Source organism: Phoxinus phoxinus (genome assembly GCF_949152265.1).
Source record: "Phoxinus phoxinus genome assembly, chromosome: 6".
Taxonomy (NCBI): Eukaryota; Metazoa; Chordata; class Actinopteri; order Cypriniformes; family Leuciscidae; genus Phoxinus; species Phoxinus phoxinus.
In genome coordinates this window covers 5,213,293-5,357,471 of record NC_136881.1, presented here as the reverse complement: position 1 = coordinate 5,357,471, position 144,179 = coordinate 5,213,293, and the positions used below count along the sequence as shown (strand labels likewise).

The following is a 144,179-nucleotide window of genomic DNA, read 5'->3' as shown; positions in this document are numbered from 1 at the left end:
GGCATGCTGGGAGAATTCTTATCGACCCGTCCAGTTGGACTTGCAGTTCCCGCCAAAAAGAGATCCCCGAGCCTCTGGCCCTCACGATAGTTCCTCGTCTTTTTCTAATTGTTTGCATCTCAAGAATTCAAGCAATCTCTGTTTCTCCGTGTTCGCTCTTCAAAACAAAACCTTCACAACATGAAAACAACTTAAAACTTGAAAACACACTCATCTGCCAACAAATTGACAGAATTTAGCTGAAGAAAAAATGCTTTAAAGTAAAATGCTTTTGGAATCAGCATGTGAATCTCAAAACCTGTCAAGAACATGTCCAGGTCATATCCCCAAAATCAAGGACTGTGAAGATTTTTTTGCATTGTTACATTATTTGTATGACCTCATGGAATATTTGTGCTTTAAAGATTCATTAGCAACACAGCAGGACTACTTAAATGATCTAGTGAAGGAAAAGGGTGATTAGGAGTGGTGTAAAACTTGGAAATGGTTGATCAGTTACTAGAATGGTTGATTTAAAAAATATAGATATAATTTTTTTGGGAAAAGTCAATCATTTACAGTATACATAGTAGTAGTATTTTTATATATATATATATATATTTACCGGTAGATTTATTTTTAAAAAATCTGTACTAGATTGTTTTATTATAGTAATTTTTTTATTATTAATTTAGCATAATGAGAATAATGATACATAGAGAATATGGCAATTGGGAATAATAAACAATAGATAATGATGGTAATAATAATACGATAAAAAGTATTATTATTAATCGAGAATAATTGAATTTTTTGAAAACACAAAAGTAAACATCTGGACACATTACAGTAATGAGAGTTTTGTAGTAAATGAATACACTACTAAATTATCATGAAATAATGCCACAATCCACAAAACCGTAATGGTCTTGTATATTTCTTTTGATTTGAGGTTGAAATATTTCCTGAAAAGTCTTTTGATGTCCTCTGTGTCCTCGTTTGATCTCCTCTGTGGTCTCTGATGTGGGTTATTCATCATTTTTATGAAGTTCGAGTCATCAGCCTCTGATACAGTAAGGCAGGGATGTACCCCGCCGTTAACCTTACATTACATATTAACATTTTACTCTGTTTGTCTTTCTCTCTTTCTCTGTCTCCCCATCCTTCTCTCCCTCATCCAGAGCCTTTTCCCGTGTTCCCTCCGGACGTGACCGGTGAGTTTAAACTCTCTGCCTCGGGTGTGAATGTTTGCACTTCCTGCTCTCTGCCCTGCTCAGCAGTTATTGTTAACAGGAAAGATATAGGGTTTGTTTTACTTCCTAGCATGTGGTATTTATGCAGTGAGTTGAGGAACCTGGGCTTGGGTCGGTTATTTGAGGTGACCAATCCGTTTCTGGTATATTTTTTATTACCTGTTAAGGTCCCAATTGGAAAAGATGTCCAAACGTGGACTGTCAGGCTGCTGAGCCCTTGAGGCTCATGGCAGAGACCCGTTGTGCCACAATGTGACACGATTTGACATTCAAGGATTAATTTCCCAGAAATCATTGAAATTTTACCCTCATGTCGTTTCAAAACGTACTCTCTTGCATGAAATATTTCAGTCAGAAAACCGTATCTTATGGGATGCGAGGTGCTCTTAAAGGGATATTCACTTTAAAATGAAAATTCTGTCATCATTTACTCACCCTCAAGTTGTTTCAAACCTGTATGAATTTCTTTCTTCTGCTGAACACAAAGGAAGATATTGTGAAAAAAAGTCAGTAACCAAACAGTTAACTGGTCCCATTGACTTCCATAGTATTTTTTTTTTCCTTATTTGGATGTCAATGGGACCAGTTAACTGTTTGGTTACTGACATTTCTTCACAATATCTTCCTTTGTGTTCAGCAGAAGAAAGAAATTCATACAGGTTTGAAACAACTTGAGGGTGAGTAAATGATGACAGAATTTTCATTTTAAAGTGAATATCCCTTTAAATCTGGTCTGTTTAAATCTTAGTTTCGTATGTGAATGCATGTGCATTTGTGTTTTATTGGAGACATTTGAAACTCTAAAGTGCATATTTATTTATATAGATTTGTTTTAGAATGGTTGATCCTGCGTTGACTTCATTTAGACCTTTTTTCATTAGCAGAGCAAAATATCTGCACACTATTGTACATGGACAGTTAAAAAAACTTTTTATAGAACTGTTGAATAAAAGCAATTTCATAGTCGCCATCACCTGCATGCTGTAATATTATTTTGCTATTGTGCCTAATCGTTTATCTGGAGCGCATTAAAAGGATAGTTCACCCAAAAATTTACATTTTGTCACTCGCCCTCAAGTTGTTCCAAACCTGTATGAGTTTCTTTTTTTCAGTTGAACACAAAATAAGATATTTTAACGAATTTTGGTAATCAAACAGTTGATGGTAGCCATTGACGTCCATAGTATAGGAAAAAAAATACTATAGAAGTCAATGGCTATCTGTCTGGTTATCATCATTCTTTAAAATATCATATTTTGTGTTCACCACAAGAAAGAAACTCATACAGGTTTGGTGAAAACAAAATAATAATAATCGAATGATTTTTCTATTGAAAAATCCTCATCCGTAATCACAAACGTTTAGAAAAGTCATGGGAATTGTTGGAAAGGTGTGGGATCCCAGTATTTGTCAGTGTATACGGACACATAGACGTGAATTGTTCTTCTTCAAATGACTGCAGTCCAACAGTGGACAGTTTGATGGTTTTTATATTTGGAGCTCTATTTCATTTTTATTTTGGGTTTTAAAAATCCTTGCATTGGCAAGAATACCTAAACACGCTACCAGCATATTAGCACCTCCACTTCCTTTTGTGAAATGAGTGTCAATAAAAGACACAGGCAGCCAAGTCGCTCTCCCTAATGAGTGCCTCAGTCATGCTCCGTGGCTGAATATAGCATAACAAGATGTCTGCCTGTGCCGGGTTCTGCTCAGATGGCAGCATTGCATCAGAGACTCAGGGTATGTCTCGGAGTCCCTGGAGAAGGGTTTTTTTTTTCCATTTTTTTTTTTTCATTCTTTTCTCAAATGTTCACTTCTCACACTGTGCTTACTAATCCATGAGATAGACAAAGCAGAGCTGACAAGACCCTCTGCTTCCACTTGTTGTGTGATCATAATGTTTGTGCTATTTTGGTTTCTTTCGTCAAGAAAGATGTACGGTTGTTTTAGTGTCAGAAATTGGTCAAAGCTTTTTAAAATTTAAACTCAACATGCGGCGTTTCATGTCAGCTCTAAGTTCTGCTTTTTAGAGGAGTTGAGAATTCAGTAGCATTGTGGTTTGTGTGAAAATTATTGTAATTCCTTGAGTTTTACTCTAGCTGGTTAAATGGTTGTAATTTAACTTACAAGTTGGATGTTTGTAGATGAATTCATACATCTAGCAATTACGAATAACTTTTTATTAACTTATTTATTTGTGTGTGCATTCATATCATTTCAGTAGTTCAATTATTGAAAATCAAATTTCATCAAATAAGTAATTGCAACATTTTTACCTACTAAAATTGAAAATATCAAAGTGGTTCCAAAGTTGCGGGTTCACTGCACTTTTCAGCCTCTCTGAATTGAATCACTAATAATAAAAATGTAATTGAAATGGCAGAATTTATTTTTTTGTGTGATTGACGTAAGTTTAATGATTAGAAACATAAATGCATGTCATTATAATAATTTAAAACAAAATGGGAGCAAAACCAAAAAGATTATCACTGATTCCACAGAATCAGTCCTGTATGCGGTCACATTGAGTCTCTCTCAATCTCAGTTGCAATCCATTTATGATATAGTGATGCATCACAATATATTGACGAGGTTAGGGTTAGGGTTAGGGTTAGGGCCCAGCCCTATTACAAACTCCTGCTATAGTCAAGTATCTGTCAGCGTTCTGCAATAACCAAAAGACGAACTGAGGGAGAACAGAATGCATGTGCCTCTGCTTGGCAAAACAGCCTCTTGTTTGAATGCAGCCCCAATGTACCCCTAAGACATAACGGGTTTAGAGAACTACCAGCAGTATCTGCCCTTTGAGTAGTCCTGGAGAGCCGCTTGTCCCAAATCCAGCATGCAAAAAATATGATTTATAGTACGGCATCCCCACTCCCCAGGACTAGAGCCTGGCGGTCTTTATTTGCAACATGCTTGGACTCTGACTCAGGTGCCTATTTGAAAGCACGTTACATAACAGCACTGCATTCACACCCATTGTTTCACTGTACACGGTGATACTGTATGCAACCCAACTTAGATCCCGCAATAACTGTTCCTCTACTGGAAAGCGATCATTTCATGTTGATTTCGAACAGTGAAACATGGAGCATGAAGCTTCTACCCTACACGATCGTATGCCAAAACAGTCAATACAGCATCTTTCATTAGTGTGTTTGCATTTGAACCTAGCAGTAGTGTGGCGTGTTTCACAGTTTGTATATCTCTCCACCAGGGGGAACCCCACCTGGCGAGAGTGAGCCAACAATAGATACGCTGTCAGTACCGCCCGTTTTGCCCAACTGGTATTACATAATGGCTGGTGGAGGAGCCATCTTGTTCCTGATTATTGTCATTGTCATGGCCGTTAGCTGTCGCCATCTTACGGCCAGGAGGAATCAACCCACAATGGCCTACTACAGCCCCCACAGTGCACATCACCCAAACGGCGGCGTGCACAGGCCTGGGGTGACGCCCAAATTGACTGTATGGGTTGAGAAGGGCGATGGGAATTCCTACTGGTGACCTGGACTAAAGGTTTAGAGGTTTGCCTGCAAATGCTGACTTCATGAAGGAAGTCCTTGATGAAGCAGATCTCGGACTGAAGAGTTGGAGGAGAATGCTTAAAGAACGCTCCCAGATGCTTGGATTCGGATGCATCCAGATGAACCCAACTCTTCGATTTTTCTGTTTCCTCATTCTCTTCGTGTTCTTTTCTTCCTTGGATACTAACGACCCTGTCTTACTGGTGTGCTCAGCTTGTTTACCACATCTAGCCAGCTCATACTCATCTGGAGGGACCTTCTCCAGGAGTGAATCTGTATCCAGCCTCATGACGGATGCCGAGCCAAGAGGACGTGTTATCCAATGACCTAAATCACTGATCCTGGACTGACTTTGATCCAGTGTGCTGTACTTATGTTAAATCAATGTGGTCAGAACATTGGGGAGTTACGAGCTGTTGTGGACATGCTGTTTGACACAATGTTTGCACTTTGACTAGTCCCTGAGATTGGTCACGAGTACCTCTTTACCTTGTTATAGCAGAACTAGGGAAAATACCTTTGGTGAAAGAGAGAACAAAAAGCGTTCAGATAAATTAAAGCATACAGGAAGGAGCTCCAATACTGAGAATGTGCTTCTTAGCACTTTTTGAATACAACGCAAGCATGATTTAATTAGTAATAAGGGAAGGTGGAGTATTGCATAAAAGGTTTCTGCATGTAAACAACTTGAGTTAAGACTAAAAAATGGAGAGCCCACCTAAGCTGTCATGATGAACATTGCCGTTAAAGTCAACATGAAATCAAAACTGAGTTTCTTAATCCATGTTCTTGGTCTCATTGTGAGTGATTGAGCAGTGCGCATTTTTTCAACAAGAAAAATGTTTGTGTAATGAGTTTCCTTTTCCGCTGACGTCGCTTAGATTGTGGCAATTATTGGTAAACCTTATTGGTAACCTCTTTTAGGCTGCTGTTGGGTAATGCAGCCTTTCTAAAACCTTGTCAATATTTAACATAGTAGATTAATGCCGGTTTTCAATAACATAATAAAGACTGCTTTAAAACAATTGTAAAAAGTAGGTTCTGCTCCACAATCCACTGAAGGCCTTTTCCAATCAATTCTCGATGAATACAATTTCTTCCCGTCTTACAGTTTTTCTCATTTTAATTGGAAATGCATCATTACGGAAGTAAAACGGACTGTGGATGTTCTTTCATGTTGACTTTAAACATTTCATTAGGCATGGTTTCATATCAGGGATGTGCTAAACTTAAATGAATTGATGGCGCCACCTTTGAGTTAAGAAAAGGGAGATTGTGTAAGGGAGTCTTCATGTTTTGTGTTCATTTCTGTGTTCTCTGTGGCAGTATCTAGGTTATTCCTTTGTATCTCACATTTCTCACATTTTTCCCAAAAGATCCCTCAAAACTGCGTTGGCGTGTGTTATTCTGAGCAAACGCTTGCTGGTGTGGAGGCTCCAAAAACAAGTCCCATAAACAAAGACAGCTGTTTCCTTTCTCCGTTTCCATGCGATGAGGAAGCACTGAGCGCTGGGGTGGGAGAAAACTTTGTGCCGATTTCAACACCTGGTAGCAATTTTGGTTCACTGAAGCATCATGAAGCTTCGAGAATGATTAGCAGTGAATGGTGTCCAAGACTGCCATGTGCTTTTTTCATAGCCATGTTGAATCACTTACTGAATTGAGTTGTCATTCAGTTTTTTAGGTTAAATGAATCAGTTCTGTATTAGGACAGGGTGAGCATCACAAACAAACTGTGGACGTACCATTTGATTACCATGTGTATGCCATAGTATTGAAATGGTACTCCACGGTATTATCATATTACAAATGTCCAAAGCAGTAATATGTAATTTAAAAAAAAAAGGAATAGGTCACCCCAAAATGAAAAGTCACTGTCATGTTATTTCAGACTTAACTTTCTTTTATTTGTTTCTTTTTTTCTGTGAAACACAAAATTAAAACATTCACACTGCTCCTGCTCCTTTACACACACAAAACTCGCCATATAATCATAAAAGTAGTTTGTATAACTAGAAGTCTTAAAAATAATGCAATTATTTGCTATAGAAGTTTGACAACAATAACAGCAAACGACAATGGCTTTCGAATGTCATTATCAAGAATTTTTCTGTAATTTTTTTGACAGCGTTCATCCCATTTCCCGCTTTTATTTTATAGAGAAACAGTGTTGACATTTTTCAGCTTTCTTTCACATTTGAAAGAAAGTCATACAGGGTTGGAACGACATGAGGGTGAGTGAATGATGACAGAATTTCCATTTTCATGTGAACTATCCCTTTAAGAACATTCAGCAGATCTAATATCAGGGGTCAAAGTATTTCAATATAGGACATATAGAGCTGTTCAAAATGGAAATAAAAAGATAAATCCTCCTGGCTCCTAAGGGCCTTTTTAATGCCATTTCGTGAGGTGGTAAGAGATGTTTTGGCACCATCAACCAATGTGCTTTTAAAGCAGCTACTTTATCGCTCTTTTCTTCCCTAAACTGTGTCCCCAGCTTCTTTCTTCACTCTTAATATTTTTTAATTAGTTAATGGACCAGATAGCATTTATTAAAGCTGCTATAGGCGTTCCGGCCCCCGCCCTGTGCCTCTCGTCGATTCGGGAAACCACATTAATGAGTGCGAGCGTTCTCTTGAGAACACCGTCCACATGTCACCCAGCGAGGCGTCATGCCAAACAGCCATTCTTCTCAGGCTCTTAAATGCATCACGTATACTGAACCGAGAAGCTTCTAATTCAGCAGAACAGTCTATTTTTCAAAAAGCGGAGGATTGCGGTTGATGCTCACACCCCTGCAAATGTCTCCTCGGGTTTGAATGACTCACTCTACTTTTAGACACGGGCATCTCAGGGGTTGTCGAACAGTCAACAGCGTTCTCCTCCTCGGACGTGGGGAGTTGGGTAGAATAGATCGCTCACAATGGATCCAGTCGGCACTACCGCCTTCACATCCGTGGAGTGCGAGCTCTCACATTGATTTCTTTGCTTTTAGACACAGCAGGCTCCGACTGGGACATTTTTGGAACAAAACAACGCTGATCCATAAAGCCATTTGAAAGTTATGGGCCTTTTATTGCACCGCAAAGCTTACTTAGGTGGTGGTGGTGATTCTTCTGATACAGACTATGAATTTAATCATAATGAGGATGATGATGATAATGCACTTTGCTTTATGAAAGTACCTTCTAACTGTGGTCAGCCTATACCTCAACTTTGAAATTAGTAAATTGTTTAAAAATGCGAATGTGAACAAAATATTTTTGCTTGATGGATTTGTGTCTTGAAAACCTGCTTTTAAAATGTGACAATAAAATCTTATTTTTCTAATCGTCACTTCTTTTTATATCCATTTATGTAAGTGCAGTAATAGACATTGGCCTATTTTTGCTGCTATATTTGTGTGCCCTAATGTGCAAATGCTGGTGGTGTGCTTCAATTAGTAATTATGTAGGTCACATGATGTTATTTTCTGGACTCTGTAATTATGTTACAAATCTTTCATACTTTTAATAATTTATTGCTTTGCCTCAAGTCTCAAAATATACTTATTTAGATCTCTGTCAATCCAAGACTCACGACTCTAGTACGCAAGTATGTGAAAGCGAACGTGAATTGTGTAAATTAGCAGGTTTGTTGAAGTCCGTTACTGTAAATCTGAATTCTGAATAATCAAATGTTGTTATTATTATGTCTGGCACAGATATTTGAAGAATGCACGCCAAGTATGTAGTACGCAAACATATGCACGAGTTATGCAGTTAGCGAGTTAGCGTCTGCATACTTGCATAGAGTATGTTTCTGGCCCAACATTTATAGCTAGTTTGCAAATTAATAATAAGTAATATTCCTTTGAGCACAAAACACGTTATATCATTTTGTATATTTCAATACAGTGTCTTCGCTTCTATCCACAGTTAAAAAGCCAACGGTTGGAAATGGGCGTCTCTTTAACGGGAAGGACCACATAAATGCAGGTTAGTTCTCACGATACATACACACTACATTACAATATACTGCTTCCTGGCAGGCTATTTATTTTAAACAAGTTTCAAAGAGCAGGAACAAGAAGTGATGAGAATATATAGGGTTTTCTTCTCAAGGTTTTAAGATTATAAAGCCAAAACAAATACAGATGGTTTGGACACATTTAAAGTGTTCATGAAATCAAAATGTGCATGTTTTTGTGGTCTTATTTTGAATGATCTGTCAGTAGCCTATGTATTATTTTGAATATTTGTATCAATTCTCAATATTTTTTTCCTCCTCTAAATCCTTTTTTTTTGTGTGTGTAATACATCACATTATGTAGTTAATTGGGTTTTTAAAGCCGTCATTTTTCGGCACACACTGTGGAACTCCACAGCGATTCTGTGCATATGTTTGTATGGGTAGAGCTGACATGTTTTGTGTGGGTATATGTACGTGTTTGTTCACACTCATATCACCCTCACCCCGCATTTCTGCACAAAAACACAAAAAAACGTCTCCGGTTATCAGACTTTCCGCCCTCCTCCTTCCTGCTATCGCACAGTTGGAATCCATCTAACTCATAAAGATGTCTTTGTTTTGGCTCTTAAATAAATAAATAAAAAGACAAGGATGAGTTAATTACCCAACCGAAATCTGTTCATCCTTACAGAGTGTCAACCCCCTCCGTCTGTCTTTCTTTCACTCTCCCTGACTTCCTTTATCGATGTATTCCATCTTTTTCTCATTTTCCCTTCTACTCTAATACAACGTAATGAAGTCTGTGTTTAGCTTACGCTCTACACAAGCTGTCAGTCACATCGGAACCCATTTATTGGAACTAAAAGGGCAAAGGGAAATTTGCTTTAACAAAATGCAACAGATATCAGTCAATGTGCAAAAGCGGCTCAGCTGGTGTGAGTTTTGGCATAGGCTCGCTGTCAAAAGCAGCCTAATTAAGCCGAATGCAACCGCTAGCAAGCGCAGGGTGCCACAAAAGAGTTTACGGCTTAGTTTTGTCAGCTGAAAACAGCCATGCCGACACCGTTTGCCCTCAGACCAGACCATTAGTTTGTTATACTGTACGTGTCATCCTCCATAGGATAATATGCAGGAAAACAAACACAAACTTCTGTTTAGCCTCCAAACAAAGGCTGCAATGTTGAACAAAACATGCCTACAAATACATGCTTCTATAGTAATTTACCAAAGTACCATGGTATGCTTTGAAGTACTTTGTTATTTACCATGTTATTTACTCAAATAGTTCAAAGAATACTGTAGTACTACCATAAAAGCATGGTAATACCATTCAAATTTCACTTTCTACTGTGGTACTACTGTGGTATTTTAAACATATGCCATGTTAGTTCTGTGGTATACTGGAAAGTATCATGTTTTGCAACAAAGAAATCATCATCAAATATAAATTTAAGTTCCATGGTTTTACAATCTTAAGTCACTTCTTTACCATGGTACTATGACAGTGTACAATCTGACACCCTATATTTTAGGGGGAGATGAAACCCTTTTAAAGAACATGGTAATGCCATTGTTTACAAAAGTGGTTTTTGGACACTGCTGTGATATTTTGGACATGTGCTATGGTAGTACCATGGTATTCTTGAAAATACCATGGTTTACCATATAAAAACCATTGCACATGAATTTCACTTCTTTTTTGTATGGGTAGCATCTGATATCATCACTATTTTAGGGTGATGTAAACCATCTTTAATGTAAACCATCGTTATGGTATCATGTTCAGAAACAAAAGTTTATGTGCATGATTTTGTTATAAACATCCTCTCAATGTGTTCCTCTCTTCCTCATGTTGTTGTAGGTTTCCAGTTTCCAGAGTGGAGCACAGCCGAAACGCCATCAGAGCCTCCCGTGACACGTGTGGTCGATAAGGACAACGCATGGCTGTACTCCCTGGACCCCATTCTCCTGACCATCATCGTCATGAGCTCTCTGGGTGTTCTCCTAGGTGCCGTGTGCGCCGGTCTCCTCCTTTACTGCACCTGCTCGTATGGCGGCTTGACATCACGCTCGTCCACCACCTTGGAGAACTACAACTTTGAGCTGTACGACGGAATTAAGCACAAAGTGAAGCTCAACCAACAGCGCTGCTGCTCTGAGGCTTGAGGAGAACAGATGGGGAGATATCAAGTATCCTAAAATGACCTCAAAGTAACCCGATTTGACTCTTTGAAGAGACGAGCCTCATCTCTTAGTATTCCTGGAATGCATGTCCATCTCAGCTGGAGAGCTCCTAGACTGAACTTCTCCTGGAGCTTATTTTCCAAGCAGTCATGCTTACTCAGCTCCAACGCTGCTGCCAAGGACTTCCTCGTCTTTCACTGGATTACATCAAAAATAGAGCATTTGGTGCCACAAGAGTGAAACCCTTTCCATGGCTCCGCCTCAAAATAAATGTTGATACATATCAATGTTCTGCTATTCCAAAAATATGAGAGTATATCAGCTTAGATTTCTAAGAGGTCTAGTTTTTAAAATGGGAGACCTGAGGCTGGACTTTCAAGCCACAAACTTCTGTCCCCCATTATTCCCAAAAGTACATTTTGTGGCCTGTGGTGCATTGTTTTTAAAGGCTTTGATGGATTGGTTTAATGTTGCTTTATTGTTTTTTCGTCACTGAGATGTTCAGTAGCCCAGGGTGATTATACGTCATCATTATTGTGTGTTTACAACCCATTGCTTTCAGCCCACCATTTTGTTTCTCTTGTCAATCTGACAGTTTGGAAATGGAAAAGTAAGACAGATTAAGGAGCGAATGGTTCGTAGATTTAGTTTTAGGCACTGTGTGTTTGGCGAATTGTGTTCTGGAAAAAAAGTCACCACACTTGTTTGAAACGACTAAGGATTTTGTCAGTGCAACCTATGGATTGCTGTAACTGGGAGACAAAGACTGCCAAGCTACTGTAATGTATGAGCTTTGAGCTAGCAAACAGGCATTAAATAATGTGAAACAATGGTTGAAAGGCGGACACTTAAGGTATGGGTTTGAAATACAATTTCTCTCATTTTTACTCTGGGCCTTCAAGAATGCTACAGTTTTTGGCTCAGAGATGTTCAGGTCCACTGTTTGTATTTTGTAAAAGAAAAGTTCATTTTCAAAAATAGACTAAAATCTACACTGGTTTGCTGTGCCAGTCATGTACAGTATATCTTGGCTCTTGGGTCAAACAGATATTTTTTACACATCAACATTTTAAATAGAGTTAAAGTAGTTTAGATTTGGATCAATTTGAAGCAAAAAAAAGTGTATACATAAATATTTAATATATTTTTTTCAAATCCTTTTTGAGTGGCCAAGATGAGTCTTACAAAGCCTCTCAGTGGTGAAAAACATGAATTAAGCTAAACATAAAGAAAAAAAATCATTATTAAGTTGTTATTCTTTTAAGGTAATTCTCAGACCGGTTAGGACCTAAGACAGAGCCCTGAGGAACACCAATACTTTCCAATGTACATCATACAGCACTTTCCTTTGTTTCATTCTCAATTGAATTTCATCCCTCTTTTACTCTGTTTTATGTTTCCATGCTAAGGCTTTATGTTAACAGGAGACAGGTTTGGTTGTAAATCTGCTCCCCTGTGGTTTTCAAAGACTGGGAAAAGGTGGAACACAGATGCCGTAAATCTTTACCTACTTGCTCAGATGGGATTCCTCACCCTCTAAAACTAATTGTTGGAGTTGGTGAAAGTAAATGCACCCAAAGCACACTACACCTCTGCAGAATAAGACACGTTATGAGAGTCTGGGATCTTCGATATGGAGTTTGGAGACTGATAGGCGATGTTTCTACTGAACCCTGCTTGATCCATGTACTCCTTATCTTCTTGAAGACTCTTGCTACTGGACCCCTGGACTTTTGCAAGTGCCTTGGAGCTAGTCTGTTCCAGCCTCGGCTCTGGACCTGAAAAAGACTGCTTTGGAGCTTTTGTCTGTCTTAAACACTCGAAATACTTGAGAATCACAGCACTGGGTATAATTCCAGTCTCTCTTTGGACACTTTGTACAGAAATTGTGCTTTTTATGATGATGATTATTGTTATTATGATTATTTAATAAAGGATGGTTAACATAGTGGGTTGATGTGCTGTTGAATACTCCAAGGTGGATCCAAGAGGGACATTTCAAGGTGACTGAGTTTGATGTTTTACAGTGCGTCTTGAGTTTCTAGATTACAAGAGCAAGGGCCAATGGGATTGTTAAATGATTAGAATAGACATTGCTCAACACACTCACACACATGCAATCGATGTTACAAATACCAGACCACCACATAACATACCTTCACTGACACTGACAACAAAATAAGTTCACCGATAGAACCTTTGACTCCAATAAACATCATCAACACATTAAATCCCAAATACACACAAACTCCCTCACTCATTCTCTCTTTCCAGCTATGTCTGCCACAGTTTCTCTCATCTCCCCATGGGCTCCCATTAGCACGGACCTTCAGTCGCCTTCATTTAGGGGCTCACAACATCAAAGCTTTGAAGTGCCTTACTGTTCCACCCCCTAAAGTTCCCTTCATCCCTCCACCTCATCCAACCACCCAGTTGCATCCATTTAACTATTTCTCAGCTTCCTCTCTGCTCCATAGTGTGCCTGCCTTTGCCTTTACCACTGTGGCTGTTTTACTGACTAATGATGTGTGCAGTAAGATCTAGTAAGGTCAATCGAATCAGCCGAGATCGCAAGAAAATCAAAGACATTATTATGGCAGACAAATAAAATATTGAATAGGTCTTAAAAAATCATCATCAAATATAAACCCATAACTGCCTTACAGTCCACAGCCGTCCATTTTACAATCATATTACAGTTTTCTTTTCAAAACGGCTTGTACCATTACTTGTAAAATACTTGTACCATTCTTACATCTTAAAGGTGGGGTATGTAATTCTCTTTTTTGGCCATTTTTTCAAAATCACTTAAAATCCTATTCCTAACCCACTTACAGCCACTGAGTTAGAGGCACTGAAATAAAAATTTAGCAATTTAATCATCTGTGGAACGGGCAGGACTCGAAAAACTCCAACCAATCATTTCCAAGACCACCTACAATCATTGGACAGTAAGTGCGTCAATCAATCGGTCGTACCATCCCCCCCTCCCCCCATCCATGTCCATGTTCTTTGAATGGGTGGAGTCAAAGGAAAGAAGGTAGGACCATTTGAGTTGTGTATTTTCAAAATCTGCCAGCCATTTTGCAAATCACATACCCCACCTTTAAACGACTAAAAATACACTGAATTAATGTTTAATTCGCAATTGCAGTAGAAATGTAGGACATAGACATAGAAACTTTTGCAGAGTCCAAGAAAAAAGGGGTCACCAGTATGAACATATGGACATCATCAGACTCTGGACATGGACTGTACAATTAAAATACTGTACAGTCAAGCTTAGACCATGATGTAGATCTTGAGAAAAATCATTTACCCTTCTCACGCTTCTTACTCGAGATCCGAATTCTGACTAGCACATCTGATCTGACTAGTCATTTCAAACGCAGAATCTAAAAGGCATTTTAAAGAAACAAATCAAAATTTTTCTTGACTGGAATAGTATTTCCAAATATCTCAAAATGTTCTATTGGCTGATTCTTGATTAATGAAGTTCTGTCTTTAAACTCAACACAAGGCATCTGGATGTGAGGCTTTAATCGGCAGGCTAGACTGAGCGATGGAGAACCAGGAAATTGCTCTGAGGAGCCCGTCCGTCGGGCTCTGCTTTTCCACCCAAATTATTCTAAACTTTTGTTTCGTAAATGTTGTTTTCCCTCCCTGTCAGATTGAAATCTAATTCTCCACTGGGGCCTTGCTGGTGAAGATCAGAGAGCTTTCCCTCTTTCTCAGTAAGCCGGACTTTCCATCAAAGCTCAGCCTTGCACGCTTGAAGCTTATAGGTGATCAGCTTTTGAAGGGGCCGCACTAAGGAATACAAAGAGCGCGGGGCTAATTCATCTCTAGAGAGAGGAACCTGACAAATGATGGAGAACTAGAGGCACGCAACTGTACTCCTCCATTCCCAGATGCTTTTTGAATCTAATGTCAGTTCTGATGTAAAGGGTTTTGGGCGTCTGAACGTCTCCATTGAGGAGGAGCTTTTCATGTTGCAGATTCTTCATTTACTTTAACTATTTTAGCAGATGCTGTTTCTTAGCTAGGTCAGTTACAAGACCTCCCCAGCTCGGGTAAACCTGGTTTTGCACACCAGAACAGATACAGAAAAATTTAAGATCAATAGTTTCTATCTTTAAAAAACTGCATATTGTGCCATTGAGTGTCAATAACAACACTACATGCTCTACTGGTACTTTTCACACCAACACATAATTATCTGAGCTGTCCTTGTACATTCAACGGACTGAAATGTTTCCAAGTATTTGAGGTCTTAGGAAAAATAACTAAATGTGCAGAATTCATTAGACTCCATGACCTTCTTCAACTCTCATTGCAAGCATGAGGTGAATCAATAGCTTGCTATTATTTTGCCAACTCAATAGGATTTTAGGGGTAGTTAATGGTTAGGTATAAATATAATGGATTTTTTTTTTTTTTTGACAAGCTGAGAAAATAATTACAATAAAAAAATCAAGATGGTGGACAAAACAAGACATTTTTTTACTATAAATGGAAGTGAAAATAAAAGTATTCATAAAATAGTTAAAATAGTTAGCTAAATAATTAAAAACAATGTTTTACCCCAAAATTATGTGTGCTATCAATATTTAGATGTGTATATATATATATATATATACTGTATATATATATATATATATATATATATATATATATATATATTATTTGTATGATTTTTATTTATTTATTATGTGTGCAATTAATCTTTTTGATTATTATAATTTATTTATTATTATTTTAGCAACACTTTACAACGTGAGGTTTCATTTGTTAACATTAGTAAACTATTAGTTGACATGAATTAACAGTGTAAAATAATTTTTAAAGCATTTATTAATCTTAATTTATACATGTAGCCTACTAATACATAAAAAAATATAAGATAACATTAGTTAATGAACCGTGAATTAAAATGAACAAATAATGAACAAAATTGTATATTTTGTATTTTTGTTGCTTTGTATGTAGGCAGCAGGCAAGAAGGCAGCTCACAGTGTTTGGGAAGAAAGCGAATATGTTGATCCAAAAACATGTATTAATTAAAAGTATACCTCCATTAAGCACAAACCACCATCTTTATTTACCAATACATAGCAGATGAAGGACTAGGCCTATATTGTCTGTCAAATAGTATAGATTAATTTCCCGCATCCTTCTCCCTGTCTCAAGCTCTGGTCGGGCCTTTGGCTCACTCAGCAGATCGTGGGACGTCCTCCCAGAGAAGCAGCTCTCCAGCAGTTGAAAGCTCTTATCTGGGTCAGTCGAGGGGTAAGCGGGATCTGTGTTTCCACTGGAGCTGGTGACAGCAGCAGTCAGTGCTTCAGACCTCCTGCTCTCCTGCATCTTCAGTATCTGCTGCTCTGGAGGGAAATAAGCAGAGGAACTGGATTAGAGATTTGGCTAGTCAACGAAAACTAAATTAGTTCAAAACAAACAGGTTTTATCAACTGTTTATTGTGGATTGAAAATAATCTCGGGAAAGGAAGTTCAAATACTGAAAATCATGTCAAATTTTCTGTACTATTAAAAAGTACCAAAAACATGGTGCTATTGCATCACCATATGGTGCGTTTCTCTTTGCAATAAAATGTATGTGCTATTCAACTTTTTTGAAGTGAAATGAAAATAAGAACATGAAAATGCTGTGTTTTATAAAGAATATTTATACTTCCTCCGTCTAAGCATTTTAATCATGGCTGTAAATAGAATGGCCATTGTTAAAGTTAAAGTGAACTGATTATACTGTGCGTCACAATAGCTGTAGCTATACATAGTTTCACTTGCTCTGCGGACTCTTTAAATACAGTAGTAGACTGGAACAGATGTTAAGAGAATTACATGAAAATGTGTTTATGTGAGTTGTGCATGTGTTACAGCTTTGAATGATGTGTCAATTGAAAAAAGTAAGACTTAAGAGTCTTGGGAGTGAATGTTCTGCTCGGCTGTTTGGACATTTAGTGTTGTTTCACCTTCACCAGAAGGTGTCACTTAAACACATGTCAGCAAACACTCATTCAAACGGAGTCTCTGACCAATTTATTAGGACCTTTTAACAGTCCCAGCTTCTTTGCACTGGTCAAGCTACATTTCAAAAGGGGGTCGCCTTGTGTGCAATGCTCAATTGGTCTCAGTTGAAGAAGATCTAAAATAAACTCTTCCACAAACAAGTGCAGTGTTTCTTTCTTCATATATTCAAAGCTTTACTCATTCATTATCCCAACAAACCCAATATATCACCAAATTTACACTTGAATACAGAGATCAAATTCATTGTTTTCTGTCATGAACAAGTATATGCATGTGGGTCTATCGAAATGTCCAACACAGTCCTCTGAGGTTCACGAAGCCCAATAGCTCCGAAAATTTAAGATGTCAGTCTTATCTGTGGTTTGAACATAGGTGCAAAGGTGGATAGTGATGAAGTACTGTAGGAGGTTGTCCAATGCTTAGTTGTTTGGTAGTCGTTAGTTTTCCTATCACACGAATCAGAAAAGTGCTTCAGTAGTATAAGCATGGTGTTTGGTCAGAAACACAGCAGTATCCACAGCTGATGAGCAATAGCCACATCCCAAACCAATCCTCTACAAGAAAAACCTGTTCAACTGCTTGTTAATGCAAATATCTAATCACTAATCAGCCAATCATATGGCAGCAGCTCATTTAGACATGATCAAGAAGATCTGCTGAAGTTCAACTCAGCATCAGAATGGGGAAGAAAGGTGATTTATGTGACTTTGAATGGTTGAACGTTGACTTTGGTGGTTTTTCGTTGATTTTTCGTTGATTTTTGGTGCCAGACAGGCTGGTCTGAGAAACTGCTGATCTACTGGGATTTTCAGTTCTGTGGATGAAAATGCCTTGTTGATGTCAGAGGTCAGATGAGAATGTCCAGACTGGTTAGAGTTGATAGAAAGACAAACAGCAACTCAAATAACCACTCTTTACAATCGATTTCTGCAGAAGAGCATCTCTAAATGAACAACACATCCAACCTTATGGACAGCAGCAGAAGACACACACCAATGCCACTCCTGTCAGCTGAGAACAGCAAACTGAGGCGACAATTCATACGGGCTCAACAAAACTGGGGAAAACATTGCCTGGTCCGATGAGTCTTAATTTCTGCTGCAACATTCAGATTGTAGGGTCAGAGTTTGGTGTAAACAACACTAAAGCATGGATCCATCCTGCCTTGTATCAGTGGTTCAGGCTGCGGGTGGTGTACTGGTGTGGAGGATATTTTCTTGGCACACTTTGGGCCTCTTAGTACCGATCGAGCATCATATAAACGCCACAGCCGACCTGAGTATTGTTGCTGACCATATCCATCCCTTTATGACCCTTTGTGATCTTCTGATGGCTACTTCCAGCAGGATAACACACCGTGTCACAACACTCAAATAATCTCAAACTGCTTCTTGAACAGAATGAGTTCACTAAACTCAAATGGCCTCCACAGTCACCAGATCTCAATTAAATAAAGCGTCTTTTGGATGTGGTGAAACGAGAGAGTCACATCATGGATGTGCAGACAACAAATCTGCAGCAACTGTGTGATGCTGTCATGTCAATATATGGAGCAAAATCTCTGAGGAATGTTTCCAGCAGCTTGTTTAATCTATGCAAGAATTAAGGCAGAATCTGAAGGCAAAATGGAGTCTAACCGGTACTAGCAAGGTGTACTAAAAAGGATGGTGAGTATGTGTATGTGTATGTGTAGCACTCTAAAAAATGCTGGGTTGTTTCAACCCAATTTTGGGTCAAATATGGACAAACCCAAACGTTGGGTTAAAAATGTTATTTAAAAATGTAACCCACCGACTGGGTTTGTCCATATTTGACCCAAAATTGGGTTGAAACAACCCAACATTTTTCTCTTCCAATAGAAACACGCAGCGCTACTTTCTGGTCTGTCGTATCACTCAGCAGACTCCTGTTTCATGCAATCACATGCATCTTAGTTACTGATTGACCTGAATATGACCACAGATGACATCAGTACATAGCCTATTACTGTTGAAATTAGCGTTTTTGCTAAATGTGGTAAATAATATTAATAAATGAGCTTTTGACTGGCAGTGCATGTTTGTGAAGTCAAGGAAGTTCCCTGTATGGAGGTCCATCATCATGTGGACTGAATGAAAATGCAGGTAGTGGAAATACTGTGGGCTCTGCAGATAGTGTATTGAAGTGTGGGAAGTTGTGAGATGGAAATCTCCGGATGAGCTCAGGGAGATTTGAATTTTCCGAGTCTGCCTGCTGCCTTTGAATCAAGACCATACGATAAAGGCTTTTGTTAAGTAACAAAGAATGTTTCCACAGCAAAATAAGTGAGATGAAGACAAAAGATATCTAGAACAGTAGCCTAATGTACAACAACAACAAAAAAGAGTGAAATTGCAGAAAATGCTTTATGCTTCACAGGACAAAAGCTATAATAAAATCTGCGGTGGAAGAGATTTTCTTATATACACCAATATAGTCAAATACAGTCTAAATGCTTAGTCACTCTGCTCTCCTTAAAAACCGTATCTTTCAGAAGATAAGCAAATCACTCATGTGCAATTCCTTTCTGCACAACCCACAGACACACACACCCTGAGCCAGGAATACACACAACGGCCATCATCTACAACAATAAACAGCAGAATCCGTACACAAATATTCTCAATATCCACTCTTTATTTTGGGAAAGGCGTTGTCATGTGTCATATGTTGGATCCCATGGGGACTCAAATTTCTGTTGGAAAAAATGGGCTAGCAAACTTCCTCTTGCTCTCCTACTCATAAATCTGTGATGCTATATTGAACAAGGCATTATAATTCATATAGGCCTACTCATTCATTATTTATTTCAAGCAAATAATGTGACAACAGAAAAGGTACACAATAATAATAATAATAATAACTATAATAATAATAACAACTTATAATAATAATAATAGTTTTACGATCTCTTTATGAGCTTTTTGAAGTATGGTAGTTGCTTAGCTGTCAATGGAGGGACAACAATTCATTAAAAATATCGGATTTTCTTTCGAAGATGAACGAAAGTCTTTCAGATATGAACAACATGAGGGTGAGAAATTCATTGCAGAACTTAAATTTTTGGGTGAACTAACCCATCATTTACTATTTTTTTTAGACATTGTATATATATTTTTATCTTTAGTCAATGTTCTTTATTTAAAAAAATATTTAATGTAAAAAAATTAATTCTAATTTAAAAGTTTTTAAATTTAGTGTTTAATTTTGACAATAAGTGCAAATCCAGGACCAGCAGTTTATTTTATCTTTTCAGATTGTGATTTGACCCTCTTTCCTCTGGATGGGCATGTGCCTTCCTACAGTCTGATATTCAGATATGAGATAGATACCGCCATTATATTAGCTGCTAACAAGGATCTTGCTGAATCCAACCGAATAAGCGGCGGCTGATCATAGACCCTATCATCTGACAAAGTGGCGGTCCAAAAGTATCTCCGGGAGAACATGACAGAAAGCAGAATGTTTCAGGGTGGCAGAAACACGCCTCAGATCTGGTTAAAGCAGTCTTGGTGGCAGTTGTCATGGAAACAGAGGTGGGCGGCAGGGCTGTCACAGTCCCATTAGTCGAGGTGATGAGTGTATGGCACGTGGGCAGCTCCGAAGTGTTGCACTGCAATAATAAGGCATCATATACTGTATGATATGTCATATTAGCATTTCATAAAGGTTTAGTACAAGACCTAGAAGTCCAACATCAAAATGTCTTTGCACTTGTTTTCCGATACACCGATGAGAAAAAAAACTGCATCAGAGTGATGGTATTCAGAAAGGAATTTGAAATTAAATAAATAAAAAATGTAGGAGGCTGGACAAACTGAAAGGTGGGAGGAGCAACAACTAGACGAAAGCAGAAAAACAATGGAGAAAAACTACAATGAGATTTAATGAAGAGCAAAGAGAGAATTTTGACATTTCATGCTTTTCAGATTGCATTAAAAAATAGCCCAGAAATCTCATGTGTGTCTTAAGAAGAGATCTCAACAATATCTCAAACTGTCCTCAGATTCACCAAGACACCAAATCTCCAATAAAAGTAATTTAATACTCTCAAACATGTCTCATTAAGTTCTCACAAATTATATGAGCTACGCAATCTACATTAATTTCAGAATTATGATTTATAATAATATACACTTCAAATGTTTGTGGTCAGGAAGATTTTTTTTTTTTTTTTAAAGAAGGTAATAGTTTTATTCGTCAACGTCATATAATGTTACAAAATATTTATATTCCAAATCAATTTTCTATTCATCAGATTCCTGAAAAAATGCATTGTGGTTTTCACTAAAATATTAAGCAGCACAACTATTTTCAAGACTAATAATAATAATAAATTTTTATTGGGCAGCAAATCAGCATATTAGACTGATTTCTGAAAGATCATGTGACCCTGAAGACTGGAGTAATGATGCTGAAAATTCATCTCTGCATCACAGGATTTATATATTTTAAAGAAATAAATCAAATAAATACTGCCTTGGCTGAGCATGAACGAGTTCTTTTAAAAACAATATCTTACTGACCCCAAACATTTGAACAGAGTTGTAAATAATCATAATTTTATATTCTCATAAAGAATGTATGTAAATCCGAGTCTACACTTACTGTAAATACAAAACTAAGTCTCCTGAGATATAAAAGAGCAGCTTCTGAGCAAAAACACTAAAAACTTCCCGAGGGGGCGATTTGAAGAAGATGGTCTCATATGAGGTAATAAAGCGGTTTAGTTACGATTTATGGTTTAGTTATGAGTTTACGATCCAAAAATCACATTCTTGTGATCAGTAGATACATCATGACAAATGGCATGTACTGAATGTTTTGACATTGACTAATGAATATGCCTTAATGTTGCACATTAACGCACAACAAAAACCCGACCAATGGCAAATGAAAGCCACAGCCATGATCAAAATCCTTAGTCCTCGAACGATCAGTAAAAAAACCTCAAGCCCAGCTGTGCGTCTATCATGAGACGTCAAGTCTGACTTCTATTTTCACCACTCCAACCGTCTCTTCACAGATCTGGCTGGAGCCCAGTGGACGATCACATTACCTCCATGTCACAGCACACAGCTATGATGGATGGCTGTTGTTGGTACTGTAACGCTCATGCACATTATTCACCAGCACTGCTCCTCCACACACAGATTGTCTTTCTCATATGGGGCCACACAGAGCAGGAGTGGAGATCCAGAGGTCTCTCATGACGGCCCAATGGCATGACTTGTTTGGGAGATCTAGTTCATGAGGGTGTAGGGGTGGCGTGGTTCAATAGTTGCGGGTAAAGGTTGAATGTCTGCTTCATGAGATCAGGGGTTCCCAAGCTTTTCTGTCAGCTGAGCTCTTGTGATGTAGATCTTTTGCTTGAAGAATTCCCTTGAGACTGCAACTAATATTATAATCTTTCATATGATTTTGGGGATCATTTTTGGGGTAACAAGTTATAATTTGGTAATATATACATTAAAACCAACCAAATTATATATTCTTAATGTGAAAATATTAAAGATAGGCTAAATAAAATAATACATATATTTTACTTAAAGGTAGGGTAGGCAATTTGTTTTTATAAATGCTTTACGGTTTGAAGCGCTCTTCACATACTGATAGAAATCAATAATAGAAGTGATAGAATAATAGAAAACATTTATTATGCAATTTTTTATTTTATTTTTACAAATTTGGATTTAAACCATTTATTTGCACATATATGACCGGACAACACTCACAAAATTAAACATAAGTTGTGACATATTTATAAAACATTTTTTTTACATTTTTATTCTAAACAGTAGCAAACTACAAACTGCATAGGCTACTGATCCACACATCGACAGTATATACAGTATAGGCTATATACTGTAGTATGTAGTACATTGCACACTAATATTCCATTCATAGACGTCCTGATTGGCTTTTAGCTTGAATTCACTGGGCGAACACACACTGTCTATGGGCGAACATTGCACAAGAATGACCCCTCCCTGACCTTTGGTGGAATCCTTGGGTTGAAATGAGTGAGGTGTACTTTAAATCTTCCATCTTGATCTCTCTGCGAATTGTTAATATCACAAACAGAGCACACCTCTGTTCTCTTTATCATCCATCCAGCCAGTCAGTGATAAATAGAGGAGATGTTCCGCGAGTCTAACTGGCCTCTGTGTGTTCACTCGGACAGCCTCGACACGGGGGAGATCTTATCCCTCATTTCTCCGATGTTTAACTTCTGTGCGGTTGAGGAAGGAATGTCTGATCTGATCTTTCCCAGAAGCACTGATCTGTGTCCCTGTTTCTTTAGCTATACCTTTATTGTTTTATCTTATCTGAGGTTGCTGATGTTGACAGCAGTTTATACAAGATTGCAACCATCTTCAGTTATTTCTGTGTATATACTGCCACCAGCAGGCCAAATGGAGCTCTGCGATCAATATTCAAAAAATAATAATAATGAAAAACAAACAATTTCACACTAATATAGTAATTAAAAAAAATACTAAAATTAAATGTAATATATGTTGTATATTGTTTCTGTTTATTCATTTTTATGGGTTAGGGTTACCCCGTTTTACCACTTCAGCTTTTTTTTAAGACAACTGGTTACAATTTCAATCTATATTAAAATATAAAAGTATTGGAACACGAGTCAAACTTAAAAATATCAGAATTTTGTTACATTACACAGTGAAATATCAAACCAAGTTGTTTTTCGTTGCACGGTTCTTGTTTAAGCATCAAATAAATCCTAAAACTAGCAGCTTTGAGAAATAAAAATGTATGATGCGACAAAAAATGTGACAAAATCTATTTAAAGATAGTGGTCTAAAGCACACTAGTGCTTGATATCCATAAGGCTATCAGTGTTGTCCACAATGTGGCTGTGACTGTAATTGCTGCACTTTTGAAATTCTTATCATGGACGTAGTTGATGATGGACATTGCACCCTGGTAAGCTTCCTGACATGTGGGCTGGATTTGATCCTCGGGTAGAATGAAGCCGGTCTGCCCTTCGTCCCGTAACTCAAAGGTGAAGGAGTATGGGATCCCTATGAGTCTGGCAAAATCACGTGAAGAGCCAGAATTTGGATCTGTGAAGAATATTAAAGCATCGTCACAAGTGATTAGCTTGCAAATACTTATTTCTTTATGTTTTCCTGGGCGATACAACAGGCCAATACAGGTCATTATTTTCACAATTTCATAATGTTATAACTAATTCTTTAAATAAAACACTAAAAACAAACATCAAATGTTTTAAAAGCTACAAGTAAATTTAAACATCACAGTGTCATAATGTACAGTATATTTTGAGATATGCACCAGCTCTGCAATTCACCGGTATCATATGATGAGGTAATTAAAATTACAGGTTTATGATAGTTTGATTATAAAGTATATTTGAGACTATAGACTATATAGATCTGACTATGTGAGACTAGTTTGAATGAATCCCTATTCGTTGCATGTCACATGGACATTACAGTACAGAATGGCTCTTTCGGCATTATCCTGAACATTGTATAAGCATTAGTTTCATGTGTCATTGAATGGGAAGAGAGGCTCTCGGGGGTGCTCGTAAAAGTCACATGCGTTCACGGCAAAAGTCCTTCACATAAAAATCAGTCTACAGGCTTTCATAGACTAGGAAGTATTGTTTTTTTAAGTTGTTGCAAGATGTTTACATATTGGCAATAAGATAATTATTTAAGTGAGCTTTTGATGATGGAAATCTAAATGTAAAAATAGACTAAATGATCATGCACAATTAAATATCCTAAATCGAATGATTCTTCTAAATTAAAATCAGGCTATAGCTATATATTTTGCATCTCTACTTGACATTGACACTAATATAATTCAGCATCACAAAAAAACAGAAGTTTTGCTTACTAATGGTTTAAAACAAAAACTATTTTTTTCAGGTATTTAGGATAATGAAATTTCAACATGGCAGCCACCATGAGCGCGGATCATGTGCAATAAACCGGTTTCTGGCCGTTGGAATGACTGTCTTCATGTTGTATGATTGGAAACTATTTTAAACATACTCACACAGCACATCAGGGGAACTGCCCACTTTGTAGCTCTTCCCATGAACTGCTTTGATGACTTTAGCCGCAGCGAGACCGACTTCCATCTGCAAACACATCGACAGACATGCACATTTACTTCGAAACAGTGTACGGCATGCTCGTAGGCTCCCAATCCTGACTTATCCCAAACTAATGTGCACTTCTACTTACCAGTTCATCATAATTGGGAGCTGAGATGTTGGGGTGTCCGTAGGGGACGAGGATCAGCTGACCGTACGAGTGGATGGTGAGATAACAGAGCATTTGGTTTTGATTTGCTCCCAAAAATTCAGTGACGGCTTTGGCCTCCGGCTCAGACAGAGCAGTCGGACCGTTATAGATCTCTGAACAGCAGTCCCTGGAGATCCCGACCACTATATGAACGAAGACAGATGGACTAGATCATGAGCTGATGCTTTTGACTACTGTACAATAGTAAAATAATAGCATTGGTTGCATGTTTTACTCTTTAATTTCATGAGTCATGCTTGACAGCTACAATCACAGCAAATGAGAATGAGGGGTTATCCTTGTAACTTTTTATTTGTTTACTATTTCAAGTTTTCAACATTAAGTTTATCTCTTAAGCACGCCTGCAATTTATGACATGTAGAGGGTGTGAATAGGAAAGACATTAGTACATTGAGTGCTGTTAAGTCATGTTTATAACCCTTATCTCATTTAGCTGGTATTTACATTTTTAAGATGCTAAAGAGTTCATTCAGTTATCTAAAAATAACTATAATAAATATAATTAAATAAATAAATAATTCAGTGCTGGAACAAATAAAATTGCTTGTGAATATTTCATGCTTTCATGTGGTTTACTACAGTTACCTGAAATAAAACATATATATATATATATTAAAAAAAGAATAATTCAGCTTCAGTTCAACTTTTCTCCTTTTCATATTGTTTAACTTGATGTACCAAAATAACAAAAAATCAAACTAAAATACAAAAATGTATAAAAACTTACCAAAATAAAAGTACCAGAACACAACAAAATGACTAAATCTAAAAATATACTAAATATATAGCCTATATATTGAAAAGAAAATACTTACTCCCCCAGTTGGCGTAAAAGTTGCGGTTGAGGTCAGTCCCGAAGCATGTGCAGTTTTCAGCGCCTGGTGATCTGGACTTTCTCCATAGTCGAGTCTTTAAAACGCATCACATATGTTTGCTAAAAGTATAATCATCAAATGTCATTACTGAAGAACTAAACGGATGAAACTCACCGTGTTATCAATCCAGGAATAAATATATCCGTCCATGTTCAGCACTGGGGTGATGTAAAAGTCCAGATTTTTAAACAATGTGTTTACCTTCGAATCTGATTTGTAAGAGCCCAGGATCTTTTTCAACATAAAAACAGATTAGATTATATATAAATATAAAGTTTTATGAGGAGAAACATATCAACACAAATTGAACTCCATATCCACATAACCACCACGATAAAACAAAACAAAACAAAAAACATTATTTTGCCTACTCAAAATAATGTCATTCACTTTTCACTATTTATTTTGCACATCCATAACCTGATTGTTTAATTTTAGCATGTGAATGCTTTGAGTATGCTATGTACTAACTTCCTCTAGTATCATTATTAGGGGGACCACACTACAATAGGAACTTGACATCCATACAGCGGAAGTATCAATATTTGTGAGCTCTATATAAATCTTTTTGTAGTTCATGTACAGGAAAATAAGTATCCAAATCCAGAGCATTTTTTAACATAAACATCTTAACTCAGCAGTGGCATTGCATTCACAGACAGATGTAGTACATTATAGACAATGGCCTGCCATGTAATGTATTGGATGTGATATTTCTGGGAATATGTACAGTACGGTGTATGGCATCATAATAACTTCCCTGTATAAAGTCTCACCTCTTTAACAAAATGCTGGCAGAAAGCTGGAGCGATCCATTCTCTGGCGTGAATCCCACAGTCCATCCAAACGGCTTTCTTTGGTGTGGTGCTGTTGAAGCCGATCTGCATATCAGATACAAACAAATGAACACGAAAGTAGCCTACTATGGTAATACCATGGCATTATTGTAGGCTACCTTGTAATATTATCATGGTAGCACTTTATTGTACAGTCCTGTATGTACTTATTAAAGCAAGTAGCCTAATAACTAACCCTGAACATATACCCCTAAACCTAACCTTCACCCACAGTTACCTTAAATTCCCAGTACTTTCTATAGGCTACAAGTGTAACCATTATCATCACATCACGGTATTGCCACAGAAGTTTTTATTAAGGGGGTCAAATGTAATCTGAATCGAGTTGAGTATAGTTTTAAGCTTAATATAAACGACGATTGGGGTGTTTGAAATCCATTGCGAGAGCTAAAAAAGAAGAAGTATGCTTTATGAATGTGTGTAGTGCATTCGCCATGTTGTCATTATCATGTGACCTACCAGCGACAGTTCGCTTCACTGTCATTCACAAATCCTCTCCAGTGGCATCATGAGATAGTAAAGTGTCCTTCGAATTAAAACTTCAGAATCTCACCGGAAGTAGTAACTCATCTTGGGCACTTTTTGCCTATTTTATGAGTTCTGTGAATTCAGGCATACTACTGTTTTTCACCTACTATATAGTGAAGTATGCGATTTCGGACACTGCCTCTGTTTTTGTTTTGTTTGTTTTTTAAGTAAATGGACTATTGCACTACACGGATAGTACCTTTAATAATGTAATGTTCCTTTTCTCATAAGTTTGTCCATACATCATGCTAGACACAACGTCTGGGTTGTCCCTTTCGATCTGATTCATCCAGGCTGAAATCTGTGTGGAGAGATTTATTAGGTCAATACATGTATCAATCAATCAATGAATGAACAACAGCAGCAAGTACAGGATAATCGCACCTCATCCATGGTGTGGTACTTTGTGTAGTCATAAGATTTGTGTTCCCGTCCACCAGCCAATCTGTAATGAATTCAAATACTTTACTGACTCAAATGAGGAAGAGCAGCTGTCTTTATGCATCAGATGTAATGGTTTTTTTAAAAAAAAGACTGATCTTATGTCGGCTATCCAAATCTCTATGTATTCAGAGGCTATATTCAATGCCAGATTTTCTATTTTACAAAGCAGTTTCTTTAGGAGGCTAGAATGATCTCAACTTTTTTTAAGCAAGACTTAATGTTTTGTTCTGTCTTAATTAAACCTCTGGAAACCATTAAGGCAATAACCCAAAAGTCTTACCTGTCCTGGGCCACTAGAGCCAAGACCACCCAAACAGACATTATTGAGCTCTGCATGGTTCTGGTTGTTATCCAAGCTTGTTGAACCTGACGGTGTGAACCTAAAGACTGGCAGTGACTTATAAAGCAATCCCCATATGATTGAGACGCAGTCCCAGACAACACCTCAACAAAGAGAGTAACGCTCAGATAACTGTGTTAATATTTAAACCCAAGACATTTATCCCCATCCAAAGGTACAGCATTTAAAGCAGAATTTTAGGATCAAACTTATTTGGTCTAAACTGAGCTGTTATAAATCAGGCAGTGGCGTAAGTTTGATTTTGAAATTGGTGGGGACGGGGACATCAATATATATATTTTAAATTATTGCTAGGGATATATCAGTGTCATATTGGTAGGGACATGTCCCTAGCGTCCATACTAAATTCTACGCCCCTGGGGCATTGTGATCATAAATACTATAAATATCCACTGATTAACCTTTACTGTGCAATATACTTTATCTGCTTCTTAGATATTTCTGAAGTTGTGTTCTGTGTGTGTGTCGGGTTCGAACTGTCCACTATAACTACAAGCCATCAGCTCACGTCATCAGTTATTATATCTGTGCGATTTAACATCATATTATAGACAATATCTAGCTATCACTTATCAACAATAAACAAGAATTTTCCTTGGGCTGGGCATCATTAATTAGCACTGAAGTTCATGTTATTGTGATATGACAGAAGCAGTCCAATGGTCAAAAGGTCATGAGTGTTGCATTTATGACTTTTTATTTTTGTGGATGTGCTTAGTACTTTTTTTGTTTTGAGAATGTATATGTAAGGGATCATGTAGAGCGAGTCCTGATCAGCCTCTCGGGGTTGTATTCGCTATAACAACCGCCTCGCTCTACATATCCCGCTCATTACACGGCTACCTACCAAATAAATCAATAATTTGACACAAAATATTGATTTAAAAAGGAGTTTATTGATTTAAAAACGATTGTATTGCTTCCGCTAACACCGTGTCCATGGCAACGCTCTGTTTTTCATGGCAATGGTGTGTTATCAAGAAATAACAGACCGCATTCTACATTAGAATTCAACCAAGCCATGTAATAAGGATGGATAATAATAATAATAGCATTATTTAAAAAATAAGAATGGTGGTACTAATAACAAGCATTTTAGTGTTAAAATCAGTGTAGGTAAATATACTGAAATATTTTAAATTCATAGTATATTGTTTATAATACAGGTAATGTAAATATATTGTAGGATGTCTTTCTATGGAATACAACCACTAGATGGAGACAGGGGTTTACTTAAAGCAATTTACAATTTTTTGGGGGGGATTTTTTTTTTTTTTTTTTTTTATAAATACCTTAAACAGAATCTTAAAATATTGAGAATTAAATTAAATCAAATCAATTAGTAAAAAAAAAAAAAAACAGAAAGCAGAAGGTAGAAGGTAGATAAAGCAAAGTTGATAAACACGTGTCCTGCCGTTAGCATCCATTAGTTTACAGTGTAAATTGCAGTACAACTTTGCACAGAAACTCTCATAAACTCCTTCTCCCTTCGGGTGATGTTGTCCCTCGGAACACGTTTCAAGCCCCGTGCTGCAGTTTGAACATGATGCTGTTGGGTAGGATGAGTAATAGACCACTGTTTATGAACATTAATTTAGACGGGAAACCACAAACTGTTTAGCATCACTCGTGTAGAGCAAGATAAAGGCTGAAAGCACAATGTGTGCGTGTTTTGGTGGATGTCTTGGCATGCATGGTCATAAACAGTTATTATTTTGTTAAATCCATTGGAGAAAATGACTCTTTGGGACATTACAGGAAATGTCTTGGTACAAGCTGTTCATGCCAGTTTGTTTACTGCTGATAATAGTTATTAGTTGTGTTTAGAGACCATACTTACTTTTCTGCCCATTTCTGACTTTCACTGAATTTGGTGGCATGAGGAATGCAAACGTTAGCTACAATCAGGGCCGTCGCTGGTGGGGTGAAAGGTGGTGACAATTATAGGGGCCCCCGCTGCCCAGGGGGCCCCACAAAATCCAGCAGTTATACTATAGGGACACTATTGCATGAATAATTATAATATTTATTAGTTGTATGCCTGAGATTTAAAATGAAAACCACAAAAAAACATGCAACTTGGTTAAATATTTTTTCCAAATAGCTGCTTCTCTTACCTCCCTAAAAATGGTTTAGTCCGATCTATTTATTAGTTATTAATAAATACCCCGCCCCAGCTCGTGAAGAGAACCAATCAGAGTTGAGGCGGCATTGCCTGAAGACGTTAATCTGGTGGAACTGACTCACTGGAAAAATGTCGGGAAAAAGAAAATACAAATCTGGTTATCAGAAACGCCACGAAAAGAAGGAGAGGGAGGCCAGGAGAGTTGTTGGATCCCAGTCAATTAAAACCTTCTTTAACGCGGGTTAGTGTATTGTATTGTTATTTCGCTGAGAATCAGAAAACTACCGTCTTCTTTCACTTTTCATTAACGGGCGCGAGCGGCACTACAACCGACTGAATGATTACGCGATTAAAATCCCTGTCCTTTTCACTATTGTAAATAACTTGACACGAGACACGACGCATTGCATTATGCATAATATGACCTGCTGGCTGGTGATGTTTATTACATCAAGAAACACGAATACAACTGCACTTGAATGAATAAATGTATGAGCTTTATTTAAATATTATTTTACCAGTTCCATATTATCTCTATTAAAATACATAATAAGATAAATCTTTTTTAAAACTTTGACTACATTCTTAAGACTGTTACTTACGTGGTTTGACCATACGGCAACATACGACGAAAAGGGTACCCCATAACGTCAATATTTGAGATGGAGACATAAGCGCACCAGCAGCGCCCCCTAACGGTACCCTAACCCATACCTAAACCTAACCATAACCTGAACCGTCTCATATTGACGTTATAGGGGTACCCTTTTCGTCGTATGTTGCCGTATGGTCAAACCACGTCAGTATGTGACGTTTTGAGATGAGACTGTGTTACAACCCATAAAAACATTATTTTACCGTTCCTTTTTTAAAAATTGGTTTTCTTATTATTTAATTTTTTTTGATTTATAGGCCTAACCTTTGATGACTTTACACCTCACTTCACTCCACTTCAAGCTTTTTGTTAATTTTTATTAGTTGTAATTTTATAGAATTTTAAGATACTCAAACTGCAAAAAAATGCCTTTCTTACTCAGTATTTTTGTCTTGTTTCCAGTCCAAATATCTCAAAATTCTTAAATCAAGATGCATTTAAGTGAGTTTTTGCTTAAAACATGTCAAATAATCTGCCAATGGGGTAAGATAAATAAGGACATAATCAGTGACTTTGCCAACAAAAAGGTCAGACAATGGGATTTTGGTTTATCCTAGTGAAGTGACGTGTAAGGTCATCAAAGGTTAAAGATCAAACAAACCGATATACATATACTAAATACTTGTATAATTTTATTAGTTATTTCAATGTTAATTTTTGAAAGAAATTTCATTTATCTATTTAGGCCTATTTTCTTTTTATATTTAATGTTATATTTGTTTATTTTGCTTTTGCTGATGTTCATTAAAATCTTGATTTACATTTATTTGTTATCTGCTTTGTTATTTTGTAAGAAAACCCTAGTTACATGTGGGCCTCCATGCATATTGTACAGTACGCCAACAATATATGAGTATGCATGCAGAAAATATATTGGTGGTGGGGGGCCCACATCAATATTTTTTCAGGGGGCCCCGGATCCTCTAGCTACGGCCCTGGCTACAATATATTGTATTATATTATTGAAATCAAAGAAATTTCGATCATTTTGTCAAAAGAACATTCGTAATAAATCATGGAATAATAAAAAGAGGTTAAATTACATAGGCAGACCGCAGTTGCAGATTAATCTAGTTTGTATATTAATTTGTAATGAAATACCGTTCAGTCTGTCTTTTTTTTTTTTTTTCTTTGTTGTTGCAGCAAATGCTCTTTCACAAGCTGTGCATGGAAGTTATATCATGCCTGGTCATCGTAATGTGTCTGGTATGTTGGGAAAAAGATTGTTCTCAGACAAGAAACTGAGCAACCCCTGCTGTTTTACTGAGAGAGAAGTTTCTGTTAACAAGCTTTGTTAATGAGTATAGGTTGTTTACATATTTCTGTGCATTGTTTACATAGTTTTCTTATCCTGTTGTTGTGAAAATAAAGTCAAAAGTATATGGTATTGCTATAAAGATTACCATGGTCCTACGATAATTACCATTACAGTGTCATGGTATAGCCTACTGTACTTTAGTTCAGAGCCAATTGACTTTTTTTTACTATATATTACAGGATGAATTAACATTAACATGGGCACTGTTTGATAAAAGACACATGCCATGTTGAAATAAATGAAATCACTTTACCTAAATACTGTATGAATGTGGGAACTATATTCGCTGCTGGATTTCCACAGATATGAATATGTTTATCAATATCACAAATATCCCTGGTAAATATCACTTGGCATGTCCTGATTCAAACATGCACTTTATCTGTTAATGCTGTGCTGTCTGTATGCATTCACTTATGTATATTCATCAGCTACATGTAGTCATTCATAAATCAGAAAAGGAAGAACATTCACATATTTTAGAAAGTTTTTTTTTTTTTACAAGAAACATTTAAAGCACTCACCCAAACAAAAAGCAGCAAACCAAACTAGTGGTCCGCGAGAGAGAATAACAACACAAGTTCTTCCATCGTTGAGCCATTTGTGTAAAGAGCTTAACAGTAAATAACGGAGGATTTATGACGTATGGATGCCATTAGCCATCTGGGATCTCTAACAAACACAACAATTCATATTCTGTTTATTCTTTTCTCTATAGTGAGCTTAATTCTGGTGTTCTGTCTTGTTTTTACTAGAATGTCACATTACATTTAGAATGTTGATGATTGTAAAAGTTAATGATAGACAGACGGTTCTAAATTCATACTCCAATATCTTTCCCTCAGTGTTTCCTGCATGACTAGAGGAGCTCTTTTAGAAATATGGGAAACAACTTTGATGTCATGTTGTTGTTAAACTGTATTTATGGATATGCATATTAGTAAAGGGGTGGTAAAATGCCATTTTCACAAGATGTAAAATACATCTCTGATGTCCCTAGAGTGTGTGTGTGAAGTTTTAGCACACAATACCCCACAGATATTTTTATAAAGCATGTTCAAGTTGTCACTTTTTGAGGGTTTGCAAAAACGCACCGTTTTGTGCCTGGCCCTTTAAATGCAAATGAGCTGCTGCAGAGGGCGGGGTTTCAAGAGCTCATGTGTGTTAGCAGCTGCGATAACCTCACGCATACACACTAAAATGACAGAAACTGTTCTGCCTTTCATGTTAAAACGGAGTCAGACAAAGATGGAGAGACTCAAGAAGAAGTGACAGCATGTAGAATGCAACAGGACGTCTCTGAATGGTTAGTTGATGAATTTATGTTGCTGATGTGGAGTTAACTATCTTCAATTAGCATATTCTGTCATGATAATCTATAAATCGCTCGTATAGAAACTGAGATGCACACAGAGTGACTTTCTATTGCATGTGAAAAGATGGATGCTAAAGTTTGAGCTGACTCACAAATGTACTCTCTTACACAACAACTCTTCCTCTTCTCAACATGGACTGTGTGTTCCCGGGGGGCTTATGTACATTTTAGGGTTGCTGATGTCACTAACCCGGGAGGAATGTCGTGTAGTTCCTACCAGCCGTTTGTTGTAGTCCTTTTCTTTAAAAGCAAATATCTTCCTTTGCTTTGAACTTTGAGCGTTGTAACATTGCAGATGTTGTTTATGCTCAAACAGCAACATTACACACTAACTAAAGTTAGAAAAGTGAAATCATACTCAACCACCCCTTTAAAATCAGAAATACTTTACATGCTTTTTTTTGCTGCCAGAAAAGGAATTCTTATCAGTCAGGTCGTTTCCAGACTGTTGAGACTATAGCATTTTTTATTTTTTTTTGCAGTCACCAAAACAGTCTGGCACACATCTGACGAAACCCAACAATGAGCGTCACCCTAAGAGGGAGATAAGGGATCTTTTGGAATTATGTTTACTGTACTTCTCATCTGAAAAACTGTATTAAGGAATTGTGCAGGATTTCTGGATATCATTCTATTTGCTCTGAATCTATATCTAAATCTTTATGTATGTAAGACCAATTCTTCTATAATAGACTAATACCAGGGGAGAGTTTCAACTTTAGGATCTTAGTCATTTCATTTAAGCATCTATTTTGTCTCAGAGGTTTCTTGTCAAATTCCTTACAAGGAATATAAATGAGGGTGCTTTCACGCCTGCCTCATATAGTTGGGTTGAATCTCTCTAGAGTTCGTTGTCCCCCTTGGTGCGGTTCGTTTGGGCAGGTGTGAATGTAGCAATCGCACTCGGGTGCGCACCAAGAGCGGACCCAAACTCTGGAGCGGTTCGTTTGTGGTGAGAACGTAATCCGACCTCGAACAGACCCAATTGCCAAATAACTGTGCATTTTTGGACTAAACCAGCTGCCGTAGTCACCTGCACTGTTTAGCAACATTAATGCACAACATTAATTATTTTCAATCATCCTCATGTCATTCTCAAATGTTATTGTTTGCCTAAAGTGGTGTAGACAAATAATAAACTATGACCAGGGATACAATCAGCCCACGAAGCCGTTTCTCCATATTTAAAGTCCGCGTGAACCGGAAGTTGCAAACGACTTTTCTCAAGTGTTGTGATGCATTTCCGAGTGAAAGGGAATATTGAACAGAGGGCAGGGTTTTACTTTAGCGCTTCTCCTCTCCATCTCTCGCCCATAGCAGAGTAACGGGTTGAGGGGAGTGGTTAAGCAATTAACCAATCCAAGCCGTCAAACCTACATCATCAGAAAAAGAACCATTCCAGACCCGGAAGTAACTTTTCAGACTTTGATTAAAGATAACTTCGGCAAACAATTTTTTTCCGTGTATTAACTTGCACGGATTAATTGTTCACCACAAGACTAGTAATATCCGCTAACAAAGTAAATAGGGTCAATTTTGATTTCATGCCGACTTTAAAAGCGGCGTGTTGTTTGCCGGATTTTCCTCCTCTTTGTTTGCTTCCGTCAGTTCTGTTGGAATTAAATCTGACGGAATTTTACCGCACGCTAATTCTGACAATCGAAGTGCAGTTATGAAAATACGTTCAAGGCCCATCTGGCCAACGAGTGATGTGGATGTTGTCAAGTGACTGCATTTTGGTTCGTTTCATCAACTGATTCCGACCAGAGCAATCAGTGTGGTGTGAAAAGGAACCAAAACGCCTGGAAAAATGCTACAAAGTATAATTTTTCTCCCTTGGTCCGGACCAAATTAACCCAACTGCAGATGTGAAAGCACCTTTACTGTAACAGGAAAATGAGTATAGAAGGCCTCAGCGTCCCTCTTTGTTTTGCTTATCAACATCTTGAGTCATAAATCTCCACAGCGATCTCAAGCCCTGAGGAACAGGCTGTTCTCTGAGCAGATGGTTCTTCAACATGGCTGGACTGGAAGAATACAGCTGCTGATTGTCGGACATGATCACAGAGTCAGGAGAACAGTACTGGATCGAAAGGAAACCTGTATATCTCAGAGCTTTATCTTTCATTGCTCAGCAGATTTTGTATGGAGTTATCAGTCGTGGTTGATCTATGTCAACTTTGTTTCAGATGTTTTTGGCTGAAATATAAGACAAATTATTGGCATTCAGATGTTTGAGATCGCTAACTTTTCTATCTAAAATATGGAAAACATTTAATGATTGAGAATGGAGGAATCTAAAAGTTCTCTAAAAGATGCCTAATTTATGTCCATTTAAGTATAATCAAGAAGTCAAACATTAACTTTGACATCCATGCGCATGTCAGTGTTGGGGGTAAAACATTGCAAGTAACGTTACATAAACATTACTTTTTTTTGTCAAGTAACTAGTAGTAACACATCACTTTTAAATTTACTTTTACTTTTTCTTTTTTACTTTTTCATACAGGTTACGCAAGACATGATGTTATTGCAGTAAAGAATGTGAGCATACATTTATTAATCTAAAAAAAAAAAAAAAGATTCAGTATCCCTCAAAATGAATTATAAAAGTGAAATGCAAACTCAGAATATTACGCAAACCTGCAATAGTTAAATATGTTAAATAACAATTTAATTTTATAATCTCACTTTATTAATCAAAATATTTGCTGCTGACCCTAAGCAACTAAACTTACTTTTGATAAACATCAAATTTGTTTCATTTATTTTTTAATTGCTTAAGCAAGAGTATCCTGCATCCTATTCTTCTGCAATCCAGAACAGCAGCACATCTGAAAGGTTTGTTTGAGCTGCGCCCTCTACTGTACAGGTGTGAATTTGCATTTCCTTCAGCATGAGGGTTATTCATTTCACTTTTGGTGGCCAAATATAGAACTTTTTTATTTTATTTTATTTAAAAAAAAATACAGCAAGCCCAGCCAAGATTAGAAAAAGTAACGCAAATATTACGTTACACATTACTTTCCAGAAAAAGTAACTACTAAGTAACACAGTCTCTTGTTAGACATGCAAGAAATATGCTTTAGACAAAAATATTGGTGGCAAGCTGTTGAATCAATGCATTACATGAACATGACTTCATATGATGTTTAGTCTGCAGACTCTGTTTTGGTATACAAAGACTCACCTTATGATCATTTTTGTAATGTACCACCATGCAAATTATATTCCCTTAAAAACAAAAGTCCGAATGAACAAGTAGTTTGGTTTTAGATACTGGGGTACCGCAGGGATGTGTACTGTCCCCAATACTTTTTTCCGTATACATCAATGAATTGAAGTGCAATGATGACAACCTTACCCTTATAAAATATGCAGATGATATGGCATTGGTCTCCTGTCAGAAAGAAATTAACTGCTCCTCATATTTTGAGTACATTGACAGTATTATTTGTTGGTTTGAGAGTAGTTTCTTGTAACTTAATATTGAAAAGACAAAAGAGCTATGTCTGAGAAATCATTTGAGAAGAGTAGATACCGCCTCTGAATATAAACCAGTTATCATAAAGAAAAAAAACGGTATAGAGCAGGTCTCGAATTTTAAATACTTGGGTACAATTATTGATGAGAAACTTAATTTTGAAAGTAATGTAGAGTACATTCATAAAAAAGCATGACAACGCTTGGGTCTCAGGAAACTGAGAAGTTTTAATATTTGCTCGAAGACTCTAACCATGTTATATCGATCAATGATTGAGAGTATTCTCACATATAATATTGTTTCATGGCACGGCAATCTAACATTAAAACAAAAGAACAAACTCTCACAAATAATTAATCAAGCAAATAAGATTATTGGACACAAACAACAGCCACTTCAGGGCTTGTTTGATCATTTTATGGAAAAAATGGCAATTGCAATTTTTAAAGATAATACACACCCTCTTCACTCTACTTTTGAATTGCTCCCATCTGGGCGTAGACTAAAAATTCCCTTTGCTAGAAGAAACGTCTATGGCAATATTATTATTATCTTATTTTTCTTTACTTTCAGTGTTTAATTCTGTATTTGTGCTGTTGATGTGCGATGAGTTTTTAAGCAGTAAGCTAATGTGAATGTATGTCGCAGTGTCAAAGATAAATTTCCACTCTGTTAAAACAGACTGGACAATAAAGTTCAACAAGTTGTATTTTGCATCTCAGACGTTTTCCTAGAATTTCTTTGGAGGAGGACAAATAGGCACAAAAGAGACTGTACGTTCAATGGTTAAATGTTCTGCTGGGTAATTTTACTGCACAGAACCGCGATGATGTCAGACCTTCTGGAAGTCTCGTGGCACTTCCCGCTTGTGGCTCATGGGCCGTGTCTCCTCTCCGGCTCTTTGTTTGGCTGGGGAAATCAAACTGTTCCTCACGTAACCACATTAAACAGCAGGCGTATTTGGTAGGCCTTGTCCTGCCAGTTTACAGTATTACCCAATGTTGTCGCAGTCTGAGCTTTGACCATCACTCACTGGACGCACACATACTGTACGCTTTTAAAAAACCCACAGAGAGACGGAAAGTATTTATTTTCTCTCTTGGCTCTCGTCTAACAAAACCAGACTTGTTTGCACTTAGTCTGCTTATTAGGTTGTGTAAGACTTACTTCCCTTAGAGAGCGGGAGTGATACACACATCACAGCACTTGTGGGCTCTATATTATGAGCGATCATAAACCATAACCTTTCATTTCGCAGGCAATTGCAGCCAACCTGATTAACTTATATTATAGACATAATATTGTTAGTTATTTTGTGTATGTTTGCTTCTCCAACGAAAATAGTTCCAAACAAAGTAAAAAAAAAAAAGAAGAAGTGAATGAATCTGTCGTTTTTGAACAAATTGGTTAATTAATCAGTGAGTCTCTCATAAAGACAGTTTTTGAATTAATGATTTAATGTATCGACAAAAAAAGACAGTTCCTGAGGGGAGTGTTTTTGAATGGATGAACAAAGGATTCAATGACTTGCTCCCAAAGACGCTCACTCGTTTATTTCCTAAACAAATCTGTGTTTTTGAAAGAAATCATTGAATGAATGATTCGTGACACACTCATAAAGACAGACATTTGTCACCATGTACTAATGGTATTTACATAAAGAGTCACTGAAATAAATATATTGTGCTGTGTTCTCGATTTCTTTTTACAGTTCTTTTAAACATTACATTTCTTGCATTGCACCAATGGCTTCCATAAAGATTTCAATAGTTAAACAAAAAGATGGTAAACCATTGGAAAATTCACAAAAATGTACACAAGAAATATTTACATTTTGATGAAAAGCACAAAAGCATTAAAAAAAAAACCATATTTATAATGCCCGAGCAATCCAGGAACAAATCAGTCAGAACTGCTCTTTTTAAGTTACAGTAGGACATTATTACAATATTTAATATTAACACATGCAACCTTATTTTCTATAACATTTATCATGAGTGAGTTATCTAAAACACAATTTTGAACAGTTTTATGAAGATATTGTCTGTAAAATAGCATTGAGCACCCACATATGGAACATTTCTGGCAATATACTCATGCAAAATGCCAAACAAGTCCCTGCAGTAATTCCCTCCCTTAACAGGAGTGCTGGTTGCTGGGAAATACCTTAATTAGCACCGGGTCTACGCCTCCGACAGACAGACGGACTCTGAGTCATGTGGAAGAGAACAAAACTGACTCGGCTCCAATTGAGAGAAAGTTTCACTCCACCGTTAGAGTCCAACAAAAGCCAGCATGCTGACTGCTGTTTGCATCTATCCTTCTGTAGTTCCTGTGTTAAAAGGAGAGTCCAGGGTGTGGTTAATGACTGGCTTCGGTTTGGAAGTGCATGTGCCGCATCGGACCGTTTCAATTCCCAAAATACTGTTATGAATCTATAGTGAGATCCTGAACCCAACAAACAGGCCCATGTTAAATACTGTGTCTTGTGTCAAGCTTTGTTTTCAACATGCTGGTGGCTCTCATAAGATGCTATCGCTCAATGCAAATATGCTCTGCAACAAAAGCCTACTAACTTCGCAATTCCATGGCATTCACTGGACTCAATGTGACCTTTAAGAGTATAATGGGAAAATGGCACTGGAATGCGCATTTGACGTTCCACAAAAACTAGCCTGGCACGCACCAGGGAGCAAGAGAATTTGACTCTAGGTTTAGTACGAAAAATGGCATCATGGTTTTTATTGTAATACATTTTTTTGGACATACTGTAAACCCGAATAAGTTGGCAGAACTCAAAACATTTTTTAAATTCTGAAATTCAAAGTTTAAGTAAGCAGAACTAGCAGATTTTTATTTTGTACTTAAACATTTCAAGTTAAGAACAATTAAAATGTATGAGTACACTAATTCATACAATTAACTTAAAGCTTTCATGTAATCTCAATGTGAACTCTGTTATTAATATAAACTTAGTTAGCTTTAACAAGCTAATCCGCTAACATACTAATATGCCAACATATTAACAATAGTATATTATACTGAAGCACTTGCTGTATGAGCGAGATAATAAAAAAAGGTATTATTTGCTCTCAAATCAAACTCATGCACCACTTGTTACCATGATGGTAACTATCCTAAAACCAACATTAACAGAAATTCTTCTAAATTAGCAAAACAAAACATTAATCACTACTAAATCTCCCATTTAACATTAGTCTGGCACACAAAAAAAAACATTATATTACACTTAATTTTACTCTCCCTTTCGAGTGCCATCGGCAAAGCATGCTGGGAAATAGACATCCCAGCCATTTCAGTTAAACTTAAGTTTGTCTAAATTAAAAGAAATAATTTAATAAAACTCAAAACAATGAAACAGTTCAGTTAACTTAAAATATATCAGTTCTGTGAACTTGAAAGAAAAAGAAAGTGCTAAATAACTCACAAGTTAATTTGACTGAACTAATTAGTTTAATTTTAGTTTGTCCTACTCAAACCAATTAAGTATTTTATGTACCATGGCAACATCACGTTCTTTGGACATATAACATGGAGTATCTAAATGTATGTATAGTCCTCATTCAGTACCGTCTAAGGCCCTGTTTACACCTGCTACTAAAATGCGATTTGGTCGATCGGATCACAATAAATACGGGGTCTAAAACGTTATGCTTTAGTAGTGTAAGTGCTCTCCGTGTGTTTTCTGTCATCAACAGTGTGGGTCCATTAGATCGAAAGGTCTGAAAAAGCCCATACATTTAACCGCCCATAGACCCTCCCCTCGAAGAAACAAGGACAGAAATGGTTGAAAGTGGATTAAACACCAGATATAAACGCAAATGTGTTTCCCTCGTCTACTTGTGATCCGATTGACCAAAACACATCTTAATACCAGGTGTAAACAGGGCACAACCCGTCGGGTATTTTCTACTATTGCCACAAGGATTTTTTCTATAAGGTTTGACCCACTCAGTAAAGAAATAGCAATAATACTGATAATTGTGATCATTGAATTAAGAGACTGCTTAATTTTTCAGGATTTTTTTTTTATTATGACATACAAATATTTTGTTTTAATTTAAAATTAATTTATATATTGCTTGGAGAATGTCCCAGGGGCAATTCGACTTTTGTGGAATTAGTTATTAAAAAGTTAGTGTCTCTTGTTTAAAATAAGATTGTGTTTAGAGTAATTGACTTACAGTGGAACTACAAGGAGAGAGGAATTGCATTAAAATAAAATCAATGTTTTTTTATATTTTTTTATGGATTCTTTGTCGAAAGTTAAAACCAACATGATTTTGAGCTTCACATTTCTGCTTTAAACCTTCTACAGAGCCTTTTCCCAAAACTTGTTATTTTCTTTGAATGTGCAAGTCTTCTGATTCATTAGTCGCTATATGTAAATAACTAGAGAAATAAGTGCAGTAAATGGTAAAAGTATTTGCGCTACAATCCAGTGTGTTTATTATGATTATAATAAAGTAAAATAATATGATAACAAATGCCAGTTATACCACGCAGCATGACGGACTGTTTTTGGAAAGGTAAAACAACAGGAAGCAAAAGACACTAGAAGCCTCACACACTCAAGTTTGGCCGAGCACGCTATTATACAGTATTATACAGATAAGGCCAACGATGTTATCATGTTTGGGTTCTGGTTATCCAACAGTTAAAAGTTCGGGGCTGTTCACACAACAATTATAGCTGTGTGTGACCCGTGACTTTAAAGAGTTTCAGAGAGAGTCGTTGAACCGTTGAGAAAGCAGATTTATGCAGGGAGACTGTCCTTAAGTTGGTGTGCTGTAAGTACTTGTTTCCTCGGTTAGATAAATCACAGCCGAGCATGTGTTCGGTACAGATTGTTTCTTGTTTTTGGCTAGAAGAGATTCGGATGTCTAAACCTTATACTTTCAAATATTTTGTGTGGTCTGTAAGTTAATATTTGCTTATTTCAAATTAGGCTTGTATGAAGACTGGCTGTTTATCAGAGAAAATGTGCTGTAAACAAGGTCAACTTCAGGGAGCAAGTGTTTCATGTGCACTGAAGTCTTCAATGCTCTTGCATTTGGTCCTATGTTTATTATCCTTTGAATTTTGTTCTCCAGATAAACACACTGAGGTTTTAAGGATCAAGCTTTAAACAAGCAGCGCTGAGTTTCCCATAAGTATCGTAAGCCTAAGTTAGTTGATCATAGAACAATTGCCACCAATGGTCTCTATGATCAACTTATGCTAACTTTTGGAAAACGCAGCCTCTCTCATATATAGTCTGGAAGCCGAAATACTAGGGCGTCAACAACACAAATGTACAGCTGTTGGGTTACGTCACAGACAGAAATGACATCTGAAGCCAATTGTCCTGAAGATAAATGATGAAAATCTGAGCTTTCTCAGCTGTAAACGATCTCCTCGGCTCTTTTGGTTTGGCTCACTGAATCTAATAGACAAGTTCATTTCAAGTTAATGAGGTAAGATTTCTGGGTAATCATAATCTTTCTGAATGTAACCATTAAGGATTTAAATACATTTTCTGGCAGCCCTTACATTTAATATAATCAAATATATGCTTAAAACACGTTTTTGTGATTGGGCATAACAATTAATTTAAATTAAACAGTAGATGACAAGCACTAATACAGCTTCAACTAGAAGATATGATAGAGCAAATAAATAAATAAACATTAGCAGAAAAGATTATTAGCAGTGTGTTTATTAACTTGCCTTTGGTTGGATGTGATGACTCAGGACATTTTTGCTTTTGCTAGCAGAGAAAACACGGACAGCCTTGTCCATTTTAGGCATGTCTCTTTCACCCCAAGTGTGTGTGTGTGTACATTTGGAGAGCCGTGAATGCTATTAGTACCAGTGGATGGTCGGGTCATACTATCATCACTCACTAAACCAACATCACATGGGCATGAAACTGTGGCCTGGTCTGGGAAAATGACCTGGATGTTGCCAAATAAAGAGACCACAGTCATCAGGAAGGATAGCAAGAGTAGACAGAGTTAACTAACAAAGAATTTTCTGGCGAGTAGTTTTTTACTGTCTATGATACTTACTTTTCTGACCGTCATCCAAGTTGTATATTACAAATTAAAATGAGGGCGTTTAAATAACTATTTGAAAAATGTGTGTGGGGATTTGAATACATGAATCTAAAATGAAGGGACAAACTTAGACTTTTCTGAAATGTAAAATGGTTGCTACGCCCCTGAAAATGATTATATTTAGATATCGTTAATTACTGTCTATATATAACAATACAGTGGCCTTGAAAAGTATTTAGACACATGAACCACAACTGAAAGCTATTGCATAAAATAAAAAGAAATCAAACCAACTGGCATTTGCAGACAAATGATGCTTTTCTCTTTACTCTCTTACTTTTCTGAGCCATTTTTTTTCCATCTGAGTGATAGTGGATGTACAGAATGTAAGTCAGTTCTCCAACCCCCCTTTATATGTTAATGCATTTCATAACCATAACATCATGTGCATGCGTATTACATGTTCAGTCGATAGCTGCGTAGTGTTTCTTCACAAAGTGACCTCGCCAATACTGGCCTGGCATGAATAATACAGCGTTTTAGTCGTTTGTGTGGATCCGTGTGAACATTTTGACAATTGTGTCGCTTGTACTAGAGAAATGCAAAGGAAAAATGTTTCCGTTTTTAGTACATCATTGTCATGTAAACATTCCCTTAGTATGGTTTAGTGCTTACAGTAATACATCACACACACACACAATTGTATTATTAATGTATAACAAGTAGTGGTTTTTTTTCTTCTAAAATTTGTATACTGAAATATTCACTCAGAATTGTAAATGCTTTGTAAATACTTTTTTAAAATATGTATTGTGTATTTTTATTGTATTCTCAGACAGTGGTTCAAATCTAGTTTAGTAAATGTCTTTAAGATCAATTATAAAATGTTGCTATCCACTGCACAGCCAGGCCAAACTATATGCAAAAGTATTGTTCATTTTCTAAATGTTTCTTAAATTTCGCTGCTTCATGTTGTTGCCAGCCAGTAATTCATCTCATAAAACACACCGAAACCTTGTTTTTCAAAGATGTTAAGCAACCGCTCCATGTGTCTAATCGGTTTTAGAGGCAGTTGAATCTAAATACAGATGATAAACTTTTATATGAATGTGCAGCGTTTGACGTCAACAAAAAAAATATAAGGGAAATGTTTTCTCCTCCCTTTTAGAAGAGAAGCCTATTAATTTTTCGACCTAACTGTGCACAATTATATAGTTGCATTTTATAATTTGCATTTAGATAATCCCTGCTGTATGTGGCCCATTTTTGGTCTGTATCCCATCGGTTATAAGTAGCATTTCTGCTAGTGTCTGGTTTCAGAAATATTGCATTTCTATGTAAATCCAAAGTGTGTTTCACTGCACCGGGTTTACTAGAGAACAAAACTACTGTAGTACTACTGGTGTACAGTGTAATTCAGACATTTTAGTGGTCATATGAGATGGAAAAGAGAAACCCGTCAGACACCTTAGCAAACAGCACCTCTCGGGGTCTTGTAGAGGCAGCTGTTTCATTACTTCTCTCACCCTTTACCTGGTGTGTGTGTGTGTGCGTGCGCGTGTGTGTTTGTTTAAATCCCACCCTGCCCTGCCAGTTTCCAGACACTGTTTAGACTTCACCAAGGTGTGCTGGCTGAAATTTGAAGTCTTGCAATCACCTTACAATGGAAATAGACAATCATTTGCATGAACCCTCACCCCTGGTCCCAGCATTGTCAGTGTGTATATGATAGTGTGATCATGACTTTAGGGTATGTTTACACGACAACAATGTACTAAAAATGGAAAAGTTTTTCCTTTGTATTTTTTGATAACAGGCCACACCATTGTCAAAGTCAAAACGATCCTCGTTCACATGGACCTGCGGAAATGACTAAAAGCGCTGTATTGTTCATGCCAGGCCAGTAGTTGGCGATGTCACTTTGTATAGAAACACTATAATCGCCTATGAACACACAATGCATAACGTTTGTGAAGACGCCGTTTTCACAAATTCACTTTTTTGTGGTTTACACAGAGACGATAATGGTATCATTTTAAAAAGTTTGCATTTTCAGGCCCCCAAACGCTGTTGTTGTATAAATGAACATACAAAGTATTACGTTTTTTGTTGAAATCTGTGTTGTGTAAATGTTCTCTTAGTTTGCAGCACTAACCAGATACAGTCTTACCAGCAGTGATGAGCATGAGAAAAAATTTAACAGTCCATCAACAACTAGTATCAAAAAGATATTTAGTTTGAGGCATGAAAAAAGTAGATATGTATAAGCAAAATAATCATGAAATAAATGTGATGTACTTTCGGATGGACAGAAATTTTCTAAGAATGCAAGTGTATACGCACTGTGTTTTTGAATATTCGTTTATTATGAATTCAGATATACCCACCCCAAAACAGTAAATAAATAATGGGACTGGTCAATTTTACATGTTTGTTAGACAGACTCTTTGACTTGGTGGTGCAGAATAAGCTGCAATATTGAGCAGACTACATGCCGATAGAATCTGTGGTCTCAGCCTCAGACGTCACGCCCACGGAATGTTGGCTAAACGTCTGATGCATATCAGAGCCCGTCTACGGAGAGCCTGTTCACTCCCTATTAAGTCCTATTGTACCGAATTTTGGTTGTAGTTCCACCAGAGTTCCACTGGGGGCGATCACCCCCGAGTGCAAAATGAATGGGAGTCTATGGGGCTAGACGGCTAAATTTGTCCCTTTCAGCCGATTGCCGTTGAGAAATCTCAGATTTGATTGTAGGTTTGGCAAGTTCAACATGGGTTATAGTTCGAAAATTGAATGAACGAGTACTTATGTCCTTTCGATTTCTTACAGGTTGAGTTGTTGTTGCCCATAACACGCTAGCATTCTGCTAATGAACGCTGATTGGTCAGTGAAGGACTGGTTACGACCAGAGATACCGCTTGATGGCATCATGGCATCCGAAGCGGGAACAGAATGTATTCTAGCAGAAACTCTTCTAGCACGTGTGTTTACCTGTGTCAGCTGTGCTGGCGATGCCTCGAGAGAAAATAAAGTGCAGAGCGCGAAAGCACCACAGTGACTGAAGGATTGCCGTAAAGCAGTATCTCTGGTCGTACGATGTGTATGACGTCATTGACATTTTGAAAGACTTTTTAAAGCAAATAAGTGACTCTAAAAAATCTAACACCCAGCAATGTGCAAATTCTTTGCATCTCCTTTCGAATACAACATTCAAATTACTAGACAAAAAATTATATCTTGAGAAAAGTGGATTTTGAGGGGTATAGCTCCATAGACCTCCATTCATTCTGCACTCATCCTGTGAGCGCCCTCATATGGAATCAGAGTGGAACTGCAACCAGTCAGAATCCGGAAGTGTAGCGAGAGTGAACCTTCTCCCCTTATTAGACATTCTCTGTGCATATGGTACACTTAACTGGAAACACTTCAGGAATGTCGAAGTCGTCATCTGATTGGTTGAATTTTATCGGATTTCCGGGGGGAGCGAGTGTCACGTTTATTTTCGGTCCGCCGGGAAACAAAGCGCAGACGTGTGATTGCGGAAGAAAAACTGTTGTGTTTACATGAGTGACAATGAGCATTTATCAAGATCAGCTAAACGTAGGATTCTCAAAAGTATGCGAGGTTCACGGCATAGACTCTTTAAGAGATGTCCAGGAGTTTTGTTTCAGGCACTTAGTGGAGACTTGTTACACGCCGGTCTGTTGTTGTGGGGACATTCCCACGCCCCGAAACGTGACGCTGAGCGAAACGAACTGTAATTAGTTGTTTGACATGTCGGTCAAACGGCCTTATGGGCAGGCCTTGGACAAAGAAAGCTGCTATGAAATCCAGACCTTCAGCCGTCAGTCTGAAGGTCTGGCCACGCGAGACTAGGACCTGTGTGACTAGCAGACCCCGGCCCACAGTCTGGACAGGAAGAGCAGTAACATATCAGCACAGGCTCTGTTTGCTGGGATATTGCATGGAATATAACCCTTCTTTTGAACTTTTTTTTTTTTTCTTCATGTTTTAGTAACAGAAAAAGTTTCTCATTGTTCAATATAGTTCTTATAACTATTTCTCTGTTCTTGTTGTTGAAAAATAAAATAAAAAATCGTACTCAAATAATCTTACTCAAGACTATATTTATACAGTAAGAGGCAAGAAGGGGGATTATGTCACCAGAACACGAGTGTTGAATGAGATTCGTTCTCAACATACGGTGATGGTATAATGATGGTATTGATTGGAAAAATTAATTATATAAAATATATATTTTTTTGCCTACAGCATTTGTTAAATAATAGTAATTTAGCCTATTTTTTATTGAATACTCTGAAAGTAGCATTAGTGTTATTGAGCTTCATAGAAAATCAAATCATTATTTCTCTGTTTTAATTACAATTGTTGAGTAATTGAACTGGGTGTTTATTGATGACCTGAGCGGCCCTGTGAAAGGCTACATTAGTGGTCTGGGGGTCAACAAGGTTGCAGACACTGCTGAGTGATCAAACAACCGTCACCATTCACACACCGTCAACAAACACACACTCATGTCTACCTGGACAGAAACGCTGAGTCACTGAGTTTCCCTGAGGATAACATGGTCTCGCCACCACCAGGGTTGGCCGTCCGTTCACCATAGAGTGTCCCGGCAAACAGGAACTGGTTCAGTGGAGCATCGTGTGTTTATGTGGAATCCAGCACGTTGTCAAAGCTGCGTCAGCCCAACATGAGCTGGATGAGCTGAAGTGACGTTCTGCGAGATTAGCAGAAACCGGAATTCTGTGAGTGAATGTAAAACAATTTTCACGTGAAGGTGAGGAGTGAGGAAGAGAAAAAGAATAAGTGGCGGACAGGAAGGAGAAGGGATGGACTAGACAAGCAGTCAAGACAAACTTTGGTTTTCAAGACCAAAAACCTTGTCTGAAAAAAAAGTTAAAAAAAAAAATAACTTTGAAGATATATAGGCTTTATATTCACTGCCATTCCCCCCCTGCGTTAATATTGTGCAATATTAATACAATTTAAAATAACTGTTTTATATATTAATATATTTAAAAATGTATTTTATTCCTGTGATTGCAAAGCTGAATTTAGACATTACCCAAGATTTGGTGCTCAAGAAACCTTTTTTATTATTATCAATAATAAGATATGATAAATCTTTCGTAACATTATAAATCTCTTTACTGCCACTTTTGATCAATTTAATAAGTCCTTGTTGAATAAAAGAAAATTAATAATAAAACAAAAACTTACTGACCCCAAAATTTTGAATGGTAGTGTCATTTCCGTGCTTTGTGGTCTAAACAGCATTAAGTGATAGATACAGTAGGTGTCTTTTATTTTGAAATGTTTTAATTTGTAGTTTCTTGTGTTTCCTGTTTCCTCCCTGAATTGTATACAGGCATTTCTTGTTTATTCTTTTTTTATTATTATTAAATTAGGTTCATATAAAAATTAAATTCATATCTTATTTGACTTGACATCTTATAAGTGGGAGATCATTCATCCCTGCTACCACTCAATGTGAGATTAAGTCATTAAGTTTGACAAATGTCGATCGGTCCACTTGTTTTGACTGGACAAAGTCAGGACTGAATATCATGAGACCATTCTATACTGCAAAAAGAGAATCTACAAAAAAAGCAGATTTTCCTGGGTATAGTGTACTTTAGACAAATGGAAGAAGTTGTTTTGGGTTTATAGGTACTAATTGCAGTAACATCTGGCATTTGAACAGTATTTTAGGCCAATCTATGTGACTCATTGGTTTCTGGCTGAAGACTGTTGTCTAGAGACTCCATGGAAACATATCTATTATGTTTAAAAGAAATCTTGTACAAAACATTCCCTAAAAGGGTTGACAGTGTCTCTCAGGCTTTATTCCTCTGACCGTAAATGTACTCCAACATGGTTCTGGCAGAACATGAAAATATCTCAACTACAATGTACCACAAATGAGAAGCGCTGACATAAAACATTGATATGCCTTTTGTATAACCGTTTCAAATTATGGAACTGAAGGGTCCCAAGTGTAGTTCCCAGTGTAAAGTGCAGAGACTATAAGGAAGCCATTTGTGGGGTGATATTCCTGAAATCACTGCACTGCTGTTTGAGCGGCCCAAACCAGTCAAGCAATGGGTAGAGTTTGCTTGAGTCAACTCTTTCTTCAATGTGCATACAATTATGAACTTACAATGAAAGATATGCTGTTTAATATTTGAGCTTAAGGGTTAGTTCACCCAAAAAGTAAAATTCTGTCACCAATTATCACTCTCACATTGTTCCAAACCCATAAAGCTTTTATTAATCTTTGGAACACAAGTGAAGATATTTTTAATGAAATCTAAAATCAAGGAAGTTCCTTAAGGAAATATGATTGAGATTCTGTTTACCATATTTGAGTGCTCTGTATGTTCGCTAACAAATGTTTAAATGGGAATAAAAGCCTAAATTAAATCTCTTCATCATATGAAGTTGTTGTGTCTCTCCGCTCGATGCATATGGATTTATTATGGGTGAATAATCTTTCAATGGTGGGACCGAAATCTCTCAGATTTATTTTAAAAATATCTTGTGTTTCATAGATGAACGAAAATATTATGGGTTTTGAACGACATGAGAGTAATTGTGACAGAATTGACAGAATTTGACAGAATTTTCATCTTTGGTAGAACTACCCCTTTAAAATCAGAAAATTCTTTAAAAAAAAATGCAGGTGTTTTGGGATTAGGGTAGTCATTTTAGTCAAATTGTAGTAGTGTCAGAATTTTGCATGATAAATCATGCTCTTTTTTATCTTTTCTTTATCATATATAGCCAGGCAGACAGAATCTACATTCACATAACTCTAGAAGCAACAGCACAGAGACTCCTCCAGTGATCTAATGGTCAACGAATGTGTGAATGGCCCATGACTGTCCAGGAGAATGGATCTCTGATCCCTTCCTGAAAGAACATGGAAAATCACTCCGCCTCAGACATATGTGGGCGTCGGACAATATTCCAAAGTCTCATCACAATGCCAGGTCTGGCTTGAAGCTCATGCTGACCAAACACTTCAGGCCTGGAGATTCTGCGTGTTCATTGAAAAGCATGGCCTGCCCTTATCTTACTTAGATACATGAAAGAATTCCTCTACATGGAAATTTGAAGAACAAATAGGGAATATTTGTTCCTTGGTATCTTATTATTACTGCGCTTCTCATAGCTTCTCATATCTGTTTCCAAATAAACTATATTTGTGATAAATTCTTGCCTTTCTTTTTTGTCTTGTATAGCCCATCCATCAGCATAATGGCTATAGCTTATTCTGAATCATCTTAGACAAGAAGAGATCATCTGTCATACTGTTCAAAAGTTTGGGGTTGGTAAGATTTATCAATCAGTAATATTGTGAATACATTATTCAAAATTGTTTAAAAATGCATGCAGTTTTGTTTTTTCACTGCTAGCTAAATTTTGAACGGTAGTTTTAAATAAAATGTTATATAGCCTACTGTTTAGTGGTGGGCAAATGGACAAAAGAACCCACAACTAAGATGATCTATGCAAATTATACCATCACCTCCATGACTCAATGACTGTGCTAAAGGAAACACAAGGCTGACAAAAGGGGCGATAGCACTGGTACAAAAGGGGTGAACTCTGGGTGAGATATTTCATCATGGAACTGAGAGTTCTTGGGTTTGTGCATTTCATTGACCATTAAGTACATCATACTTATACTCAAATACTTCTGTTGCCAACAGAATATGAAAAATGCGGAGACCGAAGTTATGAGCAATTTTCAGATGACTTGACAAATTCTTGCTGTTATCTGTAATATGTAATCTGTATATAATTTGGGAATGCTTTAACTGAGAAATTAATTAAACGAACAGTTAATAACTCTCATAGCAGAAGATAAATTCAAATAATGGTCAACAAGGGATTGTCCATCTCACACTTACTGCTAAAAACTGCAAAACTACCATCAATTTCAATCATATTCATGAATTTCCTCTCAGGCAATGTAGAGTCATTTGAGGGCAAGAGCCCATCTGGGAGTTTTTGGAGAATGTCAGGTCATTTATCAGCAAGGTGGTCTGGGATATATCTGTGCTTACGCACTTTCACTGTTAAGGCCCTTTCACACCAAGAACAATAACTATAAAGTTCATTTATAACGATAACTACATTAGAGTCCACACCACCGAATGATAACGCTGTGTTTATCATAAGCACGCGCTGAGTTGTGTCTTCTGCCGCTTTAAATGCCAAATTTAAATGAAAAACTCAGTTTTCCAAAAGTCAATTTTGGAAATTTATAAGGTTTGATGAAATATGAAAAATAATAATAATAATAATAATGGTTAATTGATGGTAACACTTCAGTTTAGGGTCCACTAAAACTAGGTTCTCACAATTAACAAGTTGCTTATTAGCATGAATATTACTATGATATTGGTTTATTCGTACTTATAAAGCACATATTAATGTCTTATTCTGCAAGACCATATTCTACATCCCTTAATCCATTACCTAAACTACCTTATTAACTATTGATAAGCAGTAATTATGGGTTTATATAGGCAAAAGTTAATAGTAAGTTAATACTAATAATTGGACCCTAAGCTAAAGACAGTGTGACCTTATTCATTTAACTATATTGACACTCCCAGTTTTCAAAGTGCTTTATCTATTTTGTTTTAGATCCACAACTGTGACAGGGTTAGAGTTTGAACTTTATTTATTCTATTATTTTAATGAACATTCATTCTAAAGACGTTTATTGTGACATCTACACATGGAATGGAAGGCAAATTGCTTAGTGAACAAAATATCTTGTTGCACTTGACGAAAGAGGGCTTGTAAACCTGGAGAATGTTGGGCGGCCTGTCAGTGAAGTCCTGTTTTGCATCAGTTTTGAGGGGAAAAGTTCAGCAAAGTGCTACGGAGTAGATGTACTGCACACACACCAATCACACTGACTTTATATTAAACTAACTCTACACAGATCCGTTCTCTTATGCAGTTATACACCAGAGCGAGGCTTTCTCAAGGACGTCTTGTTTAAATAGTGAATCCTCTGTTGATTCTTTAGCATATACATTAAAAAATGCAGTGGAAAAAAACAGCTGGAGGCAAAAACTTGTAGAGGCCGTATCTCTGTCTTGATGAGCTCACCTGTCTGTCGTTGAGTCACTGCTTGTTATGTCAATTCACTTCTGAATCATGAGGTTTTTGAACTTGTCAAATGGTCAACGTGCCTTTGCTCCATGCCTGCGGTGTTTGTGTGAGTGCTTGTTTGCTTCTGATTCAGACGGTCCCTTACAACACTGCTGTACTGTAACTGGATATGGGGTGTGAGACTGCTTCGTACAGAGAAGACCTTGTGAGTGTGCACCATATACAAAAAAATGGTGTATTCTGTTTTCACTCAGAAATTGCTAGTACATTTTACAAAGAAGTAGGCTAACACATTTAATTAAACATGAAGTTTTGAAATGGAAAGACTGAAATTGTATTTTCTTGTAAAAAAAGAAAAAAGAAAAAAAAAAGGTTACTCCTATTTGCACCCTTTTTTTTGGAGAACTGACAAGTGCAATATTGTACACATTGCCTGAGTAAAGACACAAATTATTTTATTTTTGAGTTAATAATAAAAAATATAGTCTCATGTCACCACTTCATAAGTTCTTGGTTGTTTTGAAATTCACTTTAAACACAGCATTGTGCACCTCTATGCTTTCAATATATGTGGTTTAAGTCCTGCTTGTTCTCATATCTGATTACCTAAATCTCTATTTCTTGAAGGGGACAATTACTTTTTCACAGGTATACATAGGTAATGATTTGTTCTATTAAATAAATGAAATGATTTTGTTCAGGTTCCTATTAAAATGCATATTACGTGGAATGCTTGAAATATTATAATATGGAATGCTGTGGAATGCTTGATTCTGATTGGTCAATTGCGCATGAAGTCACAAAGGAGGAAATATGTCATTACACTGTATACAGTTAGGAGACAAATATAGTGAAAATGTTCTTATTTTGCATTCTTTTCTAATTTAATATAGTTTTTTTCATTACAATATATATATGCTTATAATTGTAATAAAAAGTTTGAAAAATGTATGTGAGTTTATGAATATCTTGGTACTTGGTTTGTCCCCTTTTTATTTTAGGACAGCAGCACTCAAGCTTTCATGGGCTGATTATAATGGTTATTACTAAAAAATAAAAATCCTTCTGATGTGTTTCACAGATGTGAAAAGGAATGACAAATGAAAGTTGGATGACAAAACTGAACAAACTTGCATCAGTAGACCGCTGACATTGTGGGCAATGAGAGTTTTATGATGAGTTGCATGCCTGGACATGGACACCACTGGACATCAGTTCCTGTAAATGAGCGTTTCATTTATACTAAATCATTTCTTTTAGCCAGCAGCTATTTCCCTTTCTACTCTGTGACTTCCAGAATCACCTAAGCCAGACGAAAACATGCACCAGCAATATCACATATTTTCCACCCATAAAAAAAACTCAAGGCATGACGGATAAACAGTGTGCCCAGAATGGCTCTGCTCTCTTTTCTCTTTATTCAGCATGGAGGATAAATCTTAAGCTAAGCAAATGAAAAAACAAGGGAAAAGATAGCACATTTGTTACATGTGTACTGTAGATAGATAGATAGATAGATAGATAGATAGATAGATAGATAGATAGATAGATAGATAGATAGATAGATAGATAGATAGATAGATAGATAGATAGATAGATAATGTGACCCTGCAATAGTAGCCTATGGGTCAAAATTATTTTTAATTCTTTTATGCCAAAAATCCTTAGGATATTAGCTAAATATCATGTTCCATGACGATATTTTGTAAATTTCCTATCGTAAATATATAAAACATTTATTTTTGAGTGAAATAAAAAGAATTGAGTAAAAGCAGCACAATCGCGAACATAGCCTAAATAGAAAGGCGATATTCTCAATGTTTCGATTTTTTGACACCCTCCTCAGATTCCGGATGATGTACCCATGTGACTGGTTTTGTGATCCAGGGTCACAGAAAGGCCTACATTGTATTTTTTTATTTTATATAGCTATATATTTAGGCGACAAAGATTTAAAAGATAATCTCAAATATATAGAATGTTAATGTAACTCAGCTCAGAATAATTCTGAACTGTAATGACATTTACCTGCCGGTTTATGACTTCGCAGAATCGCAGGTGATGCTTGTGTCGTGCCAGATGTCCCGACATTGACGCACGCACAGACTGTAGTGTGTAGAGGGTGAGAGATCCCTCCCCTCAAGCCCCCCCTCTCTCCGCACTGGGCTGGATAAAATCCCCCTTTAAAAGAGCACTCGTCCCACATCAGCTGGACGGAGGTTCAGCACAGGGAAGGCAGCTGGAAACAAACGCGCGCAAAGACACTCAGCCTCCGCGAACCTTTCCGCGCCTCCCTCTTCAGTGCGCAACACAAAATAGGCTACTACACATTGACACACACACACACACACAAAAAAATCGTTCTCCGTAACGGGTGAAAATGACCCGTGTAAAGAAGCTTCTGCTCCTGCTGTGCATCGGGGGATCTGTCCACTGTATGCCTCAATCGGCAGGGAAAAGTAAAAGACAAACGCAGCAACAAATCCGTCTGGACCCGGTCTACGAGGAAGCCAGGAGTTTAGCCATCCATGAAAGTAAGTTCGTGAAAATTATTTATTTGATTTTGAATGGAGAAAAAAAATGTATCTAAAAAAATATAGACAATCTAACAAACTTTTCAGGGCATATACCATACATTAGACCACTGTACAGTGTAAAAGTTGACTACATATGTGTTTTATATATAGGAATGTATATGCTAATTTTGTCTTTTTAACTTTAGGTGGCTGCAACGACAACGGTCGATTTTATAGGATGAATGATGAGTGGGAGCGCCCGTACATGGACAGCACTCTCATCTGCACTTGCCAGGGGCGATCAGGGGTCAAGTGTAAATCCAAACCAGCAGGTGACTGTTTTTATTATTCAGACTCTTTTATTCTGAGCTATACATTAAGGTTATTTTTTCCCCCCTATGCTCAATAATGCGCAATAATGCACATATGTGAGTTCTGAACGAGTTGTTTGGTTATTTTCTGTGTTTAATATGAATTTAAATTTGTAGTATGATGTAAATCAAGATATATGTCATTTATATGCTCATTTTTGGCACCTGTAGCCGAGGAGATGTGCTATGACAAATTCAATGCACGCTCCTACCGAGTCGGAGAGACCTACCAGCGGCCGAAGGATAGCATGATATGGGACTGCACCTGCATTGGGTCCGGCAAAGGCAAAATTAGCTGCACCATCGCAAGTAAGTCCAAGACAAAAAAAAAGTATGAATTATAAATTAAAAATGCTCACATTAAAGTGTTTCTTTGGTTGCACTTTATTTGACAGTATGTGTACTTACAGTTACCTAAGAAAGTACTGGGTAACTACATGGGTTAAGGTTAGGTTTAGGTGTAGGTTCAGCGTTAGTACCAAGTTATTACCCAGTACTTGGGGAACAAGACTGTAAAATAAAGTTGTTTTTCTCGTTACTAAACTGATCAGGGTTTTTTGTGTAGATCGCTGCCATGAAGGAGGTAATTCATACAAAATCGGGGACACCTGGACACGACCCCACGACACTGGAGACTACATGCTTGAATGTGTGTGCCTTGGCAATGGAAAGGGAGAGTGGACCTGTAAACCAGTTGGTGAGACAGTGTTTACCTGTACATTTGTCTTTGCAAACAGTTTGCAGACTAATAGTGATTCCTGTAATTCTGGGTAAATATTCTAAGGCATAATTATTTTTAAAATCATTTAAAAATGTAATTCTATTTAATTTGTATTTCTTTGAAAGGTTATGCATGTGCTGTGTTTTTTATTTATTTAATTATTTAAGGTTGTGTTTATGACCTGTGGAATTATTATTTGTTTGTCAGTTGGTTTGTTTATTTGTTGCTTGGTTGATTATGTATACAGTATACAGATGAAACTGTGACTCTTTTTGGAAATTTGACATGCTAGTATGCCACACCCGAGTGGTAAGAACAAGATACTAAATTTACTGTATCTTCACAGCGGAGCGTTGCTATGATGACTCACTAGCATCTTCATATGTGGTTGGTCAGACATGGCAAAAACCCTATCAAGGCTGGATGGTAGTGGACTGCACCTGTTTGGGGGAGGGCAACGGGCGCATAACCTGCACCTCCAGAAGTAAGAGTCTGTCTTCAACATCAGTAAAAAAATACATTTGTGACGGACTTTCTAAAAACACCTCTTTGTTGCGTTTCTTGCTCAGTAGATGCCTACTCGTTTCCAAGGTCCTGTTTTTTCCTCCAAAACACACAATTTTCCCATGTCTCCTTTCATGACTTTGTAGTTATGTACATGACACACCCTTATTACACAATTACCATTGAGCTCTGCAAGCTTCCTGTAGCTGGATGGGCTTATGCACATGGAAAATTCCAGTATGCACTTTGCAGGGCTGTTAAAGTTGGTCTTGCAGTGAAAGAAAAGTGGTTTGGGTGAAGAAACACTAAGATCTTGGCTTCCTTCATCTGTTCTGCTTGGAAAGTGTTGTAAAACACTTCATCATGGGTCATAAATTAAGACAACCTACTGAAGTGTGATGATGTGGAAGTGTTTCCTAAACAAGCTTGTTCCAAGCATGAACATCTGAAGGGGTGGGATGAATGGATGTGAGGTATGTTTTCATTGTTGTATGCCATTTATGACTACATGTTTGGCATTGTTTAATTGTCTTTTCCAGACCGCTGTAATGACCAGGACACCAAAACCTCATACCGTATTGGTGAGACCTGGACCAAAACTGACTCCAATGGAAACACTCTGCAGTGTCTTTGCACAGGCAACGGTCGTGGAGAATGGAAGTGTGACAGACATAGTGCTTCCCATGCAACACCTGCCATTGGTGAGTGTACAGCATCTGCTGTTTGACAGTACTAATTAATGGATGGAAAAGACTTAGAAGTGTAATTGCATTATTTCATTACAATTCTCCCCGCTTTTGTGAATTAATGTTCACATGATGACAATTAAAGGTGCAACATTTGTTAAGCTGTAGACCAAATTTTCATTAAGTGATATAGCATAAGTGTATAGCAAACCAATTGTTTATTACATAAATCAAAGCAACCTCTTGGAGTTTCTGTTGTAACAAATCTGGGACCAAATGGGAAATCCAAGGATTGAAGCATAGCATAAAACCAGAACTCGATCTTAAAGCACAAAGTTCTCAAATTCCTAAAATTAGGCCATTATGACTACAAATTAGGATAAATGCCTCTATACAACATCAAAAGAAAATCTTTCAGGGTGTTTAAACTTCTAAAGTTCCTAACATGGTTTCCATGAATAGGATACAAGCATCAGAACATTATTCTAATGCAATACAAATTTAGATCTAAATAAATGACACAATATCCAGTAGGACTCTAAGAATCAAGTAAGAACCAAAAAGATCTGTAAGATTTTTTGTGGTATCATAATCATACTTCCCGAAAATAACGGGATATTCAACAACTTGTCTCTGTTGTCTTTGTGCCTAGGTTCTGGGTCTTCCGTGGCTCATAGAGTTACAGAAGTGATGAACCAAGTCAACGTCTTGTCTGAACTTGTTGAGGAGGAGGGTAAATGTAAAACCGATTCAGGTGTGTCCTATTCCAATGGCATGAGCTGGATCAGAAGTCAGGGCAGCAAGGAAATGCTGTGCACTTGTGTTGGAGGAGGAATCAGCTGCGAGGAGCAAGGTGACGTTTAAATCCAGGGATCCGGGGATATTTTGTACACTATCCAGTATGTTATCCAGGTCTTAAAATCTTTATGTTTACTTTACGACCTTGTTGAGACTTGGAGGTCATGGGGCCAATGTAGGTTCAAGCCCTTTTTCACCCATTTCTTGTCCTCTTTCTATTTCTATGGATAAAATGGCAAAAGCATTTACTTTTGTGAATTTGGTATGCAAATTTTACATTCCCTGGGAATTGAACCCATGACCGTGGCATTGCTAGCGCTATGTTCTACTGTTTTAGCTATTGGAAAAAGGCCTTCCAAAAGGCCAACCCATTGACCATCATTCTGTACCCCTTGACACATACTGATTATCAATCTAAATAGTGAAATTAAAACTTCAACATCGTTTTTTGTTTTTAAGAAGAGTGTAAAGGCATTACTAATAGAAAAATATAATGCATCAATTTAGCAGGAAATGTGATATTTGATTTATGTCTTTGTATGTGTTGCAAAGTAGATGTGTGTTGTAAGCGCACCTCTTTGGAATTGTAATTTAACTTATGTTGATGAGGGGCAGATATTATAAGTTTATCTTCTTTCTGCTCCTTTTCATTTCTTTTTCAAAAGAATGAAATAAAAATATAAATGAAATGAAATGAAAATGAAATTATCTCTCAAAAAGTTGGGGGATGAATAAATATTTTTTTTTAAATATTGGCAGGACATGAACCCACATTTCTAATGATTGAAATGACCCCTGGTGCCATTAATAATGCTGTCCTCTCTTTGATTTACGCAGATGGACAGTCCCAGGTTTATGGTGGCAACTCTGATGGGAAGCCATGTGTGTTCCCCTTTGTTTTTAGTGGGAACACCCACTACTCCTGCATTTCTGAGGGCCGAAGTGATGGGCAGCTATGGTGCGGTACCACCTCTGACTACGACAGTGATGAACTGTACTCATTCTGTACCGGAAAGAACCGTAAGTGCATCTCAGAACCTCTTTCTTTGTGTTCTCTCTGCAGAATAGACCAACTTAAACCAGCAGAAATGTCTATACTTGTCCATACTTAGTTCGGAGCAGCCTAGCCACATTTCATGGTCTTTCTAGAAAAGCTGGTTGACCAAAGAGTTACAGATACAACATGGTGGCCTAGTATTCTCACTAGTAAAATAATGGGTCAAGATTTCCCACTTGGTTTGTCTGATTGTTCCTTTCTTTGGTCTTTCAGAGCTTGTGACGACCCGTGGTGGAAACTCTAATGGCGCTCTGTGCCAGTTCCCCTTCAAGTATAATGGACGCAACTACACCGACTGCACATCTGAAGGCCGTCGTGATGGGATGAAGTGGTGTGGTACTACTACTGACTATGATGGAGAGCGTAAATACGGATTCTGTCCCATGGCTGGTGAGAATGTTTGATTGATTTAAATCAGGTGTTCTCCTTTTTAAAGTTTTACTAAGCAGTTCCCCCACAGAAGTATTGGCCTTGTATGCTAATATATGAAGTTATAACTTACCTCTAGAGGTAACAGAGAAAATAGTTTCTAATAGTGGAAATATATTAATAGATTAGAAATAAAATTTTACTCTGAAACTTTACTGAACTTCAAGTATACTGTGAATACTGGAGAATTTGAGCACATAGCTGCATTAAGATCACATTTTTACAGTTTTCTTGTACTCAGTGTGCCATTAGGAATATAACTGTGGGTTGTTATCTCTTTAAATTTACTGGTTAATACATTCTTTTTAATACATTCAGCTGAAGTCAGGTTTTATAGACAGTAATAGCTTTTTTGGCCTTAATTGGTAATTTATGTGCTCGGGCCATGACACTCAGTGGCCTGCAAATGAGTTCTCAAGCTGTATTTAAGAGCTATTAAGGCAGTCGGTGTTTTTAAGACCATATAATGCAGTACTGATTTGTGGCTCCCCTGACTGGATCTATGGGGTCCGCCCCTGTCAGGGTTTTAAGCCTGGCTCCACTCCAGACCAGACATGGTTCCTGGCTTTGTTCCAGGAAGAATGAGATCAGAATGAACACCAAAGACTACATGCATTCAGAATAGAAATCCTTATTGTAAGTATTTGGTTTTTTAATGCAATCATAAATTCCATTTCTTCGTTTTAATCCAGCTCATGAAGAAGTCTGCACTGTTAATGATGCCATGTACCGCGTGGGTGACGAGTGGGACAAGCGCCATGACACACTTGGTCACATGATGCGCTGCAAGTGCCAGGGCAACGGACGCGGGGAGTGGAACTGCATTACCTTCACTCAACTCAAAGGTCATTAGATGTTCCGAAATACACTTATCTTACAAATATACTGGTAAAAAATTGTTTAAATGAATAAATAAATTAATAAAGTAGTTCTGGACATGACAAAAGACATCATGAAATACAAATAATGCTAAATATGTCATCATAAACTTGTTATTGCCGATTTCAGACCAGTGCGTTGTGAGTGGACAGACATATGACGTGAACGAGACCTTCGAAAAGCGTCATGACCAGGGCTACATGATGAACTGCACATGCTTCGGACAAGGCCGTGGCCGCTGGAAATGTGATGCCATCGGTAAGCAGGCATTCGTTGCTATGTTCAGCCTTTTGCTCTCTTTCCTTTTTCTAACCTTTTTCTCAAAATGTAAGAACTTCCCTTCATACGTTCAAAGTATCAAAGTATGAATGGTCATGTTTCCTTCAATTCAAATCGAACAGACTCGCTTTAAACAATAGTTTTTGTAAACATGTCAGAGTTGTGATGAAAGAAAGACTATTTTTTACTTTGTTTACACAAACCGTTTTTTTCTTTGTCTTTAGACCAGTGCCAAGAACCCGAGACCAAGGTGTTCTACCAGATTGGCCAGACCTGGAACAAGGTCATCCAAGGCGTCCCGTATAGATGTTCCTGCTATGGTAACGGCATTGGAGAACTGGCCTGTGAGCCTCTACAGTCTACTGGTAAGAGATCACAACTGTGTGTGGGTGCTGCGCACATACTAACACCGTTTACTGCTTATAAATCCTGATATGTGTGTGACAAGATTCATAAATTAGGCCTGTGTGGTTGGCGCAAATGCATTTTGTGTAACATGTATGAATTAAAGAGTAAAGAAAGATGGATTGGAGATGCTGTTTCTTTTCTTCGTTGTAAGCCTGACATTTTTTAGTGGCTTTCAAAAAGTGTTGGGGACAAAATCAACTTTTGCTAAAAGTAGTGGGGGCATGTCCCACCCGTCCCACCTGGAAATGACGCCTGTGCAACAGTCACTTTCCCGCAATTACCCTCCTTTAACTTGACTAACACTTGATTATGCATGTTTGTTTTTCTTTTAAAAGCCTCAAATGGTCCCACTAAAAGAGCTGTCACCCATCGTTTACCAATCAACAACCTCTTTGAAATTCAGCAGATGTAGATCAACCTCCATCTAACCTCTCTTCAGGGAAAACATTAACCATTTGAAGTTAGGCAGATAGGACAGAAATGGCTTTTTTGTTCTAAAGATGTTTAGGAGAATGTCTGGGCTTCTATTTTTTTTAAAAAAAGAAGAAGAAGAAGAAGAGAGAGATACATTTAATTTACTAGAGCTTTCAATCTTCCAAAAGTACCATAGAAAGTAGTCTATATGATTTGTGCACTACTGTATATTTCACATCTTCTGAAGACAAATGACAGCTTTGTGCTAGAAATGGAGTAAAATTTTAGTCGTTATTCATTGAAAATCATGCCTTTGAACAATGTTAGATTTTAATTTTAATCTTTGGTTTTGGCATCTGTTAAGAGTTTTATTTTAGTCTATGTTTATGGCAAACTTGTGCAAAATACCACAGGTGATTCTCAAACAGCATTTATAGCTTTCAATACCATGGTTTGATGTTCAGTTGTGATTCTTTGCAACCAAATGGCCTGTTGGAGTAGCAATAAGTAATGTAAGACAGTTTGCTGTTTGTCAGCAGTTGGCGTTTTTTCAAGGAAAGTGTGAGCTGCATTTTTACGTCCTTGACAGAACCAAAAAAGGACAGCTGCACTTATGTACTTAGACCATCTGTAAATGATTGTCTTTAACACTGTATTGAAGGTTGTGCTTTTGAAGGGCCACTGTGAATTTGTATCTGGGCGACCATCTTCCTGTGTCTGTATAATTTTGGTTTTGACACCACAAAGACTGATGTATTTTCTGCCAGAGGTGAAGGGGACATCAGAATTGTTCAGAATGACCTCACCGCGTTGAATTGCATGCAGCTGTTAACCAAATTTTGTGAAGGCCTGGGGATAATAAAGGGTAAAGTGGTGCAGAATGTTATGGACAGGTGTGATTTTTAACACCGCACCCATGCAATCATCCTCTGAACTGTTTAACGCCCCTCACTTGACAAACTGGGGTCATTTTGTTCCATTTTCAGACATCTGGCCAGACAAATGATTCGATGAGTCCAAACTTCTTTTCATATTCTTAATGTGAAACAGACTGTTTTCAAAGACTTCTTTGTTTTCCTTTCCTTCTCTGTGAATTAAATACAACTGTAGAGTAAATGGCCTTTACAATATGAAACTATAGCTAATCAGTCAGTTAACAATCATTATTTGTTTATCCTCCTCCTCAAAAGCTCCTGTTCGGGTCATCATCACAGAAACTGGAAATCAGCCGAATTCCCATCCCATCCAATGGAACGCTCCCTCGTCTGCCCACATTACGCAATACATCCTCAAGTGGAGAGTCGTAAGTCTTTTTGTTTTGTACTTTTCAGATCTGGATTTTTTTATGTCAGTAAAGAATATTCCAACTGCATCGATTTTTATCCAGATTCCTGGAACGAGAGACATTTTGTCCCTTCAGAGAATGTTTGTGTACCTACCTCGGCGAGGGATGATCGCTTAAATACTAAAAGTACAGGATGAGATTTCATCACACACAAACAAGCCAAAGTCCTTGAACTAAAAAACACACACGGACTTCAGTGGAAAGTTGCAAAATTGTGCATCTTTGTTCTTATTAGAAGAAAGAGGCTTTCTAGAATTTAAATAGCAATTTATCTAAATTTATCTATCTTTATCTAATTTATCTATTTCTGTTTTTTGCAAGATTTGTCAGAGCTGTTTCAAGGCCTGTAAATAAAGCAAAATAATGCACCTTTTTCACATTTCTGGGGTTCTCAGAAGTTCAATTTAAACTTTTATAGCAGTGAACGGTAGACGCCAGCAACATTTTTTTTTTTTGCGTTTTCATTTGCACAAATTACAAAAGAAAAAATCCACTACAGTGTTTTCCACATATTTCCAAAACAGAAAAAAATATAGAGATTGATTACAGCAGTCAAAAGAAAGAATGATGTCAAATTTACCATCACTCCCTCAGCCGTTGTATTAGAAACACCCTCGCGCAGTATTAACTTGTTTTTGTATAGCCTTGTAACTGTATAAATCTGTTATTTTTTGAGCTAAATATTTTTTCTAGATTTTTTCAGCGTGTAAAATTTTCCTTTTGCAGAAAAATACACAAAGAGCCTGGAAGGAGGCTACCATTCCTGGCCACATCAACTCCCACACCATTTCAGGGCTTAAACCAGGTTTGACCTATGAGGGTCAACTGATCAGCATTCTGCGCTATGGACCTAGAGAGGTCACTCGCTTTGACTTCACCACTACATATGGCTCTCGTATGTAGATTTTTAACTTTTTATCATCTTCAATTCTTTATTTTTTTTCTATAGGAATTTAAAAAACCTTACAATTGAAACAAAACATGAAAACTTAATTTAACATCATTCCCAATTTTTGCAGTGGCCAAAGCAGAGGGTGAGACCACCCAGCCCGAGCCGGAGGTGGACACATCAGAGTCCGTTACCGAAATCACCTCCAGCAGCTTCGTCATCTCCTGGGTATCTGCATCCGACACAGTGTCTGGATTTAGAGTGGAATATGAACTGTCAGAGGATGGAGCACAGCCAAGTGTGATTGGTGAGTAATAGTTGGAGACATGCCACTAGGTGAAAAACTGTATATTACTGTGAATAACAAACTGATTACACGCTTGATGAATATAATTCTCAGGTTTTCTAGTGACTTTGTAAAATTTTATTTATTACTCTTTTTTTCCCCCATTACACAGACCTCCCAAGAACAACTACATCATTGAACATCCAAGATCTTCTGCCTGGCCGTAGGTACAACGTCCAAGTTTTTGAAGTCAATCCAGAAGGAGAAACAAATCGCATTCTGTCAACATCTCAGACCACTGGTAAGGTGACCATCACTGTGGACAGGGTTCAAAATTTACTTTTTGAGACAATTTAAAAGCCATGAATATTTCTTACCAGGCGTTAAAAACAGTATTGTGCATTATTTAATTAAACTATTTTATTTAGCCTAGATGTTTTTCACATTGCATTTGCAGACCAAACAGCAAAGTTTATTTTTTTTATGTGAATTTGTTGTTAAAATTTTGATGCTAAGAATGGGTTGCCACATGAAGTTCTTGGTGAATAAATGAACCGTCTATTAACAGCACCTGACACTCCAACCGAATATGAGGTCTCAAATGTCCAGGATACGTCCATCATGATAAGATGGTCCAAACCACAAGCACCTATAACTGGTGAGTATATTTGTGTACCAACATTTGTGAATTAAGATAATAATTTTATTCTTAAATTGCATTTTTAGTATGTCTGCTGATAATGTACATGAATGTGGAATAGGCATCAACAATTTTTTCATGTAATGTGTGTGCGCAGGCTATCGTGTGGTGTACAGACCCTCAGTCGAGGGCAGCAGTACTGAGCTCATCCTCCCCAACACTCAAACAATTGTGAAACTGAGTGACCTTCGACCTGGCTTGTCATACAATATCAGTATTTACTCAGTGGAAGACAACTTGGAGAGTGAACCTTTGGTCCTACAGGCCAGCACCACTGGAGAGCAACAGCCTGGTAAGAGTTCAGAATATCCTTTTTTGGGATCCTCTTTAATTGAAAGATATAGTATAAAGTGACAGGAAATTATTTGGAGATGAATTGTTGCATGTATTTTCAGTTAGTTCAACATGTGTATTCTTACCTCTGATTGTGTCAAAATGTTTTACACCCACACACTCCTAGTATTTAATGTCTGCATTTTAGTTCAAACAACTTTATTTACTCAATTTCTCTAAGCTAGTGAAAGTGCTCAAGTTTCTCACTCACGTGTAAAGATGTCTGCCAGTTCTCTGCCTCCTCACGCTGAGAGCTGACTATAGCAAATGCCTGAGCTGGGAGATTTAGTGCTTAGTCAGAGCCAAAACAACTTTATAAGGATGGACTGGGACATTTTGAGTGTCTTTCTGTTCTTGTCTTGCCAGTTGACGTCTTTTTACCAAAAACACACTTCCTTATGAGAACTGTGAAAAGTCTTTTCTTCCTTGTGTGATCATCTTGTTTTTCTTTTGAAGCCAAGAACTCTTTTACTTTTTTGAACTCCAAGAAAGCATCCGTTGATTACCTTGATAAATAATCCAGCAAAAACCAGCATGAATTCCATGTTGGTTTATGCTGGTCTACCTGGTGGTCCAGGTTGGTTTATGCTGGTGGACTAGCATAGTCATGCTGTTCTCAAGCAAAACTAAGCAGGTGTAGCTGGTTCGCCATGACTCCCGCTTCCCATGCTGGTCCCAGCATGCAAAACATGCTGGTGACCAGCTATTTTTCAGCAGTGGATATAGACATTTCCGTTTTTTCTTATACTTATGGTTAGGATTTGAACAGACTCCTAATCCTAGCTTGCCCAAATGACTTTTGTGTTTACATTACTGATCATTCATACCTTTCCTTGTAGTAGAGCACTGAAAGATTACCATTTTGCTTTCTACCTCATTAACAGAGGAGGTCCAAGCTCCCACAGACTTGCAGTTTTATGAAGTTACCGATGTCAAGATCACCATCACCTGGACTGGTCCTCCTAATGAGGTCTCAGGATACCGCGTGACCTTTGCGCCTGTAAGCACAGACGGCCGGACCCAGAGACCCCTTCAGCTTCCTGTGACGCACAATGCTTACGCCGACCTCACGCACTTGCACCCTGGCACACTCTACCGCTTCCATATTTATGCAGTCGCCGGAGGAGTGGAGAGTGAACCTTTGGTTGGGGAGAAATCTACGAGTAAGTGACATTCATACATTTGTCTTTGAGCTGTTCCTGATCTAAAGTGCAACTAACAAAAAGTTGCTAAATCTGTTTATAGTTAGGAGTATGTCATACATACCATCTAGGTCAAAGATTTCATTACATTGCCTATGTAAACATCAATTCAACATTCTCCTCCCTCAGAGCCCGATGCCCCTACCGACCTGCGCTTCACTGATATCACTGACAAAAGCGCTCTGGTCATGTGGTCTGTCCCCAGAGCTCAGGTCACAGGTTATCGTCTATTCATCAGCATCGGCAGCTCCAGCCCCACACAGCAGAAGATCCCTGGCCACGTGTCTCAATACAAGCTCAGCAGCCTTCAGCCTGATACAGAGTACAGAGTCACTCTGCACTCAGAGCAAGGGAACACGCTCAGCGAAGGAGTCACTGATGCCTTCAGAACATGTGCGTAACCTTTACTCCTGAGGTGAAACAATAGAGTAATAGTGCCCTCCAAGGAGTGTCCATTTTAATTATCCTCTCTTTTGCTTTTGTTCTCCAGCTCAGCCAACGGGTAAGGCTCCTCGATTCACCACTGATGTCACCGACACGGCCATCATCATTACCTGGATCCCTATAGCACGATACAGCTACAGGGTATAAACACATTATTTACAATTTGCTGGTTTTCACATTAGCATTTCAATGTAAAACATTTCCAGAAAAAAAAAACGTATGTATTTCCCTGTGATGTTTCAACATTGACTTCCTATCTTAAGATAGTCTTAATATGTGCCCTTCTTTCAGATGTCTGTGAGGCCCAGCCAAGGTGGTGAGGCTCCCAGAGATGTGACCTCTGGGGATGGCACTATTTACTTTTCCGGTCTGACTCCAGGATTGGAGTATACCTACAGCTTGCAGCCCCTGCTCGATGGCCGAAAGAGTGGCAACCCTATCACAAATAAAGTTGTGACATGTAAGTTACTGATAAGTCTAATTCAAGTCAATCCTACTTTGTCCGAAAGCTCTTAATGTTAGAGAGCAAAACGTTTATTACTAGACCTCTGACAGAGATTAAATGAAATGTTATTCAAGATACTTTTCGCCTGTATTGTAGGGCTTAAAGTAGTAGGAACATTTTCTAATGTTGAACTTCATTCCTCTCTGCTCTGCCACAATAGCCCTATCCCCACCAACTGACCTGAATGTGGTGTCTAACCCTGTCACTGGTAACCTCCATGTCAGATGGAGCAGAACCAACAGTCCGGGTAAATATTGACTGTACACCCACTTCTTATCCTTGTTCGCCCTTTCTTTGAAGCATGCTATTAGACCTTGGTCATCTGTGTAGGCCGTGTGTGTATGTGACTGGTTGCAAATATTTAGGTTGAATTTTATCCCATTACTTCTCCTTGGGAATCTTCCTTTGCTCCCACTATTCTTTGTCTGTTTATTTATCTTTCATCTGTTTGTCATGTTTATTATTACATTTAGTGCGTTTAATTGTAACTCTTTCTGTTTTTTGTACATGTTAAACCCTACACACTGTCTGTTAGCATTTATTTTTATCCCGTTATTCATTGTATTACAAAATATATCTATATATATAAACCATAGTTTATTGAACAACACCATGGTGTTCTTTAGAGAACCTATATACATAATTAACCTAACCCTATGGTATATAAATATGGTAATCAAATGGTATTACCGCTTCTCAACCATAGTACCTTCACAATGCTATTTCGTAAGGGTCCATTTCTATTTGTTATACTTAAAATATCCCCTTTATCCTCTCAGATATAACTGGCTATAGAGTGACGTGCACACCAACCGATGGGCACCGTGGAACTACTCTAGAGGAGATTGTTCAAGCGGAAGAAACCTCATGTACTCTTGACAACCTGAGTCCTGGAGTTGAATACAATGTCAGTGTCTACACAGTTAAAAACCACCTAGAGAGTGAGCCTATCTCAACCACCATCACACAAGGTAAGACTTATTGTGAGATTTAGAAGATTTGTAAGATTTATTGTGAACAGTATAGTAATAAGATAATTAAAGGTACGTTCAAGCCATGCTATGCTGGATCAAAACCACCATGACTGATCCAGAGAATCACCTGATTATCATAGACCTGTAGATTTATAAATTCACCCTCTCAAGACACCCAGCCAAAAAGAGGTGTAAAGAGGTGTTCACATTGACAGCAGTTTGGCATATATGCTTGCTATTTGCTGCTTTTAATGCAAGCAATAACAAGCACTGAATAGGAACAACAAGCACATCTTACCAGACGGCATGTTATATACGTTATGTGGAAGCTAAACCACCATTGATCCATTTTTAGTGCTCAAGGCCAAAATAGTGATAACTAATGGCTCACACCTCACAGGGCTCCAAACTGCTGCCAGTATTCACCCAAAAGTCTCCAGCCCTGAACTATGTCCACTGCACCATATAATCCCACCACATAATCCTCTTGTTAAATGCTGCACCACACACACCCTGTACAGATACACAAAGACTGATGCTTTTAATACAGAGCTATTAATTACTAAGAATGCAATTCCTTGGCATGCAATCTGTTTGTGCATCATGAAAATAATTGTGTAATTCTCAACAAGCATGGCTGTTTCACTTATGGTTATAAATGTTAGAAAATATCTATTGCAGTTGATAGTTGCTAGAAAAGTTGGAGCTTGACAATTTTTTTTGTAGTATGCTTGACATATTTTTTGTAGTATGACTAATTCAAATCAAAAGCCTGTTTATTTGATCATTATTGTGTGCATGTCTTGTGATTATTAATTAGCTATTAGCATTTGTTAGCATTGATGGCATGAGAACAATAATTTGCTACTTGTCTTAATTATTCAATGTCATTGCTTCTGTGTGTCTTGTCTTCTCTCTCCCTTCCCAATGAATGCAACTTTGTAAACCGATTAAAGACGTGCCCAAGGTGGGTGATCTCAGTTTTGTTGATTTCACGGATACCACGATCGGAATTAGATGGACCCCACTAAATTACCCAGCGGTTACTGGATACCATATAACAGTTGTTACAGCCGGCCAGAGATTTCCTATTTTAGAGGACATGGTGAACTCCTCCGTCAACTATTACACTATTCATGGACTGGAGCCAGGCATCAATTATGAAATCAGTGTGTCCACCATTACAGATGAGGCGGAGAGCGTGCCCTCAGTGATCACACAGCAAACCCAAACTGGTGAATTATCCCACATAGGTTTATTATTACATTTCGGAGGGTGGGAGTAAAAGAAGTAGGAAAGGAATGGAGAATATGGACGTAAAAGAGAGGCCGAGACCCTCTTCCCCCAACCATAATTCGCTCAGACCAATTCATTTCATTATTTCCTCGCTAACCAAGATTGTTAGCAATTTGCTATTTCCCAAACTCAATGTACCTTTTTTAATCAATAATATGCTTACATCAGAATATACTGATGAATTTCTAGGAATATCTTTGCATTTGCATTCACTAGGTGGGGAATCTTTTTGTTTGTCCTGATTGTATTCTTGTTTCATGTTAATAAGAAAAGGTTATATTAAGCAAATATAATATTAATTGAAATGTTTTTTTTTTTAGCATACACATTTCAATCCATGCTGACAAACTTTTTACTTAGTTTATGACTTTATTCTCTCTCGATGACCTCTTGATTAGCTGTTCTAGCCCCCACAAACCTGTACTTTCCTGAGGTGGGATCAGACTCCATGCATGTGTCATGGACCGCACCTTCTGTTCATCCATCCGAAATTAGTCGTTTTGTCATCCGCTACCATCCCACAAACAACGATGATGACACTCAGGAACTCAACGTAGGAGGAGGCACCAATAGCTTAATCCTTCAGAGTAAGAGTTTACAAATGCTTTCTTTATTTCACCCTTTAGGAAACAAATCACAAGATGGATATTTCATGTGCATCTCACAGTCCAAACACGTTTCACCTGCTGATTCAGATTTTTTTCTCGATTCAGGTTTGCTGCCAAACACAGAGTATCTGGTGAAAGTAGTGTGCGTCTATGATGACAAAGAGAGTGAACCTGTAACTGGTATTCAGAAAACAAGTATGTATTTGGAAATAACAAATGGTATTCAGTTATTAGGTTCTTACCACTTCAAGTCCATCAGTTCTTCCACTTAATTTTTTTCTCCTCATTCTCACAGAACTGGACTCCCCGACAAAGCTGGACTTCTCTGATGTCTCCACCAACTCATTTACTGTGCACTGGATGGCCCCACAAGCCGTCATTACAGGTTACCGTCTACGCTATCAGCCAACAAGGGATGGGCGCCCTAAAGATGAGAGACTTTCCCCGACAAGAAATCACTTCACACTGGGGAACCTGGCCCCCGAGACAGAGTACGATGTCTATATTTATGCAGTCAGCAGCAATATAGAGAGTCTACCTCTTACTGGAACGCAAGCAACTGGTGAGAAGTTAGAAATTAATAAAAAAAAATTGTTAATCTTTGTGAGGTAGATTGATGTGACTCTTGTTTCTTTCTGTAGTCTCTGACGCTCCCACTGACCTGGCGGTGACGTCCTCCACTCCCACTAGCATCATCATCTCCTGGGATGCCCCTGCAGTCACTGTACGCTACTATAAGATCACACATGGAGAAACAGGTATGACAAATGGTTTAAAATGTGTTTGTGGTGTTGTGTTCTTTTGCTGCAAGTTTACTGGAACTTGTAAATGCAGTTGATTCTTTCTGATTGACTCCCAGGCGAAAGAGATGCACCCAGAGAGTTCACTGTTCCAGGAACAGAGTCCACTGCTACCATCCTGGGCCTGAAGCCAGACACCGATTACACCATCACGCTGTATGCCGTGACAGGCAGAGGTGACAGCCCAGCCTCCAGCACACCAGTCATCATCACACACAGGACTGCAGGTGGAAGTAAGTGCTCATGCACAAGTCATTTGTATCTATTGCGGATTCTGACCACTAGCTTACCACAACTTTCTTGTGACTGTATTGTCTTCTCAGGTATTCCATCCCCAACAGATTTAGATGTTACTGATATTCAAGACAATACCTTGACTGTCCGCTGGAGCCCAGCTACAGGTCCCATCACAGGGTATAAAGTAACAGGGACACCCAAGGGTGGGCAAGGTCCTGCGTTCTCTGAGCTGGTCGGCCCTGGTGAGACATCTCTCGCTCTTTAACCTTTTATCAATTTGTTTTCCTTCTCATGACCTTGAAGCATTAGTTCAGTACTTGAACGTGGAATAATAACTATTCTGTTTCTGCCTTTTTAGAGCGTACTGAAATTACCATCAGTGGCTTGGTACCCACCCTGGAGTATACAATAAATGTAATTGCTCTCAGCCGGGAAGGAGAGAGCACCCCAGTGGTCCAGAAAGCTACAACAGGTTATTGTTACTTTTAGCATATTTAACTTTTTAACATTTGAAATCATAGTTCAGGTCTAACTTGTCTATTGGAACAACCTGAAGATAAGTGTCTTTGCTCAAGGGGTCAATGATTCATGGCTTGTTTCTTGCGGGATTTGAACCAGCATCCTTTCAGTTAATAGTGCTGAGCTCTAGCAACTATGCTAAACCACCCTACATACTCCCTTAACGCTTCCCTTCCAAATCTCTAGCTACTTTGCAGCATCCAAGTGACCTGACCTTCTCTGATGTGGACTCCACCTCCATGCTTGTGACATGGGATATTCCACGGGTTCCAGGAGTGACATCCTACAGGGTTCTGTACTCTAGTCCAGAGGAGGGAGAACGAGAGTACCAACCAGCCCTAAGGGGTCGTGATAACAGTGTGGTTCTCCAGGGTCTGCGCCCAGGAACCAAGTACATTGTTAAAGTCATTCCCATGAAAGGACGTTACCCAGTCCGTACCCTTGAGGGTATTCAGCACACTACCCATGAAGAGACTAAGCCCACTGGTATGGCATATTGTAATTCAGCTTAGATTTTTAAGATAGTAAGTTAATGGGGTTGAGTGTTATGGGGGATCTTTCCTGATTTTTTGTCCTTTCGCCTTTCTCAGCTGTTGCTGCTCCGACCAATATCCAGTTCCTCAACATCAGTCCATCTTCCTTTATTGTGGCATGGCAGGCACCCAGTGGCAGACTTTCTGGCTACCGTGTGGTGGTCTCCCCAAAGAACCAGCATCCCATACCCAAAGAAATGAATGTTTCACCTGACTCTACACAAGTCTTAGTGCCTGGGCTTATGGTAATATGTCTACCTTCTCACACTTTACAAATACATTCATCTTTTGCGAACACACAAGTAACAAGTTAAATCAGCAGAGTGATCTATTGCCAGGGACAATGTTCAAATATAAGTATCAATTATCCCAATAAACAGGTAATAAATATAGGATGTTTGACACATTGGTCGTTGCATTTCAATGTTTTTGTTCCAAAGAAGTCATAAGAAAATGAGTCAAAGCATTTGCCATGTTTAACCAACTAACTAATCTATCTCGGTCTTAAATATCTGCTGTTTACTTCCAGGTGGCCACCGCTTATGATGTATATGTCTATGCACTGAGGGGTTCAGATAGTAGTCCTCCTCTCACTGGAGAATGCACCACTCCAGACAGTAAGTGGGTTTCCCATAATATGAATTAAAGTACAGTGATTTTTAGTATTGGTATCCTGTATTAAATGGAAGCTATAATCTCTTTGGCTCCACAGATATAACCCCTCCTCGCCGAGTCCGTATCACTGATGTGAAAGACACCTCATTTACTCTTACATGGCGCATCGTCAATAATGAGCCAATGACAGGTTTCTATATTGAAGCTACACCCAAACATGGAGGATACCCCACCTTCAGACAGACTATTCCTGCTGACACACTAACCTACGTTGTCACTGGTAAGCTAATGTACATAATCCAAGTAACACCTTATAGGCCATCAGTTTCAACATTGATGGTAAACCACTGTTAGCTCAATGAGTAAACTAAACCTGGAATTATGAACTTCTTTGGTAAGTTACTTCAAATAATAACATTATATTACCATTATGGTATTGTCCAAAATCTATAGCGTGAACATGGTCAATTTTTTATTGTTGCATCCTGATTGGTTTAGAATAATGAAGATTGGTTTCAGAACTTATTTTACCATGTTTTGGAGTATTGCTGTTTAATGAAATAATTCATACTTCAGGTTTGCAGCCAGGTGTCTTGTATGTGGTCAACATGTACACACTGAACGGAAATAGTCGAAGCCCTCCATTCACAATGTCTGTAACCACAGGTACAGCTAAGCAAATTTGTCCATGTGGGAAGAATAATACACTGTATTAATGCTAATGCATGAAGTCTCAAAATAAATTGATTGACATTGCCCAGAATGACCTTTATGAACTTTATATCATCACAGCTGTTCCGTCTCCCACCAACCTTCAGTTCACCTCCCTGAACCCCAATTCCATCTCGTTTACTTGGCAAGCCCCTCCAACACAAATTACAGGATATTACATCACTTATGAAGAATCAGGTGGTCCGCCTCGTGAGCTTATACCACCTCCTAACGCTGACCAGAACTATGCCACCATTACTAGTAAGACCCAGACTGCATCACGTTACACCCACATGTGGTACACATAGATGTTAGAAAACAAATTTCAAAATGTGACCATATTGTGATATTTTAAATACAGGTCTGAAACCAGGCACCGAATACATCATTAAGATCATTGCCCTAATGAATTCCAAGAGAAGTGCACCACTGGTTGGCAAAGCCACAACTCGTAAGTGTTTGCTCATATAAAAACATTGATTTTCCTCATTTGTAAGGATAAAAACATCTGCTCAATGAATAAATGTAAATCGTTAATCCACATATTGATACATAAGGTGTACTCCATTATGCTTTGTTGCCGAATGGAACACATTTTGTTAAACTAGCCAACTGTATTTTATAAAAGCTTTGACATTGCACTCGCTTGCCTTTTACAAGTAAAAGATACTGGTAACACTTTACAATAAGGTTCATTTATTAAACATTAGTTAATGTATTAACTAACATGAACTAACAAAGAGCAATACATTTGTTACAGTATTTATTAATCTTTGTTAATGTTTGTTAATATAAATAAAGCTGTTCATTGTTTGTTCATGTTAGTTCACAGTGCATTAACTCATGTTAACAAGATTTTAATAAAGTATTAGTAAATGTTGAAATTAACATGAACAAAGATGAATAAATGCTGTATAAGTGCAGTTCATTATTAGTTAATGTTAACAAATGAAGTTAACTAATGTTAACTAATGAACCTTATTGTAAAGTGTTACCAAGATACTTTGCTAAGCCATAGTTTTTCTTAGTTGCAGTGCTTAGCTTCTAAATGGTAAAATGCATTTAGAACTGAAATGCAAAATGAAGGAAAAATTGCATTTACCGGTAATGTTGCTTAATTGACACACTTGCTAGCTTATCACTTACCTTGTTGATTCAAGCAAAGTGTTCTCTTAGTGGACTACTATGATCAAAAACCTTGATCAGTGTTTAAAGGGCTGGTCCATACTGAATATTTCATCTCACTTTCGCCAATATTTTCACTCTGAGGAGAAGTGTATTCTTCTTTTTAGCCTTACACCATATCCAAACCAAACGTGATGTAAAGTATCTTTGTTTTGATATTTAGACTCTCAACTGGTTGGTATAATCATATCATGCACTTCCTCCTCACGGTTTAATTGCAAAACATTGGTTTGAGAAAATACTTGGACCCACCCCCCCCCTTTAAAGTTATGTCAGCAAGTACTGTCATTACTTGACTTGACTTTCAATGCCTTACTGGACTGTAGATGCAACTCTGGCTGCCTCTTTACCTGCTGCTTTGCTTTTAACACCTTTTTCCCGCCCAGAGCTGCTGACTTCTGATCTGCCTAGCCTGCCTCACCTTGGCGGCCCAGACAAGCTGGATGTGCCTGAGCCTGACAACAGAGTTCACGTAGTGGGTCCCACTGGGCATGAATCACCTGATGCACACGGGCAGCACGTGGAGTACACCGAATTCAATAATCAGCCCACTCAACCCAACAGAGGCTACCAGCCTCAACGTCATCAACCTAAACAACCCCGACCCCAGCCTTATGTGCCTCAAGTTGGGGAGACCCTAGTATACATCCCTAAGGTGGGACCCGATGGGGGTCGTGTACCTCAGATTATTCAGGTTAGTGAGAAGCCTGGCGATGGCCATCCTTTTGGTTTTTCAGAGGACAAGACAGGAAGACCGCAAGAGGCTCAGACCCAGACCACCATCTCATGGCAGCCCTTCCAGCAGAGTTCTGGCTATCTAGTGTCTTGTCAGCCCATTACCCATCAAGATGAGAAGTTCTTCCAGGTAAAGAAAGGATGTACAGGATAAGTTACAGATCATCTTACCTTTGCTCTCAAGATTGACCTTTTCTTGTTTTGCAGATGCGTGTCCCAGAAACGTCCACAAGTGCCACCCTGATTGGTCTCACCTCTGGTGCCTCTTATAATGTCATGGTGGAGGCCTTGAAAGGAGCCCTCAAACACAAGATCTTGGAGGAAATTGTCACCGCTGGAAACACAGGTCGAGAAAGGATCTATGAACATTGATGAAAGTTTAAAAATGCACATGCTTATGATGCTTATGCTTTAAATGTTTCTTTATTTTGTTCCCTATAAAATCAACAGTGCCAGGAGATGTTTCATCCAGCAAGGACTCGTGTTATGACACCTTCACAGCCACTTACCATGATGTTGGAGAGGAATGGGAGCGTATGTCTGAGACTGGCTTCAAACTCTGGTGCAGATGTCTTGGCCTGGGAAGTGGACATTTCAGATGTGACTCTTCCAGTGAGTAACTTCACACCTGAAGGTCAAATGGTGGATTTTATTCTGAAGGCAATCCTGTCTATCAAGAGCGTATGCACTCTGAATGCCCGTTTTTACACAGAATGGTGTCATGACAGTGGAAACAACTACCGCATTGGTGAAAAGTGGGAGCGACGGGCAGAAAACGGTCATTTGATGAGCTGCGCTTGCCTTGGCAATGGAAAAGGAGAGTTCAAGTGTGAACCACGTAAGTCCTCCTTCTTCTGTGTAGTCAAGTTTCTTTAGTTGCAAGCAGTGGAATAAAAATGTCTTACATTTCGTTATAGATGAGTCCATATGTTACGATGACGGAAAGATGTACCAGGTCGGAAACCAGTGGCAGAAGGAATACTTGGGAGCAATCTGCACTTGCACATGCTATGGAGGACAGCAGGTATGAACTATTTAATTCACATCCATGATATGCATGGACAACTTATAGAAAGTAAATTTAAAAACAAATAGAAAAGGTCCTACAAAGAGAAATGAGACTTCAAAGAGGGTGTTTCACATTTATATGCTTTAGTCTGAAATGCACTGTGTACATGTTGCTCTTAGGGTTGGCGCTGTGAGAATTGCAGAAAGCCTGGTGCTGAGATAACCTCTGAGCTGCTGAAACCGGTCCGCTTAAACACCGGCCACAGGATGGTGGGTATCTGCCTTCATTCATTCAAGCATTTCAAATGGCCACACAAAATATCTTTAGTTTTTCAAGCTGGGAATGTACCCGTTATATTTTTGGTGAATGTGCAATGAACACTGCATTGCCAAGGTTCATAATACACATTTACATTTATGCATATAATTAGTTCTAGTTTTCATTGTATAACATATTTCCCTTTGTTCTTCCAGAACATTCAATGCCCCATCGAATGTCTCCGACCTGAGCTTCTTGCAGATGCTGTGGCAAAACCCAAAACCCAAGAGTGAAACCTTTCTGACAGAACTGCACCATGACCTCCTGCCCCCATTATGCAATATTTCACATAGGACATAAGAGAACGTACTAAACACATACTGCCTTAAAGCCTCCCTGTTTGTTACCACATCTGTTCAGCTGCTGCTTTACACAATGTCTGTTGTGATGCATCATTCTGTTACGTTGAGGAATTTGTTTGGCTTTTACTTGAGTTTGCTAGTGTGGTTAATACAAATTCCGATTTGTACAGTCCGATTTATTACAGTCTACTTTATACCAAAATTGCAATGGGAAAGAACACTTTCCTTATTACGTGAAGAGGTTTTTTTATACAGATTTCTAGTTAAATTGACCAAATTAAATTGACAAAAAACGAAAACATTATTTTTAAAGGATTTTAGCCTTTAAGAATTGATAGGGCAATTTACAAAAAACTACCATACCAGTATTTTTATCCGATTTTAACCTTTATTAATTGAAATAGGCAAAGTGAGACATACGGTAGTAGGGGAGAAAAGCACTGTTTTATAAGAATGTTAGCGCACCACTGGGGTACCAAATACCAAGTCTAAATTTGATCATCTTTTTTTTCCCCCACATGGCTCATTGATTATTTAGAGTCAGCACTGTTTTTAGATTGATACTGTATGTTAATTTACTAATATTTTGACTATCCCTTCATTCAGAAGTGTCTGCTTGTATAGAATGTTATTTGTTGCATTTGACTGTCAATGTTATACTGTCAACAGTAGTCGCTACTGTTAAATACACTTTTTTGATATTGCAAAACTCATGACAAAAATGTATTTATAAAATTTCACTCAAATCAAATTCTTTTGGAATGAGATTCTAAAGTAAACCTTGCAAAAAACCAAAACATGTCAATAAATGCGATGGAATTTGAGAAACTATAACACGTGTTTGTTTTTATTTTGTAATGCTCATGAAACATTAAAGGCAGCACAGTGGAATGCATTAGGAAGAGTATGGAGGCAATTTCATACAGCAAATGTTGCCGAAAAAAATAAGGACAGCATGGCAGAAATTATGCAAAGAAAACACATTATTATAATAAAATGAACACGAGTGGATCATCTTATTAGTGTATCAGTATTAATGGGATGGATGAAGAATGTTACTAACCATTTAGCAGCAACCAAAAAAAAAGGGAAACAACCATTCCAATACTTAAAACTATTGAGTGGACACACTAGCTATTGGGCTAAGTTATGACATATGGGTAGAAACTAGGAAATTACAGTAAAAGATGACCATCTAAAAAGAAAGAAACCCTAAACCTTTGTAACAGTGAAAATAGTTGGATATTTGTATTCAACTGGATGTGTAATGTTTTTCAGTGATGGAAGAGACGGATGTTGGTGTGAACCAGGGTAATACCCAGCTCATTGCAGGCATTGATGACCACCTCATCAGCAGTAGAGCCAGAGGGGGCTGCAATATACTCCACACCACTCTAAAACCATACACAAGATAGAAAATGGTCACTTTGATATGCTGTTCATTTGCCATCTTAAGTATAGACATTTAGAATGTATAATATAGCAACAAATCACTTTGGTGACAAGTATACAAGAGTGGATGGATAAATGAGGTTCATGAATAAAGAAACTATGAATTAGGCTTGGCAACTAGGAGAGGGTGTTTACCCGTTTGGCACGGTCAACATTGTCCCGGAAGGGAAAGAAAGCATCAGAGCTGAGGGCCACAGCCTGCAGAGAACTGATCCAGTTCCTCTTCTCTACCTCTGACAGAGGCTCAGGAATCTCCTCAAACAGAGCCTTCCAAGCCTCCATATCTGGACCCTGATGTACAAACAAATTAAATGTCATCAGAAAACCACCACCTCTCAGCAATCTGCAGAAATACTGACACACAGGTCTGGTTTCACAGTTAGGGCTTGCAAAATGCAATAAAATAAAAAATGCAATGTTATTTCACTAAAAACATAAAATAAAACATGTTCACATAGTGACATGTTCACAATTAAGCACATTTTCCTACCAAATTCTGTCATTTCAAGCATCATTATATTATGTCTTTTGGATTTTGGGGTGAAATGAACCAGACATTTCTTGACAGTTTCCATCAGATTCATCCAAATATTTAGCAATTTTACAATCCTAAATTATCACACACAAAAAAACTGAGAACAAATGAACACTTCTTTTACGCAATAACTCCTCAAATTTCACACAATGATTTGAAAAAGAAAATGTGCATTCTCTGTAAGATCTAGTCAAGTAAGCATGGTTGATGTAGATAATCTCAAAACAGCCAAATATCATCGGATTAATTAAAATGGCTAATATATGCATAGTACAAATGACAAATTGTTGGATACTATACCTCTCCAATTGTTCCACTGACATACTGATCGATGGCATTCGCCATCTCTGCACGCTTAACTCCGCTGCGGAATTTCATATTGAGCACTCTGGGATGGTGCCTGAGCCACCAGTTATCAGCCTTGTCTCCGGCCAGCCGAGTGCAGTGGATACGAGACTGCTGCCCAGCGCCAATGCCAATCACCTAACAAACACAAACCATAATAATGATGATTGCAATTCATTTTCATACATTTAAATGGTTTAAAATGGCATTTGTATTTTCGTAAGTTTTTGGTTACCTGACCATCCTTTGCATAGCACACCGAGTTGGACTGAGTGTACTTCACGGCGATACTTGCTACAATGAGGTCTCGAAGAGCACTCTCAGAGAGCTGCAATGACATCATAATAATATATCATAACTCATCTTCATTCCACAGACCAATCAAATCATAATTGATAAAAACGTGACCAACATTTACTACTACAGAATATTGTTTCACACCCCTAAAACATAACATTAAAAACCTCACCTAAGCTAAAGGTGTTAAATCAATTAAATACTGAAAATTAAAAACCTGAACAATTTACAGTCCTATGTACATGCAATGTAGTAATTCCTCAAAAACCTTAACCCATGTAGTTACCTCGTAATACCTAGGTTTTTTTTTTTTAGGCAAGTACAAAGACTAGTAAGTTATGATTTTACAAACAAACATAAAAGCATTAATGGAGTTTCTCACCTTGCCCTTTGACACAATGTTGCTGAAAAGCTTTGCATCAATGACGGCTCCATTCCTCTTTTGTTTGAGGTTCAAACCAAACAGCACCCTCACCTCCTCTTCATCCGGTTCATAGTCAGGATCCATCTAATTGAACAAGACATACATTATGAAGGCTTAATGACAGAGCAGTGTTGAAGCACATGAGCCATTCTTTTCAGTAACCTTGAAGTACTTGAAATCTATAAATGCTATTCTTTTGAATCAGCAACTGTTCTTAACATTGATAATATGTTTGATCAGCATTAGAATGATTTCTGAAGTAACACTGAAGACTGAAGTAATGATGCTGAAAATTCAGCTTCACCATCCTTGTATAAATTACATTTTAAAATACATTTATATAAAAAAATATATTTAAATTGTAATATTTCATAATGTTACTGCTTTTACAGTATTTTTAAATCAAATAAATGCAGCCTTGGAGAGCATTACTTCCATACTAAATTCACTATTCACCCAGGATAATCAGTATTATTACATGTATTAAAATACCAAAGTACAAAATCCAAAAACCAAAAAGACAATGCAATGTGAAAACGTGGAGCAAACTTGGATAACACAGTCCAGTACTAGTCTGAAGACTATTCTTATGTCTCCTTAAATCAATAAAGCGTGATTTACCCGAAGGACACAATAGTTTCCATTCTTCTTTTTGGATAGAATTCGCAGTGCTTCCTCATCATAACCAGGAGCAACAATACCATCTGACACCTTAAAAAAAAGGTCAAAGTTGAGTATAAAAATGTATAAATAAATGCATCAAGTACCGTATTTGTTAAATAAGAGACTAATGCTTTGAGAGAATATGAACTCTTAGATGCAACTCTTAGTGATGAATGACAAAGTTACTCTTCGTTTCTCTCTCACACACACACCTCTCTGGAGATGATCTTGGCAGTCGGGACATCACAGACGTCAGACAAAGCAATGAAATCTCCAAAGGAGGACATCCTGTCAGAACCTACAAGATATTTTTCCATACTTTTTTAGGCTTAAACATGCCAAACTACACAGGAGATTAATGCTTCTGGTTTGAAAATGAAGTGTGGAGATACATGGAGAGATTTTTCACCTCTGGCTCTGGCGTATGCGGTGGAAAGAGGGGTGAGATCCTTGAGCATGTCATTCACCATACACACCTTGGCCTCGTCTTCACTCAATGGGACGCCAACTGCAGCTCCTAAATGAGAAAATTAGTTTGAGATCTTTTCTGAAACTCTACAACAAAGGCCCTGTTTACACCTAGTATTTGATCGATCGGATCATAAGTGGACGACGCTAAATGCAGGTCTAAAACGCTCTGACCTTGTCCACTTCCAGAGGTAGTTGAAAACGCATTCAACCGGATTGCTTTTGTGGTGTAGACCTTCATGCGGTCAAATGCATTCGAACAGATATTAAAAGACTGCCTACTGCGTAAACATTATGGGAAGCGCACTAGTCAAACAGGATTTAAACTTTGTCGGCTGAAGACCCTAGTTTGGTTTGAAGATGAAAAACGTATCAAGCTCAATATTCTCTCGCCATTCTTGATTTCTAACACTCTCATAGCGTCCGGCTGGTCTTGTGGCTGTCAGAGCAGTGACTAAAGCTGCTGCTCTCCGTGTGTTTTCCGTCATCTCCTTTTGCATTCATATGTTTGTGAGCTTATTTTGTCCATAGATCGATAGACCTGAAAAAAGCCCATACATTCACCCGCCCGTAGACCCTCCCCTGGAAGAAATCAGGACAGAAGTGGTTGAAAAATGGACAAAAGAGACACCAGATGTAAATGGGAATCTGTCTGCCTCATCTACTTGTGATCCGATCGACCAAAACACATCTTAATACCAGGTGTAAACGGGGCCAAAGCTTTCCTGGCATCTGGGAAGCAAGTTTTGTGTTCATACCTGCAGGGCTGACGTGTTTAAATGAAGAGGCGGCTGGCAAACCAAGAGCTCTCTTCAACTCTCTCACCAGCTGCCAGGCGTTCAGAGTGTCACACAGGTTAATGAAGCCTGGAGATCCATTCAGCACTGAGACACGGTCAGAAATGGAAAGGAACATTAATATCATAACTTTTGTGGTTGAATGTTAGTCTGGTAGCAGCATATGCTATCATATATACCAGAGAGTGGAAGTGCTGGGCGTATAGTGTAGAGCTGAGCAGGGGCTTGATGGGGATTCATGCCGTATCGCAAAGGCAGCTGGGAAATTCCCCGACTATATTCACGTCTGAAGTAATCGGAGATGGCCTCGTCGTACTGAGCGGTGTGTGTGAAGGCCTGAGATATCACAAATACCCACACAAAGGCATTTCAACAACTGAAATTTAGTCATTTGTTTATCAAAATAGTAACGCTTAATCAGATTAATGGGTTTATCAAGAACAGATGCAGAGAAACGTCTAGAGAGAAGGGTGGCTAATAAGATACAAATAAATACTGTACGATAATTTAACAGCAGAGGAGACATATGGCGCTTTTCCACTGCATGGTACGGTACGGTTCGGCACGGCACGCTTTGGCGCATTTCCACTGCATGGTACGGTACAGTACGGCTCGCTTCGGCTCGCTTTAAATGGTACCACCTCTGTTGAGGTTCCAAGCGTACCGTACCGATACTAAATGTGACGTGAAAACACTGCAGATCACTGATTGGTCAGACAGAATCGTCACTTCAGCGTCATTGAATTTGCGACACGAGACACTAAACCCGCTAGATTTAAATAGCCAGACAACAGCCAACGCGGTAGCACCTGTTTTTAGAGTATTTACTTGACAAAAAAAAGTAAAAAACAATCAAACAAGAAATGGCTGAATCGTGGTCAGTGGACGAGGTGCAGACGTTCCTCTCGTTGGGTGCCGAGGAGCGGAAGTAGCACAGCTCTTAGCCGCACACGGCTACCACCGGACCTACAATAACGATCAGTCCCACCCACTTTGAAGCGGTACTAACTGCAGTGGAAAAGCAACCGAGCTAAAGCGAACCGAACCGTGCCGTACCGAGTCAAGTCGTACCGCGCAGTGGAAAAGCAAAGCGAGCCGAACCGTTCCGCACTGAATCGAACCGTACCGAGCCGTACCATGCAGTGGAAAAGCACCAATACAATTACATACATAAAATTGACAATAGACAAAAAAGCATCAGCTATTTAAAATGTGGGACCAAAATTGCCAGTTGTGAAACCCTTTATCATCTAAAGTTCCAGTCCTCAAGATCCACCTCCCAGAATGCTTTAGAGGTTTTCCTATTCACCAAATCAAGTCGTCGAGGAGTTTAATCAGATGTTTTAATTAGCGAGACGCCGAGACATTTAAAACATTCTGGTAGGTGGGAGTCTAGGAGTGGAGTTGAGAAACATTGATCTAAAATATTAGATTACCGGTAAGTTATATTATGATTAATAGACTATACTGACTGTTTATTTGAGGTAAAAGGGATTATGAGCAAGTCTATTGCTTAATGGTAACTAACAACAAATCTAAATTCATGTCTGACTCTGAACATGATTTACCATACAAATCAGAGCATTAGCTACTCAGCAACATAGCATCTGTAGTACACATATTTAATTCATTTAGAATTGGAATGAAAGGAGAACTAAATAAACTATTTGTCTATGATCAAAGTCAGTATTACATTACAATGAGTATGTTCTGCATCTATTCATTTTTAATTTTCCTCCAGATTTCACTGGGTTCAGGTCAGGTGGGATTCACTGAGTTTTGGATGAGGACAAAGTTCAGTGGGTCGTCAAAGCTTAATCAAATCTCCTCTCAGATAGGATCGTCCCCGTTACCTTGAGTGCAAGAGTTTTGCGTGTTCCCATTGTGGTATCATGGTTGTCGGAAGATTCCATTTCCTTGGCAACAACATTGTAGTCGGAAGGATCACAGACGACAGTGACTCTGGCGTGATTCTTAGCTGCCGCTCGAAGAAGAGTAACTCCACCTAAATATGATTGTAAGATAAATGGTGAAATTAGAGACAACATGGCGAGCCTGACACAGGCTGCCAAGAAAAAGATGTCCGTGTAACATTTGACCCCAAACACCCCCTCCCCCCCCCCCCTTTTTATATGACATTTTTATGAAAATCAAGCACAATTCCCAGAAGTTCAATACGTTAAAAATAATAAATACAATTCAAAATACAATAAATGCTACCATAAAATTTGCATTGTTAACTAAAACTATTAAAATTGTTTTTGTTAAATGAAATAAAGCTTATATAGAGTAAAGTACAAATGTTAGATGAAAAACAAACTAGAAAATTAGAAATGTGGCCTTGGCAAGTGCTAAAGTGACTAAATTTGAAATAATACATTTAACCTAAACAGAGAGAAAAAAAAATATTCGTATTTTTTAATATACAAAAATCAGTTTATATATGGTTACATGTTGTTAATTGTTATGTAAAAGGCTTTCTGAGACTTAATATAAATGCACAATTTACAGGTAGTTTACCATTACACTCTTTTACCAAATTTATTAACATTAACATACAAAAGCATGGCATTGTTGAATTCAACTCAAGCGAAATACTAAACAAAGGATCAATTATTAACCCCTAAATTAAAACCCTGTGAACAATTAACACAGTACTGACCGATGTCGATCTGCTCAACAGCGTCTTCCACGGTCACACTGGGGGATGCAACGGTCTTCACAAACGGGTAAAGGTTGCACACAGCCACTCTTGAGGAACACAAGTTTAACCAAACATTAGCTACTACTGTCTTTTCTCTTGATGCAATCGTTTAAAAATGATTTACTGGATACAGTATACAAAAACATCCAAACTACAAGTCTGACCTGCCTTGATTGTATCATTACTACCCATACACAGTGCTGCTCATATGACCCCGTCTAAGTGAGATCAAGACTTTGTCACACCACAGCAGCACTATTTGAATTATCAGTGATTAGATTAGCAATGCTGAGTCTTCTACTTCTAACAAAAAAACCAATGGAAAGCATGTTAGCACCACTTAACCAGATTATATCTTGTACTGGTGGCACATGACAATCATCCATGAAATACCATGACCTGAATTTAAAATCTACAAGCAGAATTTGCTAAAAAAACAAGTACCAGTTTATTATTATAACACAGATAGCATTAGAATCGTCTTCTTACTAAAGACAGTATTACCTGACAAGACTAAACCCTAGTTTCTCCATGTCTGCCTTATCAGAGAGGGTTTGTCTAGCCAAAATGCCGGCATGGACAGCGGGATGAAGGGTCTTGACTCTTCCTCCAAGCATCTCAGGAAATCCAGTGAGCTCAGATACATCCCTGTATGAAAAAAAACTAGCCCTTTATTATCATTATTTACTATAGCTGTACGATTTAGTATCTATTCACAGCAACTATAAGTTTGAATGGCATGTGGTAAAAGATGTCTGACCTGACAGTGAGTCCAGCATCTCGGAGAGTTTTGGCGGTGCCTCCTGATGCCACTAATGACAGACCCACTGATACCAGTCGCTTGGCAAACTCCACCAGTCCGGTCTTATCCGACACACTCAGCAAAGCTGAAAGAGACAATCAACAGACAACCATAAACTGTGCATGCAGTAGAAAATACACAAATCTGATATTTGAACAACATCAATTACACATGACGCATCACTTTTGCAAAAAACCAGATTTCTCAATAAAGCAAAACAAAGATGGAATATGATGGCAATACCATAGTATGTTGATACTATGGTACTATAGTAAATAATTACTGTGGCAGTAACATGGTATAATAATCGTTTCAGGCGGTAACATCATGGTACTCTGATACATACCATGACACTAAACTTCATGTAAAAAAGAATAATTAATTAATTCATGCATAACTGTAACGTTACATCTGGGAAGTAATATCATGATATATTTACCCTCAAAACAATACGATGGTACTTTGATACTATAGTAACTTTAAAATTCAGACATCATGGTACTGTCAAAAAGTATGGTATTACCACAGTGCTTTTGGGTTGTTGTTGTTTTATTACAAGTAAGATATCGGATCAGTGGTCAGAATGGGAACTAATTACGCTTTTCTAAATCTGATATTGAAGTTAATATGGAAAAAAAAGGCTGTGACGGACCAACATGCTACATCACCTAACAAAAACAAACACAACGAAAAGTATTTGATTTGTAAGCAGAAGCGTGCAGAAAGTAAAAACGACATAGGATTACCTAGTTCAGATGCCATGCTGCAGGTAAAGCAGAGTAAATTTGAGAGTTGTGCTGTAATGTCTGTCCCGTGCACCGCGCGCTGTTAATGAAAACACGTGGTTGCAATAGTTTTATCCGCGTGGAAGCATGGTGGGAAATGTAGTTTTTATACCAAATGACACTCCCACTTTAACGACACTCAAGGAAGTGTTTGTTTGTTTTATTTACATTTTTGTTATTGTAATAATGCTGATTCATGATGCGAAAGTCAAGGAAGTGTTTGTGTTTTATTAAAAAAGATATTATAAATACAGAATTTAATAAAAATGCTAATGCATTAGCACACTTTATTGTAAATGTACAGTTCATAAAACACACAGCCAAGCACAAACAGAAGCGCAGAAAAACAAAGGAGGAGAAAGAGAAAAGGGTGTGATAGGACCTTGAAATTGAATGAAAAATCATGGCGTTTACCTTTGCAAACACACCAATAGATGGCGCCTCTTGCACACCTTACGTTTTGACAGCACGTCACATCATTTGTAAGCATTCAATGCCTTTATATTCTCTCCGTTTTGTCCTCCTCCTTTCAAATGTGTCCTCTTGAGATCCAGCAGAGCATGAACAGCTCAAAGAGATTGACATGATGATTTCATCTCAATAAATAGAGCCAAATTTCCACAACATCAAGCATTTACAGTAGCATTTATCACCAAATGTCTGATAAAAGCCACGTAAAATAAAAATAACAGTCACAGTTTGCAACAAAAAGCATTCCACTAAATTATGTTTGAAATGATAAACAGTAAAAAAAATAAAAAAAATACTGTTCCTAAGACAAATTATATTTGAACATTTTAAGCAATAATATACCTGACAGTAAAACATATTGCATTAGAAAATATAAAAGTGTACAATGCAGTAACTTAGTAATAGAATACTGTATGCTAATTTTAGGGCATAGAAATATATAGTGTTTCTTTGAAGCAGGTCATTAAATGTGTTGAAAAACAGCCAGGAGTGGAAGTCAAAGAATTTATGATTTGGTTGTAACCTCAGTATAGCATTTTTTTTTTTTTACATCCTGTGAAGAATTTTACATATTTTTATGACAGGAAAATGATAAAAGATGCGAACTTCAAAGGCAAACGACTGGTTGAACAATACATGTATATGTCATAAAAACAACAACATAAACTGTTGTGTTTTAGATGAAGTACATTCAGGGCAGTCAGACCATAGATTGTTATACATCGTATCAGTCTATTTTTAAATATAATAAATTAAAATAGTAAATGACCAATGCAGTTTATTGTAAACAGTTTTTCACTCACCAAAACCCATTTATTAAAATTAATCACAGCCCCACTTGCATTTATTAAATATTGTATATAAAGAGGTTTTTTTTATTTATTTTTTGAGTAGATGAAATCATCTCAGTTTTGAGCATGACTACTCTTAACATATAGGCCAAGGTAATACCATTAAAGTGACAAAACCGATAATATATTTATGCATAAACAGCTGCAAATTGATTTACATTTTTATTTTACATTTTGCCCCCGGTTTCACAGACAAGTCTTAAGCTAGTCCCAGACTAAAATGCATGTTTGAGCTGTTTGCAACTTGTTGAGCAACTTGCACGGATATATCTTAAAATATGTTAGTGTCATTGTTTTGTCTCAAGATGCACAGCAGTATTTTTTCCCCAAAGGCATGTTTATAAAAACCACTTAAATGTCCTAGTTAAACTAAAGCCAAATTCTGGCTTAATCTAAGCCCTGTCTGTGAAACCGGGCCTTGTCATCAAAATGAGTTAGTGGAGGAAATCAGCCAGATCACAAGCCAGAGTCGGACACATGAGCACCACAGCTCAGCACGTGTGCAAACAAATATGCCACCGCTCCAATTACCACTCCATCTTCAGGGAGGACATTAAAATCAGAAACCTCTCACTTAAATTATTCGCTTCTGCAAAAGCCTCGAGTTTTTACAGTAAGCTGCATGTCTTCTGCCAGCTCCGTGGTGTGTTTGGGTTAAAATACATAATGAGTTCATTAGGGCACATTCCAGTAATCAAAAAGGGTGTCGTTTTAATTACTGGGCTTGTGCCAAGCCAGCGCTCTTACGACTTTTGGAAACCTGTCTTTGTAATTTAATTAAAGTGAACAAATGGCATGCGCAAACTTGGCCCTGGAGGGCAATTAAGACGGAATTGTGAGCGAGCGAACCCCAACTGGACGATTTGCGCCACCTATGTCAGTTAAGCTGATTGCATCGATTTCATTGATTTGCAACAACTTCAGGCTAATTTCATCTCCAAAGGTGTGCACTCTATCTCCAGAGGCATTACTTGTTTATTTATTTCTTTAGCCGTCCACCTCTTTAGATTTTGCCAAGTGATTAGATGAAAGTGTTTCATCAGGGGCAACAAAAAGTCCCTTTTGCTAAGGGTGCCGTGAGGTTGGCGGAATCAATAACTTTTTATTTGCCTCAGGGTCAGAACAGGTTGGATGTTATTGATGCTCTTAAATGCATCACAACTCTCTTTAGTCAAGGAGTGCAAAACGCTGAGGTAGGCGAGAAAGTGGCCTAGCCCGGGGAAAACAAATGTTTTAAAACCCACTTACATACAATATGCAACATAACAGTCGAATATCCTGGATTCCTTGTGTATCAATAATAAAATTGCTTGGTTTAATAAAAACTAGGATTTTCAGGATGGTTGCTAAGGTGTTGCCAGGTGGTTACGGGTGGTCAAAAGGGTATCCTGAAGTCTCTATGATATTCGGCTCTTGATATGGTTTCTTCAGAGAAAATCTATAGTATTTTTCACCTGTTTTATCATCCATCAGATTGTAAGTTTGGTCTCTTGGAAAAGCACACTTCTCCTCAAAAAAACTGCATGATTTGGGGTGTTATGTATGTCTGAAACAGTGCAGGACACAATTTGATACTTAGGGTTTCAAACGCCACTCAATTGGTTTTCCAACATTTCATTAGGAAATTCATTGATTCATTGATAATTAAGTCACCTCCTAGCACAAATCTTGCAACCTTGACACCAAATCTAGAAATCAGCTTCCCACTAAACCTCAGAAGTCCTTGAACTGTCCTTGCTTACTGTATCTGTATCTCTTTTAGTGTTTTTTTACCTCCTCCACCTTGGCCAGTGTGATGGTTATATTTATCTTCTGCTCAACTGTGATTGTTTCTAATTGGCAGATCAGGACTTCATTAAAGCAGATTACGTGTGAGAGAAGATGGGCAAAACACAGTGTTGTATCGGTGAACGGGGTGACGGTGAAGGAGAGAATTAGCTGATTAAAATGGACAAGCGTTGGGACATGAGGTGGGAGGGGCCACGGGTGATTGATGGGTAGTTGTAGCAGGTTGAAGTGTTTGGGTAAGGCCTGTCAGCGAGCTGGTAGAGAATGAGTGAGATGTCTTCATCAATTTAGAGCCATTATCATGTCAAAAGGAGAGATGCCATCTGCATGAGACTGCTTTGCAAGCAATCAATCTCATACGGGAAAAGTGTGTGCGTTTGTATGTGTGTGCATCTATTTCTTTGCTGTGTAATGTCATGCAAACATGCACAATTACTATGTATGCACACAAATGCATTGGCTAGGGGCTAGTTGACACACAGGGATAGGACCTTCTGAGGTTTTAAGTCAAAAGTCCCATTTTCAGCTGAAAAAAATGTTGTATATCTTAAAAACAAAGTTGGAATTTGATTATATAGTCAATTGTCAATTGTCATCAACGCCAACATTTTTGTGAATTTAAACCTGTAAAATTAAATGATTGATAAAAATAGCTTTTGGAGTAAACACGATAAAACACCACAACCATACATTCAGACAGAAGCCAATATAAATGAGGGTAGACTTTAACCAAAAAACATTTAAAAAATGTCTAAACAATCCTCATTAATAATTGATCTTGTAGTGTATAGTGGGGCATGTTGTCACAAATGTCCCTTTTATTCCCTGGGAAATATTTAACTAGTTCTGGCATGAAACTCTAGATGGTGCAGGCTGATAGGTCTAACTCATTTGGTAGAGTTCAAGTCATCATCTACATAGCACAGCTGATTGGTTGTTGTTGCATCAACGGCCAATGAGCTGCGTCTCAACATTTAAACAAGTACCGGTAGCGTTGCTGTTATCAGTGTGCAGAGTGCTTTCAGAAACCCTCCACCTTCCCCAGCTCCACCTGCATAGATCTGCTGTAGGGGTTAATTCATGAATGTTACATGTGCAGCAGCACTAGCATGTCTTACATGCTCACAGCAATGTCTGTGAATGTATTGGCAGTAGCAATATCGGTACTTGCTCTGCAGAAGCAGCAGCGTGGCAGATCTATTCCACCAAGACCAAATACATCAACTTTGCCATATCCATTACCATACCAATCTCTATTACCATACCAATCTCCCGAGAGTTGTCATGACAGAACTGTGGATATGACAACTCGATATGAAAAAAAATTTTTTTTGTAAATATTGTAAGGTTTATGCCCATACAAAAAATCGACTTTCACTGCGGTAAAGTACTTGTACACTGCGGTGAAAGTGTGACAACTAGCCCCGGTCTCCCAAATGCTCAACTTTCTGTTTTAAGTACTCACTGGACTTTTGTGTTTGTGTTAAGCAGAGGTTATAAACACACACACACACACACACACACACACACACACACACACACACACACACACACACACACACACATAAATTCATGCACGCCCCTCCCTCGCAGAGCATCTTTACCGTAAGCTCTTTTAATTTTCCTGAAATAGGCAGCTGACAGCCGCTTCATATTGATGGAGTGTGCGGAGACAAATGCAAAGATGGAGTGACACGCTGTTATCTGTCTCTGGACGCTGTTCATCCTCTCATACACAAACACACACATTCATCCAGTTACCAGTTTTTAGTATCACTTATCATGATTACAGTGAGAAAGCGGTAACCATTTGCATTAAACGTCATGCTGGAATGTTGACACAAACAGTTGATATTAGTTGATATGGATATTAATGATGAAAATGAACTGTTAAGAGAGTGTTTTGTCACCTCTTTACTGCAAGGCCTATATCAAGTTTATAAATGACTGTATGTCTATGCTTTTCATGCAGTTGTGTTTATGATGCTGTCTATTTGATTTCTAGAATGTCTTACACTGCTGAAAAACTGGATATGCAAACATCACTGTTAATATTGCTTGGATGATCTTTATGGCTAGCTTTGGTATGGCTATCAATTTTTTCGACGAACATGCAGCGATGAGGGGAAGACATTGAACGAGGTGATGGAACTCAGGACGGCAGCACCTTTAATGGGTGTAATTATACCAAGTGGATGGTCCCACTCTGGATTACAACCTTCTGCCACAAGGTGAAGTGCTCTGATAAATGAGGTGTGTAATCTCTCAAGACACACACAAATAAACAGGTTTACACATATACATGTACACATATGCACAAACATTCATCTCCTTGAAGCTTTGCACAAGAGTATTTTACCTGTCGGGTGAGATGTATTAAGCACTGCAGACATTTTCATGTCATTTTATGTTTTGCATCCAGCAGTGAGTCTTGGATGTGTACTGTGAAAAATACTATAAATCGTTTATTCATCTCAATCATTGAGTAACTGAAACATTTATTCAACCGAATTGTGCAGGAGCAAAAAGTGACTGGAGCTGTGTTTGAAATCACACTCATACATTCCCTACATTACTCCACTAATATAGTTCACTTGAAGAAGTGAATTAAGACTAGTGAGTGAATTCGGACACTGCGTGTTTGGAGCTTTTGCATAGTTAGTGCTTGCTATTTAATAATCATTTGTAACTTAGCAAACTGGCACCTCCATCAGTATTATACCTGTATAGAGAGCCTAAGTCCCTCCCCTTCCGGTGGACCACCATGGGACCTTATTTCGGAAAAATATTGTATGGTAGTCAATGGCGAGAGATTTGTACACTTGTTATTACGGTGAATGAGTGCCCTACAAATGGCTGTCCCCTCAAATATTGCCCTATTTAAGGTTAGGAGAAGATTTTAGACAAAGCCTAGGTGTGTTTCGTATTTTTTCGAATCGTTCTGGCGGTACTGTGATGAAATACACTGATCAGTCTGTGCAGCGCCGCATCAAGTCGAACACTGCACATGGTGCCTCTGAACTCACTCACTGTCTGAGTAGGTATACTACATTTGAATTTGAACTCACTTAGTGACTGTTAAAAAAGTATGTTCTGTTCTAGTAAAATCAGATCCAAAGTATGCACATCCACAGCAAAGCAATATGTTCCTCAAATTGGGTGCTCAACAAGGAAATTATTAAAAAGGGAAAAAAGTCCCCTTAAAATGCAAAAAAATTGTAAAACTCCAAAAAATGTGTATACAGTTTATACAGTAGCTTAAGTTCCATTTGTGCGAGGAATCCGCGATTCGATCCACGCCGCTTCGCTAACACAGACGGGGTAAATTTATGAATGAAAGTGTGAAAGTTCTGTTACCAAACGAAGTTGTTACGTCACGCTTTTTTAAGTGGGTATACGGAAATCCTTGGTCATTCCTAGTGGGTATGGCGTGCACCTGTGTATCACGTAGACTACACCACTGATTTTGAATGTATTCGGACACACAATGTTGGCGTACTGTTTTTCACATACTATAAAGTAGGGAAGTATTCGATTTCGGAAGGCAGCGCTGCAGTCTTTATGAATGAGTCATTGAATCGTTCATTCAACCCATTCGTTTAATAACGGGCAATTATTCAGGAACAAAACAAGTGACTGTCTTTATGTGTGAACTCAATCATTATAAGCCACTTTTCCACCGTTGGGCTGAACAGTTCTAGGAATGGTAAGGAACGGTTTCCACTTAAGCTGGAACGGCACGGCACGATTACAAACCGTTCTCGGCACGGTTGGCTAACCGTGTTGAACTGTGCTGGTTGAATGCATGAAGTGAACCGTTTAACCAAAGAGAACGGTTTGGCCCGACGATGGAAAAGCGTCTCTTCTGAATAAGGAATAATGCAATTTAACAAATTTCACACCTTTAATCAACAAGCCACATCATTTGAGATAACATTTATGTCAAACATAAGAAATAGTATTACAAAAACAAGAAAAAATCATCTCACACACTTGATATATAGATGTTAGATTTCATGCAACAAGTGCCAATACCATAAATAAAATTAAAATAGCTTTAAAATGGTATTATATGGATTTTGGGAGGCACTTAAAACTAATATCCCCCCTTTATTTTATATTAGCACGTGCAATGACTAATCCTTTATGTTTAAGTCTGCAGTGTACACTGCCTCCAATCCTTGATTAAACATGTTGAATGTGTTTTATAAGGGGGCGTGGCTGCTCATTTCAGTCAATTAGCTGCCGGCAGCAGGGCCAGCGGGCCATCTGTGTAAAAAGACATGAACTAATTGACCCGTCTTCCTCTGGACGAGTGCACGAAAGAGGAGGACAGGAGGAGGAGAGGGGGATGGAGTGATGAGAGTGATGAACGGCAATGTGTCAGTTCGGCACACAGATTAACCTCAGGTCCAATCGAGCGCCAGTTAATTAACCCTACTGATGAAATGAACTGAGTATTATATCCCCCCCACAGCATCTATCAATGACATCGCTGACTGCCTCATCTGCACGGGAGTTCCAGGAGAGGACTGGGGACTAGTGGACGGGTCATTCTGAGCAAATGGTGTCAGTTGTGCTAGAAATTTATGGGGAAAATATTTTGAATTTATTAAGTGCAGGGACAAATTAACTGAATTTTCTCAGAAAATACACAAAGTATTTCAGAAAAATGTTTTAATTCCAAAAGCTAAATAGTTTCTACATGTATATAAAACAAAAAAATGGGGACGTGCACTCTGTGAAAAATTTTTTTTTGCACTTTCATTGCACATATCAAACACATCTATTAAATCTATCAAATTAATGTGACTACATTCTGTATCCGTTATTCTATCAGCATAAGTCATGGGGAGATATATAGTCCCGTTTTCTGAGAATGACCTGAAAATGAATTTCTTTAAAGATGCACCCAATAGAGTCTCACAAATAAAATTCACTCTAAAAAATGCTGGGTTGTTTCAACACATTTTTGGGTCAGATATGCACAAACCCAAACGTTGGGTTAAAAATTTTATTAAAAAATGTAACCAAACGGCTGGGATTGTCCATATTTGACCCAAAATTGGGTTGAAGCAACCCAGCATTTTTTAGAGTGTATTTACCAGTGATAAAGCAAAAAATAACAGTTGTCTTGCTACTAACATACAGTAGTGAGCCGTTGCAACCCGTGTTCATAAATAATATAATGATTCAGTCAGAAGTCGACATTAGGTTCATTGCTTTTCCATACTCTTATATTCTAATGCAGCCACTTACTTATGCTGTGGCCTTTACTTAGCAGCTGTTGATGAATAAATCTCATCCAATAAGAGCTTGAGAGAGATGTTGGACTCGATTTGATCACAGCTAAGGTGACACAGACACTCAATCGAAATACTGACACCAAAAAGCCATTTGTTGTTCAGACAATTTATGAGGAATTGAATAAAATTCGACAGCTTGACTGAGAGATTGATTTTTTTCATTTCGTAATCCGATAGTGGTCGAAGCTCGACGGTCAGCCGTGAAGTGCAAAACTGGCGCGTAGCAATTTCAACAGGGTTCCTATATTGGCAAAACAGTTAGACTGCTTTCCTCAATCGATCAGGTCAATAATTTGGGCATAAAGCTACTCACTTCTACCCAGACATTGTAAATCAGATTTACATAGCACAGAAAGAGTTTATGTCTTCCTTAGAAGCCCACATTTATGTATGACAATGTCCCGATAAGATTAAAATTAGCCATAACAAACAGTTACTATATTCAATATTATAAATATTTCATGACTCCATTCACTTGATTATTAGTTGTTGTTGTTTTTTGTTCAAAGACCCAGACTTAGGATGAACATTGGTATACTTTTGTCTTGACATTTGCCAGGATAACAAGAAATGAACCCTTAAATGAGTCCTTCCCTGATCTGACTGATAAAAATGACTTTAGTTGTTGTTTTGTAGGTCGATTCAGTAATAAAATGTTTTTGTCAACGTCAACGCATGCATTCATTTTAAAATGGCTTTCTGTTTTGTTGAGTATATGCCATTGTTTTTTGTCCATTAGCTTTGCCTTTTATTGCATTATTATTCTTTCATGTTAAATACTTTCAGATAATACTGAAGCATGCGTAATTGCGTCATTAATATAATTTTCTTCATGAGTATTTCAACTCAACACGTCCTCAAAATGTCCATTTTGGCTCAACAGATGTTTATTCTTTCACTCTTCATCACAACCAGACAGTCTGATGCCCACTTTTCTGCATGGATAAATAGATGTCCTGTTTGTGCATATCCATGCAAATTTTTACCAAGGACAAATTGAAGTGGTTAATAGATGGTGTCAACATCTGCTGCCCACACACACTCACATATTAACATAACATGTCTATATCATTAATCAAGCCATTTAGGCACTGTGTGAGCTGTCACAATTGTTGTCTGGGAAGTCTTCAATTCTCACAGGTCATTAGAGGGAACGTGTGAGTGAGACAATGGAAGAATAGAGAGAGCTGGTGGGGTATTGTTCTCTGAGGGTTGTCCTCTTGTAGGATGTGGAGATAAAGCTTTCAGACTAGGGAGGCAAAGAGAGGTCAATGTCTAAGGAGATGTTTCTCACCCTTCTCTGAGAAGACATGAAGCTGCATTATTCAGTCAAACAACTCCACTGTGTCGAGGATTAAACTAATACAGGAATAAAAATGTGTTAGTATCAGAATTCTTCATCATATTAAGCTAAGATGAAGTATGAACTCGTGTGAAAAAAAAATATTAAAATGTGCTTGAGTATGAAAACTTCTGCATGAAAAATGTGTTCCTTGTTTGTGCAAAACTAGTGCTGGTGTGCATTCTTGTTATTGTTAACTAAAACTAATAAAAAACATTTTTGGTATAAATAAAAACAAAAAATATTACGGTATATGAAAAAACTTGAAAAGGAAACTTAGAAATGTGGCCTTGGCAAGTAACCGAAATAAACATTAATACATTTAAGCTAAATAGAAATATAAAAAAATATTAAAAATGACAAACGTACATAACAAAATGACTAAAACTTAAACCCACATTAAAATGAAAATTGAAAATACAAAAGAAAAGCTCAATACTATAATAGTATATTAAATATAACATTTAAAATATATAAAAATATTAATGAATACTATAATAAATAATACTAAAATAACACAGCCTCCTATATTCTTCTGAATAAAAAGAATATATAAAAAACTACAACTAATAAAAATGCACATAAATTACTAAAACTTTTAATCTGAAAATAACAGTATATAAATAATAATATGCTATATAAATATATCTTCTAGTGTGTTGCTAATTGATAAAGTCATTGCTAGGGTGTCCAGGGTCATTGCTACACAAGTCACATGATTTGAAGTATTATTCATGTTCGTAGCACAAAATAACATGCCGAATATTATTACTTATGGTAAAGGGTTTGTTCAATTCTCTAGAAGAAAGCACCACTTAAATATTCAACTAAAAATTTCAAAGACGATTTCACTGAGCAAGCATCATGACTTGCAATCGAAAGACCAAAGGCCACATCATTCAGCGATTAGACCTACGTAGTGATTTTCATGCGAGGTTAATCAATAAAAAATAAATGTATATTTTGCATTAAAGCAATTTATAATGCAAAGTTATGCAACATTTGGCAGTAAATCTGTGTATGGTGTTAATTTGTTAAATAACTGTAAAATTTGCCTTGAACATTTGACATATTATCTTCCCTGTAATAAGTTGAAAGCGTCCCAACTCCATCTCAACCAAAGGTTGCCGTTCTCAGACAAATTAGCCAATAAAAGCCACACTTACTGTGTGCTAATGACTTTAACTTCCTCATTGACTTGATATGTCACTTTGCCGCCCAGCTTCAAAGGAGATTCATTGTAATCCATCGCAAAACCAACATCAATTAGCACATATGCTGTAGGTAAGTGGAGATAATGAAAGATTATGGAGAGCGGGAAACGGGCAGGAGGACACACTGGGAGAAGGGGAACTTCAAAGCCCTCAGTCTTCTCTCTCAAAGGAAGAGATAATGGTGCGTTGAGATAGCAGGGATATCAGGGTGAAAGTAATTATGTCTTCTTGTGTGTGATTGGTACAATATGGGTTGTTTATCTACAAGCACACAATGAGGCCCTTGTGTGGGGCCATAAAAAACCTGCTTGTTAAAGGCGGCCCATTAAACCGCCATAAACCTCACACCAGCTCTGGAAGCGTAAGGTGCGTTTCTTACCTGTGTGGAAAAAACAAGCAGGTGGCTGATTGAACTCTTTTAAAACAAGGGATGTGCTTGTGTTTTAATTGAAGTATTGCTTTATCAAAGGTGATTTGTTCCAGAAACAGTTTTTGTTATGCTGGTTGAAAGTCTCTTCACATCCTGATAGCAATCACTTTATTTTACAGTGTCTTTGTTACATGTTACATGTATTTGCTATATTAATAACAGTAAATTATGCACAATTACATGCAACTAATCCTCAACCAAACCCTAACCCTACCCTATAGTAAGTACATGTAGTAAATTATTATTACGCAGTACTTAAATATATAATTACACTGTAACAGTGACACCTTAAAATAAAGTGTAACCAATGTTTGTCCAATGCGATGTTCTACCTGCCTGTCAACATTATGTATTTTCATACCTCCGCACACCTGCTCACACACATCGGACATCATCAGTGCGTTTCATGCCGAGTTAGACAGACGTCAGTCACTGAGCACCACAAACGAAACAGCAGCCGCCTTTATCAGTTCCTCCTGATCCAAAACAACCAGCTTCGTTCACGCCGTAACTACTGTAAGAGATGGAAACCCGTTATAACGTTATAATCGGAGAGGTTTGTGACTCGAATTTATGCCTTTCATGGCAACACTATCAACGCTGACACAAAACTGTTGCAAGTCTGAGCTCTATGTTCACTATTATTGTAATGTTATGTGCTTTGAGACATGAGGGGGTTTAACTGACTCTGCTGTGTGTGTGCATGTGTTTCGGAGGAGGCTTTGGAGACTCTGCTGTGTGTGTGCATGTGTTTCGGAGAAAGCTTTGGAGATGCTCTGAAGGGAGTTCAGACTTCTGTTATCTTACATGAGGAAAGTTCATTTTATCCATCTTTTGATATTTTGAGATTAACACACAACTTTCTGTAATTTTTCTGGATGTTTTAAAGTGAGACAACTAATAACGCAAAAACGTCACATGATTAATCCAGTCTGCTAATATTCACTGATGTTTGTGCTTTTGTGTTCCCTCCAAATAATGATGTGACTTCCTGGAGGATGATGTCATGAAATAGATAGATTTTGTTTTTACAAAAGTCTAACGGAATATAAAGTGCACGGGGACAAAGGAAAAAAAAAAGTATAAACTGATGACCAATAAAACAATATTAACATGTACATTTTAAATATTATAATTAAAGAGGAAAAAAAAACACTTCGAATATTTTTAAATAAATTTCCAGTATATGCTGTTGTGCTCCCTCCAAAAAAAAATAATGTCACTTCATGGATGTCATTAAAGAACTATTTGTTTTTACAAAAGACTAACAGAATAGAAAACCTATAAATTGATGACCAATTAAAACAAAACTATAAATTATTTAGACTATAAATTTAGACTTTAAATATATTTCCCTTTTTCTTTTACTGTATAGTTTACATGTTTATATATATATATATGTGTGTGTGTGCAGTGTGTGTATATATATATATATATGATAAAAATATAGGAAACACAATTTGTAAAATGTAATATTTCTTAATAAATTGCCTGTTTTTAGTTTGTGTTAAATGTTCTTTTAAAAGTGATATTGTAATGAAGGTGAAGTCAGTAATATAATTTCCATCTATACAATGGTTAAATATTGATATAGGCCTAATATAAAAATTCTTAAAAGTTAATATTTCAAATAATTTAAATTATATTGTTCTTAATATTTTTGATGAAATATTAAATCAGTCAAGACATATACTGTATGATATACTGCATAAATGACCCTGCGTGTAAATATGAAAGTGTTTTCAGATGGAGGACAGGAGGTGTCATAATTATCTTTGAAGTCGTCTTATCTGAACGAATGATTGCTTCCTGACCCATCACAGAGTCATTGTAGCCATGACAAAACTGATCAACATAATAAAGCAACATCATTTCATGCCAGCCTAGATGAATTTATGAGTCCAGATAAAAGCATATTACGTTTAGCAGCACAAATTACACTGAAAGGTGCAAATCGAGGACAAAAACATAGATAAAGAATGATTTTAAGTTACTTTCTGTCATTTGGGTAAAAGCGGGATATTTATCAGCGTTCAGAAGCTCTGCCAGGAAAGGAGCCGTCCTCAGAGATCTTTCCTGAGCAGGAATAATTAGTATAATGCATTAGATGAAAGCTCACACTAATTTTTCAAAAGGTGGTACACTAAAAGGGCTCGTGAATGGCACACGTTTAATAAAACATCTAATAACAGACTCGAATTTTACCTTTTCTAATGTGAGGGGTCCACGCAAATATTGCTTCCAGGATATTCTTATTGCTCCAGACATATTATTTAAAATAAAGATGAACAAATGGCCAGTTTGTACCAGACTGAATTGGGGTCAATCAGACTTGAACCGCTGACTCAGGCAGAGGATCAAACAGAGGTCATGAGCACGGCTGTCTGATCACCGCTGAGCTGCGATAATGACCGCAGAATATGTCTGAAAACAGCGATAAGGCCTTTCATGTTCTGTAAACACGACAGGTACTAAAGTTTACAGGCCTTAAATTAAATGATAAACTTTGACTTTGAAAGGCACATCAAGAGCGCACTGTGTGTGATCTAAATGCGCAGTGTGTGCCATGCTTGTATACTGTACACGCATGAACATTCAAATAAGCATTGATTTAGACTACATCAAAACAGAACTAAATTCACATTATTTTAGAACATTCATTATTTTGTGTAAAATGTAAAAAGTGACTACTGTGCTCAAACATCTAGTATGCGGTCAAATTGAAAATGAAAATGAGATAGGCTATCACAACATTTCTCATCAAGTCCTTGACCTAATAATTAGATTTATACTTTTTACAGTGTTTCAACAATTAAGGAACTTTAGGGAAAAGCTTCTGAGAAAGTTGATTCTTAAAGGGATAGTTCACCCAAAAATGTAAAATTATTTACTCACTCTAGTTCCAAACCTGTATGAGTTTTGTTTCTGTATGGAACAAAAGAAGATATTTTGAAGAATGTTTGTAACCAGACAGTTGATACCCATTGACTTACACAGTATTTTTTTTCCAGTAGAGTACAGTAGAGTAGCTTGCAACACCAAGGTCATGGGTTCGATTGCCAGGGAAAGCAAGAACTGATAAGAATGTAAAATGTTTACCTTGAGATTGCAATGTAAGTCACTTTGGATAAAAGCGTCTGCCAAATGCTTAAATGTAAGTCAATGGCTATACCGTCAACTGTCTGGTTTTCAACATTTTTTTAAATATATTTTGTGTTCAACAACAAAAACAAAAAAAACTCAGACAGGTGAGTAATGACACAATTTTAAATTTTAGGTGAACTATCCCTTTAAGTAAAACATAAAACTTAGATTTCTATCAAGCCACCCAAGCTATAAAAGAGCCACATATGAACAGTGAAATGTTCCTGTGGATAGGCCATTCGGACATAATGTTTAGAAAAAACACACAGTACAGTATAATGCATCTGCAAAACACTGCAAATCAAAAAATTTCAATTAAAATAAGAATACAGAAATATACCAGATAAATCACAAAATAATTCTTGTTACAGATATATGTCAGCAGTCTTATTTTTGCAATGCATGTCATTGCAATGAATCACTGGTAAGCATGCAACAAACCTGCATGTGTGCGCGCGCGCAATAGCCCTACTTAGGAGAGGACGTGACACGAGGCCGGCGGTGCCATTGATTCAATTTAATTTGAGCACCTCTGTCACAGGGTGCCAAAGACGGATTTACCAGTGGCCGGGCTGTTTAAATTACTTTTAAATCATAAAAGCAGCGCACCGGCCGAGGGGAGGGAGAGTAGAGGTTGCTGGGAATATGCGAAGAGCGCTTGAATTCTCTTGAGCAAATTAGCTCCAATGGCTGTGTCTCAAAACCTATGAGCTGCCTAACTAGACAGCATATTTGGTTAAATGTGTTTCAATTCTAGATGAAAAAAATAATAATAATAATCCAGACATAGGCCTAGATCATAATGGGAACAAGCGTCTTTTATAAATCGCCTAGGCTTACTTATTTTTTTACTTTCATTTTTGTTTTGTTTTGATGTAGGCTGCAATGCAATAAAACGTACAATATATTATCATCAAAGACATGACCGATGTAGCCTGCATGTTGTCTAGGTAGGCAGCACTAGGTGTTCAGCATCGCAGCCCGGAGCTCATCTACGGTATAGAGGGGCGGGATGCTCCAATCTTCTCGGGTCAAGGCGAAAATATCAGAGGTGCAGCCTCGCGTCGCCTGTGCAGGGACTGTTTTCCATGTTATTAATCCACCGTCCACTGCCTTTTCATGTAGGCAATATTTAAAATAACAGCTGCGAATTTCAATTCATTTCGCCTCGATTTATTGCGCGTGTTTACGACAAGCAGGTCATGGATGGAATGAAGGTTTTGAATGAATTGCCTATATTTCATTCATTATTTTATATATAGGTATACAACTATTTTTTTATTATTTGTTTCCCCCTGTTATAAGGCATACTTAGTGTTTGCATTTATACAGAAGATTGCAGAATATGTTGACTAGCCTACTACTACATAAATGTGATGATTATTTAGGCTATCGCACGATGTTAATGCGGATTTATGTGTTTTTTCGAACCGACTATTCTGTCTAAAATTAATTTATTAAAAGCATCTTAATACCCATCATATATAGTGGAATAAACACTCAAGTCCATGAAAATGAGAAACAAACTGTATTTTCGAATTGATGAGAGATTCTCATAAGAAAATATTAATTCACGTCGTACACGCATTTATTTGTATTAGCATATAGGCCTATGTTATCATCATCATCATCAATATTATTATTAATGTAGCTACTGTAAAAAAAACATTTTTTTTTGTCTAAATCCATAGTCTGGTTAATTTAGTCATTCTGAATTAGAAAGAAACTGTTTAAATTTGGATGTCATATAATTTTGGGTTATGTGACAAAACACTTTTTAATCAGACCATTTAATGCTGCGAACATTTGACTTATTATATAGGTGAATGCATAATTATATGGACTATGTATAATGTAAAGTCATAAAATGTAATTATCTTGATAATACAGCCGAGATTCTTTAAATAAGCGGGTAGTAAAAAAAATATTTGATTACATTATTAGTATTAATATATAGGCTACATCTTGGACAACAGCTCAGTGAGGTTATTATTTTTATTTGATATTATGTGAGATACTGAATAATTATAATACAATAAAAGTAATTATTATTATTAATTATATAGCACCAAATGCATGTTTTAAGATCTAACAAATAATAAAAGCAGCATAATAATCTTACAAAATAAATAAAACTTATCGCGTCAAGAATTTTTTTTTTCATTACTATTATTATGTAATTTATTAATTCATTTAGATGATTTAGGGATACCTTTAAACATGCAGTTGGTGCGATTAACTGAGCTACAGTAAGCCACGAGAAACGCTTGGTTTCAGGCACTTTGGAAACTTCGCAAGCGTCGTTGCTCTGATGTTGGTTGAGGAACAAGTCTCAGTCCAAGGACGTGCTCGAAGAGTCTGTACTACAGTGTGATTAGTTAATTAGAAAACTGTCAAGTGATCTACTCCCGCAGGACACCCACCGCAGCCAATCAGCGCTCACAAAGGCGTTATGACTGAGATGTGAGCGCGCGGAGAGGTTCAGAGAGCAGGGTAGATGACAGAGATACTGTTCTAAACAAGAGACCGCCGTGTCAAAGAACGATTTAGCGATCGTATATCCTTTCTGGGCGCATTTTCTTTCTTTTCATTTTTTGTGCGTAAACGTTTAGAGATACTTTATTAACTATAGGTACTTTGGCCGTCTCATGGGCTGAGTTCCAAATATCAGTTAGACTGAACTCTACATATCCCACAAGTTAAAAATAAGGCAGAAAGTATCACTAATCGTGTTTAAAACGCATGTATCTGTGCGTAAAACACAGCTACCCAAGTGTTTTCCTGCAGCTCCAAACAACCTAGAAGCGTTGCAATGGAAAAATCAAAGAACTTCAGGATCGACGCTCTTCTGGCTGAAGAACCACATCGAGGGACCCGAGAAGTATCACCTGGACTGAGTAGTGACAGCCCGACTGGTAGCCCGGTGTCCTGCAGGCGCGCAGACACTCCGTCCCCCTGCGCCATACACCTCCAAACCGGAATCATACCTAAACCAGGGCTGCTCAATCTCTCACACCCGGGACTCACTTCAATTCCAGGCATGTACACGACGCCCATGTACCCCATTTCAGCGTTGGGAGGTCAGCACCCCGCCCTGGCGTACTCGGGGTTTACGCAGCTGACGCACCCGTACCCGGAGCAGCTGAAGGCGGCGGCGATGGCCGGCTCTTTACCGCTGGAGCACTGGATACGAGCTGGCATCATGGTACCACGACTGCCCGATTACACCTGTGAGTGGGGTAGCATGCAGATGAGTGGGTAACACTTTGTTAAATCCTTACTAAACATTCAACAATCCTTGATTCATGAAAGTTCTATGACATTTCTAACTTTTTGAATGCATATTAATCTGTTAAGCATTAAACGATTGACGTTTGTTATTCTTATTGATGAAATTTGAGTGGAGTAACACTTGTTTATTTAACATAATGCTAAACTGTTTAGTTGATCTACATTCACATATGAACAGGGCTATACGAAAATAATTGCATCTGAATATATGATTTAAAATAGTATAATCAAGTTCTTGACCTGCTTAAATATAAATAAATGATCTGTGAAGAATTATAAGTTCCATTTGAAGCTATTTGGTTCTAACTTGACTTTTTGTTTTTCAAAATAAATAATTCCTTATTTTGTAATAGTGCAGTTTTAAAGTACTCAGAATTCACATGAGCACAAATGACAGTTTTTCTGTAATAAAAAAAAAACTACAAAAGCATCCGATGTAAATAGACACTCTTAAACATCCTGGGTTGTTTTAACCCAAATTTGGGTCAAATATGAACAAACCCAACCGTTGGGTTAAAAATGTAATTTAAAAATGTAACCCAACGACTGGGTTTGTCCATATTTGACCCCAATTTGGGTTAAAACAACCCTGCATTTTTTAGAGTGTAGAATAAAATAAAATAGAATAAGCTGTCACTGGAAGTTTTCTCCATGCAGAGTACATAAATTGTGCACCTCCATCATTATGGCATCATTACTATCATACACCAAAATTGTGTTACATTACCGCCATTGTCGGTTTGAAAGCAAACATTGTAAAAGCTCATGAAATCCTTTTCAACATAATCAAAGGTGAGGAAAAGCAAACAGAGGGAGAGATGTGCTTACACACCTGTGACTCTTGAAAGACCTGGAGTTAATTTGTCACTAAGCAATTATAATGGTTTATAACTCCTGTTTGATGGATTATTAAACTGAAATCATGGTGGTCACATGTGGCGAAATTAGTTTGCTGAATTATAAATGACAATCTAGGTGACTAAATGATAAGACAGTAGGCCTATCAGGAAATTATGCCTATATATTAGTTTTTTTTCGACATGTATTTGCAATTAAAATAGATTTTTTAAATTGAAAGCAGAATTTTTAAAGTAAAATAATATGTTGTAAACAAACAAATAGGCAATATATTTTATCATATTAAAGACATTACACTCTTCATAGACATGATTGAAATATTATATTATCCTTGGATAGTTAAAGAAACAACAACTCAACAATAAAGTCATTTTGACACTCTGGCTGAACAATGTTCTGTATAGTGTTACCAGGATTTACACCAATCTGTAATAATATAATTTTATTTTTGGCTTCTTTATAAAGCCATAAACGTCAGCTCGATGGAAATTGTCTTTGTGTGTGAGAGAAACTATAAACAAACACCTTAAACATACTGTAGTTCATCAATAAAATCCCAAAAGCGTTCATTGAATTTTCATTAAGTTAATGGCTTGCTCTTGAATTTTATGGCCTCCCAGCCCTGCTTCAACTGTGTTTAACAATAAGCTGCAGTAAAGCTATTATGGTAAATGATAGCTACAAATTCTAAGCTTTCTTTTGTGTGTGCGTGTGAGTGTGTGTGTGAGCCCATACAAGTCCTTGACATTATATAAAAGAGACAAAAATCTCATAAAAATAATCTAGACGTGCATTACAGTAGCTTGTATCCCTTTTGGCTGGTGCTTAATTTTTATATATCGGCACAAGAGGCCTCTTATTAATTTGGAAGAGATTTACAGTTTTAGCAATGACGTTATGCAGGCTTTTAAGTAAAAATGCTGCTAAACATTTATGCCCTTACTTCAACATGAAGTTATGTTAAACTACAGCAGAATATTTGCATTTTATTAGCGTTGCGCAGACTTGAAATAACCAATCACCCAAAGATCTGAACCATCTACACAAAATAATATCACTTGGATGGGGGGTCCTTTTGACCACAAGAAAACTAACTCAGTTTAATGGTCTTTAGTGGGAAACCTGTTTATAATTTATAAAATCTAATGTCCTCATTCTTTCGTTTTGTCTTACAGCCGCCCCCCAGTCCGGTTTGATGGGTAAATGTCGAAGGCCACGCACAGCATTCACCAGTCAACAACTACTGGAGCTGGAAAACCAGTTTAAACTTAACAAGTACCTTTCCAGACCCAAACGCTTCGAAGTGGCCACATCACTCATGCTGACCGAGACACAGGTAAAGTCAGCGAGTGGAGGAGTTTTGATATACATTATACACGTGCTACAGTTCAGTGATTACCAGATTTACACTACTGAACAAAAGTTTGAGCTAAAAAAAAAAAAAGAATACTTTTATTCAGCAAGGGTGATCAAAAGTAACAGAAAAGACTGTTACTAAAGATTTTATTTCAAATAAATGCTGTTCTTTCTGACTTTTTATAATTCAAAGAATCTGGAAAAAATGTATCAAGGTTTCCACAAAAATATGAAGCAGCGCAACGATTTTTAACCATGAAGGGTGGTGATGGCGCAATGGATAAGACACATGCCTTTGGTGTGAGAGACCCGGGTTCGAATCCACTGTGAGACACCAATGTGTCCCTGAGCAAGACACTTAACCCCTAGTGTCTCCAGAGGCGTGCGACCTCTGATATATAGCAATTATAAGTCGCTTTGGATAAAAGCGTCAGCTAAATGAATAAAAATGTAAAAAAAAAAAAAAAAAAAAATTCTGAAGGATCATGTGACACTGAAGACTGAAGTAATGATGCTGACAATCCAGCTTTGCATCACAGGAATAAATTACATTTTAAAATATATTAAAATAGAAAACAATTCATTTTAATCGTATTTCGCAATATTAGTTTTACTGTATCTTTGATCAAATAAATGCGGCCTTGGTAAGAGACTTCTTTCAAAACTTGAAAAAAAGACCCAAAGTTATTAAGGTTGGAGAAAGAAAATGATAATAATTTCACTAAAAAAACATTGGTATCACCAAGTGTCCAAAGTTTCTTTTCCTGTTTTCTTTATTTGATTATTGTTCCTCTGGCAGAAGGCGTCTATCTTGCTGACATCCTTGTGTGTTTCTGTGTAAAACAGGTCAAGATCTGGTTCCAGAACCGGCGAATGAAGTGGAAACGCAGTCGTAAGGCTAAAGAACAGGCCGCACAGGTCGAGGTCGACCGCCAACGTGGGGGAAGCAAATCGACCAATGAGAGGCCAGGAAGGGACGGTCGCAGGGCTCTCGCTCAGAGTGTGGAGGAGCACGAGGAAGAGGACGAACTCGACGAGGACGATGAAGAAGACGAGGAGGAAGGGCCACACAAGTTCATTAATGTAGCACGTTCCACAGACTTTCTGCACCACACATCTGCATTAGGATACCACGCCGACAGCCCGTTCTCTGAGGACGACATGGAGGAGGTGGGAGGCGGCGACAGGAAGATTGGGGCAGGGTTGTGAAGAGATTTCCAAATGGAAACTGAGACTGCATGAACTCGCAACAGCATTACAGTCCTGTGCTGTGGTCTGACTATGGCAATGGTAAGATTAAAAAACGGAGACTATAAAAGACAAACCATTTAGCCACCGAAAGACACACGAAAAGCCAATCAAGTATACAGTATAGAGGGACTTCATTGGTGTTTGAGGTGTCAGAGAATCTTATACAAAGTAGACGTTTAATATAACAAATATCAAGCATTTAAGCTGTGCTCCAAAACCTGCAAACAGCATTGTCCAAGGCATCACAGTATAGAGGTAAACATTTAAAAATAAAAATAAACTTTTTTTTTCAGCAAGGACGTTTATAATGTTACAAAAGATTTCCATTTCAAATATGCTATCAATGTATCATTGTATCCACAAAAATATTACGCAGCACAACTGTTTTCAACATTGATAATAATAATAAATGTTTGTTGAGCAGCAAGTCAGCATATTAGAATGATTTCTGAAGGATCATGTGACACTGAAGACTGGAGTAATGATGCTGAAAATTCAGCTTGCATCACAGGAATTACATTTTATAGTATATTAAAATAGATCACAGTTATTTTAAATTGTAATAAAATGTAACAATATTAGCATTTTTACAGATTTTTTTCCCGCTAAAAATAAATTGACTTCTTACAAAAACATTTAAAACATCAGACCCCAATATTTTGAACGAGAATGTATTATTAATTCAATAGAGAAAAATTATAATAAACAGCTTTAAAATATGATGCTGTTAGCTTCGCAACATGCTAATGTTAAAGGCTATTAGAATCAATTGTTCACTAAGGTGGCACATGCAGGCAGTGAGGCAGCTCATAGGTTTTGGAACAGAGCTTTTGATGACAATATTTGAGAGCTTGAAATTAATATTTGATGTTAATTTATTGTTTTTGTTCACTGTAAATAGCATCAGATGTTCTGTGTCATGCTTGCATCTGTACAGTTTTTGCAGCAAAACACTTTTGCTTCATTATTATCGATTGCAAATAAACCTCCACTAAATATAGGCTACAGTAACTCTGCAAAAAATATTATTTATTTAAATACTGGTGAACATGGAATCCCTATTTAATTTATTAAAAAAACACCTGGTGCATGATTAAACCATGCATATAACGCCTTTTATAAAATCTTACAGTTAGTGCAGTCATTTAATTCAGGTTAACAGCAATATTAACAGCAATAATAGCAAATAATGACGGATTTGAAAAAGAAGCATTACCATTGGGGAACATCAGTTTGCTCTGGAGGGTGAACTTGACCTTCAGCTTCCATGTCCAGGTCAACACGTGTGTGATGGGGTGTTTCAAGCGGCCAGTAGTCCACCACAATCCACTGCAAACTTCATTCTGGTATGAAACGGGCACTTTTCACGACCCAATCAACTCCTGAGGCTGCAAGGACACACTATTATCCAAAACTACTGTGCCAAAACATCATTTATATATTTGAAATGTATGTAGTTTCATGTGGTGTCAAAGCAAAACAGCAAAATAACATTAAATCAGTTTGAAATTCATTGTTTTAGAGTTGATTCATTACATGCTTGGTTTGTTTAAAGGTACAATATGCATACTGTATCAATATTTATTTGCATTAAACTATGCAGTATAAATGAATATGCATTTCTCCACCTACGCATCATTTACGTGTTTGATGTAAGAGAGCTGGAGGCATGACTATTTCGAAACGTCATGTTTACATTCATATGTGGCTCAGTGTTTGTTCATGTTAATGTTATTTAAGCAAGTTTAAGTCTGTGTAATTTATTTCCATTGAAGGATGCAAGGGAGGTTGATACACAGTATGATAATGTTATATTTGTCTGTGTTGCTGTAAATTGCTGCAAATAAACGAAAAGAAAAACAAAAGTCTGAATAAAGCTCCAATCAAAACACGCACGCACGCACGCACGCACGCACGCACGCACGCACACACACACACACTTCATCAAGGCATGTTCAGATAATGGGCCTATTTGGGCCTATTTGTGTAAAATCCATATATACACGTGTGTGTGTGTGTGTATAGGCTACGTACACACACACACACACACACACACACACACACGTACACACACACACACACACGTGTATATATGTATATATATATACACACATTAATTGGTTTGATAGCACTAAATATAATAAAAAATCTTTATTTTTAAAGCTCACTTTTTTATTTTTTTATTCTATTTAAAGTATAAGTATTATATTTAAGCAAGTTTAAGTCTGTGTAATTTATTTCCATTGAAGGATGCAAGGGATGTTGATACACAGTATGATAATGTTATATTTGTCTGTGTTGCTGTAAATTGCTGCAAATAAACGAAAAGAAAAACAAAAGTCTGAATAAAGCTCCAATCAAAACACATTCAGATTATGGACCTATTTGTGTACATTCATATATATATAAACATATACATACATACTGGCTATGTACACACACGCACGCACGCACACACGCACGCACGCACGCACGCACGCACGCACGCACGCACACACACACACACACACACACTTCATCAAGGCATGTTCAGATAATGGGCCTATTTGGGCCTATTTGTGTAAAATCCATATATACACGTGTGTGTGTGTGTGTGTGTATAGGCTACGTACACACACACACACACACACACACACACACACACACACACACACACGTACACACACACACACACACACACACACACACACACACACACACACACGTGTATATATGTATATATATATACACACATTAATTGGTTTGATAGCACTAAATATAATAAAAAATCTTTATTTTTAAAGCTCACTTTTTTTATTTTTTTATTCTATTTGAAGTATAAGTATTGAATACCATTATTCAAAAGCGATATCTTTTAAGTCATTGACAGAATGGTCAGCAAGACAGCTTCCTTCGGATTCGGACACAACCAACGAGGCTGATCAGCATGCTGGAGAATGGCAAATCTGTAGCCCATAATAAACCAGCAGAAAGAGGTTATTTACAGCCCAGCCTCTCAAATATGAATTACTCAGGCGGGTTTACTGATAGTCAAATAATTAAGTTAATGAAGAGGGAGTAAAGTAATCAGCCCCTTGGTAGTGATGTCATCAGGGTAATTTCATTTACAAAAAAAGCAAGAAATAAAAAAGAAAAATGATGGCAATACGACTACAACAAGGCGCTTTATTGGGCGTTTGTATGAGGGCGGTGATTAAACGCACAAGTACAGACAGCATAACTTCTGTCACGGAGGCTACAGGACAGCATGTTTATATAGTGATTAAATGCATTTTTAACTGGCCTCAGAAAGGTGCCTCTGCCTTGTTAAACCTGAACCAGACCGGGACATCGAGGACAGTCTCGGAGAGAGTTTTTTTACTCATTTTCAGAGATTGGACTACACAGGTTTATTTCCTGGGTAAGGTGAATAGCATTCGCTCACTGACGGGAGATTATAGGGTTTTACAGCCTGAAAGTTGTCAATGAAACCCTCAAAAGTTTTACATGGAATAGGTTTTAAAGTCAAGAAAAGGACTCGTGTAGCGTCTACCTGATTAGGTAAATTGCACGTTAACTTTTGCATCACATTTAGCAGACACTTTTATCTGAAGCGGCTAACACAGTTTATGCCTGGGAATCAAACACATGACCTTGGAGTTGCATGTATTACACTCACAGAAATAGGACAGGAGCGAGCCTCAGAATGCAAGATTAGTTTTGCTAAGTGCAGCACTTTTCATGTTTACCTAAATTCTTAGGCTGTATGGTAGTGGTTCTACATAAACAGGTGATTTACCATTTTTACACTAGTTTTATTAAAATGTTCTGAAAAAAATGAGAGCGATACTTGCCTATGCAAAACGTTGGTCTTGCACGTTGCAGCCAGGTTGTTGCTATGTGGTTGCTAGGTGATTTCTCATTCAATGTAAGCCTATGTTCCTCCTTGTTCTGAAAATAAAAGTAAAATAATAAAACAAGACTAAAGTCACTCAACAAGTCACACGATTTGAGATATCATTCATGACCATAGTCCATAATGGCATGACACAAATTACACACCTCATTAAAATTAGGCAGTGGTTCTCAATCAGGGGCCGGGGCCCACTAGGGAGCCCGATTAAAATTATTTAAACAAGCATTAAAATATGATAAAATCATGATTTCTGGTTTTAATTCACTCTCTCAACAACTGTTTGTTTCTTTAAAGTACCACAGTTCCTACAGCTATTTTTATACATCTGATCAAGTTAAAAACATTCTTTTAAAAATAATAGGGCTGTAAAACGATTAATCCCAATTAATCGCATCCAAAATAAAAGTTTGTTATACATAATTAATGTGTGTGTACTGTGTATAATTATTTTGTATATATAAATACACACACTTGCATGCATATATTTAAGATTTTTTTTTTATATATAAAATATTTATATATAATATTAATTATATATAAATCTATATACAGTATACATGCAAATATTTCTTAAATATATACAAGCATGTGTGTGTATTTATATATATAAAATAATTATACACAGTACACACACATTTATTATGTAAACACAAACTTTTATTTTGAATGCGATTAATCGGGATTAATCGTTTAACAGTCCTAAAAAAATATTTTTTGTATTTTTAAAAATCCTTATACAGTAAATTATGAACCGTTGGGAAGCTCATGGGGCCTTTGAATATTGTTGCAGACAGTGGGAGTCATTAGGGTTTTGTTCAAACATTTCAAATAGTAATAGTGATTCTTGCCTTAGCATACGCACAGTTTATCTAAAAACAGTCATGCTGGCATTTGTGAACTAGTGATTTCTAGTATCATGTTATATTGAGTGTTTTGATGTTTTAGATTCAACACTTGCATATAAATGAAATTATTCAGGAGGTTTTAGCGTCCACTTGTACACACTGCAAGATGGACACAAATGCTGACTAGCTTTTACGGCCATTGACCCAAAGTCATGAGCATTTGAAGATATCCCGACTTCATCCATGGCTCCGCTTTCTGCAACAGCCCGGCTTTTATCCGCATGAAAATGTCAGTTTCATAGTGAAATAAGTAAATGCGACTCTACCAATTTGTCTGCCGGCAAATCAGCAACAATAACTTGAGCGACATGACCCCGTAAAATATTTATACCCTGTAGTTTAATCAATCAGACTCATTACGGGAATATGAACAGATTGTGTGATCTTTTAAAGTAATCACCCTTATTGCTTGAGATTTCCCTCGGCCTTGTCGTGTCACTTAAGCTAATGGGAAGGTAAGAGAATGAGAGACTGGCCCCATAAATTCACATCTGTCCCGACTTTAACCGCAGCTCAAACACACACAAAAAGGCCAAGTTTTAGTAATAAACTTTATTGAAAAAGGCTCAGCCTTTTCTCTTTAAATGCAAGCTTGCGTTCGGGACAGGCATTTATTATGCTTGCGGGAAATCTATCAAACAGATGCGAAATGTGGCTTAATAATCAAGATAAGCGACTAGCTAGCCGTCACGATGATTATGATTGGCTTGGAGTCAGCAAAAGGCTGTGTTTGTTTTTCCCTGCTGTAATAAATAATCAGCCTATCCTTGAGATGTGATTTCTGAATGTACACGTAGAAAGCGGCCGATGTTTACTTTTATACGCTAGTGGCTAATTTCAATGTTCGGGCCTACCTAAACTTGAAGCGAACGCAGTATATTTATAGCTGAGTGCACTGTGAATGTTTTAAAGACATCAACTTCAACCCAGTCCTGTATTCCGGTGTCAAATAAAGCAAGATTCAAAATCACAATTTAAGCCAAGAAATAAACAGAACTGATTGTGAATGTTACAAAGAAATTGAGTCAATCAAAAAAAGGTCCAATCAATACAACATTTGTGGGCAAACAAATACAATATCTACAGGATTGTACTTAATGTGGCGCGTTTAAGCTGTAGTCCCAACCCCTTCCCTTTATGGCAGATCTGTGATTTACTGAAGGAGAGAAACACTGGAGGATCAAAGGCACTCAACATTGACCCATAATCCCTGGCTAATTAAATAATTCACTAATTGATTCATCACCAAATCAATAAAGCAGGAGATGGTTTATGGTGTTGGTATAGCACTCTGTGACCAATTGGTTGCAACTAGAAAGATGAATTTGTATTAGTGGTTTTGTCAAGGGATGCATGAATATGACTTTTGCTAAATTACTATAGGCTTTTGTTAGTTTTACAGAAAATGTAAAAGGCTGGTTTTTAAAATACAGTCATGGTTTCTAGCTGGCGGTTTATGGTCTGGTCTAAACTGGATTAGATGGTTAATAAAATGCACTCGGTGGATGTGGTTTTGACATCATAGACCACATTGAACTAGGGGAACATTTTTAGAGAAAATGTCAAGAAACTTATCAGGAACTTGTCTGGGGCCAAATCCCCAGAGGTGTGTGTGTGTGTGTGTGTGTGTGTGTGTGTGTGTGTGTGTGTGTGTGTGTGTGTGTGTGTGTGTGTGTGTGTGTGTGTGTGAGAGAGAGAGAATTGAGGCCAACAATTGCTTAATTATTATTATTAAGCAATTGTTGCCTACAATTCTCATTAATGTATAAGTAAATTACAATTTAAATAATATATCTATTTTTTGCATTATAATAATTATAATAATATTTTCTCACATTACATGTCTGTTTTCATTAATGCTGATTTAAACATATATATATACATATATATATATATATATAAATTAGGGCTGTTAAAAGAATAATCACGATTAATTGCATCCAAAATAAAAGTTTGTGTTTACATAATAAATGTGTGTACTCTGTATAATTTTTTTATATATAGAAATATAAATACACACACATGCTTGTAAATATATATATAAGAAATATTTGCATGTTACTGTATATATATTTATATATAATTTATATTATATATAAATTATAAATATTTTATATATAACACATTTTTCTGAAATATATTCATGAACATGTGTGTATCTATATATACAAAATAATTATACACAGTACACACACATTTATTATGTAAACACAAACTTTTATTTTGGATGCAACAGCCCTAATATATATATATATATACATACATATATATAGATATATACATACATACATATGTATGTATAACTATGTGTGTGTGTGTGTGTGTGTGTGTGTGTGTGTGTGTGTGCATACATAGAATATGTGTATAAATGTGTGTATATATGAAGACTTCAGATGCAAAAGCCTCTAAGTGCCATCTGAAATTTTCTTCTAGAATGATCATTTGTATCAAGATTGTATGTTTATGTTCAGTTTATTCACTTTAATGGCAATGCAAATGACCTATTTATTGTCATTAAAGTGAAATTACTGAACTTAAATATACGAGCTTGATAAAAATGATCATTCTAGAAGAGAATTGCAGATGGCACTTCTTCATATACAGTATACATTTTGGTTTTCAAGAGAATACTCTCATTCTTCATCCAGGTACAATATTGCAAAATTCAAATCGTAACCATTTTAAATATTAGGTATAGATCTTTTTTCCCAGCAGGGATGCTGATTAACATATTAAAAACAAAGGTAGGTTTCGTTTGACCTCGATGTGGACTATAACATGACATCATCTCATAGCCGGTGGGATCATGAAAGCAGAAACGGCCGACCAATGGAGGACAGTCCCACACGCTCCCCAGACCATAAACATTGTTTCTGTATAATGAATGATTATCCAGAGAAGGCAGAATGGACTTAAAGTGGGATGGTTTGCATAGATGGAAAAGCTAATTAAAGTGTAATTCATCCCACTGGAACTGTATCTATGTCTGTGCATTATACGTCGGCTGTCTGGTAGTGGCGATGTCTAGGTGAACGTGTGTCCATATGCAGTTTATGGCTTCTCTTTCCCCCGTCGGTGGCGTAAGGTCATTGATGAGATTTATTAAGATGAACATTGAGTCAGAACGTCACTTTTGACCCTCACAGCCCCCGTGAATCATAAATTCAGGTGCCTAAACACAACAGCCTGTAATAATTGTTTCATACCTTTGAGTAGCAGCGTATACCACCCATAGGGGTTTGACCAGACCTGTTTGTGGAGGTTTCGGTAGGTGGTCCTTGACGAGTGAAGGTCAGCCACTGAATAAACAACATTCAAATGTCACACTGTTACAGAGCCAAAGCGGCCAACATTCACAGATTTTTGGATGCTTTCCTCGGGTCAGTAGCGGAGACATTTTTAATTAATTTGTCGAAAACAAAAGCACTGTCAAAATAACAGGTACATTTTTTTTTATTAATATAAATGATACAAAAAGAAGTAAACTAAAAATTAAACGACTGCTTTGTTTTCCAAAAATGCTTTTTTTTAAATAAATATTTTCATGTTTTTTAATAATTCTCAATTCATTCAGTCTTTTTTTCAAATCTAATCCTAAGTGTTGCAACCATTTAATATTATAAATGTATCATGCATCACAGTTTAAGGAAAATGTCATATATAGAAGCTCTTCCTTTGTAGACAACTATTCTCCAAAAATTTAAAGTTTTTTTTTTTTTTTTTACTAATTATAAAAATATCCAACATAGATTTACAGTGGAAAGTACCATGGTAAGTTAAGGCATCAGATGGTAATACTATCCCTGCTGGAAAAAAAAAGCTAAAACCAGCCTAAACTGGTTTGAGCTGGAAGTAGCTGGATTATGATGGTCTGCCAGCCTGGCCAAGCTGGTTTAAGCTGCTTTTAGCTGTCTCCCAGCATGACCAGTTCACTTCAGACCAGCCTAGTCAGATAAAAAAATAATAATATCCAAAACCCCTCTAAAACCAGTCTGGGAGACCAGCTAAAACCAGCCAACCAGCTTAGGCTGGTGTCAGCTTGGTTTTTGTTGTTGTTTTCCCAGCAGGAATGGTTATTTCACATAAATGGTACATAACACTTTACAGTTAGTTAACCACATTAGTTTATGAACTAATTATGAAATACATTTCTACAGCATTTATTAATATTTGTTTATGTTTATTGTAACATTTAATATATTATTAAAATCAAAAGTTGTATGTGTTTACATTAGTTAATGCACTGTATTGTAACGCACAAACAATGAACAGCTGTATATTTTATTAACGAAGTAAACTAACATTCACACAGATGAACAAATACAGTAACAATTGTATTGCTCGTGGTTAGTTCATAGACTAGATTAACTAATGTTAACAAATGAAACCTTATTGTAAAGTGTTAGCTACTAACTTACATGGCTCAATTGCAGTACGACGGTATTGTACTCCAAAGTAACGTTAGCCTACTTCGAGTTCGATGTATTACACTGTATTAGATTATAAAACACCATGGTATTACCATTTTCTGGGCATAGAGAGACATGTGTTTACATGTCACTAGATATCAAAATGAACAAAAACATTACAGAATGTCAATAAACACTCACCTAAGCCCGTCTTCAGTTTGCTCCACCGGTCAGAGATCACAACACAACTTGTGCAACATCTCCCCCGTGTGGTGATACTGAAACTTTCAGGAAAACCAAACCAATTCCATCGGTCGCTGTTTAAATCACTTTATTCACCATTTATAAAAAAACAAAATAAAGGGAACAAATGGCGTAAATGAATGCCAAGAGACATATCTCCAGTCTTATATCCTATAAATTAAGAGGCTTGCATAATTAAGTATTCCTTGACCTTAACAGAAAACAAACCTGGACAGAATTGCAAGTGCAAGTTAAAAATGTTCCTTTAAAACATAACAACATTCTAGTCAAAATGAGGAGAGTCACCGCAAAGCAATCTGCAGTGAATCTGAATATCAAGGTAATTTTTTTCTGAAAAACAAACAAACATATTTAGGTCCTTGTTCACAGATAAAATTCCAACTACAATATATAGTAAATGGAATGCTTCAATAAATTGAGTCCAGAATTATGAAACAGCATGTGATTCATGACATCATGTCCGGGTCATATAAACATAATAATAATAAAAAATTAAAATAAAAGTCCTAAAAACAGGCTTAATTTTAATCCTTTTAATGCTAAATATATTCCTTTCTGTTGATATTGCAGATAAAATATGACCTGGAAATTATTCCGCGAGATTCATCCACACTAGCCAAGCCTCACCAGACATAAACAAATGACTGAATGCAGAAATTATTTATAGCCATGTGGATTTCTTGCTGAATTAAAATGCATTAAAACCTGTTTATTACACGGTTCCTTTAAAGAACACCCTAATACTGTAAGCAATGAAAGGAACTTATTGCTGAATTAAAACAAACTCGTATTTCTGCAGTCATTTATACCACTTAAAAAGAGAAAAGTCAACACAACATTCTTGCAATGTAATGTGAACTAGTATTAAATATTCACAGGCATGACCGTTTGTTATGCATCCTCTCGGTGTCTTATACACAACAGCACTTTCACTTGCTTATAAAAGCCGAGCTATATAACCAACTGAGTTTAGCTTAATATCTTACTCTTTCATTTTTTACAGACTCATTCATTAAACATGAGCAGAACCGTTTTTATAGTGCTACAACATACATACGAATGCTTTTACAAATGATTTAGACAGAATTACGTTCAGGTTGTGTCTCCAATGTCAGTTTTATCTGTGAACCTTCACAACACAAAGTACCCAAATCTCTGCTCTTAAAAACCTCGCATGTCTTGCTTTACCAGGACAACGGTTGTTTAAATAACTAATGTCAATTACATTTTGAACAGCTAAAATATCAATTGAGTGGTGCCAAGGATGACATCAAAACCCGGAAGATTAATTCTCCCTCGATATTTTCCTAAGGGTTTTTATAAAGGGGTTTTTAATTTATGAGATATACAGATGAAACTCGTAAAATTAGAATATCATGCAAAAGTTAATTTATTTCAGTAATTCAACTTAAAATGTGAAACTAATATATTATATAGACTCATTATATGCAAAGTGAGATATTTAAAGCCTTTATTTTGTTATAATTTTGCTTAAAGCTTATGAAAACCTTTTCACAATATTCTAATTATGAATTTGGGGTTTTTAAGCTATAAGCCATAATCATCAAAATTATAACAAATAAAGACTTTAAATATCTCACTTTGCATGTAATGAGTCTATATAATATATTAGTTTCACATTTTAAGTTGAATTACTGAAATAAATGAACTTTTGTACGATATTCACCTGTATTTAAACAATACTTGGACATTTTGTTCTACAAAGTAAACCGCATACACTCACATCCAAAAATGTTCTTATCTAGTTACTTTTTTAATATATATATATATATATATATATAAACATAACTGCTTTAAAATTCACGTTTTCGATATGGGTGTGTGTATTTTACGCTGTAGAGCGAAATGTCCAAGTATGATCATGTTGTTATCCACAGTCCTTATTTTACTCATAAGTTGAAAACCCCATGAGAAAATATTGAGGGAACCACTGGCCAAATTCTTCCGGGTTTTGATGTCATCCCCGTAGCCCTCTATAAAACCCTCATAAATCATTTTTGGTTCCAAGCTTAGAAAAGTCACAGAAGCCAAATTACAATCCAAAAACAACCAGTTTGATCCTTTGTAACATGTGCCTGTGATAGCGCTGCCATCGTAGTGAACAGAGTTTTTGCCCTCTCCTGTGTGGTTTGCGTGGCATAAACCAGGAACATGCCCAGCTCATAATTAACTCCAATATCATCAGATCATTTCATTTCTCAATATAGATTTTCAGGTGAAATATGAGATTCACCAACAAAGATGCGTGTGTAACCGTGGCATGCTGAGCTCACTGAGGTAAGAGAGAGCAAATGTTTGCAAGGCTTGTGATTTTTATCCGGAAGAGAGAGTGCATAGTCCAAAAAGTCCAGAGTCCACTAGAAAACAGGCATGAAATGTCAGTGGAAGCATCATACTCTGTTGGTATCTACATCTGTACCGTCTGAGTCCCGAAGGTTCTGGACCTGGTCAAGCACCCAGCTGATTATGGGCCTTTCCTGAGGATTGGTCACCATAGTGGAGCTGAGAAGGGTTTGAAGACCTTGAGAATAACTGTGTCAAAGATAGAGACATGGTAACCGGGTCAGGTAGCTTTTCTCTGGTTACATGCTAAAATATGTTACCATTAGAAAACTTTAACAAGCTGTTTTCTGAAATGAATTCGACTGGTAATATGATCTGAAACAGCTTAGTCTTCATAATCTCTTGTGAGTGTACATCATTTTAAACATATTTTAGTGTGTAAACTCTTGTAAAGTGGGAAAATTAGTTTAAAAGACATGTTTATAATTGTATTTAAAATATAACATTCTACATTTGTAATAAAAAGGAGGGAAACTTTGTTTAAAATATAAATTAATATTAATAATGTTTTTAATTATATTTAAAAAAATTATATAATATTATTTTAAATATAATATTCCACATTTAAGTAAGTTATAAAATGTTTTGTTTAAAATATTTAAATGTGGAAATATTAGTTTAAAATATAATATATAATATATATATATATTAGCATAAAATTAGCATAAAAAATATTATAATATTATATTTTCCCTAAACACATTTTACACACAACTGAAATGCAGATTACAGGTATTATATATATATATATATTGCCTCATTAACAAAATTATACTTAATAAATTGTGTAACTTACTTAATGTCTGCATTATTTTAATTTTAAAATTAAAATTTGTTTTATTTCAAATATATATATATATATATATATATATATATATATATATATATATATATATATATATATATATATATATATAATTGAAACAAAACCATTTTTAATGTTAAAATTAAAATAATGCAGACATTAAAGCTGCAGTCCGTCGTTTTTCCTCTTTGTCGCCATCTCTGTTAGAAATCTGCAATTGCAGTTATTCGCGGAATTATTAACGGTGCGTGGGTAGTAAATCGGCATGAAACAGCGCGGATGAACACAATGTATTGAGGCTGTCGCGTCGCTGTGGATACTGTAGCCTACTGTCATCAGCAATCTCAGAGTATACTTTTTGAAAGTGTCAACATTAGAATTTTCATCGGAAAATGTCATCTGAACAAGTAAGTAACATTCACGTTTGTTCTGACCAAATTCGGGGGGTGGGGGGAAGCATTGCAGTAGGCTATGCTGATTAAATCTAACGATTGCTTATATCACATCAAAACGTGAAAAATATATTTTTTCTGTAGCCACTCTGAAGTCTGAAGTCTTTGGGTTTTACAACTGGTGAATCTCCAGTTGTCACTGGTGATTCCCAGATAGCAAACTGACATCGAATCAATGTGGAAACGACGTTTCTCGTGACATTGAAACAACATCGTTTTGCTCATCGAATTAACGTTGAATCAACGTCAGACACGCCATTCAACCGCATTTCAATGTTGAATCCATGTTTTATTTTCGATGTAATAACGTTCTGATTGAACGTAGCTGTTGATTCTACGTTGAAATTTGATTGATGATTGATACTAACCTTTACAACTAAAAATCAATGTTGAATCGACATCGGTCTGCTATCGTAATTGTCGCTTTAAACTTTCGGGATCCGCCATACCAAGTGCTAAGTTAAATCTCCACCATCATCCACACACGCCTCATTCTCTATGTGTACAGAAGTGACGTAATGACGCAAAGACATGCTCGAAATTCCCGCGGAAATCCACCAGTACCACTGGAATTAAAATCATTATTACAAGCTTACCGTTTTGAATCGAGGTAAGGCAAGCAGATAGTTTTGAACACTGGCTGGTTACGTTTTTTTCCAATAATGTCTTTTTTGACATTTTTAAACCCAAAAAAGTGCCGGACTGCAGCTTTAAGTTACACAATTTATTATATATAATTTTGTTAATGAGGCAAAATTAGTTTAAAATATAATATAACAATAATATTTAAAATATAAAATATTACTGAAAATTAGCTGAAATGTTATACTATAATATATATATATATATAAAAAAATTCCACATTTAAGTTACACAATTAGTTTAAAATATAATATTATTATAACATTACAATATGCAATATTACAATATATATTACATTTGATTGACGAACATCTACAAAATATTTGATCTGGCATTGCAACGAGCTGCCTCTTCCAATGAGGTCCAAAGCGGTTGAATTTTACAGAATAATAGCACTGAATAATCTCAAGCTCACCTGCAAGTCTGTGGAATGGAGACTGGATTCTGGACGGCGAGAGCCACGCTGTCACCCTTCTGAAATATCATGTCATACGGTCCCTCCAGCATCATCATACAGTACAGCACACAACCTAGAGACTACAGGCAGAATAAAACAAATGATAGCTATAACAGAGACATAACAGACCGACATAGACATAACATCATGACAGCAGACCGACATAGACATAACATCATGCTGATCAGAAAGAGCAGAGATGAAAAGATGAAGGATGAAGTTTACAAACATTAGACCTGTGCAGACATAACAGTCTTTATATTGATGCACATCATTTTCCAAGTCATGTAGTTTTGTGAAAGAACAGCTGAAAGGTAACTATTACACCCATACAAAACACATGAAAAAGAGAATTACCCAAATATCTGTTCTCTCATCAATGATACAGTGACTCTCCACATTAAAGAGCTCTGGTGCTCTGTATGAGATGGTGCACCTCTGAGCAGCCCAATCCTGAAAGAGGACACATGAACAAAAGAGGATTGATTTAATGTTTTGTTGTTTTTCTAGTTATGTTTCGCAAAAAGAAAAATACTGGATGGAAATCCAAAGATGCACATAAAAAAACTTATGCACTCAATAACAAATTAACATTTGTTACCCGATAAGAAGGCATGCGCATAAACTTCAACGGAAACACATTTACAAATAAATCCCTTGATGCCCAACAATTTTTTTGTTTAATTTCGCAGCATCTCAAATGTGTGATCATTCGAAAAAAAAAAAAATTGTGAGCGTGTAGCAGAAGAGCAGACAAGCTTTTGACATACTATCACGTTATAAATTGTAGTTTTTAATGGACGCGCTAGTTACGTGCATCCTGTCGCCATAAACTGGCCTGTCAATCATCTTGCCGCAGTTAACATCCTCCACATTTAATTTAATTTAATTTCCTAACGAATTGAAGAGAACAGAAGTAGCGCGTTGATCTGCCAGTCACGAGTCTTTCATGCAGAGAACTCGCCTCATATTTTTGCATAAAGCTGATTTAAAAGTTAATGGCCAAACGGATGTTTAGATAAGTTACATTGTTGTTGCAACTGAAATATAACATAGATAACAAGAAATAATTTGTTTTATCAGGTTAAATGTTGATTATTATTCAATCAAACGCCTTTATCTAAACCTCTCTACTTAACTGTCGGTCGCACACAGCCATGTTTGTAGTTTTTTTTTAAAACACTTCTTATTGGTGTTTGTAGTTCTAATTTACTGGAAAGAGTAGACCATCCAGGGACTTTTGGCACACTCTTTTCAACATACTATGCTTTGGGACACACTTAATAATCTCATATACTATTTAGGATGGTTAGTATGCACATTGGGAAGCAGGGAAAGACTGTCATCAGAATGATTTGGTTTAATTCCCTCTCAGAAGTGTCTCATGTGATAGCGTTCTCAAACACCAGGAATCCGGACGCAATATAACATGACGGCGTTTATTACGTTTTGTCTGCACGCTCTGAGACGCAACTCATTCATGATGGTTTCCCTGATTGCAGCAACTTCCATTTTTATTACAGATATTTTGCGCCAATTTCCCAGGAAGTGACCATTTTGTTCTATTGAAAACATGGGATGGAAACACTGATTTATTTGCAAATATTTAAAGTGAGATTCCAATTTTGCGCACAAGTTTAATTTGCAACTTTGCATGGAAACACAGCTACTGAACTCTGGATTAAGTGCTGCTTGATATCTCAGCTCTAACCTGGATAGTCATGGCTTCACGTGACCCTCGAACTTCAATCCTGGCCTTGTTCATGGAGCCCAAGTCCATTAAAAAAGGCTGATCGTTCTCATCCAGTAAAACGTTGGTGGGTTTCAAATCTCTGTTTTCAGAAATAAAACTCATGTTAGAGAAATAATGAGAACAGGAAAAAACAGCCAAATATTTCAGACTGAAAACAGGACATTCCTCAAGAGGATTTTTGTCAGCAGTTAAGCATCAGGTCAGCTTTTGTTGTCAACTAATATATATATATATATATATATATATATATATAATATCTATATATAATATCTCTTTTGGTGTAACTATTATTGAAAGTCAGCCAAGGATTCATACAAGTGGGACTTTCATTTATCTTCATCTATTTGTATTTGACTTCAGCTCTTCGGTCTGTGTTGGATGATGGATACTCCATCTTTTCTTCAGGGATTTACCCAGGCAGGATATTGTGTTTCAAACTGATTTTACACTGGGTTATTGAGCCTAAAACTGATTCATCAGTAATCCTACATAAAATATTCATAGTATGCAAATGTATCATTTCAGCAATAAAATCAGATTGAATCAGCAGTGTTGTTCTCTTTAACTAAAAATAAATATAGCTGAAATAAAAAATAAAATATAAATATTAGATAGAAAACATGTTTCCTTGGTAACTAACTGAAATAAACAGTTAAAGTACTAAGATGACTGAAGCTTAAAATATAATAAAAATAAACCAAAATAGAAATATTGAAGGAAAAAAAGAAGAAAAATGACAAAAGCACATAAGAAAACCACCAAAATGTAAACAAAAATTTGTGTGTGAGTGAAAACAAAGCTAATAAAACAAGCTAATTCAAAATATGAATAAATACTATAATAGAATAGAAATAATATAGAAAAAATATAAGCAGCATTTAAAGAGAAAACTATAAATATACTTTAAATATATAGAGATAAATATATTATGAATAATTTGTTTTAGTGGGAAATTGGACATTCACAGTGGCTTATGAGAACATTACTTGGTGGAATAATCTATTTATTTATTATTATTAATACATTTATTTATATATTAAACATATTTTATCATGAATGCTGTTCATGGTGAATTAAGTAACTATTATCTACTAGTAAATGTTGAAATTAATATTGGGAAACATTATTAAATGCTGTAGAAGAATTGTTCATTGTTAGTCAATGTTCACTAATGTAGTTAAAGAGATAGTTAATCCAAAATTGAAAAATAATATTTTGAAGAAATATGGGTAACAGTTAAACAGTTTCTAAGCCCCATTGACTTTCATAGTATGGCAAAATATATTATTTTGTGTTCAGCAGAAGCAAGAAATTCATACAGGTTTGAAACAACATGAAGTGATAATGATAGAAATATAATTTTTGGGTGAACTATGCTTTAACTAATGTTGAAAACCCGGAACCTTATTGTAAAGTGTTACCAATTGCATTGACTTGTGGTTGCTATCAAGTAACTAGTTATTTTTACATGTTCCATCTTCAATTCAGAACCAACGCAAAACTGAACATATCCACACTATTCCTACGCCCCATGACGCTTTGCGTGAAATATGGGTGTAACTTCCGTTAAGCTGTAAACAATCAGTGAAAAGGCTCGCTCTATGAACGCAATTTAAGAAAGTGTCACCATAAAACGACGTTAATCTACTCACCGTTCAAACATCGAACATTAAAAGGAAATTTAAAAGTGTAAAAGCATCAACAAGGTACTTTCAACCAAATAACCCCAAAAGTGTGAGTCTTTGGTTAAATATCACTGTAATATCTGTAACTTATGTTGCCTTAATCAAAAATGTTCATTAACTTCAGCATTACGTGTTACTATTTCAAAATGATTTCCATAATTTTGACAGATTACAAATTGCATTTACTTGTAAAAACAAACATGGAAAGAGACGTGAGGATTTGATGAGACTAACGAGAGAGATTATTCACGCATTCCAGTGAATTATTAATGGAATATATCGTAAATTAAATTCGGGAAACAGACCATAAATGCGCAGTATATGTTGTCCTTTTTCATACTTTTACAGCGGATTGCAAAGGGAAAAAAGAAAATGATCACGAGGAAAAGAAAGCAGCGACTGAAAAGAGCTTCGACATGTTATAACATGTCACGTTAAAATACCAAGTGTAATGTTATTCTCATGATGCCTGAAAATAAACCATGAAGGGAAATTGACAGCTCATCCAGTCAAACTAACAGATCAGATTTATTTGTTTGGCAAAACATGATTTGAAATTATTAGTTTCAGCCTTTTTGAATGGAAGTTCCCCAAACCGGAAGTGCCACCCATAATTCAAAACGCAGTGAGATCGTCAGGAATAAGGTGGATAGGCCCGGTTACACAGACAAGGCTTAGATTAAGCCAGGATTAGACCTTAGTTCAATTAGGACAAGTTGCTTTCAGCTAAAACAGCTCAAACATGCATTTGAGTCTGGGACTAGCTTGAGCCTTGTCTGTGAAACCGGGGGTTATTTTAACACATGTGGGTTCAGGATGAATGAATGAACTGTATTCTCAGTACCTGTGTGCATAGCCTTTGTCATGAATTGCTTTGAGGCCTTCACAGATGCCATGCAGGATGTGCAAGATGCGACTCTCCGTCATTGAGCTCCCCTTATCCCGCAGCTTCTCAAGAACGGACCACAGACTGCCCTTCTGCACAGGAACAATTCAGCAAGTGAAACACTGCACATGTCAGAACTCACAGGAACGGAAAGCCGAACACACTTACACTGATGTACGGGAGCAACAGCCAGGCCTCACACTTCCCGCCGCGATCCATGAAGGTGTGTGAGGTCAGGCTGAGGATGTTGGGGTGGCTGAAGAGCCGGTGCATCTCCACCTCGGTCTGAGCCTCCTTACGGGCCTCGCGGTCATGGCAAAGGATTCGCTTTAGAGCATAGAAGCGTCCATCTTGTGCACCCTCTACCAGGTCAACATAACTGAAACCTCTAGAAGGAGCGGATTATGAAAATAATCAAAGATGGACCATATTTTGGAGACATTGTTGGACAATTTCAGTACGTTTTCAAGCATTTGAGCCTTACCCTTCTTCTAGTTTCTGGATAAAGTAGTATCTCTTGTTGTCAATTGTGATGACACTGCGTGAGCAGATACACAAAGCTTGTCCCATGTTCTTTGGAGCATTGCTTAAGACCAACCATAGATGGAGGAGAGGCACTGAAAGAGATCATGACTTGATTACTTCTTACATTCATATTCTTTTCAGAATTTACTTTATTCCATATTCATCTGTTCTGTTCTTTATTCTATTCCATATTCAGAATGGAGCAATGTGTGGGACTGACACTGAAGGCTATATACAGTTAATCTAGAGTGCATTTATTCACAGTAAGATTCAGTATGTTCAGTTGTTTTGGTCTACTGCAAATACATGAAATGTGTGTTGATAACAAAATCTGTTGTAATTACAGCATAGTTTATAATACATACGGCATTATTTATATTTATATTCAACAACTGTATGAGCCTATGAACATTTTCAATATCCACACATCTGTAACTGGGGTTAGTTCATCCAAAAATGAGTATGTAAATAATAAATTATAGGAGTATTATTATAGCATTTTTGGACAGACACTACATCCTATAAATAAAATATTAATTCATTTCAAAAGCAAGACAATTTAGCCCAATTGATCAAAAGTCAATTGAATACTGCCTGTTCACATAAGCCACTGCCCAATTTTCCACTAAAATAAATAATTCACGACTAGAACAGAGCTTTCTGATTGGCTGTTTTTATCTTTTCTTATTATGACATGCAGCACTGTTGACACATGAGACCTGATAGACACCTGATAGAGTTGCTGGGAAAATAGACGTTGAATTGAGAGTGAATTCGTAACGTTAATTCATGACTTCATTCTGATGTATAATTCTGATTCATGATCGAGATCCGCAGTAAACGTGGCATGACTCTTCAAGAATATCTAGTTTGTGTTTCACAGGCAGTGTATTGAGCGCGCGAGACCCATAATATCCCGATTTAGATTAGGTTTGTAGCTAGATACTTGAAGCTGATATCGAGCCATCCAGTATAGATCTAATCGAAGGATTAAAGTGAGACTCTGTTTACCTTAAAGAGACGCTCTCCTTGTCCTCCTCCTCCGCTGATTTCTCCGGTTTCTTTTCTTCCGTGTACAAAGAAAACGTAACCGTGACGTAAATTACGGCGGCCGGGTTAACCCATACAATGCTGGCATAAAGTAGAATCCATAAAACATTTATTCTTTGAATGGGTATTTACACAATTGTTTTGGGTTGATATTGAATATGTAGTATTTAAACACACAAAATTAAAGAGTCGACTATCTGGTAAACATATATTTCTGTTATATAAAAATAAGAGTTTGGAACAAAATTTGGTGATTGACTCAATTATGTATGGAAAATACCATATACACAAGCAGAAATAGGCTAATAATAAAGCTATTATTTAAAATTGGACTTGAGCATCATATTGCGACCCCAAAAGATGCAAGAAATAAGAAAGCAAAACGGATGTATAGAATGGTCTATTTTTTAGAGTGTGGAGTTTTTTTAAATATACATTTTGTTTAAAAAATGTCCCTGCTGATTCCTATGATGATATTATGAATAAAATAGATAAGTTGAATAAACTATGATCCTCTTTATGTGTATGTTGTTATTGTTCTGTTATGCAATAAAACAAATACAATGCTGGAACATTCCAGAAGACAGTTTAGCATGATGTAGTCCCATACCCCATTTAAATTGGGGTAATGTATAAAATTAATATACTTGTTAATATTATTATAAAGATTTTGTTTATAATGCACATTATGCAAGTGTACATTTGTGTTGCTCTACAAAAAGAGATTAAGAAGTCTAGATATAAAAGCATTTATCTACATATAACTTTTATTAGTATTTGCCATATTAATGCTCTTTCCATAGATAAACATTTTGCATGGATTACATTTACACCATTTTAATTGGGTAATTATTAAATTAATTTAATACAATTATTAGCATAAAACCTTATGATAAAATAGTGTTTTTTTAATATCTTACAGAAGATTTAGATCATAATGTTATTAACCTATAAAGTATTATTAATCAAAATCTAAAATCTTTTCTGTATTGGAAGAATATGCATGTACTTTACTACTTGAAATTGTCACAAATTTATTAAAAAGAACCACCACAACAACATAAGTTAAGCTTTATTTTATTAGATTTTTCTGGTAGAAAAATAACAACAATTTTCCATTTTAGTACTCTTCACCCTCCTCATCTTCTTCGAATGAATCAAGGCCCACTTCTTCGTAGTCCTTTTCCAGAGCTGCCATGTCTTCTCTGGCCTCAGAAAACTCTCCTTCTTCCATGCCCTCACCCACATACCAGTGCACAAAGGCCCTCTTGGCATACATCAGGTCAAATTTGTGGTCGAGACGAGCCCAAGCCTCAGCAATGGCAGTGGTGTTGCTAAGCATGCACACCGCTCTTTGCACTTTGGCTAGATCTCCACCAGGAACCACAGTTGGGGGCTGGTAGTTGATGCCCACCTTGAAGCCAGTGGGACACCAGTCCACAAACTGGATGCTTCTCTTGGTCTTGATGGCAGCAATGGCCACGTTGACGTCTTTTGGAACCACGTCTCCCCTGTACAGCAAACAGCAGGCCATGTATTTTCCATGTCGTGGATCGCACTTCACCATCTGGTTGCAGGGCTCGAAACACGAGTTGGTGATCTCAGCCACAGAGAGCTGCTCGTGGTAGGCCTTCTCGGCGGAGATTACCGGAGCGTATGTGGCAAGTGGGAAGTGGATGCGAGGGTAGGGCACCAAGTTGGTCTGGAACTCTGTTAAATCGACGTTCAAGGCGCCGTCGAAGCGGAGCGAGGCGGTGATGGAGGAAACAATCTGACTGATGAGCCGGTTGAGGTTGGTGTAGGACGGGCGCTCGATATCCAGGTTCCTCCTGCAGATATCATAGATGGCCTCGTTGTCCACCATGAAGGCACAGTCGGAGTGCTCGAGGGTGGTATGGGTGGTCAGGATGGAGTTGTATGGCTCCACCACAGCCGTAGACACCTGAGGAGCTGGGTAAATGGCAAACTCTAGCTTGGACTTCTTTCCAAAGTCAACTGAGAGGCGCTCCATCAGAAGGGAGGTGAAACCCGAGCCTGTGCCTCCACCAAAACTGTGGAAGACCAGGAAACCTTGCAACCCCGTGCATTGGTCGGCCTGTGTGGAAGAGGGGACAGAACTTGCATTTTAGTCTCTGTTATTTTGATCTCGTTGGTAAGTACATGTAACACAATTTTTTCACATTACCAGTTTGCGTATGCGGTCCAGCACTGAGTCAATGATCTCCTTCCCAATGGTGTAGTGGCCACGGGCATAGTTATTCGCTGCATCCTCTTTGCCTGAGATGAGCTGCTCAGGATGAAACAGCTGACGATAGGTGCCTGTGCGGACCTCATCTGGAAGAATAACATACCAGTGCCGTACAAAGTTAGAGCGAACAAATCACCAAATCCTGGACAGTGTTGTTCCCTAAAACTATTACAAAGTACTTCGACATAAAAATGAAAATAAAAACCAAAAGATAATTAATATTAATTAACACTAGAATTTGTCACAGTTTTGAGTGTTTTTCTGTCTTTGCTTTCTCCCTGCCTGTCAGTTTCGTTATTAGTTTCTATGGTTACTCATTTCATTAGTTATTCTGTTCAGCTGTTGTCTAATTAGTTCCCTTTGTTGTTCCCTGTATACAAGTTCCCTTGATACATGGAGTTGTCCGGTCTCGTCAGTGTATACGTGTTGTGCTATGTTCCTGCCTTCCTCTGTGTTTGTCTTATGGATTATCTAGTGATTCAACTTCATCGTCGTGCGTTTATATACAACCCAAACATGACAGAAGACCGGACCAAGACAATATTTGGTTGTGGTGTTTTTGTGGGTGTTATTTTTCCCCATGGATCTGCCGGCAGTAAGACTGTTATGCCTGGAGCAGATGGACCGGTCGCTGGAGGATTATAGCCAGGACTTTTTAAGATCTGGCATGCCTTATGCACTATTCGGACGACTCGCTCAGTGTTTTCTTCCACACCAGCCTGAGCGAGCAGGCGAAGGCACGCCTGCCAGCGAACGGTCCCTGTGAGGACTTCTCCGTGCTATGTGGAGTGGGCTCTGGTGAACAATGAATCGGAGTTCACGATCGGTCCCGAGGACACCACCAGCCCCACTCCCGACTCAGAGCCCAGCCTGACACTACCCCGTGAGATGGACACGACGCCTGAGCCCACCGCAGACGGAGCCAGCGCAAGGAGCGACTGAGCCCGAGTACACGTCTGACCAGGTGTGTGAGCCGGCTTCATCGTGTGCCTCCATGGGAGGTTATAGTGCAGTTCGAGGGGATGAATTGGTGCCTACACAGCCACCGAGGGCGAGTCATGGGTTTCTGGACAATGGGTTTGGGAAGAGGATGGTTCCATGCCCCCACTCGACTTTGAATGCCTACCTTCATCTGCGCTGGTCCCACCCGGCCTCCCTCTCCCGCCTCTCTTCTGGAATCACCTAATTCCTCTGACCAGCGCCTTTTCGTCAGCCCCTCTGCTTAAGCCTTAGGGGTCGCTTGGGTCCCCCTGCTCTCCGTCTGCACTTAAGGCTCTACCACCATCGGCTCTTGTCACCATCAGTCGTCCCCATGGCCACGTCAAGGAAATCCCAGTCATGGCTCCTCCCTCCTTCGACACCGCCGTGGGGTTTCACCCTGGCTGGATGCTGGGGTGCCACCTAGCTCCTGCTCCGGGCTTCTCCCCGGTTCGTCCCACCCTGGTTTCACCTCTCCTGTCCTCGTTGGGACTGTCGGCGCGAGGTCGCGCCTTTCGGGAAGGGGGCGTACTGTCACAGTTATGTTCAGTTTGACTTTGTTTTCTGGCTTTGCTTTCTCCCTGCCTGTCAGTTTCGTTATCAGTTTCTATGGCTACTCATTTGATTAGTTATTCTGTTCAGCTGTTTGTTCCCTGTATATTAGTTCTGTGTTTGCCTTATGGATTATCTAGTGAAGACTTGATTTGTGATTCTTCTTCGTAATGTGTTTATATACAACCTGAAAGTGACAATTATAGCATATAAATACTAAGACAGCACTTATCCTGACCCCTTTAATTATCAGTGATGCATACCAGATTTGCTCATGGTTATATTATTATAATAATTTAGATTTCATTAAATAATTATAATAATATTTTATGAACTATTATTTATTAAGTTACATTTATTTTTTATAATAATTAAAATGATAAAATCTATATATTTTCAATATAACAGACCTTTCTGCTCGATTATCAAGTTACTAAAATTTAAACTAACATTAAAATGAAGATTGTAAATATCTTTTTATTTCAAGATATTAATAATATAACCGTACACAAATTGTATTAAAATAAGGATCTTGACCCCTATGCATCTGAAAACAATTATCGGGTTTATTAATACACAATCAGTTTGCAAAATAGTTTTGTGATATTAAATGTAATTACTGATTGAGCACTATCTTTTGTCCAGTTGCTTATAAATGCAACATTTTTCACTGCCCGATGAAGACTAAAATGGTTGAAACATTGCATTTTAACAGTTTGCCGTCCCTTTTTCTTTCCATTATAAATGCAAAGTGCCACTTGGCACTGCAATGATTTTAATACATTTACAAATGCATGACCTCTTATGGCTTGTTGCCTTAAATTGAACACCATGATGATATTTACCAATGACCGTTGGCTCAAGGTCTACAAAGATGGCACGAGGTACGTATTTGCCAGACCCAGTATCACTGAAAAAGGTGGTGAATGAGTCATCATGGCAACCCACTGGTTTGTGGTCTGGCATCTGGCCATCAGGCTGGATACCGTGTTCCAGACAGTACAGCTCCCAGCAGGTGTTACCCATCTGGACACCAGCCTGGCCAACGTGGACAGAGATACACTCACGCTGTGGAGAGGAAACAGATTATTAGTAACCAAGTAGTGCTGTATGGCATTGCAAACATAACATATTAGGTGACAGCACTTTCTGTAGTGTTCCTCCTAAATTCAACTAACAACATTCATTGGACATTTGGCGGTCAATATGAAATCAATACAAATGTCCAAACCCAATATGAAAATCAATATACATACTCTTTTCTGATCAGTCTATCCAATAAAGATGCATGTAAAAATATATTGCATTTAACAATAGCACAAACCATAAATAAATAAAGGCATGTTGCTTGCTGCCTTTTAGGCTTTTGTTTTGCCCACCAGGGGGCAGAAGCAAACAAAAAAGGCTCCTAATGGTGGGAGGTAGGCTTATTACACAATGTAAGTCACAGATGACTGACATCTGCAGGTGACAGGACAGGACAAAAGTACTGGCTGGATCACTCAAAGCCCCCAAACACGTTTGTCGTCAGCCATGGGTTTTGTGCTTATCTAGATGACGATCCTGAGATAAAGTCGAAGCCAGCCTTGAATTCGTAACATTCGTTAAACACCTCGGTTTGTTTGGAAAGGGCGTTTCCTGAAATACTCGACCTGGGAACCATTTACGATGTGACATTTATGGTACTAATGGCAGACAGGCCTACTAACCCTCATAGCCGAGCCGTTATTTTCTCTTCGCACATACACACAAAACACCTTCCACAAACATTTCCTCGCTCCTCTCACACACCCTAGCAAGTCTGAAGAAGCATGAAAATGCTTGAGGTATCGACATAAGCCCCAACAGGTTTTTATCAGACAACACAGCAAGCTGCACCCTAAGGTGGAATTCTAGTGTGTGGAGGTTGAATGAGAAAATACAAAAGAAAAATACATTTGAAAATAGAAAGTTGTGTTCTGGTTTTCTTTGGCCATATTACAACATTACTTACAAAAAGTGTATCTGCCACTTTTTTTGTGGCAGTAAATACATTTGTTCCAATTTTTTTTTTTTATTAACTTTCTATTCATCAAGAAAAAAAAACAAAAAAAAAGTACCAGGCAATTTAAAGTGATGTCTGCCAAAGGCATATTTATTGGTGTTAACATTAATCATTCAAATTTTAAAAGACACTGGTGCAACGGGTCACGTGGTTGCAGTAAAGGAGCGCTGTAATGATTCAGCACCTAAATCTGTGCCTGCGCTCCAGAGAGATGGCCTACATCAGCCTGAGAAGAAACACCCAGACTCTGATTCTCCTCTGTCGGCATGACTCTTCCTCTGAATTCATTCTCCTGGGTTGGGGCACTATTTTTACCCGGCTGTCCCTTTCTGCCTATTGGTGAGTCAGTGGGGAGTGGGATGGTACATTACACAGGCACATGGGACTGCCTAGTTTGGGCATGGCAGCCAGGTTAGAAGTTATTTATGGGTTGTTACAGGTCATCTTTCTCCACTAGCTCTTGTCCCCCTCAACCAAACCCTCCAGCACCAACCCATAAACCCCACAATGAGTTGTCTTCCAGCATTTTTTTAATTTATATATATATATATTTTATTTACTTCTGCAAATTCTGTTGTCTCATACATTTCTTGTTCTCTCACTATATACCTGGAAGTTGTAATGTAACTTGTTTTAACCCCTTTCAAAATAGTTGCTACAGAAATATGCCATAAATGTGTTCGGGTGTTTCTCAGTTTGGAGAAATCATAATTTTTTTCCAATTCTTTGACTTTCACCATGGGAGATTGATTGTATTGACCATTACAGAGCCAGATATTATTGACAATGCCCTAATAGCCATTTGGATATTTGTGAACATAATGGCCGACATGACCAAGGTGTTGTCAGCCGAAAAAGAAATTAATTTCAGAGGGTGGAGCAGGTTATTTAATTTTTGACAAAAGATTACATAGAAAATAATAAAAATTTATTTAGAATAATGTGCACGATTCATCCGACCATAAAAATTGACCCGGTTTAGTTTTAGGATTTACTTTCTAATTACTTTTTCAATTGCATGTTGATGATAATGAATTGATTATCCTAACATATATGTAATAAGCACAAGTGAATTTGATATTTGGCTTTACCTTCAACCTTATTCTGTGTAATGATTGTAAAAAGAGCAAACAAGTGACTTATGGTTACAAAGTGTAAGGCGAGATATGACAGACTAAAGTTTGTTAATTGTTAACTTTACTGGGTGGCAACCGACCTCATCTCATGATTTGTAAAGAAAATAATAGAAATGTTCGAATGCAAAATATGACCAATTTCACATTGCAAACCTCATTTCCATGCTTTAGAGAGCCAGCTTGCAAAATATTAAGGTTTCAGAGAATGATCACAAAGAAATCTTGCGAAATGTTTTTTAAAGTTCAGCTGGCGTCCAAAAGACAAACACAATGTCTTCAGGAGTGTGACTGGGACTTTTAGAATGCGAGAACCATTTTGTCCTTGGAATTCAGAATAAACAAACTCCTACACACGTGGTGCTAATATCTTTCCCATGTAAAAACAGGCTTGGAGACTTACAACATTTCTTTAGTTCTTAACAGGGGGCTTGCTGGCACTAGTCCATTTTGCAATGCATGTGGGTTTATTTCAAACGACTGTTGGCACACAGTATTTCACACAATTACCCAAAGCTTGAGATTCTAGAAGATTCACAAACTATGAATCACCTTACTGAATAAAGTAGTATTAGTCATATCAGGAAAAACTATTATTTCACCCTCAACCATTATTATTATGCAGTTTACTTTCTGATTAAGATGCCCCTTTCTCTTATTATTATGCATATTTTCAACCAGCATAAACATCTTGTTGCATCTTTTTTTCTGGATCATGGGACATACTGAGACAGAGAGCCACAACAGTGTTCAGTAAAATCACAAACACACCCATAACCACACCCATAACAGCTTAAGGCATAAAGCTTAGTTTCCATAGTACTGGATATAAGAAGTGCTGGTCAAATATGGGCAAATCTAGTTATACAAATAATATGGCATATAAAACTGTTAAATTAACCATTAAGCCTCTATTAAGGCTAGTAGTAACTTTTAAAGAGACGGTCAGAGTCATATATAGTACATTAGACTTATTTTTTATAGTCTTTTATTGTTATTTTTTGCTAAGGTGTTCTTAAAATTCAAAATGCGCAGTTAATAAAATGCATGCCCTTAGCTCGCTAGGCTAGGTTTCCATCCACCTGTTTTTATGCGCATTTTGGAATATCATAAAAAAACCCGCTGAATGGAAACGCCCAGATTCTCATAAATTCAAAAAATGCGCATTAAAAAAAAAAAAAAAAAAAAAGTTGTGGCCTCAACTGACTCGGATGAATATTTTATGGGATAAGAACCCGTGCGCATAAACTTCGATGGAAACAATAAATTCCTCTATACGCACCAAAAAGAGTCACGTGACCGCGCGTGTGCGATGAGACGACATTAACTAGACCAACAAGCGGGACCGACCTCGTTGCACAGCATCTAAAATACTGCTCTAGTTGTTCAGAAATGACTGAGCATAGTCTGTCGTCAAAGTGTTTCGGTATAATTCCCTCTTAAAACGGTCTTACTGCGTTCCCAAACAGCAGCATCCGCATTAGAAACATATAACGTTAGCCTATAACATGGCCGCGTTTCGTTTGCGCGCTCAATATTATAGGCCTATACTATACTGTACACAACGGCTTATCCTACTGCGTCAGCTTGCCTTTTTCAAAGTAATATTTAACGCTAGTTTAACGGGAACCGACGATTTAATTATTACTTCGACTCACTGGATGGAAACGGTGTTTTATTCGCACGTGTTAAAAGCGATATTCAATTTTGAGCATATAAGTTAACGTTAAGTTAAATGCATCCGTGTTCAATATGTACTTACAGAGGAAAGAGACTTTCACAGTAGATCGAACAATAAAAAAAATAATGTTCTACTCACCATTTTGCTTTAGATTTGGGTTTTGTTTTTTCGCCGGGAAAATAGTTTGATGAACACTTGTCCTCTCACTGCGTACCTGCAATGTGGTATGAGTGAGTCAGTCTCAGTGGCGCACTGACAGCAGTTTGATTTTATACTACAGCAACTCAGAGGAGGGGCAACCTGACACTCATGTGAAGCTGTGCCTGTGATGCAGTATATTTAGACACAAAATAAAGAAAAAAACATGCAAACCAACGACACTATTTCATTTTTAAAAAATCAGGGACAATAATTCAGGTCAATGTGATGTATTATGTCTTGTAGGCTACATTTATTTTATAAAAAATAACAACAAAAAAGTACTTAATGCATAAATCTAACGACATCAAGGTATATACACTGTAATGTCTCAAGATAGACAAACAAATGAGCTCTTTGTTCAAGCTTTAATGCCGAACGCAGAACAATATCAACAGGCACGACAACCTACGCAGCATGTATATTTTCTCATACGACACTTCCTGTTCTCCCCGTATTAACCCCGTAACTGCTGGTGCAATGTGGAGTCACATTCCTGCCACACAATAATAGTATTGCAATTGAAAATAAAGTTTTGCAAAATAAAAATAAGGCATTGACTGCTAACAAAAAAAAAAAAATAATAATTGCAAAAGAAAAATAAATTATATATACAGAGAGAAAATAAGGTTTGGAAACAATAAAATAAATAACTGCAAAAGAGAATAAAAAGTATAGAGTGAGAAAAAAATCATTTTTGCAAGGAAAACTAAAAAATAGCTATGAAGAGCAAAAATAAAGATATGATTAGTTGCAAAATTCATTGGCAGCTGAAAAAGAAGCTTACGAACATTGATCCTCTGCAACAGATTTTTAGCAGCAATGATTTTGCAACACTTTCCATGGCCATGACTACTCATTCATTTGCAGCGCTCATTTTATTCTGCGTTTTAGTCAAGTGTGAGCTCACAATACCATTTTCCCTTTCTGCTTCACTTTTCCGAGCGGCTGCATCCGAAATAGCACACTTCCCTATAGTAGCCGAAAAACAGTATGTGACTAAATAAGTATGTCAGAATTCACAGTCATAAGAGTGTAGGCAAAAAGTACCTGGATGGCCAACTACTTCCAGAAAGATTGTGAAGTGTGTATGCTGTACACTATAATGTCATTAAGAACATTGTCCGAAATCGGATACTTCCCTACTGAATAGTAGGTGAGAAACAGTATGTGACAAAAGAAGCCGAATTCACAGTACTTTTCATGAGAAAAAGTAGGCAAAAAGTATTCAGATGACCTACTACTTCCGTCAAGATTCTGAAGTGTGCATATGATAGACACTTTACTATCCCATGAGGCCACGGGAGAGGATTTGTGAATGACGGTGAAGTGACGTAACTGACGCTGGTGGGTCACATGATTATGACAACATGGCAAATGTATTATGTCAAAACATTACATTCATACTAAACACGCCTATACTATATAGAACACTTTGTTAGCAGACATGCTTATTCAAAATAAGTAGATACTCAAGAGAGTATGTGATTTTGTACGCAGCCTGCGTTTCACTGTATGGCACTGTTTTGAAATCGGGTGGCCTCAAGGGAATGGGGCGTGAACAATGGCCTGACCACACCCCTCTCAAATTGATGTCATCAGCGCGAGACCACAACACATGGCTGAGGAGTGGCATGCGGCCGGGCGGATCATTTCCTTTTATTCACTGGCATTAAAACGTGCATGGTTTCGGTTTGCTAACTAAATGTGTATTAACAGCGTTTGTTCAAAAGAAGTAAATAGCACAGTTAAAGTGGTGTTTATTTTTTACCCGTAGGCTACTTGCTAACGTGAAGATAGCAGCATCTGCGGTTTATTTCTCTTAATGTGCACACTTTTATACTGTTGATAGATTATTTTGTTTAATTTGATGAATAATACTTATCATTGTCCACACTTCACCATTCACATCTCTCCGGCCGGGATATGGCTCTAATTGTTCTTTTTTTTTTGTCTTTATTATATTTACTAATGCCTTCCCATTCACTGTTTTAAAATCTAATTTATTTCGTCAGACTTCTCACTTAATTTTGACTTTGTATCAACAATTGTATAAAGAAAAAACAACAACAATCATTCCAATGTTCTTTACTTTTCAAAATTATTTAGTCATAAAACATAATCACTCCTAGCTACTACTAGCATGTTAGCTTAGCACAGCATCATATCATGACAATTTATAAGATTAAAACCATGTTTTTGCTCCAAACTCACTTTATAACACCAGTTGAGTGTTGGAAATAACCTTCTGTGATCCGATGTGTCTTCTTATCACAGAATGAGGCAAACATATATTTTATCGAATGAAAATTCTGTCATTAATTACTCACCCTCATGTCGTTCCAAACTTGTAAGACTTTCATTATCTTTGGAACAGAAATGAGGATCTTTTTGATGAAATCTGAGAGGTTTGTGTAGACAGCTACAAAACTACCACTTTGACGATTCAAAAAGTTCATGAAGAGATCGTAAAACGAATTAATATGAATTGAGTGGTTTAGTCCAAATTTTCTGAAGAAACTGTGTTGCTTTATATGATGAACATAATTATTTTAGGCTTTTATTCACATTTAAACATTCATCAACTCACACATCAGTTGTGGTAAACAGAAGCTCAAACATGTTTACTTGAGGTGCGAGAACCAATGAGGTTAATTCTCTTTTTACACAGCAAGTTTGAGCTTCAGCAAGAACGATTGAGGTTCATTCTCGTGTTACAGAGCACGTTTGAGCTCAAACAGGTTCGGTTGAGCTTCTGATTAGATTCGCTGATCAATGTTTATATGTGAATAAAAGACTACATTTAAATTCATCATATAAAGCTATCGAGTCTCTTGTTTAAACTCCACTGTGAGCCCATGCCCAGCCGAAGCCCAACTAGCCCGAGTGAGGCCCATGTGGGCCCCAACTGGAAGTGTTAGCAGGGTAGCCTAATTAATGACCGAATTTTTATTTTTGGGTGAACTATCCCTTTAACACATTATAAATATACATTATTCTTAAGAAAATACATGAGATGGCTTGAAGAACACAGATAAGCCATATATCATCGTCGCAAGCGTTGTTATGTCTTCGTTTTTGTATCAGTAAAAACTTTCATGAGTCATGTTATTCCCAGCGATCTCTGGATACCTTTGTCTATATAAGGGATTTCCTGGAACGTCATAAGATTTCAATAAGACAAGGATCTCCCTTATTGTAAAATATCTTAAACTCATTGATAACAATAAGAACAACACGTTTCTTAAGAATCATGATCATATTTTTCGTACTGGTTGAGGTGTCATTGTTATTTCTCTGTATTTTTTCCCCCTTTCATTTTGATTTTATGTTAATGTAGCCTATTTAATGCAGTGCAGTTTCTTTTCTTGCAATAAAAATAAATAAATAAACTTTTCAAAACAGAAAAAAAAGGCAATCCAGGCTTTGAGATATTGGTTGCTCATGTTTTTGTTTTTTATTCTCTCTATTGGTGTTATTAATATTTAATTGTGATGTTCTAATTTTGTTGTACCATAGTGTTTACAGAATCTTCAAATAAAGGTTTCACAGACGGCTTAAGCCAGTCCCAGACTAAATTACATGTTTGAGCTGTTTAATGAAAGAAACTTGCACTGACATATCTTAAAATAGGCCTATGTTTTGTCTCAAGATGCACACCAGTAATGTCTTTTTTTGCAGAGATAACCTTTTTTCACCACCATTTTTTTCAAGGCTTGCACCATAGACTGTAAAAAAAATAGGCTTGCACCTTGGAACCTATCATCACAGTCCCGCCCACAGCCCGAGAGAGCCTTTATATACGGTCTATGGAGAGAGCGTAGGTGCCGGAAGTAAATTTCCCATTCATTTCTCCCATTGATGTTTTGGAAAAATCCATATAAAGAGTTTTAGAGCATGTCTGAGGATAACCAGCTACGGCTGAACTCATAAGCATAACATCATCAGAGGCGGACAGAGTACACAGCTTCATTACTTAAGTAAAAGTACAGATACCCCTTGCTAAATTTTACTCAAGTACAAGTAAAAGTACTACAGTCAGATGTCTACTCAAGTAAAAGTACTGAAGTACTTGTTTTTAAAAGTACTTGAGTATCAAGAGTACAAGAGTACATTTTCTACATTACATTTCTACAGTGCTTACATTTAGAAACGTCCTACATGGAGTTATGAAAATTTTTAATGTTAATACCTTGGAGAATGTAAAAGGAATTTAAAGTAAAATCAAGTACTTTTCCTCTTTTTACCCACAAGGCAATAGCACAATGGCAACGCTCTGACAAACCTCTGCTAGAGTTTTAATTGATTTTTTGGCACCCACATTTGAACATGACTGTGTTAAACACACCGCATACTTAAGAACATCAAAGCAAATGCTCAGCTTACATTAATGTGTAATATCAGAAAAGAAAATGCAGCTAACAATTGTGTGTACATGTGAGTTTCTCTGTTTTTTCATCAATCAAATCAATAAACCTAACTTTTTCCTCCAGTGAATTTTATATAGTGAATGATATGGTTTAGCATGTGTGTTTCAAAGCCCTTTAGTAGCCTAGCTAAAACTCACCACAAGTTTGTAGGTCTTGGCCCTCATGCTGGCCCTTACAAAACCCACAAGCTGACCCTCAGACACGCTACACTCAACTACATGACCCGATCTGAAGTGGTTTTCACCCCTTTGAACACTTTTGTTTTCCTCCTTTAAAAAAGCCATCATGGCAGCTAAGGAGATCATGATTGCAACGCAACACAGTTTTTATTATTATTATTTATTAATGATCTTCAGTCTTCACGGACTTTCGCGGGGTTTAACCAGACAGTTACACGACTTCCACCAATCAGATGCATCAATGTGGGATTGTGGGTAATGAAGTACTTATCCAAGACATCGCGAATAAAAGGCATTTATCTCAAAACAAGGTTAGTGCCCCATGAACTTTTGGCGTTTATATGAGCATATACAATCGCTTAGTACAGCCGTAGCTGGTTTTAAGTCTATCATGTATGGTTACGTTTTTATGGCTTATACCCCAACTGTCAATGGAGAAATTGTATTGAATTCTTACTTCCGGCACCGGCTGTGGGCGGGACTGTGATCTATTTAAAAGGTTTGCGTTCTCGAGCCACCAGGCAGGCAGGCACCTATATTCATGGTACCTATACTCATTTGCACTGTTTTGTGCAAATGAGCGGGCCAGAGCTATATGAAGGTGACTTGTCTCACTTGTGATTTTCTGTGCGAGGGCTCCCTCTAGCTTCCAGTATGAATAAAAACAGACATTAGCCTATATGGGAGTGTTTAGGGCTCCATAATGCTCACATCGCCTCATTTTGGGTAAAAATGGAGAAATATTTATCCTCTATATAGACAATAAAGTAAACATATGAGAATTCATCAATATTTTTCCAAATCTGCATGCTTTTGAACTAAAAGCCCTGAGGGACGTTTAAGTCAAGCGTTTTCATGATTGACCTGTAAGGTACAATATTTTACAATAATAATATTTTACATATAATATTTTACAATAATAAGGCACATATTTCATATTAAAGGTATCGACTCCTCACACAATTTAAGCAATTACTGTCACTAGATATAAAGAGTTAACCAGAATTCAAAAATTGAAGCTTGAGTCTTAGACCTTTTTAATAACCTTTTGAATGAAAATGTATAGTTTGTCAAGTTTATTACAATCTTTCACATTGAAACTAGCTGTATTTTTCAACTAATGCATTTTAAAAGTATATTTAAAATACAATATATGCTCTCAATGACAAATGCAGAAAAGTTAATGACCTCAAGGCTAGATTATTGTAATGGTCTGGGTGGTTGCCCAGCATGCTTAATAAACAAACTCCAGCAGGTCCAAAAAAACATCTCTATAACCTGGCATACACAACACATTATCAATATCTATTATTCAAATCAGTTGATTGTTAGGCTGCATAAATTTAGCCACCCGAAACCGGGAACATGTCACTCCTACTTGTTACATCTTAAGAAGAATGAAATCTACGCTATTATTCTCTGTTTATCCCGAGGTTACCGTAGTCAGCTGGATCCGGTCCATATCCAGATCAGATGGTGGACCTTCACCTAGACACGACCAAAACACAGCCTTGAATGTCAGCAGAGACTGTGTCTAGACACTCCCCTGAAGGCCTCATCTACATGACAGCCATCAGCACAGATCCTCAGCAGAGATCAGACAGGTCCTCCGCACAGACCCATACGGACAGCTGACTGTACAGATGCTGTTGTATGAGAACTGAACTGACGTTTTTTTGCAGAACTGCCTTATAGATGGAATTAACTAATTTAATAATCGATTATCTTTACAACGGAACTGATTCAACACTGAACTTACTTCAGCTGAACAGCCAAAATGCATAATGTTCCTGTTATCACTGTAAAGCTGCTTTGAAACAATCTGTATTGTATAAAGCGCTATCGAATTAAAGGTGACTTGACATGTAAACAATTGTCACAGGTCGGGGCGGGCCAAGCCAGACTGCACCCACCCCTGAAAACCGGGAACCACCTCGAGGAACGTGTCAAGGACCAGACAGACAAGGGAATAAAATAATAACAGTTTATTTATGATGTTAAAAAAAAATGGTAAATTGGATAAGTCCTAATTAAAATCTTCTTTCCGCCAGGGCAGTTCAATAGTCTCTGGACCTCCTGGGACAGGAGGGGAGGAACGATCGTGGCGGGCCGGAGGCTCATTGAAGGGGAATCAGGGGAATCAGGGGGAATCCTCACGCCGTCCAGGTAGGTCACAAGTACTCCTCTACGGGACTCAAGAGGGGGGGGGACGGGACTCAAGAGGGGGGGGGGGGTGTCGTGGTCATACGAACCCCATTCAGACTGAAACCAGGTAGGTATGCAGATGCGGGGGCGAAGCGAGTCACTGGTGTTACTCCGGAGGTAGGTACTCAGATGTGGGGTCAAGCGAGTCACTGGAACGATACAGCAAGGTTTAACTGTTCAACAGTATATGGAACATTCAACTGATATACCTCTCTCTTCTTCTGAACAGGGCAAAGGCTTCAAGGAGGCGTATGGAGACCACCAAGCGGGGAGGACACTTTGAGCGGAACGCTCCACTTGGCTGGGCACTGGAACAGTACAGCAAGGTCTTAACGATTCAACAGTACATGGAACATTCAGCTGAAATACCTTCTCTTCCTCCGAACAGGGCAGGCTTCCAATAGGGGCGTGTGGAGACCACCAGGCGGGGAGGACACTTTGAGCGAAACGCTCCACTTGGCTGGGCACTGGAACAAACACAGCACGGTTTTAACAGTTCAACGATATATGAAGCACTCAGCATTAACGGAGCCGGGTCTTCTCAAAGCAGGAAGTTGGGCACTTGCTTTATCAAAACCCTTCTTTAGAGACAGCGGGTGGAAGACTGTAGGAGGAGAGTGCACGGCAGACTTCTACTTCTCCACACAACAATTTCACTTCACAAACCGTGTGAATCGTCACTTCAGGCACTGCAATTCCACTCGCACACCGTGCATTC

General features: G+C 37.4%; 7 protein-coding genes and 1 long non-coding RNA gene across 15 annotated transcripts in view; 3 read left to right on the top strand and 5 right to left on the bottom strand.

Annotated features, from left to right (window-relative positions):
* nrp2a (neuropilin 2a) overlaps window positions 1-12,851 on the top strand; it is a 250,386-nt gene extending 237,535 nt beyond the window's left edge. For 2 of the 3 annotated variants that reach the window (XM_079616686.1, XM_079616685.1), the window contains 3 exons: window positions 1,161-1,193; window positions 8,686-8,745; window positions 10,581-12,851. In XM_079616686.1, the coding sequence (XP_079472812.1) occupies window positions 1,161-1,193; window positions 8,686-8,745; window positions 10,581-10,885 (398 nt within the window). In that variant the 3' untranslated portion in view covers window positions 10,886-12,851. Of the gene's footprint in view, window positions 1-1,160; window positions 1,194-4,455; window positions 8,104-8,685; window positions 8,746-10,580 lie in introns of those variants that run through there. The other variant, XM_079616687.1, reaches the window with a different exon arrangement.
* Window positions 12,852-23,519: 10,668 nt separating this feature from the next.
* On the bottom strand, window positions 23,520-33,040 carry cpo (carboxypeptidase O). 3 transcript variants are annotated; one of them, XM_079616130.1, is made up of 9 exons: window positions 30,202-30,323; window positions 27,941-28,001; window positions 27,756-27,857; window positions 26,948-27,052; window positions 26,286-26,402; window positions 26,112-26,205; window positions 25,216-25,418; window positions 25,025-25,109; window positions 23,520-24,060 (listed from the first exon to the last, which is right to left on the bottom strand). In XM_079616130.1, exons 2-9 carry the CDS (start codon window positions 27,947-27,949, stop codon window positions 23,795-23,797), a joined length of 981 nt encoding a protein of 326 aa, XP_079472256.1. In that variant the 5' UTR covers window positions 27,950-28,001; window positions 30,202-30,323; the 3' UTR covers window positions 23,520-23,794. The 3 variants fall into 3 exon arrangements, with proteins under 3 accessions (XP_079472256.1, XP_079472255.1, XP_079472257.1); XM_079616129.1 differs by lacking the exon at window positions 30,202-30,323 and adding an exon at window positions 28,281-28,451; XM_079616131.1 differs by lacking the exon at window positions 30,202-30,323 and adding an exon at window positions 32,984-33,040 and having other exon boundaries at window positions 23,656-24,060.
* A 21,681-nt stretch (window positions 33,041-54,721) lies between these two features.
* Window positions 54,722-77,981, top strand: fn1b (fibronectin 1b). The gene is made up of 45 exons (XM_079614775.1): window positions 54,722-55,073; window positions 55,262-55,387; window positions 55,598-55,735; window positions 55,992-56,123; window positions 56,494-56,631; window positions 57,191-57,352; window positions 57,990-58,190; window positions 58,973-59,155; window positions 59,406-59,582; window positions 60,314-60,466; window positions 60,630-60,758; window positions 61,004-61,144; window positions 62,792-62,904; window positions 63,673-63,841; window positions 63,966-64,142; window positions 64,294-64,422; window positions 64,690-64,779; window positions 64,919-65,113; window positions 66,039-66,317; window positions 66,486-66,749; window positions 66,847-66,941; window positions 67,092-67,260; window positions 67,466-67,552; window positions 68,085-68,276; window positions 69,974-70,162; window positions 70,289-70,378; window positions 70,479-70,745; window positions 70,825-70,941; window positions 71,043-71,216; window positions 71,307-71,462; window positions 71,579-71,692; window positions 71,926-72,225; window positions 72,330-72,517; window positions 72,802-72,889; window positions 72,985-73,167; window positions 73,464-73,553; window positions 73,680-73,859; window positions 73,960-74,049; window positions 75,170-75,648; window positions 75,726-75,864; window positions 75,969-76,130; window positions 76,231-76,356; window positions 76,436-76,542; window positions 76,707-76,796; window positions 77,001-77,981. Exons 1-45 carry the CDS (start codon window positions 54,920-54,922, stop codon window positions 77,076-77,078), a joined length of 7,200 nt encoding a protein of 2,399 aa, XP_079470901.1. The 5' UTR covers window positions 54,722-54,919; the 3' UTR covers window positions 77,079-77,981.
* Window positions 77,964-86,505, bottom strand: atic (5-aminoimidazole-4-carboxamide ribonucleotide formyltransferase/IMP cyclohydrolase). Its single transcript, XM_079614776.1, has 15 exons — window positions 86,381-86,505; window positions 85,593-85,719; window positions 85,337-85,480; window positions 84,791-84,879; window positions 83,982-84,133; window positions 82,308-82,464; window positions 82,090-82,215; window positions 81,273-81,380; window positions 81,076-81,161; window positions 80,822-80,911; window positions 80,159-80,284; window positions 79,715-79,807; window positions 79,435-79,617; window positions 78,735-78,890; window positions 77,964-78,541 (listed from the first exon to the last, which is right to left on the bottom strand). Exons 1-15 carry the CDS (start codon window positions 86,394-86,396, stop codon window positions 78,422-78,424), a joined length of 1,773 nt encoding a protein of 590 aa, XP_079470902.1. The 5' UTR covers window positions 86,397-86,505; the 3' UTR covers window positions 77,964-78,421.
* A 17,272-nt stretch (window positions 86,506-103,777) lies between these two features.
* On the top strand, window positions 103,778-107,679 carry mnx2b (motor neuron and pancreas homeobox 2b; the record flags this gene model as incomplete). Of its 2 annotated transcripts, none has more annotated exons than XM_079614773.1 (3): window positions 103,778-104,195; window positions 106,290-106,450; window positions 107,317-107,679. In XM_079614773.1, 3 exons carry the CDS (start codon window positions 103,778-103,780, stop codon window positions 107,677-107,679), a joined length of 942 nt encoding a protein of 313 aa, XP_079470899.1. The 2 variants fall into 2 exon arrangements, with proteins under 2 accessions (XP_079470899.1, XP_079470898.1); XM_079614772.1 differs by having other exon boundaries at window positions 103,778-104,219.
* Window positions 104,060-115,822, bottom strand: LOC306999790. Of its 2 annotated transcripts, none has more exons than XR_013797920.1 (4): window positions 115,728-115,822; window positions 111,555-111,651; window positions 108,938-109,109; window positions 104,060-104,193 (listed from the first exon to the last, which is right to left on the bottom strand). It is a non-coding gene; the product is annotated as an uncharacterized lncRNA (long non-coding RNA). The 2 variants fall into 2 exon arrangements; XR_013797921.1 differs by lacking the exon at window positions 104,060-104,193 and adding an exon at window positions 107,484-107,620.
* Window positions 115,823-117,245: 1,423 nt separating this feature from the next.
* Window positions 117,246-127,876, bottom strand: stk16 (serine/threonine kinase 16). 2 transcript variants are annotated; one of them, XM_079616005.1, is made up of 8 exons: window positions 127,775-127,876; window positions 126,723-126,855; window positions 126,407-126,626; window positions 126,197-126,330; window positions 123,626-123,746; window positions 122,272-122,367; window positions 121,873-121,994; window positions 117,246-119,747 (listed from the first exon to the last, which is right to left on the bottom strand). In XM_079616005.1, the coding sequence occupies exons 2-8, from the start codon at window positions 126,806-126,808 to the stop codon at window positions 119,606-119,608; spliced, it is 921 nt and encodes a 306-aa protein (XP_079472131.1). In that variant the 5' UTR covers window positions 126,809-126,855; window positions 127,775-127,876; the 3' UTR covers window positions 117,246-119,605. The 2 variants fall into 2 exon arrangements, with proteins under 2 accessions (XP_079472131.1, XP_079472132.1); XM_079616006.1 differs by having other exon boundaries at window positions 118,994-119,747; window positions 126,197-126,327.
* Window positions 127,877-128,874: 998 nt separating this feature from the next.
* Window positions 128,875-137,092, bottom strand: tuba8l2 (tubulin, alpha 8 like 2). Its single transcript, XM_079616004.1, has 4 exons — window positions 136,588-137,092; window positions 132,437-132,659; window positions 129,999-130,147; window positions 128,875-129,908 (listed from the first exon to the last, which is right to left on the bottom strand). The coding sequence occupies exons 1-4, from the start codon at window positions 136,588-136,590 to the stop codon at window positions 128,934-128,936; spliced, it is 1,350 nt and encodes a 449-aa protein (XP_079472130.1). The 5' UTR covers window positions 136,591-137,092; the 3' UTR covers window positions 128,875-128,933.
* Window positions 137,093-144,179: the final 7,087 nt, after the last annotated feature.

Excerpts from the sequence above, each read along its gene's own strand:
- cpo (XM_079616129.1), bottom strand. The coding sequence starts at position 28,336 with ATGCAGAGCTCAATAATGTCTGTTTGGGTGGTCTTGGCTCTAGTGGCC. Across the intron at positions 27,858-27,940 it reads AGTACCACACCATGGATGAG|ATTTCAGCCTGGATGAATCA; the intron begins GTGCGATTATCC and ends CTCTCCACACAG. Across the intron at positions 25,419-26,111 it reads CTTTTACGCCAACTGGGGGA|TGGTCGGGATCTCCAGGGAC; the intron begins GTAAGTATTTTC and ends TCGTTCATATAG.
- stk16 (XM_079616005.1), bottom strand. The coding sequence starts at position 126,808 with ATGGGACAAGCTTTGTGTATCTGCTCACGCAGTGTCATCACAATTGAC. Across the intron at positions 126,627-126,722 it reads ATCCAGAAACTAGAAGAAGG|AGGTTTCAGTTATGTTGACC; the intron begins GTAAGGCTCAAA and ends CGCTCCTTCTAG. Across the intron at positions 122,368-123,625 it reads GTGAAGCCATGACTATCCAG|GATTGGGCTGCTCAGAGGTG; the intron begins GTTAGAGCTGAG and ends GTCCTCTTTCAG.
- fn1b (XM_079614775.1), top strand. The coding sequence starts at position 54,920 with ATGACCCGTGTAAAGAAGCTTCTGCTCCTGCTGTGCATCGGGGGATCT. Across the intron at positions 63,842-63,965 it reads CACCACTACATATGGCTCTC|TGGCCAAAGCAGAGGGTGAG; the intron begins GTATGTAGATTT and ends CAATTTTTGCAG. Across the intron at positions 76,543-76,706 it reads CATGCTATGGAGGACAGCAG|GGTTGGCGCTGTGAGAATTG; the intron begins GTATGAACTATT and ends TGTTGCTCTTAG.
- atic (XM_079614776.1), bottom strand. Across the intron at positions 85,481-85,592 it reads GATGCTGGACTCACTGTCAG|GGATGTATCTGAGCTCACTG; the intron begins GTCAGACATCTT and ends TTTTTCATACAG. Across the intron at positions 78,891-79,434 it reads TCAGTGGAACAATTGGAGAG|GGTCCAGATATGGAGGCTTG; the intron begins GTATAGTATCCA and ends TTTGTACATCAG.
- tuba8l2 (XM_079616004.1), bottom strand. Across the intron at positions 130,148-132,436 it reads CCTTGAGCCAACGGTCATTG|ATGAGGTCCGCACAGGCACC; the intron begins GTAAATATCATC and ends TTATTCTTCCAG. Across the intron at positions 129,909-129,998 it reads TGGACCGCATACGCAAACTG|GCCGACCAATGCACGGGGTT; the intron begins GTAATGTGAAAA and ends TCTTCCACACAG.